Source organism: Camellia sinensis, chromosome 7, assembly GCF_055761805.1.
Source record: "Camellia sinensis isolate YWXY chromosome 7, ASM5576180v1, whole genome shotgun sequence".
In the NCBI taxonomy this organism is placed as follows: domain Eukaryota; kingdom Viridiplantae; phylum Streptophyta; class Magnoliopsida; order Ericales; family Theaceae; genus Camellia; species Camellia sinensis.
The window spans coordinates 30,946,205-31,090,383 of record NC_138967.1 but is presented as its reverse complement, the minus strand read 5'-3'; the positions used below and the strand labels follow the sequence as shown (position 1 = coordinate 31,090,383).

At 35.6% G+C, this 144,179-nt stretch overlaps 5 protein-coding genes and 2 long non-coding RNA genes across 41 annotated transcripts in view; 3 read left to right on the top strand and 4 right to left on the bottom strand.

The window, feature by feature from the left end:
* LOC114274272 (uncharacterized) overlaps window positions 1-773 on the bottom strand; it is a 9,872-nt gene extending 9,099 nt beyond the window's left edge. For all 8 annotated transcript variants that reach the window (XR_014335154.1, XR_014335158.1, XR_014335160.1 and 5 more), the window contains exon 1: window positions 183-773. This is a non-coding gene — a long non-coding RNA (uncharacterized LOC114274272). The remainder of the gene's footprint in view (window positions 1-182) is intronic.
* A 7,355-nt stretch (window positions 774-8,128) lies between these two features.
* On the bottom strand, window positions 8,129-12,823 carry LOC114278622 (uncharacterized). Of its 2 annotated transcripts, XM_082877688.1 has the most exons (5): window positions 12,501-12,823; window positions 9,065-9,179; window positions 8,866-8,955; window positions 8,665-8,763; window positions 8,129-8,482 (listed from the first exon to the last, which is right to left on the bottom strand). In XM_082877688.1, the coding sequence occupies exons 1-5, from the start codon at window positions 12,566-12,568 to the stop codon at window positions 8,384-8,386; spliced, it is 471 nt and encodes a 156-aa protein (XP_082733814.1). In that variant the 5' UTR covers window positions 12,569-12,823; the 3' UTR covers window positions 8,129-8,383. The 2 variants fall into 2 exon arrangements, with proteins under 2 accessions (XP_082733814.1, XP_082733815.1); XM_082877689.1 differs by lacking the exon at window positions 8,866-8,955 and having other exon boundaries at window positions 12,501-12,721.
* A 4,428-nt stretch (window positions 12,824-17,251) lies between these two features.
* Window positions 17,252-20,805, top strand: LOC145795705 (uncharacterized). The gene is made up of 3 exons (XM_082880574.1): window positions 17,252-17,473; window positions 18,983-19,618; window positions 20,308-20,805. The coding sequence occupies exons 1-3, from the start codon at window positions 17,252-17,254 to the stop codon at window positions 20,803-20,805; spliced, it is 1,356 nt and encodes a 451-aa protein (XP_082736700.1).
* Window positions 20,806-40,890: 20,085 nt separating this feature from the next.
* Window positions 40,891-74,995, top strand: LOC114269620 (uncharacterized). 27 transcript variants are annotated; one of them, XR_014335137.1, is made up of 11 exons: window positions 40,891-41,074; window positions 42,711-42,782; window positions 43,344-43,443; window positions 43,950-44,024; window positions 57,184-57,223; window positions 58,004-58,110; window positions 58,621-58,696; window positions 70,473-70,542; window positions 70,925-73,625; window positions 73,942-74,047; window positions 74,815-74,995. It is a non-coding gene; the product is annotated as an uncharacterized LOC114269620 (long non-coding RNA). The 27 variants fall into 27 exon arrangements; XR_014335149.1 differs by lacking the exon at window positions 57,184-57,223 and having other exon boundaries at window positions 43,344-43,450; window positions 70,925-71,098; window positions 71,376-73,625; XR_014335151.1 differs by lacking the exon at window positions 57,184-57,223 and having other exon boundaries at window positions 43,344-43,450; window positions 70,925-71,475; window positions 72,593-73,625.
* Window positions 74,996-80,909: 5,914 nt separating this feature from the next.
* On the top strand, window positions 80,910-94,429 carry NUDX23 (nudix hydrolase homolog 23). The gene is made up of 9 exons (XM_028210982.2): window positions 80,910-81,364; window positions 82,057-82,086; window positions 82,864-82,998; window positions 86,259-86,390; window positions 92,008-92,084; window positions 92,284-92,419; window positions 92,514-92,654; window positions 92,784-92,842; window positions 93,995-94,429. The coding sequence occupies exons 1-9, from the start codon at window positions 81,245-81,247 to the stop codon at window positions 94,053-94,055; spliced, it is 891 nt and encodes a 296-aa protein (XP_028066783.2). The 5' UTR covers window positions 80,910-81,244; the 3' UTR covers window positions 94,056-94,429.
* Window positions 94,430-97,127: 2,698 nt separating this feature from the next.
* On the bottom strand, window positions 97,128-98,707 carry LOC114269622 (enoyl-CoA delta isomerase 2, peroxisomal). The gene has a single exon (XM_082877687.1). The coding sequence runs from the start codon at window positions 98,413-98,415 to the stop codon at window positions 97,708-97,710; it is 708 nt and encodes a 235-aa protein (XP_082733813.1). The 5' UTR covers window positions 98,416-98,707; the 3' UTR covers window positions 97,128-97,707.
* A 37,640-nt stretch (window positions 98,708-136,347) lies between these two features.
* On the bottom strand, window positions 136,348-137,139 carry LOC145795704 (protein FAR1-RELATED SEQUENCE 4-like). Its single transcript, XM_082880573.1, has 2 exons — window positions 136,654-137,139; window positions 136,348-136,542 (listed from the first exon to the last, which is right to left on the bottom strand). The coding sequence occupies exons 1-2, from the start codon at window positions 137,137-137,139 to the stop codon at window positions 136,348-136,350; spliced, it is 681 nt and encodes a 226-aa protein (XP_082736699.1).
* Between the last annotated feature and the right edge of the window lie 7,040 nt (window positions 137,140-144,179).

Here is a 144,179-nt window from a genome sequence, read left to right as displayed (position 1 = left end):
AACCAAAATCAAAATATACCAGTTTGAATGTGAATTTTATCTCATATACCTAATGACAACACAGAGAGAAGGCGAAATTTCTATTCAAAACCAAAATCAAAGAAAACATGTCTGCAAAGAAAACATGTCTGAAAACATGTCTCCAAATTCCACTCCATTTTCTTTAAACCCTAATTACTTACTTCAGAGAGAAGGCGATTCTTGGGAAAAAGTTTGGGCACTTAAGGAGGTAGAACCACAGAACCACAGAAGCAGATACCACAGAAGCAGAAATTTGGGAAGAAGTAGAACCACAGAACCACAGAAGCACTTCAGGAGGAAGAAGTCTTCAAAATCAACAAATCAATAACCAAAGAAGTCGAAATTTCCAAATTTTTTTTTTTCCGTCAATCCGATGGGCCATGTGATCGGAACGCCAGATCTGAACGCCAGATCTCGACCTCCTTCCGAATCTCTACAAGATCGATCAGATCAAGCCCTAGATCGAACACATCTCAGCCATTGATGACCTCCTTCAGCAATGCTATCTGATCTCAGATCGGTTGTGAAGCACAGTAGGGAGAGGGAGAGGGAGAGAGAGAGAGAGAGAGGGAGAGGGAGTTGAGGATAACGTTTGGGTAGAGGCAGGCGTGTTTGGTAGGCGTGGGAGAGAGAGCAGAGCGTGTTTGGGCGGGAATCAAACGCATCCCAACCATTGATATATATTTGGCATTGATCTTAGCCCTTGGATCAAAATGTATCTCATATACATTTTGATACATTTTTCAAAAAGCTTTGTGCCTTATTATATAGATATATATATGTGTGTGTGTGTTGATTGACCGTTGATTGATATATATATATATATATATATATTTGCTATATATATATTTTTGATGCCATTTATTACTATCATTTTCCTCCTCCGCTTTTAGATTTTGACCCATGATTTCCTTTTGATAATGTCACAATGGGAGAAATTATATGATGTTATATATTATGGTATTATTTGAAAACTAATCTGATAATTATGTATTTATAGTTTGATATCTTAGTCTCATATCATATCTCTATTTACACACGTGCTAACCTATGTATTTAGAAATGCATTCAGGGAGTATGACTTGAAGGGGAGCTTTTCTTACTCCTAAATCAAATCAAAACATCATTCTGTGCCATCATAAAAAATGGAGAGATTGTTACACTTATTTATTTTGATGATTTATTTAATTATGTTTTAATTTATTTGAAAGAGAAAAATAGAATCTAAAATTTATTTTGATAATTTATTTAATTATATTTTAATCAAAATTTATTTTGATGATTTATTTGAAAGAGAAAAATAGAATCAAAATTTATTTATATAATTTATTTGAAAAAGAAAAATAGAATCAAAATTTATTTTGTCCCATTATTTCTCACCTAAATCTTTATCCTAAATGTTGTTAGAATGTATTTAATATTTGATTAAATCAAGAGTTCAAACAGTCCAAAATAAAAGTTCAAACAGCCTAGCACAGTCACAGGCCAAAAGGTTTAAAAGGTTCAAGTGGAAGATATTTAACTTAGTAATGATGGAAGTACAACGACTATAAATGGCTATAAAGGTTCAAAATGCCAAAAGGTGCAAAAGGTTCAAGTAGAAGATATTCAAATTTGTAATGATGGAGTGGAAGATATTCAAATTAGTAATGAGGGAAATACAACGGCTATAAACGGCTATAAATTCAAATGATTACAACAGTTATAAACGGCTATAATTTTCATTATATATACCAAAATCTCTAATGTAAACAAGTTACAAAAAATCTGAAAATATTCTTTGATCTATAATCACTCATATCTATTCTCAGAAATTATACACTGAGCCTTATAGCTTTAAGCACATCTTTCCTGTGTGAGATTTACAGAAAAATTAAAGCTTCATTTTATATATCTATCTTTGATAGATATTTATTGTAAGCTTTCTTTGAAAGTAAAAATACCATTTCATCTTGTAAAAGTGTCGCAAATACTGTACTCTTGAAATCTCGAGAGTGATTATGAATCACCTAAGATTTATAAGGGTTTGGACTTGTGAAGTCTGTGTAAAATCCGTGGAGGATTGCTCCATTTGTAAAGAGGTTGCTAGCACCCCTGTAAAGGTAGAAGATAGTGGAAAATCTCAAGTGAGACTTGAGGAGTGGATGTAGGCCGAGTTGAAACCGAACCACTATAAATCTGTTTGCCTCTCTCTCCCTTGTCTCTTTATTTTATTTTAAATTGTCATAACTATATTTTACATTTTTATTGTGCTAAAATCATTAACTGACATAGTTGTTAAAACACTTATTTTAATTATTTTTATTTCATTAATTATATTTATCTATTGTGCTAATCATAATTTTTATTAGGATATTATTAATTTTAATTATAAAAATCTAATTCATCCCCCCCCTCTTAGGTTGTCTTTTGGGTAACACATTGCATCCTGGGAGATAAACGCTTTTTATCCGTAAGCACCGTAGCGGGGCGAATCTGTCTTAAGGATAGAATGTCACACACTCGAATTGATCTTTTAAATTATTTATTCGGTTCGATAAAATAAATTCTATAAATAATTTATTTTTATTTATTTGATTTGTTTCAATTTATTTATTTTACACAAAAGATTGTTTCAACTCTCTTTCCCATATCTCTCTGCTCTCTTTTATTTATACCATAAGAAGTAACGGTTTGTTTGGTTTATTTCTCAAAATACAAACTTTAAGAAAAATTTATAAAATTTTGTTTGGTTTAAATTTTTCGAAAAAAATTTGCAAAATCACTTCATTTTTCCTACACATCAATCAATCATTTTTTCTCTCTCCTCTCTCTTTCTCAGTCACTTTTTCTCTCACATACATATACTCAACTATAATAAAATATCAAATCATCCCAAACTCTCAAACTCCCAAACTCCAAAACTATGTTCAAAATATACAACCAAACAAACCAAAAAAAATTCTAAACTCTATCTCCAAAAAAAATTTAAAAAAATTTATCTCAAAACACAAACCAAAGACACCCTTAGTACCTCATCCTATAGTCCTATGCTCGAGGCGTTGTATCTCCACAAAATAACACATGTAATGAACTAATAATACCTTACTGAAAGTAAATTGAGAGTTCAAATAAACAATTTCACATCCATAATAACAGTTTTAATCTTCCCAACAGTAGCTAATACATTAGCCAATTAGGATAAAAATTTATCAAGAACTAAGAAATGTCTTCGAGTTGAGCTTGGACTCACCAACTTCACTATCAAGGTTAAATGCTTTGATCTCACAGAGTCTTGATGGTTACAAATAGTTCAAAACGAAAGTCAAACCATGTAATTCTAGAAATCAAGTTTGGACTAGGATGGAATCCATTACGAACTAGAATGTATGATAAGGATACAATAGACAAAACCAAGAATGAGGAACAAATAACTGAACGACGAAATATAATCCACTTGGACTCCATTGATATTGACAAAATCTGTGAAAAGAGAGAAAGAGAGATGTGAGTTCATAGATTTTCAAGCCAACAAGAACAATGGACATGGACAAAATATTACCCTAGTAAAAAATATATATGTCATCTCAATGTCATAATTTAAGGTAAAAAATGCACATTATTAAGCTAAACACAAATACGTAATGAACTAAACGTCATATTATAATGAAACTAAATAGAGTTGGAACAAAAAATATGATTCGTTCATTTGCTCTATATTATAGAGAGAATCATTTTCCAAAGAATATAGCCTGCACTGAAGTGGGATTTGTAGCGATGCTGATTTTTCGTAAGTCATTATTTATTATTATTACCTTTATTTTAATTTTGACTTTATTAACTGTGTGGATACATAAAAATTTAATGTGATATTTAATTATATATAATTAATTTGAATATTTATTTTTTCTATATTTATTTATATATATATATTGATCTTATATTTATATTTATATATGTTATATTTATAGGTATTTATATAATATTATATAATCGTCAAGTAGGTTAAATCATAGGAGGCGCATTGAAAAATAAAAAAAAAAATGCGGCCAACCGAGAAAGGGAGACAGATTAATCAAAAAAGAGAGGGTGCACTCTGAGAAAGCAGAATTTTCGAGAGAAATGGAGAGACCGCGTGGAAAGAGTGGTGAGGTGAAAAAAAAAAAAAAAATGGTGGAGATTTTAATTTGGTGGCTTCATTAATTGTTCAAATAATTTTTTGATCTTTAAAAAAATATTGTGAATGCAACATCTACTTCCGTTGCTTTATTTAATTCGTTATTTATATTTGCTTATTACTATTTATTTGATGATGGTTTGATATTATACTTGAACATAGATGGTGGATTGATATCAATTATTTTGATTAGATGTGTATGTAAGGCTTAGGATTTTTATATATATTTATTATATAGATTGATGGATATATAAAATTAAAATAAATTGAGAATCCATAGATAAATTTCTTATACTTCATCATGACTCCATAGATTGTTGTTTTATTTGAGTGCTGGTGAGAAAGAGTGTAAAAAAAAGTGAGGATTATGAGATTGATTTGAATGCCTTAGGCTTGGCATTGTTATGTTTGTTCTCATGAGTAAATGATACGTTGTATATATATATTATTGTCTCATTCTCAGGAGTAGACGAGTGCTTTGTTTACGTGCGTACATATATGCTAACCATCCGGGACGATATCTCCGTGCAAGTTTGTCTTCGAAGCGGTGTTAAGTATGGGGGAGATAGGGAGACACATGGGATATATGTATAAGTCAGAACTGAAGTGCCAAAATGGTGGAGTTAAGGTACAAAGAATTAAATATGAACTTATTGATATAGTTTGAATTGTTTTGATTGGTACATCTTGAAAAATAGAAAACGATCTCATTAAATTATAAAATTTGGGCAGAGACATATATACGCATTTCTAGACAACTTTTGTATTTTAACTTTGTACTAAAAAAATCGATTAGAACTTGTAATCGAATGATCTTGGTTACAATAGTTTTTATTCATTTTATTATTACAGATTTTAGATGTTGTTTTAACCCACGAAACGAGTTCATTTTTATTGATTTAGCATAAACTAAAGTAAAACATTATTCCGAACACTTTTTTTGTTTTGAAATTTTCCGAAAAAAATCATCTCAGGGTAATTTCTTTTCGTTTTCAGTTCTAGATTTTTTGATCAAATTTCGTCTAGGTTCTTCTATTAAACTTTTCTCTCAACCTATTCAGTTTTTACTAAATTTCTTCACGCCGCCTTTTATAAAATTTGATTATGTACCACTTTTTTATTATTTGAGTTTTGGTCAATTCGAATTATTTAAGTATAAAATAGTACATTTTTTATACTTCTTCAACAATTCACTTATGATTAAATTATACTATCTTTTTTTTTTTTTTTTGCAGAATGCTGGTCTTACTAATTTTTTTATGCAGAGCTAACTCACCATATTTTTATCTTTATTTTATTTATTTTATACTAAATTTATATTTAGTTGTGTACCGGTAAGAAACTAAATGTCACCGTATCTCGGGAAATTACCCCTTCGTCTCAGTACTGGTGGAACTACTTGTCTTGTCCCGTAACACGAATTAAATGTACTTTTGTTTGTGTCTGGTGGACACGTGGGTGTCAAATATTTGTACTCATACTAGTATATTCGTATACTAACCCGTTTTGTCTCTTGATATCTTGGGTGCGTTCTATTTGAGCGCAGCTAAACTTCATTTGCGGGATTAGTTAGAGCTACAGTGGTGACGAGAAATAACTATATTTGTTCGACATGTCGTTTAGATTTCTTTTGTTTTCTTGAGCTTAGGGTTGATATTAATTTATGTATTTTTTTTTTTATGGCCTTAGTATTTTGATAATTTGGCATTGTGGGTTATTTTCTAACTTTACAATATTTAAATTGTTTTGACTAGTTGTTGCTACCTTAATGTTGAAGTATTTGATAATTATGAATTTATGGTAGATAGTTTGGTGGGCATTTGTTAATTTTTTAGTTATCCCTTGTATTTTTTTTGAGCATTAATATTTACTTAAACCTTATGGAGAACTTTTAAATTTTGTTTTACCCCTAACATTTAGATGATGAAATATTAATTAGAATTTAGTCCTAACTTAATATTTAATTGTCCAAATTTTATAGTGTAACAGGGTTAATAGCTAACAAGTGCACATCCGCAAAATATCCAACTATAATAACAATTTGACCTTCCAACAATAAATAACACACTCGCAAATTACTCTAAATTTTACAATTAAAATGATATGTCTCGGAGCTAGTCCTAAGTTAAAACCATCAATGGGATTTCACATTGCTTTGAGCTCGGGACCACAACATCTAACCCTAGGGCAAATTACACGAATTATTGACAATTACAAGAATCTCTCCTGTCATTTCTGAAATGATATTGTTGTCCCTTATCAGAATCAGCCTCCCACCATGCACCACTCCATCTAACATACCCATTACCACCGCCATTACAAAACCAACCCAGCACCTCCATCCACCTCAATCAACTACCTCCACCACCACCTATTTCTTTTTCTTCCATTTTCTTTCTACACAACAATTACAGTTATCCCCACTCCTAGTTCTGTCTCCTTACTTTTCTACTCCAACTACGTCCACCACAACGCCCCTCCATCGTAGCAACCTTCCCGCAACACCCATCTACTTTTCTCTCTTATCTATGATTGAATCTGAAGAAATCTTTCTTACCCAAGGGGTTATGTTTATATTTGTTAGCAAAAATAAGAGAAGTCAATTTAATTTAGAAACCACAGGGAAAAAGTGTATCATTTATGGAGCTAAAGGATTTACCTATGATAGATAAGAAGAAGCTTCGCCTGGACCAATAATAAGATAACAAGAAGTTAAGTAGGTTGGATAGATCTGTGGTATCCCATGAATAGTTTCAAAAATAACAAAAATTTGTCAGTGGGTTTTGCCTAGATTGGTTTCTAATCATTGCCCAGTGATTAGGCCTCTTGAATGTCTTTACAGGCACTTGACACGTTTTAATTTTTATGTATCTGTAGTTGAAAGGAAGACTGTCTATTTTTTATCTTACAACTCTCTAACCATAACTACAATAGCCATGCATGTAACCTTATTTTTTGGGTGAACTAGGTAAATTTTTATATTTTTTATGTATATTTAATTTATCTTTTTTTATTATTATTCATATTTATATTCCGTATTTCACCAATCCTAATTAAGTGTTCCAACTCTTAACACTCTTTCCACTTTCACCCATAGACATATTCCATTTACTAGCAGTTGTCACATATGATGCATGTGTAAAGTGTTAGGTTATTAAAGGAGTTAAAGATTTCAAGACACCAACATAAGAAAAGTATAAGACTTGAACATAACACTTAAAATTTAATAATGAACACACTTACCACTTGAGTAACACACAATATGTGTGTGTGTGTAAGACATTACATGTGATAGTAACTTCTAGTTTTTTATCAGATTAAATGACTAAAAAATGTATCAAAAAGAAAGTGATGTAAAAACTTGGATGATCAGTTTCTAAGTTTGTCCAAATCGCCCCATTTCATTTCAGAGTGGCCCAGCAAACATGGTTTATGGCTCTTTTGAGCCGATTTCTATAATTTCGGCACTAAATTCATTATTTTTCTATTTTTTAAGAGTAATAACTTCATGGGCAAATTATGAAAAAGAATCTCAAAATTTGATCCTTCTAACAAATCAAACTCTGTAATTTCTCGCAATTTCAGTTTCAATTTCAAAGATCAGGTTTTGAATTCATGAAGACTTTACTTTTTTGGATTCATCCAATTTCAATGTCTTCTTTTGATCGTCATATGCTTCAATAGGTAGCAGACATAATCCTAAAAGCTTGCTTACACATACACATACACATACACATACACTCTACTTGCATGTCGTATGTATGTATGTATATATATATATATATATATATGTATGTTTGATTGTTTATATCTGCATAGTAGGCGGTGGAGGAACGAGAAATAGAGATAGATTTGTTTAAATGTGACGAAGTGCATGGTAAAAAATTTTATGTGTGGTTTTGTTGTGATGGGTTGTTGATAAGATGTAACCTTACCCTCAAACAAAAAGAATTTATGTAAAACCTAGAATACATTATATTTCTCTAAAACTCAATTCAAAATTTCCATAAATCACATTGAGAAAATCACACCCTAAACATTAGAAAGTAAGTTAACTAGGCCCAAAATAGAAGAAAATGAAAACCAAAGAAACTGCCTCCTCGACGCTACAAGCATACAAAACTCGATCCCCGTGCAATATCCATGGACTTTAGCATTGTGAATAACATGTACCAAACAAACGAGCCAAACCCATTTCATTCTGTCTCAAACTGTTTTAGTTTTGGGAGCCTTCTTCTTGTGTCTCCTTGGCATCGAATTCTTCATTCCAATAAAGAAGAGCAATGGCCCCACCAATGCCAAGCTCTACAAAAGAAAATGTTATGAGTTATTCACACAGTCAATTCCAATTAAGGGGAAATAATAAATCAGTGGCAAGTTAAAAAACAAATATCAATTTGATGGACAACTTTGAGTCAATCTCTTGACTTTCTGAAATGATATTTTGCCATAAATTGGTCCTCTTTATCACAGTCCCATTGGCTAACCTGTGTAAACTTCACAAAAAGAGTAGAAAATTCTTTGCTCTCAACGTCGTAATTGTAGAAGTCATACAAGATTGGAGCAGCAAATGCCTGGTGCAGAAGCTGCACAAGAAAAAACAAATAAACAAATAATAAGAGTCAATGAAATTGATTAGATTGTCTAAAAGAAATTGAATCAAGGGTGAATAAGTTTAGAATATGGACCAGCAGATAAGCTCCGAGAGAGCTGCCAAAGATGAAAAGAAGGCTTCCAAGAGCCTTCATAGCTATAGTTGCGGCAACTAGATACTTGATCTGCCAATAAAAATTTATGTTACTTCTGATATTGTAAACACATGGCTAAGCTTTATTCCAATCATTGAAGATAAAAATAAAAAGACAAGGAAAAACAAACAATTCTTACTTCAACATCTGGCACTTGCAGCCCAGTCTGAATTGACACATGATTCGAGAAAACGTTGAACTTTGGTCTCAGAGACTTTGCAGCCAGCCCACCGTCAACACCAAATTCATTAAACCTACAAGCAGGAATAGGTTATGACAATTCAGAATAGAGGCCTATGGACATTTCTCTACCAAAAACTGAAAGAGTTAAAATAAACAATTATCAAGCCCTAAATACGCCTCCAAAAGGAAGGTCCCCGTTTGGAAATAAGCTATTTTAGTTGTCTATTTGACTTTTTATGAAAATATATGCAAAAAGGTAGAAACAATGATGTGATGGAGTGTTTGTTTTATTGGCTATTTTAGCCCATCCCAAACACCCTAATAAGTGTTTATGAGAGAGAGAAGGAAATGTCTATTCATCACCATAATGGGTGTGGTTAGAAGTTCCCATGTCACAAATGCATCAATCACTAACAGTCCACAATTATTAAATACAGCAATCCAGAAATTCTATTTCTTGTTTGCCTTCCATTAACAAGGTATGTCAATTAAGTTTGTAAGAATGCACAGAACTTGTAAGAAATTAACATTGTTAGGCTGCTTACAGCCTTTTCCTCTAACTTGTTATTCATAAACAATAACATCATTATCCCGTTGGGGCAAGGGGGGAAATAAATAAAGTAAAATGTTGACAACCACCACCATATAAATTCTCAAAAAAAGTAACTCCATGGATCAATATCTAAAATAAATGTGATATCCAACAAGAAGAAAAAATACATCAAATAGCAAGCTACCACTTACTCTATAAGTAGAAAGTACTTAAGTTGACTATCTCAACAAACAGCAGTAAACACCAATTACATGCAGGTATATACTACACAGCAGACTACACCAACATAAAGATTAGCAAAAGCAATAATAGTATTAAACAAATAACTCGGAGCAGCTATGGAGAGCATTTTGATTCAAGATACCAATAAATAAATCACTTAGAAAAACAACTCCAATGCTGCCCATACACTAGCATAGAACTAAAATAAACCACGTTCTTCCAATAAAAGCATCTTCAACTCAAATTCAAAAACAATAACTTTCAAACGCAATTTAGTCCTGACTAATTAGGAGAAACACTCTTTCAATTTGTTATCATGTAGCCGGTTTTGATATTTTAAGCACATCACGGTTCATCGATCACATATGAGTGAGCTGGAAATGCAACATACAACAGCACATACAAAAAGATCAGACACGGGATTACTCAATACACAAAGACAGTTAAATATTCTTACATCATTTCTGACTTTAATCACATAGACTACATAGCATATGCATTCAGTGCCCTGCTACATATCCATGTAATGTTGGGGACTTGACGATGTAACTAGTAATAAATTGACCAATCAAAATATCCTTTTTTTTTCTTACACGTAATACAATAGAAGCCACATTTCATACAAAAGTACAGATTTATCAATTACTTCCATTATAGGAAGCACAAATATGGATACAAGATGCAACTTACAAGTATGATATGTGTATGGATATGGGCACGGAATTACATTAAACTCTAAAAAACAATGATATTGGTACAGGCCATATGGCAACAATACAACAATAATAAAATATATTTTTAATAATATTATAGAATAATAATAACTACAATTTAGAATTGTACTTTGATATTAGCAGTTTAAAATTTGGGTTGATAATTTAGCTAAAAAGAGTCCTGCTGAAATGATTCTAAAAATCTCAAAACAGGCACCAAGTTGGCCACATAGAAAGGCCAGTTGGAAAGCAGTTATGAGTTGCATTCAGAATTCACACATCATCCAAAAGAAAAACAAAATGCATGCAAATAGCTCTTTCACACAACTTGAGGAGTTCTCCCTCTCCCCATTTGTATCTCTCCAACTCATGCAATCTTCTATACCATGTTACATGGACTTCAGTTTGATGCGACATGACATGGGTAATGGAAAACTAGATATGGATCCAAACCTTCTATTTTAAAAGAGATACTACTTCTTAGTTTTTCTTGTTCTTTTTTTTTTTTTTTTTTTTTTTTTTTTTTTTTGAGGAATAAAAATAAAATTTGGAATAAAATAATCATAGTCGCCAATATATTAAAATTATAATAAAATCATTGTGTATAATGAAATATCAAGAAAAAAAAAATTTACTTCTGCACATATCTTCATGTATTAACAAAAAAATTTCCAATTAGATGACGTAATCCAATACCCATAATATCTTAAAATTAGGAGTTTAATGTTCCGACCCTTCACACCTAAGACCATCTCCAACGGTTCACCAAATCTGGCATCAAATTTGAAATTTGGTAAAAAAAATCACTTTTTAAAGCTTTAACGGTTTCACCAAACTCGTATCAAATTGAGAATTAAACAAAAAAATCATCAAACTGAGAACAGGTCAACCAGTTGGTTGCCCGGCTGGTTGACCAACCAGTCGACCACGAAAAAGTTCAAATAGTTCAAATGGATAGGTTCAAACAATTCAAAAATATATATATATATATATATATTTTTGCCTTACCGGTCGACCACTAAAAAGTTCAAACAGTTCAAATAGGTAGGTTCAAACAATTCTAAAAAAAAAAAAAAAAAAATTTTTTGCCTCACCGGTCAACCAACCGGTTGTTCCTGGAGCAGATTTGATGAAAATCAACCATTGGAGCATTCTGTATCAAATTAAGAAAATGGTCATTTTTTTACTCAGATTTAATGAAAAATTAGGTGAACCGTTGGAGATGCTCTAAGTCCACCTAACACAGCTTCTGTGTAACCAAAGGAACCCTAATATTTTAGAAAAACACTCATCTCCATATATCACACGATGCAAGGCACACAGAAGCAAAAGAAACCTACGAAATGACATAACATGGACATAAAATAAATAAATAAAGACCCATATGGCTAACCAACAGCACCATTCCACCAGGATCCACAACCACCAATCCCCAAAAGTTAACTACCTCTCAAAGACAAAGCCACCTCCGCAACAATGCTACACCCCCTAATTAATTTAACACCCCTAATGATGTGACACTTGTAAGAGCGGTTGTTTTTAAAGGTAATAAATTAGGTGTCTCAAATATTTTTTACAAAGTTTAACAGTTTAAGGGGAAAATTAACGAGATCCAATGTGTAGTAGAGTTTCAATTCGAAATCTACTACAAAACCCATGCAAAATCTCAAACTTGTCAGATCCAACCCCACAAATACGAACAATCATAATAAAAACTTTACTGAAAGTAGCAAAAAAAAAAAAACCTAACATCTTACCTATACGATCATATATATATATATATATATTAGTAAAACACACAGAACAAATCGTTGAAAAATACATACATACGTACATATAAACACGAAGACAGAGAAATTCGAAGATCTGATGAACAAAGTGAAGAATAAGAGTGAAAAGCTTACTCTTGCCAAGCAGAGAGAATGAAGACAGAGGCGAAAAGGAGTCTCCCAAGGAACGCTACGAACGCCATTGATGTTCGAACAAGAGGTGCTTGACTCTTTCTCTCTCTAGAAATCGAGACACAGCACAGCGATTCAAGGAGTGGATTTAGGGACGACGATGTACTGTAAAAGAGAGAGAGAAATACAGAGAGGTGTATATAATATATATACACCGCTTTGGTTAAATTAAATTTTTTAAATTTTGAATTTTAAATTTTAAAAGTGAGTCGGTGAAAATGGTACGCGCGGCGCGAGCGTGTATGCTAACATTATACTCGTCGGTCTTTTGAATAACACGCGGTTTAAGGTAATGATTCGGTCTTGCACACAGATCCAATAGGAAAAAAAATAATACATGTACAAATTAGTTTATTAAATAATATATTAATTGATAATGTAACATAATTTAAAATATTTTTAATATTTATAATTTGTATAATAAATAAGATCAATAATAATATTATAATTAATATTAATATATTAATTAGTTCATATAATATCATTGATAAAAAAATTATTGATTAGCCATCTTTCAAATCAATCATAAATTTTGATGTTTGCTTATATATTCTTTAGTTATTTAATATAAAATTTTAAATTTTTGCTCTTTTTACTAATTATAATGTATATAGAAATGGTGTTTGCAAGTTTTGGGTTTGGTTTTTTTTTGATTTTTTTAACTAAAAGATAAAGTTTTTGTAAAATCAAAAAAAAACACATCTAAACAAAATATCACATCCAACCTCATAATCATTTCACTTTTTTTCTCACAAACATCACATCTAACTACAAAAAAACCTAACTATCTTCTCAAACAACAAAAAAAATTTCTCTAATAATATCCTACAACCAAAAAAACCTACAGAAAAACTCACTTCCCAAACACCCACAGAGTGTTACGTGATTCTAAGTTATTTTGAGAAGTTGGTAAAAAGCTAACTTTTGACTTTTTATCAAGCTTTTTGACTTTTTTAGAAGTGATTTGAGAAATTGGTAAAAAGTTGACTTTTTGCTTTTTAGTTTAATATTTATTTATGGTGTCAAATCAAATTAAAATAACCAAAATATCCTTACCCAACATAACAGATTTATTTTTTTACTTTTTTTTCATAGGCCCTAATTTGTAATTTTACGGCTGCGTTTTTGGCACCTGCCAAATGGCTTTTCTGGCGTTTTTGGCAAAACGTGACTTTTTACCATGTTCCCAAAATGGCACTCTGTCTTTGGAATTTATTTATTATTTTTTATTTACTTTTGTCTTTTCTAGTCTATTTTTGAAATTTTTTAATTTTTAAATTTGTCTTATTGAATTGAATTTAGAATTTGAAATTTTTTTAAAAAAATATATTCACCAAAGACGAAAATAAACAACAAAAAAAAAAAAAAAAGTTACTTAAATAAGCAAACCCAGGCACCTACTAATTTTTTAGAAATTAATAATGTGATGATATTATGTTAAAGATATAAGATAAATTATATTTATTTGTGTAGTGGTATAGCTTTATTAGTAAGTTAGGATTAGGGTGTAAGATAACTTTATTATTTTTGTAAAATGAGGATATGATGGTAATTTCATCCATGGATTTGATTGGAAATCCAACTCCCTTGGAATTCAAGGAAATAGCAAGTCAGTTTAAATAAATTAAAAAGAAAAATGATGCAGACCACTAATTAGTGATTGCATTAGGGATGTGGCTGTGGGTCTTACCCACTGCTACATGTGTTTTGTGTCTTAATTTTTGGTTTTTTTTTTTACTTGTCACATCATTAGTGGTGGTGTTAGTGATAAAAATTTAATGATCTGTAGCATTGTTGAATTAAAAATTAATGGTGAAATTCATAAACTTTTATTATTAAAGTCAAAAATCTTTCTATATGTATGTAATTATTTTTAAAAAGTCGCTTGATTTGTAATTTTTTCTTGAATTTTCTAATACCGTGAAGGGGATTCGTTTAGTTGTGTTACACAACCAACATAATTTATATGAAAATAGTTTAATCTTGTCCGTTTCGAATTCAAATATTTTGTAATACATTGTCTATAATATACAATCAAAACAATATCATTTTTAATTTTTCTCTTCCTTTTCAAAACGATGTGGACACTATAGATAAATGTGTGACACAGAATTGAGATTCATCACTTTTGGACTAAAACAATTAGGCCATGTTTGATTCACAACACTAATAGTGAGGTATTAATAATCCTATCAAATTAGTGTGGTACTAACTATCCCACCCCTACCCCATTACTAATAATCCTACAAATTTATTGGATTAATTATCCATTGGATTAATAATCCTAAACCAAAATGTCAAAACAAACATAGGATGATTGGACCCACGAATTAATAATCTCAATCCCATACTTTAATCCTTCCAATCAAACATACCCAGGTCTAATAGTGGTTGGTTGTGTCCGGGCATTGCATTGGTTCTAGTGATTTTTTCTCTTTTTTGGGGCGTAAATTGTCCTTTTATCTTGGTTGATTTCAACTTAAAATCCACGTAGACGTTTGTTATTTTTCTTTTTTGGTCCATTTGGGCATTTCATATTTTCCACTATGAAATTTTGATTCATATTCAACAAAATGCAATTATAACTTTAAATGTAGACCAATAGCTTTGACAAATGTTATTTATTATGATATGTGTTTCACTATTTTTATGTTATTATTTCTTATATATTGTGAGGGTAATTTGTGTAATTATATTGGGCCAAGCTAGTTGGAAGTGTCTTCAAGGCTTGGGCCACGCAGTAGGCCGAGCTATGTCTTGAAGATAGCCTTGTTTGGGCCGCGCAATAGGCCGAGCTATGTCTTGAAGATAGCCTTGTTTGGGCCGAGCAGTGGCTAGATCGGTCAAAAATGGTTGACCAGGCTGGCAAATGCCCATGTTTTTAAACCTAGCTACTTCAGAATGGCGATCAATGACATGACCGAGCAATAAGAAAGTCAGTCAAACAGTGCTAAGAGAAGCTTTGACCGAACTAGAAGCAGTGTCGAGCTGTGTTAACGTGGCGGCACGCCGTGCAATCTTGACCCGACGCTGTGTGTTGAATAGCTAAGCCAATGGCAAACAGAGTATAGATAGTTCGGTTGCCCGGCAGAAAGCTGAACAAAGAGTTATGGCATCTCACTTGGCTTGCAGTGAGAAGGGTATTAAAGGATAAGCATTATCCTTCAAGAATGTGATTCCTAGGAGGATTCTACAAAGGAAGTTCAAGTCCTACTAAGACTGTGTTATGCAGAAACTACAAAAGTTCAAATCAAACCCTAATCTCAAGTATTGCAATTCTTACTCCCAAATTCATATAGTTTTTGCATCCTTAGTCTATTTGTTAACGTAGGCATCAGCAGGGTTTCCGGCACACACCCGCCAGCTAGCTTATGTTTGTGTTTTTAGGTGATACGACGACATTTGGAGGAGCACAAGCTTGATCGACATGATTATACGAGTGAGGCTTATTTTATACTCGTACAAATGGCGTCGTCTATGGAAACCACAGAGAACTTAGCTTTTGATAAAGTTTTTCTTCAGCAAGATTTAATGGTGCATAACGACGATCTGCCGCAATCCGCCATTGATAGCCAAATGCCAGAAGGGAATAGGAGGCATGAGGATTTGCCTCCTACCCCCCCATGGCGGACTTAGACCCTCAACAACGGAACCCTCACAAGGATGCGCGAAAGAAGCGGGGTTTGAGACATCGCCACTCTCGTAACCCAAATGGACAAAGGTGACAAACAGATACCTAGGTTCCGAAGGATCATGTAAGAAAGCAAGACGAGTTGATACGGAGGAAGGCGACAGACATGGAGGCATTAAAGCGCTATGTAAAAGGTAAGGGCATAATTGGGGTGGAGATCCATGAAGGACAAACGGGATCTCGTCCCTCTAGGGATCAAGATGGATATGCCACACCAACACAGTCTAGAAGTAGACTTAGGACAGGCAACACCCAGTCAAGGACTTCCAGAACTCATTACTCCAGTTCTGAGAGGATGAGATCTGAAAGGTCATACACTGAGGGGAACAACTGTCGACCCTCGCACTTTCATCAAACATCTTTGCAATACACTGAGTTGTCCAGATCAGACTATTTGTAAACTATTTTGGAAGAAAGGGCACGAAAAAAAGAAATTGCCTAGGCGCAGGACCTTCAAAGGGTATCTGCTTTGTAGCGATAGACTCATAGGATGCATGGAAGTGTTGAGGTTGCAATGCCAACGTCACATCTTGCGTATGAGCTAACAGACAAAGCACTAGCAAGATTACAGAGTTCTCCGTTTGTCTTGGCCATAGAGAACGCACAATCTATGACAAGAAGTCAGATCCTTACATGCACATTAACCACTTTTAACAATTGATAGCTATACACAGGCGGAATAATGACTTGATGTGCATCTTGTTTCCATTAAGCCTTGGCGACCTAGACTTGACTTGGCTTGAGAGATTGCTAAAGGGCAACATTACCTCATGGGCACAACTCGCAAAGGCGTTTGTCACCAGGTTCATAACAAACACCAAGACGTCTGTGGAGGTCGATGAATTGCTCGCCATTGACATGGACAAGAAGGAAACACTGAAGTCTTATAACAACCGATATTGGGAGTCATTCAACCAAATAGGCGAGTGTCCTACCAACCTAGCTATTGCCCAGTATAAGCGCGAACTCCCTAGTTAGGCACAGACTGAGGGATGTCATGACCATGACGTCACTCATTACCGTGGAAACCCTGATAGAAATAGTGTATCAATATATTAGGGTGGAAGAGAATGGTGCCCGCGCTAAGGCAAAGTCTGGTACAACAGCGATATCAGATAAAAAGTCCATAGCTAAGGTAAATACGGTCAACAAGAAGGGAAAATCGAGCTACAATAATCGTGGCGGTTTGCTAAATGATGAAGAATCCAAAACGAGGAAGTTGAAGGTTCATATCTCCATCACAACAGTTTTTAAGAAACCCATCTACCGAATCCCCAGTGAGATACGTAATGAACTCTTTGTTTAGCAGCTAGCCAAATTGGGTGAAACATAGAGAGGATATGATGAACGATACCGGTGCACCTTCCACGATGAAGTTGGGCACCGAATTGAAGCCTACACGCCATTGAAACAGCATCTGAAAAAATTTGTGGCAGCAAGCCACTTGGACCAATACATTGAAGGAGGAGCTCGGCCAGTCTCCTAAGACCACAATATGCGAAACGACATGCCAGTAAATGGTCCACCTCAAGGCGTGATTAATGTGATCCATGGAATCATCGAGCCTAAGTGAGTCTGCAAACCAAAAGGAATAATAAAAAAAGGCAGAGCGCGTGAAGAAAGTGCTGAGTGTTCAACCGACCGTGAAGAAAAAGAAGACAGAAGCGAAGAATGTAATCTCTTTCTCTAACAGAAACCTAGCAAGGTTATAGAACCCCCACAATGATGCGTTGGTGGTTACCTTGCGCGTCAAGAATTTCGACATCAAGCAGATCTTGATTGACCAAGGGAATTCATGAATAATGTACTATGAAACTTTCAAGCAATTGAAATTAGATGACAAAAACTTGGCGCCAACCACGTCTCCCTTGATAGGTTTCAACTCTATGCTTGAATGACTAGTTGGCAAGATTATTTTGCTGATCAAAGCTGACTCGATGGTCAAACAAGTGGAATTCTAGGTTTTGAAAGTCTTATCCACTTACAATATTATTTTGGGAGAGCATGGTTGCACGCCATGCGAGCTGTAGCATCAACTTACGACCAAGTAATATGGTTCCTAAACGAAGCCAGAGTGATTGAAGAAGTCTTGAGAGACCAAATTATGTCCAAACAATGTTTCGTGATTGTGAACGGTAGCCGTGCTGTTTAAGGAATTGTACAGATGGTGGAAGAACCAGAGAACAATGAGATGTTCGGAGACGTCGGCAAGGTAGCCGAATAAAAGATCGTAGAGGATCTAGTGGAAGTGAGGATTGATGAGAACAATCTAGAGAAATTCTTCCTGCTTGGCTTATATTTGTCCAGTACCGAGAGAAAGGAGATCATGGATTTTTTGATCTTCAATCTCGAAGTGTTTGCTTGGATGCCATATGATATGTCTGGCATTGATCCAAATTTCATTTTCCATCAACTCAATGTCAACCCAACCGCTAGAGTGGTGATACAAAGAACTCGTAGTTCGGCTCTATTCCACGCTGAAGTAGTGGCCGAAGAAATAAAAAACCTGCTCGAAGTAGGGGTAATCAGAGAAGTCCATTATTCAAAGTGAATTTTGAACACCGTGGTTGTGCCAAAGAAGAACGGCAAATGGCGTGTTTACATGGATTACAAAACGGTCAACAAAGCGTGTCCAAAGGATAGCTTTCTTTTGCCAATGATTGATTAGTTAGTGGACCTAACTGCATGTCACAACCGACTTAGCTTTCTTGATGCATATTGTAAATATCATCAGATTGCTATGTATGAACTAGACCAGGAGATCACATCCTTCACAACTCCAAGCGGGTTGTATTGTTACAAGGTCATGTCCTTTGGCCTAAAGAATGTAGGGGCAACATTTCAACGAATGGTCACCAAGATGTTTGCACCATTGTTAGACAAAACAATGAAAGCTTACATTGATAACATGGTGATCAAGAGCAAGGATAAGTCAGAACATCTCAATGACCTAGCAGAGATGTTCCAAATCCTAAAGACTCACAAGCTACGACTAAATGCATCAAAGTATATCTTTGGCATGGGATTAGGCAAGTGTCTGGACTTCCTAGTAACCAACTGCAGAATAGAAGTAGATCACTCCCAAATCAAAGCCCTTCAAGATCTTGAAAGGCCAAACACAATTAAGAAGTTACAGCACCTAACAGGCATAGCTGTCGCGCTAAACAAGTTCATAAGTCGGTCGTCAGACCGGTGTCAACCATTCTTTCAAGCACATAAGGTGAAATTTGAGTGGGACGATGAATATGACCAAGCTCTAGAAAGTTTGAAGGAGTACTTGTCTATTCTACCACTGTTAGCAACTCTAGTGACTGGAGAGGAACTCTACTTATACCTTGCAGTTTCCCTACACATCGTCAGTATGGTATTGGTACGTGCAGCAGGAATACAACATTTGCCCATGTTTTAGGTGAGCAAGACAATGTTAGGCGTTGAAACAAGATAGTTGTCACTAGAGAAGTTGGCCTTAACTTTAATGATGGCATCAGGAAAATTGCTGCACTACTTCCACGGGCACACTGTGATGGTGTTGACCACATTTCATTTAAAGGCCCTAGACTTTTCTAGGAGGATTCTAAAACGGGCAGTGGAATTGGGATAGTTTGATATTAAGTTCCAACCTAGAACGGTGATAAAAACCCAAGCTTTAGTAGACTTCGTGGTGGAGTTCACTATAGGAAGTCATTGAGTTTGCCCGGTTAACCTGACCAAGAAAATTGAACAAAGAGGGGGAGATCCGCGGGAATAGAGCAACCTCCCACTACCTAACAACAAGCTAACTTACCACATTAAGAGAAGGAATCAGGCAATGTGTCGTTGAGCGTGACAGTGGTTGCACTGCCCACTGAGGTCAATGATACATTGCAAAGGGATAATATGGTAAGCCATGCAACAACAAGAGCGATTTGTGATGGCGTGCTTAAAAGAAAAATGGTAAGGCAATCGAGAAAAGAGATTGATGAACAAACGGTGAACAAAGACTTGGAATAGATAATTGAAATACCAAACCCCACGACATCTTCAAATCCATCTACTTGTTGAAAGTTGTTTGTGGAAGAGATATGGAAGCTTTTCGTGGATGGAAATTCTAATAGACATGGAGTAGGACTGGGAATAGTTCTTATCTTGCCAGATGCCCTGACTGTTAAGCAGACGATCAGACTTGGGTTTCTAGCGTCTAATAATGAAGCAAAGTATGAAGCATTCTTGGCCGATCTGAAATCTACCTCCCAAATGAAGGCTACCGAGCTAATAGTGTACAGCAACTCCCAATTGGTGGTTAACCAAATATCTGGCGAGTACAAGGCAAAAGATGATAGAATGGCCAAGTATCAAGAGCTGGTCAGAACAGAGATGAAGAAGTTTGAAGTAATGAGGATAAAACAAATAAGCCGAGACGAAAACAGCAAGGCAGATGAGTTAGCCGGTTTCACAGGTTTCACATCAATGTCAGACACTTCCACTTCAAACCTTTTGTTGATTGACTTCCTACCAAGGCCAATTATTGAAAAACCTAAAGCGGAAGAGGTATTGTGCACCGAGTTAGGACCTTCTTAGATAGACCTTATCATTACTTTCTTGAAGGACAAGATCTTGCCTGAAGACAAGAAGAAGGCGAACAAAATTCGAGCTAAGTCACAGCGATTTTGGCTATCTCTATCTCTGGCATTGTATAAAAGGTCATTCACAAGGCCATACTTGAAGTGTGTGCACCCTGGCAAGGTTAAGGCCCTCCTGTTTAAAATTCATGAAAGAATATGTAGAAGTCATCAAAGGGGGAGATCATTGGCCTACTGAGCTATCTAGCAAGGATATCAATGATCGTACATGCAGGCAGACGTAGAGAAGTATGTCAAAAAGTGTGAAAAATGCTAAAAGTTTGCACACCAAATCCATCAACTAGCTAGAGAACTAGTTGTGTAGCCAAATTAGGCCAAGCTAGTTGGAAGTGTTGGACCATTTTAATATCTTTTATTTATTTATTTTGTTTATGAATCTTCTTTTGTCTTGTTCATAAATCTCATTTTGTTTGATGAATAGAGATTCATTGTTTTTGATGACCTTTTGTCTTGTTCATGAATGGAGATTAATTGGAAGTTCATAGACTTGGTAGTAAGGTAATATTTGGAGACTCTCCCTTGTCTCTAATTTAATTATCATTATTATTTTTTGGTGTAAATTGTAAGGTCCTAGTGGCCTATAAATAGTTCTTCTTATCTACTCTTTTCTACACTAACTGTTGTTTATACTTGAGAGATTAATAGCAAAGAATGGTGCTTTTCGTGGTGGAGCTTTGGATTCACCATCTTGTGCAGAGTTGGCCTGAACCATACGACAAGTGGTCGGGCTGTTGTATCCTGGAGGGGACAAGTCATAGTTTTGTGATTGCTGTATCGGTATTTGGGTTCGTCCTACTGCAATGGGCTTGATCTCCTTAAAGAAAATGAGATATCCATGCCTCAGTCTGATCTATTTGTATCTCATTTTCTTTGCATTATTTATCAATAAAATATAATTTTTCTGGTATTTTCACCAACAGTTTTAAGGAGATCAACCATGGAACAAGTACCAGAAAAAATCAATAATGGAATTAAAGATCTCAACAAGCCTTTCAAGTTCAAGGGAGTTCATTTTAAGAGGTGAAAAAGAAAAGTTATTTTTTACCTCAGCCTTTTGAAAGTTGCTTATGTTCTTACCGAGAAAAACCCAAACAAAATCTAAACCGATGAGATGAATGATGAAAACTACAAGGCACATGAAGCAAAAGTGGATTCCTACAATACAGATGAGTATAAATGTCATTTTTATCTCTTAAATTGCCTTGCTGATCAATTTTATGATTGTTACTTTAACACCACTTGCACTACCTTCTATTAATTTTTGGCATGCTCGTTTGTGTCATATTAACAGTAAATATGTGGGAATCATGAGTAATTTAAGATTAATTCCTAAAGTGACAAAAAAATTGAGAAATGTGAAGTTTGCAGTAAAGCAAAAATTACCAAGAGGCCTCATAAAAGTGTTGAAAAAAATATCTAATTACCAGAATTATTTCATACTGATTTGTGTGAGTTTGAAGGAATTTTAACTCAGGGTGATAACCGATATTTTATCACTTTTATTGATGATTTTACAAAATACACAAACGTATATTTATTAAAAAATAAAAGTGATGCTTTTGAGAAATTTAAAGAATTCCTTCTTGAAGTGGAAAATCAACCTGGTAAAAAGATTAAGAGAATTAGAAGTGATAGAGGCCGGGAGTATGAATCTCTTGGATTCAACTATTTTATTCAGTCATTGGGAATTATTCATGAGACTACTCCACCATATTCACTTTCATTTAATGGCGTAGCTGGAAAAAAAATAGAACGTTAATTGATTTGACGAATGTTATGCTTATTGATTCAAGTGCTTCTCAAATCTTTGGAGCAAGGCTATTTTGACAGCTTGCCATGTGATAAATAGAGTGCCATACAAAAAGACTAAAATTATACCTTATAAGTTGTGGCGGGGGCATAAACCAAATCTAGGTTCTTTGAGGGTTTGGGGTTGTTTAGTTTTAATGAGGTTTGTAGATTCTAAACGGCCTAAATTGGTTGAGCGAGCTACCACTTGAGCTTTTCTTAGGTATGCGTTGCATAATACAACCTATAGATTTTTTGATATGGAAAATAATATTATTTTTGAATCAGGTGATGCTATTTTTCATGAAAATAAATTTCCTTTCAAATCTAGAAATAGTGGGGTATAAATAATTTATGAAAATATTTTATCCATGCCTAACTCTTCTACTAGTCCATCTCAGGTTTTTCAAGAACAAGAAAATTCTCAAATCCATCCAAGGAGAAGTAAACGAGCTAGAGTTGAAAAAGATTTTGGCCCTGACTATTATCTTTACAATGTGGAAGAAATTCCTCTTACGGTGCAAGAAGCTTTATCATCACCTGATGCTATTTTCTGGAGAAAGGCTATAAATGATAAGATAGATTCACTACTTTCAAATAAAACATAGAAGCTAGTAGATTTACCTTTAGGTTGTAAAACTATTGGGTGTAAATGGGTCCTTTGTAGAAAACTTAAACCAGATGGAATTATAGATAAATATAAAGCGAGGCTTGTCGCTAAAGGTTTTGAGCAACAAGTTGATCTTGATTTCTTTGATACTTTTTCTCCAGTTACTAGAGTTACATCTATTAGACTGTTGATAGCAGTGGCTGCAATTCATAATTTAAAAGTTCATCAAATGGATGTAAAAATAGCATTTTTAAATGGAGATCTAGATGAGGAGATTTACATAGACCAACCCGAAGGCTTTGTGGAGCCTGGCTGAGAAAGCAAGGTGTGTAAGCTAACTAAATCCCTTTATGGTTTAAAACAAGCTCCTAAATAGTGGCATGAGAAATTTGATTTATGCATGCTTGAGAATGGCTATAAGACTAATGAATGTAATAAGTGCATATATTATAAAACTTGTGAGAATGTGATTATTAGCCTATATATGGATGATCTACTTATCTTTGGCTCTAATTTGCATATTATAAATGAGACTAAAAATATGCTTAATAATCACTTTGATATGAAAGATCTTGGTGAAGCCAATTTTATTTTAAGAATTAAAATTACCAAGACTAAAAATGTCATTTTTCTTGATCAGCCGCATTATGTTGAGAAAATTTAAAAGAAATATAACTTTCTAGACTGTAAACATGTTGCTACTCATTTCTATGCAAGCATACATTTATCCATTATAATAATGAAAAAGAAGTGATTAATCAAAAGGAATATGTTAACATGATTGATAGTTTGAGATATGCTATTGACTATACTAGACCTGACGTTGCATATGCTATTGGAGTACTTAGCAGATTTACTAGCAAGCCAAGTCGAGATCATTGGCTAGCGATGGGAAGAATTATGAAATATTTATCTGGTACCAAAAATTATGGTTTGTTTTATAACAAGTATCCTGTGGTACTTGAGGGATATAGTGATGCCGATTGGAACACTTTGTCAGGTGATTTTCTCTCTACCTCGGGTTTTATTTTTACCTTGAGTGGTGGTACTATATGTTGGAAGTCTAAAAAACAAACTATAATTGCTAATTCTACAATGGAAGCTAAGCTTATAAGGCTAGCTTCAGCATGTGAAGAAGCGAATTGGTTGAGAGATTTGTTACATGAAATCCCTTTTTGGGAAAAACCAATTTCTCCTGTGTTAATTCGTTGTGATAGTACTGCTGCTATTGGTGGAGTGAACAATCATTTTTATAATGGTAAATCTAGACCTATTTGAAGCAAACACAGTAATGTAAGATCCTATTTGAGTAATGGCATCATAACTGTGAATTATGTAAAATCTTGTGATAATCTTGCAGATTCGTTAACCAAGGCCTTGGCAAGAGATAGGATCTGGAATACATCGAGGGGATGGGTTTGAAACCTATAAAATCATAAATCATGTATGAGGATACCCAACCTAGGGACCAGAGATCCTGTAACTAGGTTCAATGAGAAGAACGAATCAAATGGCGGTTGTAAAAAAATGCACTCCTTATAATTTTGTTATCCAACCCTATGATGTAAGTGCATTTGTCCTGTAATACTGGAGGGTTGAGTTTTTATAATCTTAATGAAATTCTGTAGCTCTTATTGAATGGGGTGTGTAAATTACATGAACATCCTTGACAGTTTCACCTATGTGAGCATGAAAGTGGGGCCGCTTTCTATGAGAACAAGGTTTATTCTCAAATATGCTAATGAAAACTGGGATTAGCACAAGGCTGTGATGTGCTAGCCTTTAAAAGCTCATGTCAACACCTAGATTATTATGTGTGAGTAGTAATACTTTATTTCCCCTAAGTAGTCATAGTTCAAGTCTGAGACCACTACTGACTTTGGAGTAGAGTTTGTTGTTTCACTAATGAAGGTTCAATGCAGAGCACACCTTTATGATGCATACTAGTCTATCTTTGTTTGGTAATCTCTCTTGTCTTTGTTAATATTAAAATGAGTGGGGGATTGTTGGACCATTTTAATATCTCTTATTTATTTATTTATTTATTTTGTTCATGAATCTTCTTTTATCTTGTTCATGAATCTCATTTTGTTTGGTGAATGGAGATTTATTATTTTTGGTGACCTTTTGTCTTGTTCATAAATAGAGCTTAATTGGAAGTTCATGGACTTGGTGGTGAGTTAATAGTTGGATACACTTTCCCTTTTCTCTAGGTTCATGGTCATTATTATTTTTTGGTGTATTTTGTAAAGTCCTAGTGGCCTATAAATAGTTCCTCTCATCTACTCTTTTCTACACCAACTATTGTTTATACTTGAGAGATTACTAACAAAGAATGGTGTTTTTCTTGGTGGAGTTTTGGATTCACTATTTTGTGCAGAGTTGGCCTGAACCATACGACAAGTGGTCGAGCTGTTGTATCTTGGAGGGAACAAGTCATAGTTTTGTGACTGCTGCATTGGTATTTGGGTTCTTCCTACCGTTGTGGGCTTGATCTCCTTAAAGAAAATAAGATATCCATGCCTCAGTCTGATCTATTTCTATCTCATTTTCTTTGCATTATTTATCAATAAAATATAATTTTTCTAGTATTTTCACCAACAGGAAGTGTCTTCAAGGCTTGGGCCACACAGTGGGCCGAGCTATGTCTTGAAGATAGCCTTGTTTGGGCCGAGTAGTGGCTAGGCCGATCAAAGATGGTTGATCGGGCTAGCAAATGCTCATGTTCTTGAACCTAGCTATTTCAGAATGACGATCAATGCCAAGACCGAGCTACAAGAAAGGCGATTAAACAGTGGAAGCTTTGACCGAGTGTAGACGTCCCCGAACGTCCCGGAAGGGAATCCCATTTTGTTCATTTGGGCTCACTACAGTTCAGGACTCAAATTGTCACAGTTCTTAATCTGACCTCACAATGTGCGATGTGAGATTGATAAATCACCAAAGAGTCCAAATCCGGCAAATCATTTTAAAAAATAGATTTTTAGAAAGAAGTGCCAAACATGGACTACTTTGTCAGATACAGAGTCGCCACCTAAATGTTTTATTTTTGGGAAATTTAGAAAACCCTGACTCGTTGCCTAAGGCCACATGTCCGTCATCACCAAAGTTGCCTCGGCTCAGGAACTTGGGTACGATTGGGGAAGGTCAGCTATGAGCATCCTCGCTCGCCCGATCAAAGATCGGCTATTACTAAACATGATATCTCGTTTTTGAAAACACATGCATTCTTATTCCGATTAATTAGCTAGAATTACTATGTGATGCGCACAGCAAAACAAGTATAGACTAGATTGCCTAATTTGGAACAAAGCATCGCATATCCGTTTGTTTGGAAATGGTTTGAAGTTTGCTACTCGCAAGTAGGCTTAAAACACGGATTTCAATGAATTATCCCAATTCAAGCAATCCAACCTTCACCCACAGGTATTCAGGCAGTTATATCACATAAGCAAATAGCCTCATGGTAAGCATGCTATCATGGCAGTCACTCACACACATGCAAGGATGCTAGAGCATAAACACTCACCGAGTACTCCGAGCCAAAACAGAAACTAGTTAGTAATCAATGCATGATCATAGTTCATGTTAAGATGGCTAATGCAACACATGCAAAATGCAACTAAGATAAGCTCGGCTAATCTAAGAATGGCATATGAGATGCAACAATCGATACATGTATTCAACTTGGAATTGAAATATAATGCAGTTAGTATGATGCGCCGAGCCCGGTGCATGCAAGACGAATGAATGGATGCAAACATGCGAGCATAAGTATGCTAATTGAAACATGTCCTAATCTAACCATCGAAAGCTGGTAAATAAAATGGAGAAAGACGTGGGGTTGGAAGACATATACACACACACGCACACTTATTACAAGATTGCCCTCGCTCGGAGGGTCCGAACAAATAATACAAACCGGATAAATAATTAACCACCCTAGCTAATTAAATATTACATAACACTTAACTAATTAAACAAATTAACTAAGCTGTGGAAAGCAGTAAAAGGCTTCGGGAAGAGGGATGCACGCATGCTCGGATTGGCTTCGCCCGGAAACCCGTTGCCATGCCACTGTTGCCTCTGTTTGCACTGTTCTGCACCTCTGAGGGATGTGAGAATCCTTGGGATGCCTCTTAAATACTCCCTTAGCACTGTGGAATGTCACCGGCCAGAATACAAGTCCACCGACCATATAAAAATGGCCATCGACCAAAAGTTGGATCACCGGCTGGAGTTTGGTAGTTGGTCGACACTTAATGTAGTCGACCGGCCATATGTTGCTGCAGAATACTGGTTTTGCTGCGGAAGAGGACAGACAGTGCATGACAAAGAATTTACAAGACAATGTATGCACAACCACCCTCCCTATCATGTTTAAGACTCAAGGGAGTATGGAACTCGACCCTCGGACCATCAATCGCGCATTTCAATGCGTGATGGCCAAAGAGTCAAGTATGCATTTGATATCGAATGAAATGCACATAAAACAAATAAGAGGCCTCCAACCCCTATCATAATTGATTCAAGAGGCTAGAGATGCATGCAATGATATGCAACTTAAACATGCAAGCTAAACATGCAACATGAGCATGTGAACATGCAATATGCATATAGGCATACAACCTAAACATGTGGATGTGTATAGCATGCAACAACATGCGAAATGAAACAAGCATGCGACAACATAGTGAGATGGACTTTCACTGACATGGGTAGCTCTCAAGCATGCCAAAATTAGTGGCCAATGGGATACGACAAAAGTATGGAAACATACATACAAGCATGCATGCACAAAGGCCTATCATCTAAGGCATAAAAGAAGCAACTTTTAAACACATTTAAAAGAGACTATTATGGACAAATGGCAAGCATACTAAGCTCTAAAGTTACATGAAAGATGATGCCAAATCAACTAATCAAGACAAGCAAAGCATGTTAATGGATTTAAAGCTCAAAGCAAGCCACGGGACTTGAACCATGGCCATGTCAACCAAGCCCCAAAGGGCTAAGGTGATCCAAAACAGTCCCAAGGGAGGCTAAAACAAGGCTAGAACATGTATGGAATAAGGCCAAAACATGCTACAAAGGCAAGTACAAAACAAGACGCATACAGGGCCTAAAAGGGGAAATGCACTACACCTCTTACAACCAAACATGGCATGATTTAGGCAAATAAAATCAGAGTTAAAACACATCAAAATAAGCCCCAAAACCCAAGGAGAAGGTCTTCCAAAGACCAAATCATGTTGGCGCATGCAATGGTCTATTCTTAAGGCATAACACACAAACTATCCCAAGCATGGAATGGATGATAAATGCAGGTGTGTAGCCCTGGAACATGGACTAAAATGGCATGGGAAGTGATTCCAAATCACTGAAATAGCCTAAATGAAGCATGATAATGACTTACACACCCAAAGCTAACAAGCTAGAATGCAAAAAAGCTATACAAAGCATGGCAAGCATGACCAAATCGACACCAAACAGAACTTAAACATGTTAAAACATGACTAAAAACTTCACAAAGCTAAGTCAAAACACGCAAGCATGGTGGTCCAAATGCAAGATGCCTTTCTAGGAAAAATAGAGGAATGCAAGGCAAGTGTATGGTGCATGCAAGGGGTCAACAAACCAACCTAAAATAGAGGTAAAGCATGCCTAAATAACACCAAATACCCACTGAAATAGAGCCAACACATGTTAGAATGAGGTGCTCCTTTGGAAGGCCATGCAAGGGGTTGTTCTACACATGCAAGATGAACATTAAATATGACAAAACCACCTCTGGACAAAGGTTATATAGGTCCTAAAACTTACCAAAAATGGCCTGAACCAAGCTTGGGATGCATGCAAATATGGGCTCCTTTGTAAGGCTAAAAATGCAAGTAAACAAAACAATAAGGAGAGGGGATGGCCCTCTCCTTCTTAGGACCTCAAAACATCATCCCCACCACTGAAATCCCTCTAGATTTCACCACTGAAATCCCTCTAGATTTCAGTGGTGGGAAGGCTAATACAAGGTGATCCCGAAGCTCACAAAAAATGCACAAAAAAGAGGCCAAACAAGGTCTAAGGGGTTAAACAACCCCAAACACCAAAGAGACCTTAAACAAACATGTAAAGGACCTCAAAATAAGACTTGTTTCAGTTTATGACAAAGCTCGAAAATGCTTGAAAGTATGGCTAAAAGATGGAGCAAAATAAAGCTTAAAAAGGGAAAAAGTGTGCTCACCCTTGTAGCTCAGCAAAACAGCCACTTCTTTGGACCAAAACCAGCTCCTTAAGACCTCTCAAGACCTTCCAAGAACCTTAGGTTGATGGTGGAAGGGTTAGGCTATGAGGTGGTGTGCAAAGGGCCAAGAACATTCACTCTTCTAAGCCTAAATGTAGAGATGCAAGGAGAGATATGTGTATAAGCCTTAGACAATTTTTTTTGGAACCTTTTCTAATGAGGGAGAGGCTCCCTCTTATAGAAGAACAAAGGTCCAAGCTTCTATTAGAAGCTTGAGCAAAAGGGCCAATCTTCTCTTAGAAGCTAAAGCAAAAAGGGTCAAGCTTCTTGAGGAAGCTAGAGCAAAGGGGTCAAGCTTCCTCAAGAAGCTAAGAAAGGTTCAAGCTTCTCTTAAAAACTTGGAGCAAAGGGTCAAGCTTCTTGGAGAAGCTAAAAAAATGGGTCAAGCTTCTTGGAGAAGCTAAAAAGGTTCAAATAGTTAAAGCTTCCTCAAGAAGCTTAAAACAAGGGTTCAAAAGGTTCAAACTTCCTCAAGAAACTAAAACAAAGGTTCAAAAGGGTCAAGCCTCTCCAAGAAAAGGTCTCGGCCAGAAAAAATGGCCGATTGATCAAAACAATGGCCGGCCGACCAAAAATAATGCCGACCGGCCAACACCTTTGGCCGGTAGCAAGAAAATAGGGCCGGTGGCCTCAGGCCATGGCCGGTGAGGTGTGGGAATGGCCAACAAGCCATTCCCTGCCCTTAGAAGCGATCACACAAGTGTTTGGTCTACAACCAAGCACAAATAAACAAGTCGAGAGGTCTCGAGGCAAGGCGCGCGGCCGAAACCTCCGAGAACTCAAGACGAACATGAACATGGATAATCATCGAGTGTTCAAACGATGACGTCCAAGTCTTGAGGACGGTCAAAAATGGGGTGTCTACACCGAGCTAGAAGCTGTGTGTTAGCATGGCAGTGCGCCGTGCAATCTTGGCCCGTCGTTGCCTGTTACACGGCTAAGCCAATGATGGACAAAGTAAATGTAGTCCGGTTACACAACAGAAAGCTAAACAAAGAGTTATGCCATCTCACTTGGCTTGTAAGGAAGATGGTATTAAAGGATAAGCATTATCCTTTAAGAATGTGATTATTGAGATGACTCTACAAAGGAAGTTAGAGTCCTACTAGGATTGTGCTATACAGAAACTACAAAGGCTTAAACCAAAACCCAATCTCAGGTATTGCAATTCTTACTCCTGAATTTATAGAGCTTTTGCATCCTTAGTCTATTTGCTAACTTAGGCATCAGAGCGATTTCCGGCACATACCCGCCGGCTAGCTCACGTTTGTGTTTTCAGATAATACAACTACGTTTGAAAGAGCGCAAGCTTGATCAACAAGATTATACAAGTAAAGTTTATTTTGTGCTCCTATATGTGTGTGTGTGTGTGAGAGATAAATATTATGGGTATATATAAGATTTATTATATTTTTAAAAAATAAAATTTGTAATTTATATAAAAAATCACTTAAGAGACAACAAATTTAATGAAATATTTCGATAATATAAAGTAGCACTTGCTAACAAGTTGCACTTTCTTTCTTTCTTTTTATTAGCTTTTTTAGTTTTTAGAAGGAAAATAAAAAATAAAAAATAAAAACTAATAAAGGGCTGTGAAAAGGTAAAACTTAAATATTGAAAGCTGATTCAATAAAAGTCTATCCAAGTTTTAGATATATAAATGTTCACAATAATTAAGATCATGATTGGATTTCCTGATAATTTAATTTACTAAACTTCATAGATAATTTGTGAAATAATCAAGTTGGTTGGTCTTTAATGTGATTCAATGATTAATTGCCTTGTGTTCTAATGCTAGGTTACCATTTAATAAGTCAAGTGTTAAAAATAAAATAGTAATATTAGGGATCTCAAATATTTTATTAACATTGACATTTGATAGAAATGTTGGTAAAACATTTGAAGTCCCTAGCATTCGAAAGCAATAATGTTTCGTAGCTCGATTTTTGCGTGGCTCGAGTGGCCTGACTTTTCACTTTCAACCTTTCTCCCTTTGTCTCCTTGCTCTGTTTCTTCTCTTCTTCTTTTACTGTTCATCTCTTTCTCTCCTTCAACAATTTACGATGATAATTGGAGAGCTTTCCCAGATTGGCACTATATTTTAGTTGTTCATCTCTCCATTAATTTGTTCGTGTCTCTATTGAAAGAACTGTTGATCAACAGATTTGTTCATCTCTCTCCATTGAAAGAGAGCTGATCTAGTCAATATATTTTTATCTCTCTCTAAACTCTCTGAACAAATCAAAATTGTTATTCATCTCCCAGATTGGCAAAAAACATTGAAGATTAGTTTATGATTAATCAATTGGAGAGCTAACAAATCAAAACCAAATTAAAAATCTGGGAAAGCTAACAAATCAAACCAAAACCAATTCAAACCCAAATCTGGAAAAGCTAACAAACCAAACCCAAAAATCTGGGAAAAGAAATCAAACCCAAAAATCAAAATCAAAACCAATAAACCACAGACCAAATCATACAAAATCAATCAAACCCAAAATAGAGAAGGAAGAGAAGGAGCTCGCCTTGCCTTGTCGTAAACTCTGACGGTGATCCGGATTGTGGGTGTCGGAGAAGGAGAAGGAGGAGGATTTTGGAGTAGAGGAGAGAGAGAGAGAGCCAAATCAAACCCAAATAAAAAATATGGGAAAGCTAACAAACCACCCACCTCTGTCTTGTCCTTCTCTTTGTCTTCTCCTTCTCTTCTTCTGTCTTCCTCCTCCTTCTGTCTTCTCCTCCTCTACCTATTTAGAGACAAAACATAGGAGAAGAGAAAAAGAAAAGAGAGAGAGCAAAAAAAAAAAAAACCTACCCAAAACGACAATTCGAGCCATTCGGGTCGAATTGTTTCGAGCTACGAAACATTATTGCATTCGAAAATGTTATTCACAAAAATCAATAAAATTAATCAATATTAAATGCTAAAAAAAAAACCACTCTTTGTTTTTTTATTTTTTTAAGAAAATAATTTCAAAATTCAAAAGATAACTTCAAAATGTTTACACCAAAAAGAATATTCTTAGAAAAAATTCAAATTACTTTTGTTAAACAATTTTGTCAATCAAATTTTTATTATTAGTTTATGGTTTTTAACAAAAAGCAAAAAAATAAAATCGATATTGCATGACCTAAGTCTATATATACAAATTTTTTAGTCTACATTTGAAATAGCCCATAGATTGATCAATTATGTTTCAATTTTGTAAACATAAATAAATTGTATCATGCAGTCTTGGTGGTTATTATAAAATATAAAATGAAAGGAAGATAGATTCACAAATTGTTACTATTATTTTTATAATATTGGGATTTGGTTTTGAGTTTTCAAAAACAGTTTTCTGAATTTTCAATTCGTATTTTTGTATTTAATGATTTTTAAAAATATTTTAATAATTTTTTTTTAATTTTTAGATCCACGTAATCTTAATTTACTCAAAAAGTATAAAAAAAATTTGTGTAAAAATCTTTAAAAAATTTGTTGAATACAACAAAATATAAAAATATATTAATTTTCATATTTTTTAAATATTTATTGTATTTGGTAATTTTTTTTAAGTTTTTTTTTTTACAAATATTATATTTTTTATTAAGTGTATTTAGATTAGGTATATCTAAAAAATAAAAATAAAAATGGTAAAAATATTTAAAAATTTCACTAAAAACAAAAAATAAAACAAAATAAAATAGAAAACTCAATTTTCTAAAAAGTGAATTCAATTTTCTGAAACCAAACATGATATTTTGTATTTTTAGCCACATTGGTAGATATTCTGCTTCAAATGAAAGGGTAATAGACACCCGTATCATTCTGTATAAAAATTTGAAAAAATACGATTTATTAGCAATGACAAGAATTATGACGGTTTTAAAATTGAACCAACGATATTGATTTGTTAAAATTTTTATTTATATAATATTATTTAAAATAAAATATTTATGCAAAAAACACACACACAAAAGATCATTTATTGAACTCCAAGCTCCACTCAGATCACAAGGATAATAAACAATGGAAAAAAGATGTAGGAAAAAGTAAAGGCTTGTGTAAAAGCATATACAAAGCACTTGTAAAGAAAAATAAGAGATCTAAAAATAAAGTAAATTAGCATATATATAAAGCAAATGAACAAGTCATCTAGTGCATGTTCTATTGGATCCATATTTATTATTCAATAATAATTAGTTCATGATCGACTGACATGCCGCCATGCATGTTCTCTATTCAATAAGGCCACATTGTGTCTGATTATTCAATGCTGGTTGGTTGATCTCTTATCTCTATTTTCTATTTTTCAATCAATAATATGTAATATGTAGACATTAAGAAATTTATACACATTCAACTATGTAAAAAAATTAAGAATAAATTACAAAAAAACAAAAACAAAAACAAAACCAAATCACAGGAGTTGATCCTTATAATAAAATAATTTTTTTTAATTTTGTCAATTTAAATTTTAATTTTTTTTTATATATTTTCAATCTAAATCATTTGTCTATTTTCATTAGCCATTAAATTAAATAAAAAATAATATTTTAAACATTTTATATACATTTATATTGAATTCAATGACTAAAATATTTTTTCTTTCTTTTTACTTAACATAAATAGATTAATAATTTATATTAAAAACAAATCAAAAGACAGTAGTATTGTCAATCAAATAACCCTGAACTATTTGGCCCCCTTTGTTTGGAGAGTTAGATGGGGATTGAGGTTAGTAATGAGGTGGGACCTACTAGTATTGTGTTTGTTTTGAGAGATGAGGAGGGGATTGATAGTAAGCTCCGGATTAAGATGGGCCTCCTCAAGGGGATTCAGATGGGCCTCCAGGACTTGGTATTAGAAAAATAGTCCGGCGGATTAGAAATTTTTTATTTTTATTTATTTTTTATTTTATTTTTTACGTGTCAGACATTTTTTTTTAACATTAATGTTTAATTTGTTGTATTTTTTGTTAATTAAAAATCATTATTTTATTTGTTTTATTTTTTTCTAGAAATTTTTTTTTATTTTAATTTTTTTAAATTTTTTTACATGTTGGGCATTTTTTTTAAACATTAATGTTTAATGTTTTTGTATTTTTTTTATTTGTTTTATTATTTTATATTTATTTTATATAAAAATAATTTAACAATCCCTACACTAACAACTATTATCAAAACAAACACAATTTTACTTAATCCCCTCACTATCAATCCTCCCACTATTAATCCCCTCACTATCAATCTTCTCCATTATACCTCTAAAAACAAACGCGCCTTTGAGTATTATTCTCTCTCTCCTTGCTTTGAGTATTATTCTCTCTCTCCTTGCTTTATGTTTATATGCAAGACCTTTTCAAGCTGCTGATGCATTGGCCTGCATGCTATATTAACAATTTTACCCACCAGTTGTTCAGTATTTATTTGGTGGGATTAACAACTACAAATTTGTTATAAATATAGAATTTTCTTATAGAATAAATGGGACATAAATGTCAAATACATGGTAATTACATATAGGACTCATCTTTTTATCTCATATGCATATCTCATTTTCGTAAAAATTATGTGTGCACATAAATTCTAAATACTTTTAGAATGAAAGTATACATAATTATTGGACAAAATCAACTATCGGGTCCTTTAGACAAATATCACATGTCCATCTACATAGTTTTATACTTGTAAGCCATGTTTGTTTAGGCGGACTGGATTAACATTCACATGACTAATAATCCTAGGATTACGAATCCGTTGGATTATGTATCCTATCTTAACTAATAGTCAAGTTTAAAATAATTAGTCCGTACTTCAAGTGTTTAACCAAATATCAGATTAATAATTTTATTAGACTATTAGTTCAATCCCAAGCTTATGTCCACCCAAACAAACATAACTATATTGTGATGCATGGGACATAATTATGCTCTCATCTAAGTGGGGCACAAGAGGCCAAGACTTGGATCCATTTTTAGTCTTAAATTAGAGCACACACCACCACTCCCCTCCTCATTAAGTATTTCATTAATCCATATTCATGATTTGACAGTTCAATCAAGGTCAACTCTTAATCTCCAGTAATGGCTCCAGAAATTTTAAGTATTTTAAATTAAAATTTATATAAAATAAATTTCACTTATTTATGTTTATCATTCACTTATAAACCCTGTAATTTGAACATTGTAAATCACGAACAACAGAAAATTACAATACACCAATATGATTGTTTTAGTTTAAATAAACTAAAATATATGAAATTCTACAACAATTTTCCTCAAGTTTAGTTTCCCAACATAAGTTATATTTACTTATACTGTCTTTAGTTAGAAGATTTTAAGAGAAATTTGTAAAGAAAAAGAAAAAAAATGTGTGAAATTAAGTGAAATATAAGTATATTTTATTTACATTTTATCTATCTTTTTTATTTCTCCTTTCAATTCTCTTCTTAAATCCCTCGACCAAACACAATATAAAATAATTATCTTTCGACTATTATCTTTTCTTTTTTTGACATGGAAGTGCCTTTTTTTTAATTTTTGTATGACAGTACACCACATTGAAAGTTGTTCAATAATTATTTGCTCTAACTTTCTCTCCTGATCTGTCTCTCCATTTTCATTACTCGCAGAAACCCACTGACTTGCCTGGACTCCAACCCAACACTCCTAATTAGAAGATAAAAATATATTTTTTTATTCAAAAAATGAATATAAATATTTTATTATTTATCCAAACTTTAATCACAAATTATCATTTTCTTCTCTAAAGATTTTCTTTCAAAATATTTTCATCAAAAAATAAATGATTTTTATTCATTAATAAATATTTAATTTTTAAATTTTTGTTAAATATATTTAATATTATACTCATTTTAAAGGCACAATTCTACCCTTTTTAATGATATTACTTTATAAAAATTAAATTTACATATTAAAAATTACTTGTAATATAATCAAAAATATAAAATGAATAATGTTTTAGAGGTGCTCCTCTATTTTTCTTTATCCCTCCAAAATGGAAGATCAACACATCCTCCATTGCTTCATTTTAAAAAAAATTTCACTTCCAACTCATCCTCCAAATCCATCTCCATTCGAGGAGGATGGGTTCACCTGTCTTGAAGCGAAATTGTTGTCAGAGAGGCTTGCAATCAATTATCACTACAACAAAATATACCTTCGGTGACTAAAATTGGCGGCTAAAAAAAATTTGGTTGTCAAAAGTTGTAGAAATGGCGAGCAAATTTTTTTTTTAGTCGGCAAAAATAAAATATTTAACTACTAATTTTTTTTAGTCGGGGTATATTAGTTATTGGCGACTAAAAAAAAATTTAGTCGCCAAAAATGCCAGAATTGGCGACCAAAAAAAAAAATTTAGGCGCCGTATATTGAGTTTTGGCTACTAAAATGATTTAGTCGCCGATTGGAAAATAAAAAAATATTTTTTACCTTTGGCGACCAAAATTTTAGTCGCCAAAAGTTTATTTTCAGCGACGAAAAATAATTTCGGTCGCCGTATATTGAGCTTTGGCTACTAAAACAATTTAGTCGCCAATTGGAAAATAAAAAATTATTTTTTACATTTGGCAACCAAAATTTTAGTCGCTAAAAGTTTATTTTCAGCGACGAAAAATAATTTTGGTTGTCAAAGAACTAAAATTATTGGAGGGAGATATTTCAAATATTTTGGAGGGATTTATAAAATTGTTTCAGCGACTAAAAAACTTTAGTCGCTAATTGTATAATATATATATATATATTTGGTTTTCAAACCACAAACTAGCTGTAGACACCCTATTTTTGACCATCCTCAAGACTTGGTTGTGCTTGCAGGTACATTTAACAACTAGTTCGATTGCTTGTCAGGTACTCGACTTTCGCGGCGGAACGTCACAGGTTTGAGCTTTCCAAACCTTGTATCCTTTCTGCCTTTTTTTTTTGGACCATGTATTGGCCCTTCCATCTTGTTTTTCTTGGTGCATTGTCGGCCCCATTTTGGCCCTGCCGGCCATGCCTTTGTTACTACCGGCCATTGATGAGGCCTGCCAGTCATCAATAAGCCACTGCCGGCCACCACTGATGGCCGACAGACCTCTTGTCTCAGCAGGTTTCACGCTAGATCTTTTGAGCCAGCTGGTTTTCACTCCTCTCCCCTCCATACACGTGTATAGAGGGATGAAGCTCTTGCCAAGCTTGTTTAACAAGCTTCTTCTTGCATTCTTCAATATAAGGAGAGGCTCTCCCTCCCTACCAGAGGTCAGTCATTTTTTAGAGAAGTTGTAGCTCTCTCTCTATATATTTCTCATTCTCTTTCTCTATATTGCATAGAATAGTGCTATGAAGTTCATTTTTCTTTCACTTTTGTACTATAACACATAGAGGTACACCACCATCTTTGAGCTGAGGTTCTTGGGAGTATTACTTGAGCTCTGAAACTTGGTTTTTAGCCTCAGAGCTTGCTGTTTTTGAAGTTGAACTTCAAGGGTGAGTATATTCCCCTTTTTAGCATTTATTTGTGTCTCACTTTGGGCATCCTTGCATATTGTTTTAGGCCTTGCTTTCAACTGAAAAAAGTTCAGTTTTTGCATGCTTTAGACATTTTTTTAAGGTCACTTTTTCGTTGGGGGTGGTTTACCCCCCTCTTAGGCCTTGTTAGGCCTTGTTTTGAGTCATCCCTTTAGGCTCTTGTTGAAGCCTTTGCATGACCTTTCCACCACTGAAATCCAGAGAATTTTCAGTGGTGGGAAAGTGGTTTTGGTGTCCTAAATAGGAGAGGGTCATCCCCTCTCCTTTGTGTCTTATTTACTTGCTTTGAATGCCTCATGTGTGAGCACCTTTGGTAAGTTTATGTTGGCCATATCTTAGCTTGTACTTGGGCTTTTTTTAGCATGGCATGCCACTGTTTTTACTTGGTTTTGTCACTTCATGCATGGTTAATACACTTGTAGTGTAAATCTCTTAAACTAGCTTTGTATGCTTCATGAAGTAGCATGTCATTATAGATGGGTTTGAGTCCATTTCAGCATGTTTTTGGTGATGTTTTGCCATGTCATGACTCTACTTTGGTTTGGTTTGGTTGGCCCTTGCAGGCTCCATGCACTTGTAGAGCATTTCCATGAATTAGCCTAATATGTCTCATGCTTTAAAATGTCATTTTAGCATACTTTTGGCTTAACTTCAAGAAGACTTTGTTCATGTTTTAGCATGTTTAAGGTCTGATTTGTGTTGATTTGTTCATGCATGACTTGCTTTGTATAGCCATAGTGCAAGCTAGCTTGTTAGCTTTATGCATTAAGCCCACTAGCATGTGTCACTCAGCCTATTGCAATGATTTGGCATCACTTGTTATGTTATTCTAGTTCATCTTTGCATGTTATTGCATGCTTATCCATCTTGCATGTTGTTGCATACTTGTTAGATTGCATGTTGTCGCATGCTTGTTGTTGGCATTGTTGTTGCATGCTTATTACATTACATGTTTGCATAACATGTTGTCTGCGTGCATTGCATTGTGTTCAATCGGGCGTTACGTTGAACACAAGGTAGATTAGCTCATTTCATACTTGAAGTGATGAAATGAGCCAATCTCCCTTGGTCTCCATTTCCTTTGATTCCCCATGATAAGGAGATGGTCTTGGTGTCTTATTTGTCATGCATTTATTGAAATTAGCACATGTTAGATCTTTGGCCATCACGCATCAAGATGTGCGATTGATGGTCTTGGATCCAATGATGCCTATTCCATTGATGTTTGGAAGTGATATGGAGTGGCATAGTGCGTACATACCCTTGGGAGACCCTCCCTTTCCTCTATTTTGTGCTCTACTACAGCTTGGTGTCACAGCATACCAGTGGCCGGCACCCTCTCATCCTTGGCCGGCAGTGTGCATCTCTGGCCGGCAGGAAGATCGGCAGCAGCTCCTCATGGCCGGCAGGCCACTGGTGCACTCCCCAGCATGTTTTTGGTAAGATCCAGCAGCTAGTTCTCAAGGACACCCTGCAGACAGAGCCTCTAGAGAGCATTTGGAGAGCATTCGGGACGGGAACCGAGCATGCATACTCTCCTCCTTCAACCAGAGTTGGAACAGCTCAGTTTAATGCTTATTTGTTAATTAGCTTCAATTTGTAATTTAATTAATTAATTTGTTAATTAATTAAGTGTTGTAATAATTAGTAAGTAGATTGCTTATTATTCAATTTGGTTATGTAATAATTAATTAGCTTGTTAGTTAGTTAATTAGTTAGTTTGTATTATTCATTCGGACCCTCCGTCGAGAGGGCGAATTTTGTAATAAGTGTGCGTGTGTGTGATGCATGTCTTCCAACCCCACGTCTTTCTCTCTTTTATTTACTTGTTTTTGATGGTTAGTTTTAGGGCATGTTTCAATTAACATCCTTATGCCTGCATACGTGCATCCATTCATCTGTCTTGCATGCACCAGGCTCGGTGCATCATACTAACTGCATTGTATTTCAATACCGATTTGAATACATGTTATCAAGTTGCATTTCATATGCCATCTTAAAATAGCCGAGCCTATTTCTTGTTGCATTTTGCATGCGTTGCATTAGCCATCTTAACATGAACTAGGATCATGCATTGATTACTAACTAGTTGTTGTTTTGGCTCAGAGTACACTGTGAGTGTTTATGCTTTAGCATACTGCATATGTGTTAATGTTGCCATGAAAGCATGCTTGCCATGAGGCTAATTGCTTATTTGATTAACTGCCTGAATGCCTGTGGGTAAAGGTTGGATTGCTTGAATTGGAACAATTCATTGAAATCCTCGATTTAGCCTACTTGCGAGTAGCAAACTTCAAACCGTTTTCAAACAAATAAATATGAAATGTTTTGTTCCAACTTAGGTGATCTAGTCTATACTTGTGTGTTGTGCGCATCACATAGTAATTCTAGCTAATAACCGAAATAAGAGCATAAGTGTTTTAAAAAACAAGATATCATGCTTAGTACAGACCGATCCTTTGATCGGGCGAGCGGGGGTGCTCATTGCATGACCTTTCCCTCTCATACCCAAGTTCCCAAGCCGAGGCAACTTTAGTGATGACGGACACGTGGCCTTAGGTACGAGTCAGGGTTTTCTAAATTTCCCCCAAAACAAAATATTTAGGTGGCGACTCTGTATCTGGCAAAGCAGTCCATGTTTGGCACTTCTTTATAAAAATCAGTTTTCCAAAACGATTTGCCGGATTTGGACTCTTTGGTGATTTATCGGTCTTGCATTGCACTTTGCAAGGTTAGACTCAGAACCGCGACATTGAGTCCGAACTGTAATAAGCCCAAATGAACAAAACGGGATTTTCCCGGGATGTTCGGGCCCGTCTACACCAGCGCTTCTTCTCTCTCATTTCAGCGTTTCTCCCTCTACCTCTCTCTCTCTCTCTCCCTCTCCGCTGCTCCTCTCCCCTCCCTCTCTCACCGTCGTTGGCGACCATCCATCCCCATCGTCGCATGTCACCACCGCCATCGCTGAAATCACCACCAACATTGCCGCAAATCACAGGTTTGTCTCTGTCGCGCTCGGTCCTCTCCCTCGTTGTCGATCTGGGTCTCTTTCTCTTTCTGTCGAGCCATCTCTCTGGTTCCCTCTCTCTCTTTCTCCCTTCCCCATTTCTCACACTTCATCTAGGGTTTATATGATTTTTTTAGTTTAATTTTGTGTTGATTTCGTTAATGGGTTTGGTTGAAGCATTTGATTTCTGTGAAATTATGATATTCTTCATGTCGAAAATGGGTTTGATTTTAGTTTTATGAGTTTGATTTTCTTTTTATGGGTTTGACAGAGAAGAAATTTATAAGATTAAACCCATAATCAATGACCAATCTCGAAATTTATAAGATTAAAGCAAAAATGGAATATTGGTTTTAATGATAGCAATCTGATGCAGTGATCATATGCTATTGATCTCCCTTCTTGAATTGTAATTTTTTTGTAATTTCTGAGTTTATTTTATTACTTTATCAATCTTATTTGCTATAATATCTTCAGTAATTTTCCTTTAGGAAAGGTTTGATTATTCTGTGCCTCTTCTAAGTTCCCAAGGGGAGCCACTGCAGTGGAGAACACTGTAGAGATGGACATTGACAATAACTCCAAGTTCCAACTACACCACCAACACCAACCACCCAAGCAACACAAATACTGTAGCATGTCAATGACTTTCAGATACCATATTTAAGGTGTTAATGTTAGTTCGGTTATTATTAAATCATTCATTTAGGCATTTGTACAGGAATAAAAAGTATAGTTAAAAGTTTGAAGTGTGAAAAAATTATCATTTTGTCAATAGATTTTATCATAATTTCTTTGAAGAGGAATAAAAATTGAGAAATTAGTGATCTTACTTGCTCGTATTGAATCAATTCACCCAAATTTGAAGCAGTTTTGAACATGAGTTGAGAACTGTTTTTGTTCTTTATCTATTGATGCAACCTGAGGGTCTGATAGATTATTGGTAGAATGGCCTCAAATTCAAATACTTCTGTGACTTATACTTTCAGCTAGAAGAGCCTTGTGGAAATGGAATCAACAGAATTAACTGATTCGAGTGAGTTCTGTATGACCACAATGGTGATGAATATTTAGTGCCTATCCTAGTAAAGATAGTTTTGGATGAAAACCATTTAATTTTTGACAACTCAAATAAACTAGAGTCTGTCTAAGATGGTGTTTGACATTTCATGTTCTCTACTGGTAGAAGGTAGGCTGCTTGTCTTGATTTTCTGGATCCTAGGCATAACTATACTTACTGATTGATGCCTCCCTATGTCAGTGAGCCACTCTAAAGGACACCTCAATTTGATTTAGAAATTGTTAATGGCCAAATGTTGTAAAAAAATCACATGCTTGCCCCATAAAATCCTAGAATTACCCAAGAGTTTGTCAAGGACAAAGAGAGACACCATAAATAAAATCAGAAGAGTTTAGATTCCATAATTAAAATCACAAGTTTAGATTTCATGTTACTTTTGATACTTGAATTATTTATTTTGGTTATATTTTGGTCCAGTATTCTCACTACTCGACATGCAGTTTCTTGTGTACATGTGAGTGAGACTGCATCTTCATATAAACTCAATTGCCGTTCTTTTACTTTTTCTGCTTAGCTTTTTGAAGGAGTGCTTTTAAATTGTTGTAGCTTGGTGATCATTGGATGGATACTCATTACAGGAACATTTATTTTGTGTGGCATATTTCTTCTTCTACACAAGTAAGTTCCATCATGGCATTCTGCATATAAAAAATCCTCATTCACATATTTGGTTTCCTTTCACATATTTTGTCTGTTTGACTTGATTGAAGAAGTCTCATACACAAATCCTGACGGTAGCAATCTATTGACCTCTTTGCCATTGCTTTATTTATGTTGGACAAGATGAAGAGCAATGACAGAAACATATGTTGAAAATGATTCTTGTCATGGGAAATAGTCCACAATTAGCCTTTTTCTTGTATGATTTACCATGGAAAATTGTTCTCATTAGCATAAATGTTGCTGCTTATGGACATTTTTCAATATGAATTTATTTTGTGAAAGAAAGAGATTATAGAGGTCATGGTAATTCAGTATAAACTTATTTCTGAAATGACAATTGCTAATTGAGATAATACTCTTTACATCAAACATCATTTGAATAAAAAGAAGATGAATTAAATTGTGAAGTTGATGTATTCTATACTAATTTCTTATATCCATTTCTTAACATCAGTGGATGCTAGTTTCACTTATCCTTAATAACTAGGACCTAACATTCCCTTTGCTAACATGCAGGACTGCTGATCATTTTCATGGAAATGGCAGGGCAGTACAAACTTGGAGGCCATTCAGATTATTAAGAAGCCTAGAGGATCACTAAAGGATTCATTTTTAGGTGAGGGGTGGGTATCTTAACTTGTGAAATTCATTTGATGTGATTTAGCTAGCATTGCTTTCATACCTAATATAGAGGGGGTCTTGCTTTTACCAGACTTTTGGCTGATGAGTTCCTTCCTGTATGTTTATGCCTTCTTTGACATTTCTAAAACTCTTAGTCCTTGTATCAATCTTTTGACATGTCTACAACTGCATAGACAGCTTTACCCAAATCTCTTTTTGGTTGCTGAGAAAAGCTAGGGATTATTTTGAATGTTAAAATTTGCGTATTTTGAGGTTTCAGCACATAAAATCGTCTGCTCAACTCAGTCTCACTTCGGCTTTTTTGAGTTGGTTATCTTCTGCTGCGGCTACTAGTTAATATGACTTTTAGACCTCAAAAAGAAAATGAAAAAAATCCAGAGATTAGAGGAAACTTGGGTGTCGGTCTTTTCCTTACAATCTCTGTTTTCTTGTTGTTTGCTTTTGTTTCCTTTCATTTCTTTTTTTTTTGTCTTTTTACAGACTTGTGTGCTCAAAGTGGACATACACTGTGATGGGTGTAGGCAGAAGTGAAGAAACTTCTTCAGAAGATTGAAGGTTCTCACTTGACCATGAATTACTTAGCTAACCCTCCCTTCTCTGTTTTCTAGTTTATTTTTCCCCATTACTAGTTCTCTCTATTTTTCAGCTCTTTAACTGTGTTTGAAGAGTGGTGTTTTGGTTAATTTGTCCACTGATATTCCTTACTCTAGACCTCAATGATGTGGGTTTTGTGTGAAATGGATAAATTTTAACAATGTGCTATGGTTAGGGCATTCAAATTCTTTTGCTTAATTATTTGATTTTGATATGATATAAGATAGTAGTGCAGTTCCCTTTTAAGAAACAGATTGGAAAGAGCAACAGAAAGTCACACTTTCAGGAACCTTGGATTTCTTTTTGCACATTATATTGTCATGGCTTTCAGTTTTGTTTTGTTCGGTTTGGTTTGTTTTTGTGTTTTTTTTTTTTGTTTTTTTTTTTTTTTTTGTGTGTGTGTGTTCTTCCTATTCGGATTTATATATGATTATAGATTTATATTGATTTGATATGCATGTGTTTTTGGTTTTTTTTCTGTTAGCATAGGTATACACCTTATATACTGTTAACATATTAATATATTACTATCATTATTAAATAGTATAGTATATTAATATCATAGTAATATCATTATTAAATAGTATAGTCTGTAGCTAATAGAAATAATATATTAATATGTATAGTATAGTATGTATATAATAAGTATATAACTTTCGGCTGCTTTCGGCCGATCCCTTCTTTCGGCTCCTTTTCTTTATTTTAATGAAACACATCATAATGATGTTTGTAATCCAGCTCCTATATTATGGAGCCTCGAATTGGTTTCTCATTACAGAATGAATAACAGATAATTCTCTGTCAATATCACTCTCTCAACTCTTTCAATTTATTTCACATGGTATCAGAGCACAGGTGTTTCTTCTAAGCCTCTGCATCACACTTTCTTCTCTTGGCAGATTGCTGCATACCTCGTCCTTACCTAATACACAGATTGGACAACACCAACACCTTCGTCTCTTCACGACGAAGCCAACGCCACCAGATTCATCATCATCTGAGGTCTCACGCGCCTCCACGCGCCGCCAGAACATTAGCCAACGCGCTGCCTCGCTTCAGACGCGCTCTACGCGCCTCCTACACTGTCTGGTGCTATTGTGCGCCACCGCCTCATCTACTAACGTGAGCCGCGCGTTTCTGACGTCAGCCGACGTCAGCCCTTGCTGCTTCCGTGCGCCGTGTGTCTTCGCCTGCTAATGTGCGCTGCGCCAATCTATGCTAACGTGCGCCGCGCCAGTTTGACCAGCCGTTGACCATTTGATTTTCTACCTTTCTAGTCTTATTTTTGGTCCGTTCACTCCTTTTCTGACTAATTTTGACCATCTGAATTCACTGGTAACCTCAGTTTTTTCAGATTCTACCTCAATTGTGCTATTTTTCTCTCATGGATCGCCTGGACTCCTCTAATCACCCTATTTCCGTTATTCTTGACGGGACTAATTATGTCCTATGGGCACAAGCTATGTCTGGCTTCCTCAGAGGAAAGAAACTTTGGCGCATCATCACTGGGGATGTACGCAAACCCGTTCAAGAGACCACGGATTCCGCTGCCACGGACTCCGTTACCAAATATGTCGACCGATTGGAAGATTGGGATAGTAAAAACTATCAGATCATCACTTGGTTTCGCAATACTTCCATTACATCTATCAGCCTTCAGTTTGGTCAGTTCCAACTTGACTCTGCTTCCTCTCCTGCCAAAGCCATCTGGGATTTTTTACAAGAACACTATCAGACTACTGACCTTGCTCACCAATATCAGCTTCTGAGTCATCTTCACCGTATGCGCCAAGAAACAACTCAGAACATTAATGATTTCCTCTCCCAAATGTATTATGTTTGGGATCAGCTCGCTCTTTCTGAACCTCCATGGGATTGTACTACGGATGCTGCCTTGTTTACTACTTACCGTGACCAACAGCGCTTGGTTCAGTTTCTCATGGCTCTCACTCCCCGATTTGAGCCAGTCCGAGCATCTCTCCTTCATCGCACTCCTTTACCCACTCTTGAGCAAGCAATTTCTGAACTCCTGTCAGAGGAAACCAGATTTGGTACTCTCCATCCGCACCCTGTAGACTCTGTTCTTGCCACTCCTTAGATTCGAAGTTCTCCTTCCCCACATTCACCACAGAAGTCCAATGCCGGCAATTACTGTCACAACCGCAATCTTCCGTCAACTCATCTTCTGGTTAATTGTCCAGTTCGTCTTTGTCGGTTTTGCAACAAGACTGGCCCTAGTCATCTCCAGCAAGACTGCTTCCACAATCCCGCTCGTGCCTCTCGTAATGGTCTTTCCACCGGGAATTTTTCTCGCAGCCACTCTCACTGCTCTGGGACTCAGTTTAAACCAATGCCTGCTCAACGCACTGCTGCTGCTGCCTCAGAGGATTTACCTTCCTCTGTTCCTATAGACCCTTCCACTCCAGTCTTCTCTCAAACTGATGTCGAAGCCATGCTTCAACATTTTTGGCAGAATTCCGGTACTCCTCCATCTACTGCTTTATCTGCCACCGCAGGTAACTCTTCTTGGTACTTTGACTCCGCTTGTTGTAATCACATGACTTTTGATCCTACTATTTTTACTCATCTTTCTTCTACTCCTCCTGTTCCTTCTATCCATACTGCTGATGGGTCTCTTCTGTCTGTAAGTCATGTTGGTTCTGTTTCAACCTCTCACTTATCTTTCTCCCATGTCTATCTTACGCCTGCTCTTACTTTAAATCTTATCTCCATTAGTCAATTATGTGAGCATGGTCTAACTGTTACCTTTTCCCGTACTGGTTGTTTGGTGCAGGACCCTCGGACGGGGCAAACTCTTGGGATAGGCCGTAAGCATGGACGTCTCTACGAACTCATCCATCTTCATGTTCCCAATTCCTCTCAGATCACAGCTCCTACCACAGCTACCACTGCTCCTCTTTTATCTCCTTTTCAGCTTTGGCATTATCGTTTAGGCCATCTTTCTGTTGGTCGTTTAAAATCTTTAATTTCCAGTGGTCATTTAGGTCATGTAAGTTCTGATGTTTTAGATTGTGTGTCCTGTCAACTTGCCAAACAACCTGCCTTGTCATTTAATAAAAGTGCCTCTGTTTCTCTTGCACCATTTGATCTCATTCATTCTGATATTTGGGGACCCTCTCCTACTCCTACTATGGGAGGCGCACGCTATTTTGTTGTTTTTATAGATGATTTTTCCCGTTTTACATGGTTGTTTCTTATGAAAAATCGCTCTGAGCTCAAATAACTTTATTACAATTTTGCTGCAATGGTTAAAACACAATTTTCTAAAAATATTAAGCTTTTTCGCTCTGACAATGCCATGGAATATAAAGATTTTGACTTTCTTTCCTTTCTTCAGCGTCATGGTACTCAACCTCATCGTTCCTGTCCCAGTACGTCTCAACAAAATGGCCGTGCTGAACGGAAACATCGCCATATCCTTGACACTACTCGCGCTCTCCTTCTGTCTTCCTCTTGTCCGGAACATTTTTGGGGAGAGGCAGCTCTCACTGCTGCTTACACTATCAATTGTATCCCTACACCTTTCATTCATAATCACACTCCTTATGAGCGTCTGCATGGCACCCGTCCCCCTTACACCAACCTTAGGGTTTTTGGATCTGCCTGTTTTGTTTTTCTCCAACCTCATGAACGTACCAAACTTGAACCACGTTCTCGCCTTTGTTGCTTCTTAGGGTATGGTATTGAACACAAGGGGTATCGTTGTTGGGATCCTCTCTCCCAGCGACTTCGTATCTCTCGTCATGTAGTCTTTTGGGAACACAAAATGTTTTCCTCTCTCTCTCTCTTCCGTTTGTCCATTCCCTCATCCTCTCTGTTTTTTACTGACCCTTTCACGGATCTGTTCTCTGATGAGCTAACTCCACCAGCCTCTCTCGAGCCTACCTTGCCTACCTCTGATGAACCTACCCCACCGCCCTTGCCAGCCTCCCTTGAGATCTCCGATGAGCTTACTCCACCACCCCTACCCGCCTCTCTCGAGCCTGCCTTGCCTACTGGTCTGTCCCATGCACTTGCTCCTTCTGATGGTCCTGCTCTTGCTCCCTCGGGATCCTCCCCTCCTGGTGCGTCTCTCCCTCTGGCTCCTCCTGCCTCTACTCAACCACACCGGGTAACCCAACCTTCTACTCGTCTTTGTGACTTTATTGTTGGTTCTACTGCTTTTTTACTTATGAACCGACCTCCTATCGTGAGGCTCGCTCTAATCCTCTTTGGCAGCAAGCTATGACTGATGAATTGCAGGCTTTAGACAAAACTCACACTTGGGACATTGTTGATCTTCCTCCTGGCAAAACTGCCATTGGTTGCAAATGGGTCTACAAAATCAAAACTTGTTCTGATGGATCTATTGAGCGCTACAAAGCCCGCCTTGTTGCCAAAGGCTTCAACCAAGAATATGGTATTGACTATGAGGAGACCTTTGCTCCTGTTGCTCGTCTCACCTCTGTTCGCAGCCTGATTGCAGTTGCTACCACTCGACACTGGGATCTTTATCAAATGGACATGAAAAATGCTTTCCTTAATGGTGTTCTTCTTGAGGAGGTCTACATGCAACCTCCCCCTGGGTCTACTTATCCACCTCATAAAGTCTGCAAACTTCAGCGTGCTTTATATGGTCTCAAACAAGCTCCGCGCGCTTGGTTTGCCAAGTTCAGCTCTACTATTCATGACTGTGGTTTCACCTCCAGTTCTTATGATACTGCTCTTTTTATCCGGAACACTGCTCAAGGGACCACCTTGCTTCTTCTTTATGTGGATGATATGATTATCACCGGTGACGATCTTGATGGTATTCTATGCCTTAAACAGTTTCTTAGTCATCATTTCAAGATGAAAGATCTTGGTCCTCTCAGCTATTTCTTGGGTCTTGAAATCTTCCATGATTCCACGGGGTGTTTTCTCTCTCAGGCTAAGTATACCTCTGATCTTCTCACCCGCGCTGGTCTTACGGATTGCAAGACTGCCTCCACTCCCCTGGAGCCTCAAAGTCGTCTTACACCTCTTGATGGCACTCTTCTCTCTGATGCTACCTTATATCGTCAGCTGGTTGGCAGCCTTGTCTATCTCACTATTACTCGTCCTGATATTGCCTATGTCGTTCATATTGTCAGCCAGTTTATGTCAACTCCTTGTACCTCTCACTATGCTGCATTAGTCCGTATCCTTCGTTATCTCAAAGGTACCTTGTTTCATGGACTTCATTATTCCGCCCGCTCCTCTCTCGAGCTTCGAGCTTTTTCCAATGCTGATTGGGCTGGGGATCCTACTGACCGGCGCTCTACTACCGGGTTCTGCTTTTTCTTGGGTGATTCTCTTATTTCGTGGCGCAGCAAGAAACAAACTCTTACTGCTCGCTCCAATACCGAAGCTGAATATCGTGCTCTTGCTGATACTACTCAGGAGCTTCTCTGGCTTCGTTGGCTTCTTGCTGACATGGGTGTTTCTCCCTCTGGCGCTACTGCCCTCTTTTGTGACAATCACAGTGCTCTTCAAATAGCTCACAATGATGTTTTTCATGATCGCACCAAGCACATTGAGATTGACTGTCATTTTATTCGTCAACACGTCACTCGTGGTACTGTCCATCTCCATCCCATCTCCTCTACTGATCAACCTGCTGATATCTTCACCAAAGCTCATTCTCCTGGCCGCTTCATTGAACTTGTCTCCAAACTCCAGTTGGTTAATGTTTGCCCTCCTTGAGTTTGCGGGGGGCTGTTAACATATTAATATATTACTATCATTATTAAATAGTATAGTATATTAATATCATAGTAATATCATTATTAAATAGTATAGTCTGTAGCTAATAGAAATAATATATTAATATGTATAGTATAGTATGTATATAATAAGTATATAACTTTCGGCTGCTTTCGGCCGATCCCTTCTTTCGGCTCCTTTTCTTTATTTTAATGAAACACATCATAATGATGTTTGTAATCCAGCTCCTATATTATGGAGCCTCGAATTGGTTTCTCATTACAGAATGAATAACAGATAATTCTCTGTCAATATCACTCTCTCAACTCTCTTTCAATTTATTTCACATATACCATATTCCAATAAGAGGCAACTTATTCAGTTTGCATTGCTGCTAATTCATTAACAGCTTTGTCTATTTCTGAAAATTCTTAATTATACTATCAATCATAATGATAATCTTGATTTGGCAGCTTTCTCAACACTTTGCTTAAAGTAGCAATGGTTTGTTTTGTTTTGTTTTTTTTTTTAAACTAATAAGTGCCACAATTTGACATGACAATATATAGATGAACCTCGCCATCATGCAGATTAATGACTCTTTTTAGATATATGCTCTGTTGATGTTATTATCTTAATATTGTTTGTGATCTGTTTTTGGTCTTCAATTTTAGTGTCTGTTTGTTATGTGATTTTGGTGGAATGGTTGTTAGTGTATGGTTGGTTTGTTGGTGCTAATTTTTTTTTTTGAATTTCCCTTGTGAATGTTTTTATTGTGAATATATTGTCATTTTGCTGTCAATTGTTGGCTATTATAGTTTCATTAGTGGCACTGATAAGCTTGGCACAATTAAAGTTGTTTGATTGCCGGATTTTGTTAAGAGATTGGAATAGAAATAAAATTTAATAAAGAATAGAAACTGATTTTACAATCATTTGTGGTGTTGCAAATATTTGTTAGAATTTTTTAGCCAGATATGTTCAAAAATTTAGGCATTGATTCATTATGCTCCTGTGATTTGGAGCCAAGTACTCTTGCTCCCTCTCTCTCAAGGACTCAGCATCACTATACCCCCCATCGCTCACCGTTGATGGTGGCACCATTTCACGTTTCCTTGACCTTTTTTGTGAGATAATTTGAATCATGTCGTATGTTAGGATATATTTTAATAAGAATATGATTTAAAGAAAACTGCAGTTGATAATTGACGATTGAAAGTGAATTTATTTTTTACAGATAAGTGCTAATGGTTAATTTTTTTTAATATATATTTTTTACAGATTGCTTTTGCGTGGGCTATTGTGGATATTTATTTTTGTGTGCGAAGAGCATTTGTTCTGTATACGGAAAACATTTATTTTTCTACAATTCTCTGTTTTGAAAATCCAGTGTTTTTATATGTAATATATAATTTAGATGAATTATACTTGGTTGGTGTGATTTTATATGATATTTGGAATATGATGTTACAAGTTAAAGTTTTTGGATCATTGATAATGAAATGGGTATTATTGGTAATGGATTTAGATGATAATTGATAGATGTATTATTCTGTATATATACAGGTTGCTTTGATAATGAAATACATATAATTTAGAAATTAATGAAAAATATTCAACTTATGCATTTAAAAAAAAAATATAATATCATGTTTTTGGCCACTAAATAATTAGTAGCCAATAAGGAAGTAAATATTTTTAGCCACTAAATAGTTAGTAGCTAAAAAAAATCATATGAAAAAATATACTTTTGGCGACTAAAATTTTAGTAGCCAAATAAAAAAATAGACTTTAGACGACTAAATTTTTAGTTGCTAAAAAAAATTATACTTTAGACGACTAAAACATTTAGTAGCTAAAAAAAATAAGATGAAAAAAAAAAATTTGGCTACTAAATAAATTGGTCATGGAAAATAATTTTAATTTTGGCGACTAAATGTTTTAGTCGCTGAAAATGTGATATTAATTTTTTTGGAAACTTTTAGCGACTAAAATAGTAGTCGCCAATTTAGCCTATCAGCGACTAATACCTTTACTTTTGGCGACTAATTGTTTAGTCGCCAATTAGGACTTTTGGCGACTAAATTTTTTTTAGTCGCCAATAGCTTCCCCGACAATCTTTCCGCGACCAAGCTAGAGACCAAACTATTTAGTCGGGAAAACGTTTCGGCGACTAAAAATCTGACTTTTGGCGACTAAAAATTTAATCGCCAAAAGTGCAATTTCTTACAGTATATCTCTATAAAGAACATTTTCGGGGTAAACAACATCTCAACTATCTTTGTTTTGAAATGATTTCCCTACATAGTTTGTGTTCTAAAATATAAAATGTATCTTGCACAACAAGTGTTTTATGCCACAATGAAGGCATTTCCAAACAAGCCCTTCGTATTAACTGACTTAGCTGGTACTTCAACTCTTCCATTATTACAATCTTCTTTTTTTAACATCTATAAGTTCACTTTATATATGTGCTTTATTTTTAGCTGGTAGTTTAACTCTTCCATTATCACCATCTTCTTTTTTTAACATCTATAAGTTCACTTTATATATGTGCTTTATTTTTATTTTTATCTTAGCTGTTGAAGGGGGATTTGAGGTGAACAGTGATTAAGAGAGTTGTAACATGTCCAGGGAGTACCCGCGAGCGTTAAGCAATTCAGATCCTAGATTTCTTTGATCTAGTTTCACGAGTGTAATGTGAAACATAGATGAGAGTCTAGATTTGTCAACTTTTAAAAAATTCATTTTATTGCAAAAATCATTTGCTAGAAATGGACTGCGTCATTAGATCTTAGAGTCGCCATCTAATATTTTGAAAAATTAAAAAACCCATTGTTAGAAATTGGGCGCCCATGTGGCTTGAGCCTTCTTTGAACCTTTTGAACCTTATCCAAATAAGTTTGAATTTGAATTCAAAACCTATTTGGATAACCACTCAGGATATCTATAGGTATCATATCAACTGATATGGATAGATGATATAGATATCTTATATATCTGATATAACTGATATGGATAGATTTATTATTATCCAACATATCTGATATAATATGGGATATGGGTGATTAAGAGAAAAACAACGTATGTCGTATGTTTTTCCCATATACTAACTCTTTTCCCATATACTGACTCTCTCTCAAAATACAACGATCAAGAGTCATTTTTCACTGTGACTTGTGTGGGTGATATTCATTCTGTAATATCACTCCATTGCTGGGTTGATTGATCAGATTCAGGAAACACGTGATTTACTCACGAGATCCTTCAATTCAGACTCTGCAGAAAAATGTATGACCATAATTTTTCATCCGATGCGTTTACCTTTGATTAACATTGGTGTCAGAGCTTGAATAGGTATCTTCGTGTTTTCTTTAATCATGTGTATATTTTTATATATATATGTACACATTATATACATTAATGTTTATAAAGGAGGAAAATGTCTACTCTCATTAGATTAAAAGCATAAATATCTATTTTTTACGTTTATTAATGTCTTTTTTAATACCATAAATGGTTTTATTTTGAAAAATGGAGTATGGCAGTACAAAAATTGGACCAAAAACACCCTGGAAGGCAGCGCGTGGTCCGCACGCGCCACCTGACGCCGTGAGCTGCTTACACGCGCAACCACGCGCTGCCACGCGCCAGACGCGCTTCCAACGCTCCTCCACGCGCCATCACGCGCGCATCAACGACGCTGTCCACGCGCGCGCCCTCCGTGCCACACACGCGAGCTGCGCGCGCTGAGCCGCGCCGTTTTCCTCCACCAGCTTGGCTGGCTTGGCTGTTGATGCATAAGGCACTGTTTGTTTTGTTTATAATTCTAAATCGCATTAAATGGTCATAATTTGTTCATTATAGATTTGTTTTATGCGTGGTTAGTACTGTTAGACTCATAATTACATTTTCCATGTTCTATAAAATTTTAGTACTGTTAGACTCATAATTACATTTTCCATGTTCTATAAAATTTTGAAAATTTTATGAAAATAAAAAGTATTTTTTCTGTGATAATAATTCATTATTTATGCTTTAAAATGCTTCTGGTATTGCATAAATAATTTTCTGGGGATGAAATTTTTATTGTAGACTTCTGAAATGTTTTACTATTTACTGGTATAATTTTTTCAGTTTATCATATTCTGAAATTTTTTATTTCTAATTTTATGTGTGTTTATTAGTTATCTAGAATTCTAGAAAAATTTCAGAAAATTTCAGAATGATGTACTTTTTATTGTAGCATAATCTAAATATTGAATACAGCATATTTTTTGGGTTTGTAATATGTTGCAATTAAAGCAGCATGATTAGTTATTTATTTATTTGTTTAAATTGCATTATTAATTGTGACATAGCATGAGTTGGTTGTGAATCTACATTATGATGCTATTGTATGAAATTAGAATTTTTTATCATGCTTTTGGACATGCCATAGTCAGTGGGAGATTATTCGGTTGAGAGAAATCTTTGTAGATTAACTCCCGAAAACCAATATTTTGCGCATAAATTAAATTAAATTTTGGATAATTGTCACTTATGGCGCAAGAGATGATTACGAGCATATCGGATTTTCGATCTTGCGACTTGTGTAATATTGTCACTATTTAATTTAGATTTTTGTGGCAAAATTATATTATGCTAATCAGATTAATCCCAATGCTAATTTCTCTCTAAATTGACTTAGCTTATGGAAGTTAATTGGTTGACCTAGACTTAGTAAAGATGTTCAAATGTGAACAATACAATCCTATTCTTTAGATGAGCAAAAGTCTTGGAGACTTTAGGTCAGACCTTAATTGAGCCAAAGTAAGAAAACATGACTCAAAGTCGTCGTGGTTTTGTTGTCTTGTTTGGCATAATAAAAACTAATGTGTGCGCTATGGTTAGCGGCATGCTACGTAGTTTTGGTTGGCGAGTTTTGAAGTTATGATATTAGTAAGCCCTCAATAGATCTGTATATGATCTTGACTATTGAGCTGCACGGATTGACTTTGTAATTTGACTTGTAAATAATGTTACATCATTGGATGAAGTAACATTCAAGAGTCACGTCATCCAAGAAATGCGAGCTTAAATAAATTAGTCATTAAGTGTAAGACGAGTAGCCAGTATGAGCAGTGTTTTGCTCTCTACCCAATTATTGGGAGTGGATGGAGCAAAATTTCATGCACTATAATAGTGTGCGTTGAAATATCATGTGAAATTAAAAGATTAGCGCTTAGAAGCTGCAAATTCTATTAACACTAAGTGAAAAGATTAGCGCTTAGAAGCTGCAAAATCTATTAACACTATGTGAAACGATTAGCGCTTAGAAGTTGCAAAATCTATTAACACTATGTGAAAAGATTAGCGCTTAGTGGCTGCAAAATTTATTAGCATTGCTAACTTGTCTAAGTCTGGACACTTACTGTTTCCACACTTGAGTGTGAGACATGAGGAGGAGCTTCTTTGTATGATTCCTTAGCTATGCTAACGTTTTTGAATAACGTTTACCACTAAGCGCAAACGTTGCAGCATAATAATAAAAAGGTCAAGGCCGACAAGGTTGTTATGACTCTAAGAATTTGACGCATGGCTCGTGAGAGCATTGTGTTGAATTAGACTCTTTAGCCTAATTCGCACTTAAGTTACTTCAGGAGCTGTCATAGTTGATAGCTTATTCTCTCCTTCTTGTGGATAGTAGAATTAATTGCAAGTAACTATGAAGCGAGAAATAGATATGGCAAGAGGAGCATCGTCATCTTTCAACTAGATGCAGTAAAGTGTATGGAGAATAAAATTGACTTGAAGGTACAGGGGATTAGCACTTACTAGTTAAATTTGCCCATTTCTCACACTTCATATAGGGTTTATATGATTTTTTTAGTTTAATTTTGTGTTGATTTCGTTAATGGGTTTGGTTGAAGCGTTTGATTTCTGTGAAATTATGATATTCTTCATGTCGAAAATGGGTTTGATTTTAGTTTCATGGGTTTGATTTTCGTTTTATGGGTTTGACAGAGAAGAAATTGATAAGATTAAACCCATAATCAATGACCAATCTCGAAATTTATAAGATTAAAGCAAAAATGGAATATTGGTTTTAATGATAGCAATCTGATGCAGTGATCATATGCTATTGATCTCCCTTCTTGAATTGTAATTTTTTTGTAATTTCTGAGTTTATTTTATTACTTTATCAATCTTATTTGCTATATTATCTTCAGTAATTTTCCTTTAGGAAAGGTTTGATTATTCTGTGCCTCTTCTAAGTTCCCAAGGGGAGCCACTGCAGTGGAGAACACTGTAGAGATGGACATTGACAATAACTCCAAGTTCCAACTACACCACCAACACCAACCACCCAAGCAACACAAATACTGTAGCATGTCAATGACTTTCAGATACCATATTTAAGGTGTTAATGTTAGTTCAGTTATTATTAAATCATTCATTTAGGCATTTGTACAGGAATAAAAAGTATAGTTAAAAGTTTGAAGTGTGAAAAAATTATCATTTTGTCAATAGATTTTATCATAATTTCTTTGAAGAGGAATAAAAATTGAGAAATTAGTGATCTTACTTGCTCGTATTGAATCAATTCACCCAAATTTGAAGCAGTTTTGAACATGAGTTGAGAACTGTTTTTGTTCTTTATCTATTGATGCAACCTGAGGGTCTGATAGATTATTGGTAGAATGGCCTCAAATTCAAATACTTCTGTGACTAATACTTTCAGCTAGAAGAGCCTTGTGGAAATGGAATCAACAGAATTAACTGATTCGAGTGAGTTCTGTATGACCACAATGGTGATGAATATTTAGTGCCTATCCTAGTAAAGATAGTTTTGGATGAAAACCATTTAATTTTTGACAACTCAAATAAACTAGAGTCTGTCTAAGATGGTGTTTGACATTTCATGTTCTATACTGGTAGAAGGTAGGCTGCTTGTCTTGATTTTCTGGATCCTAGGCATAACTATACTTACTGATTGATGCCTCCCTATGTCAGTGAGCCACTGTAAAGGACACCTCAATTTGACTTAGAAATTGTTAATGGCCAAATGTTGTAAAAAAATCACGTGCTTGCCCCATAAAATCCTAGAATTACCCAAGAGTTTGTCAAGGACAAAGAGAGACACCATAAATAAAATCAGAAGAGTTTAGATTCCATAATTAAAATCACAAGTTTAGATTTCATGTTACTTTTGATACTTGAATTATTTATTTTGGTTATATTTTGGTCCAGTATTCTCACTACTCGACATGCAGTTTCTTGTGTACATGTGAGTGAGACTGCATCTTCATATAAACTCAATTGCCGTTCTTTTACTTTTTCTGCTTAGCTTTTTGAAGGAGTGCTTTTAAATTGTTGTAGCTTTTGGTGATCATTGGATGGATACTCATTACAGGAACATTTATTTTGTGTGGCATATTTCTTCTTCTACACAAGTAAGTTCCATCATGGCATTCTGCATATAAAAAATCCTCATTCACATATTTGGTTTCCTTTCACATATTTTGTCTGTTTGACTTGATTGAAGAAGTCTCATACACAAATCCTGACGGTAGCAATCTATTGACCTCTTTGCCAATGCTTTATTTATGTTGGTCAATGTTAAAATAAATGTATTATTGATTGATATTTTGATTGATGTCTATTGATTTGTATGTTACAAGCTATTATATAGGAGAGGTGTGAGGTAAGTGAGTGGTGGTAGTGGATGGTAGTGGAGGTGGTGGGTGGTAGTGGAGATGGTAAGTGTGTTAGGTTTAGTGGAGTGAATGTAGTGGGTTAGGGTAGTGGGTTAGGTTTAGTGTACATTAACAGTCAAGATGAAGAGCAATGACAGAAACATATGTTGAAAATGATTCTTGTCATGGGAAATAGTCCACAATTAGCCTTTTTCTTGTATGATTTACCATGGAAAATTGTTCTCATTAGCATAAATGTTGCTGCTTATGGACATTTTTCAATATGAATTTATTTTGTGAAAGAAAGAGATTATAGAGGTCATGGTAATTCAGTATAAACTTATTTCTGAAATGACAATTGCTAATTGAGATAATACTCTTTACATCAAACATCATTTGAATAAAAAGAAGATGAATTAAATTGTGAAGTTGATGTATTCTATACTAATTTCTTATATCCATTTCTTAACATCAGTGGATGCTAGTTTCACTTATCCTTAATGACTAGGACCTAAGATTCCCTTTGCTAACATGCAGGACTGCTGATCATTTTCATGGAAATGGCAGGGCAGCACAAACTTGGAGGCCATTCAGATTATTAAGAAGCCTGGAGGATCACTAAAGGATTCATTTTTAGGTGAGGGGTGGGTATCTTAACTTGTGAAATTCATTTGATGTGATTTAGCTAGCATTGCTTTCATACCTAATATAGAGCGGGTCTTGCTTTTACCAGACTTTTGGCTGATGAGTTCCTTCCTGTATGTTTATGCTTTCTTTGACATTTCTAAAACTCTTAGTCCTTGTATCAATCTTTTGACATGTCTACAACTGCATAGACAGCTTTACCCAAATCTCTTTTTGGTTGCTGAGAAAAGCTAGGGATTATTTTGAATGTTAAAATTTGCATATTTTGAGGTTTCAGCCCATAAAAACGTCTGCTCAACTCAGTCTCACTTTGGCTTTTTTGAGTTGGTTATCTTCTGCTGCGGCAACTAGTTAATATGACTTTTATACCTCAAAAAGAAAATGAAAAAAATCCAGAGATTAGAGGAAAGTTGGGTGTTGGTCTTTTCCTTACAATCTCTGTTTTCTTGTTGTTTGCTTTTGTTTCCTTTCATTTCTTTTTTTTTTTTTTTTTTTTTGTCTTTTTACAGACTTGTGTGCTCAAAGTGGACATACACTGTGATGGGTGTAGGCAGAAAGTGAAGAAACTTCTTCAGAGGATTGAAGGTTCTCACTTGACCATGAATTACTTAGCTAACTCTCCCTTCTCTGTTTTCTAGTTTATTTTTCCCCATTACTAGTTCTCTCTATTTTTCAGCTCTTTAACTGTGTTTGAAGAGTGGTGTTTTGGTTAATTTGTCCACTGATATTCCTTACTCTAGACCTCAATGATGTGGGTTTTGTGTGAAATGGATAAATTTTAACAATGTGCTATGGTTAGGGCATTCAAATTCTTTTGCTTAATTATTTGATTTTGATATGATATAAGATAGTAGTGCAGTTCCCTTTTAAGAAACAGATTGGAAAGAGCAACAGAAAGTCACACTTTCAGGAACCTTGGATTTCTTTTTGCACATTATATTGTCATGGCTTCCAGTTTTGTTTTGTTTGGTTTGTTTTTTTTTTTTGTTTTTTGTTTTTGTGTGTGTGTGTGTTCTTTCTATTCGGATTTATATATGATTATAGATTTATATTGATTTGATATGCATGTGTTTTTGGTTTTTTTTTGTTAGCATAGGTATACACCTTATATACCATATGCCAATAAGAGGCAACTTATTCAGTTTGCATTGCTGCTAATTCATTAACAGCTTTGTCTATTTTTGAAAATTCTTAATTGTACTATCAATCATAATGATAATCTTGATTTGGTAGCTTTCTCAACACTTTGCTTAAAGTAGCAATGGTTTGTTTGTTTTTTTTTTTTTTTTTTAAACTAATAAGTGCCAGAATTTGACATGACAATATATAGATAAACCTCGCCATCATGCAGATTAATGGCTCTTTTTAGATATATGCTCTGTTGATGTTATTATCTTAATATTGTTTGTGATCTGTTTTTGGTCTTCAATTTTAGTGTCTGTTTGTTATGTGATTTTGGTGGGATGGTTGTTAGTGTATGGTTGGTTTGTTGGTGCTAAATTTTTTTTTGAATTTCCTTTGTAAATGTTTTTATTGTGAATATATTGTCATTTTGCTGTCAATTGTTGGCTATTATAGTTTCATTAGTGGCACTGATAAGCTTGGCACAATTAAAGTTGTTTGATTGCCGGATTTTGTTAAGAGATTGGAATAGAAATAAAATTTAATAAAGAATAGAAACTGATTTTACAATCATTTGTGGTGTTGCAAATATTTGTTAGAATTTTTTAGCCAGATATGTTCAAAAATTTAGGCATTGATTCATTATGCTCCTGTGATTTGGAGCCAAGTACTCTTGCTCCCTCTCTCTCAAGGACTCAGCATCACTATACCCCCCATCGCTCACCGTTGATGGTGGCACCATTTCACGTTTCCTTGACCTTTTCTGTGAGATAATTTGAATCATGTCTTATGTTAGGATATATTTTAATAAGAATATGATTTAAAGAAACTGCAGTTGATAATTGACGATTGAAAGTGAATTTATTTTTTACAGATAAGTGCCAATGGTTAATTTTTTTTAATATATATTTTTTACAGATTGCTTTTGCATGGGCTATTGTGGATATTTATTTTTGTGTGCGAAGAGCATACGAAAAACATTTATTTTTTTACAATTCTCTGTTTTGAAAATCCAGTGTTTTTATATGTAATATATAATTTAAATGGATAATACTTGGTTGGTGTGATTTTATATGATATTTGGAATATGATGTTAAAGTTTTTGGATCATAGATAATGAAATGGGTATTATTGGTAATGGATTTAGATGATAATTGATAGATGTATTATTCTGTATATATACAGGTTGTTTTGATAATGGAATACATATAATTTAGAAATTAATGAAAAATATTCAACTTATGCATTTAAAAAAAAATTAATATCATGTTTTTGGCCACTAAATAATTAGTAGCCAATAAGGAAGTAAATATTTTTAGCCACTAAATAGTTAGTAGCTAAAAAAAATCATATGAGAAAATAAACTTTTGGCGACTAAAATTTTAGTAGCCAAATAAAAAAATAGACTTTAGACGACTAAATTTTTAGTAGCTAAAAAAAATTATACTTTAGACGACTAAAACATTTAGTAGCTAAAAAAAATAAGATGAAAAAAAAAATTTGGCTACTAAATAAATTAGTCATGGAAAATAATTTTAATTTTGGCGACTAAATGTTTTAGTCGCTGAAAATGTGATATTAATTTTTTTGGAAGCTTTTAGCGGCTAAAATAGTAGTCGCCAATTTAGCCTATCAGCGACTAATACCTTTACTTTTGGCGACTAATTGTTTAGTCGCCAATTAGGACTTTTGGCGATTAAATTTTTTTTAGTCGCCAATAGCTTCCCCGACAATCTTTCCGCGACCAAGTCAGAGACCAAACTATTTAGTCAGGAAAACGTTTCGGCGACTAAAAATCTGACTTTTGGCGACTAAAAATTTAGTCGCCAAAAGTGCAATTTCTTGTAGTATATCTCTATAAAGAACATTTTCGGGGTAAACAACATCTCAACTATCTTTGTTTTGAAATGATTTCCCTACATAGTTTGTGTTCTAAAATATAAAATGTATCTTGCACAACAAGTGTTTTATGCCACAATGAAGGCATTTCCAACAAGCCCTTCGTGTTAACTGACTTAGCTGGTACTTCAACTCTTCCATTATCACAATCTTCTTTTTTTAACATCTATAAGTTCACTTTATATATGTGCTTTATTTTTAGATGGTAGTTCAACTCTTCCATTATCACCATCTTCTTTTTTTAACATCTATAAGTTCACTTTATATATGTGCTTTATTTTTATTTTTATCTTAGCTGTTGAAGGGGGATTTGAGGTGAACAGTGATTAAGAGAGTTGTAACATGCCCGGGGAGTACCCGCAAGCGTTAAGCAATTCGGATCTTAGATTTCTTTGATCTAGTCTCACGAGTATAATGTGAAACATAGATGAGAGTCTAGATTTGTCAACTTTTAGAAAATTCATTTTATTGCAAAAATCATTTGCTAGAAATGGACTACGTCATCAGATCTTAGAGTCGCCATCTAATATTTTGAGAAATTAAAAAACCCATTGTTAGAAATTGGGCGCCCATGTGGCTTGACCCTTCTTTGAACCTTTTGAACCTTATCCAAATAAGTTTGAATTTGAATTCAAAACCTATTTGGATAACCACTCAGGATATCTATAGGTATCATATCAACTGATATGGATAGATGATATAGATATCTTATATATCTGATATAACTGATATGGATAGATTTATTATTATCCAACATATCTGATATAATATGGGATATGGGTGATTAAGAGAAAAACAACGTATGTCGTATGTTTTTCCCATATATTGACTCTCTCTCAAAATACAACGATCAAGAGTCATTTTGCACTGTGACTTGTGTGGGTGATATTCATTCTGTAATATCACTCCATTGCTGGGTTGATTGATCAGATTCAAGAAGCACGTGATTTACCCACGAGATCCTTCAATTCAGACTCTGCAGAAAAATGTATGACCATAATTTTTCATCCGATGCGTTTACCTTTGATTAACATTGGTATCAGAGCTTGAATGGGTATTTTCGTGTTTTCTTTAATCATGTGTATATTTTTATATATATATGTACACATTATATACATTAATGTTTATAAAAGAGGAAAATGTCTACTCGCATTAGATTAAGAGCATAAATACCTATTTTTTACGTTTATTAATGTCTTTTTTAATATCATAAATGGTTTTATTTTGAAAATGGAATCTGGCAGAACAAAAATTGGACCAAAAACACCCTGGAAGGCAGCGCGTGGTCCGCACGCTCCACCTGACGCCGTGAGCTGCTTACACGCGCAGCCACGCGCCAGACGCGCTTCCAACGCGCCTCCACACGCCATCACGCGCGCATCAGCGACGTTGTCCACGTGCGCGCCCTCCGTGCCACACACGCGAGCTGCGCGTGCTGAGCCGCGCCGTTTTCCTCCACCGGCTTGGCTAACTTGGCTGCTGATGCATAAGGCACTGTTTGTTTTGTTTTTAATTCTAAATCGCGTTAAATGGTCATAATTTATTCGTTATAGATTTGTTTTATGCGTGGTTAGTACTGTTAGACTCAGAATTACATTTTCCATGTTCTATAAAATTTTGAAAATTTTATGAAAATAAAAAGTATTTTTTCTGTGATAATAATTCATTATTTATGCTTTAAAATGCTTCTGGTATTGCATAAATAATTTTCTGGGGATGAAATTTTTATTGTAGACTTCTGAAATGTTTTACTATTTACTGGTATAATTTTTTCAGTTTATCAGATTCTGAAATTTTTTATTTCTAATTTTATGTGTGTTTATTAGTTATTTAGAATTCCAGAAAACTTCAGAAAAATTCCAGAAAATTTCAGAATGATGTACTTTTTATTGTAGCATAATCTGAATATTGAATACAACATATTTTTTGGGTTTGTAATATGTTGCAATTAAAGCAGCATGATTAGTTATTTATTTATTTGTTTAAATTGCATTATTAATTGTGACATAGCATAAGTTGGTTGTGAATCTACATTATGATGCTATTGTATGGAATTAGAATTTTTTATCATACTTTTAGACATGCCATAGTCAGTGGGAGATTATTCGGTTGAGAGAAATCTTTGTAGATTAACTCCCGAAAACTAATATTTTGCGCATAAATTAAATTAAATTTTGGATAATTGTCACCTGTGGCGCAAGAGATGATTACGAGCATAGCGGATTTTCGATCTTGCGACTTGTGTAATATTATCACTATTTAATTTAGATTTTTGTGGCAAAATTATATTATGCTAATCAGATTAATCCCAATGCTAATTTCTCTCTAAATTGACTTAGCTTATGGAAGTTAATTGGTTGACCTAAACTTAGTAAAGATGTTCAAATGTGAACAATGCAATCCTATTCTTTAGATGAGCAAAAGTCTTGGAGACTTTAGGTCAGACCTTAATTGAGCCAAAGTAAGGAAACATGACTCAAAGTCGTCGTGGTTTTGTTGTCTTGTTTGGCATAATAAAAACTAATGTGTGCGCTATGGTTAGCGGCATGCTACGTAGTTTTGGTTGGCGAGTTTTGAAGTTATGATATTAGTAAGCCCTCAATAGATCTGTATATGATCTTGACTATTGAGCTGCGCGGATTGACTTTGTAATTTGACTTGTAAATAATGTTACATCATTGGATGAAGTAACATTCAAGAGTCACGTCATCCAAGAAATGCGAGCTTAAATAAATTAGTCATTAAGTGTAAGACGAGTAGCTAGTATGAGCAGTGTTTTGCTCTCTACCCAATTATTGGGAGTGGATGGAGCAAAATTTCATGCACTATAATAGTGTGCGTTGAAATATCATGTGTAATTAAAAGATTAGCGCTTAGAAGCTGCAAATTCTATTAACACTAAGTGAAAAGATTAGCGCTTAGAAGCTGCAAAATCTATTAACACTATGTGAAAAGATTAGCGCTTAGAAGTTGCAAAATCTATTAACATTATGTGAAAGATTAGCGCTTAGTGGCTGCAAAATCTATTAGCATTGCCAACTTGTCTAAGTCTGGACACTTACTGTTTCCACACTTGAGTGTGAGACATGAGGAGGGGCTTCTTTGTATGATTCCTTAGCTAGGCTAACATTTTTGAATAACGTTTACCACTAAGTGCAAACGTTGCAGCATAATAATAAAAAGGTCAAGGCCGACAAGGTTGTTATGACTCTAAGAATTTGACGCATGGCTCGTGAGAGCATTGTGTTGAATTAGACTCTTTAGCCTAATTCGCACTTAAGTTACTTCAGGAGCTGTCATAGTTGATAGCTTATTCTCTCCTTCTTGTGGATAGTAGAATTAATTGCAAGTAACTATGAAGCGAGAAATAGATATGGCAAGAGGAGCATCGTCATCTTTCAACTAGATGCAGTAAAGTGTATGGAGAATAAAATTGACTTGAAGGTACAGGGGATTAGCACTTACTAGTTAAATTTGCGACTTAGGCGCATTTGATATCTCCATGACATCCTTTTATGATCTAGTGAATATGAATTAGTCGTGAGTCATTACCTAATTGGGCCTAAACCTTTAAAACTTGTCTTCGAGAACTCACACTTTAAGATGATTGAAATTAGTTTATGACATTGGTCATGAACCAGTGGCTTATTATACTTAATCACATTAATGAGATGATGACACGATGGTTTGAGTAGACCTTCCTGGGCCCACTCGCTTATGACATCCTACTCTCATGTGAATGTGTAACTTTGTTCGCAATGAGTGTGCACAAATAAGTAGGAAAGCCGTAGAAGGTCATTTGTTTTGGCACATTTAGTCCACTATGATATTTGTGACTAGATATGTGTAAGGATATGATAGCTAAGCCTCAATCTCGACACATTTATAGATTACGATACGCATCTGAGTCAAGACTATTTGATCTCCCATAAGTCAAAAGTTTTGAGATGATTTTTGACATTGCACATATGAGGTTGAGATCAATTAGATAACAGCTTTCGTGCTTTTAGTTTTGACCAAGGTGGCGAGTATCTATTTGAGTTATTTTAGAAAAAACTTTGTGAAGAGAAATGGGTGCTTAGAAAATTTATTATTCCTAATACTCAATAACATAATGGTGTAGTAGAGATAAGGAATTAAGTATTGTCAATGTTAGGTGGATAATGGCGCAAAATGTTTCCCAATTGGGAATTGCACTTTAGTTTGTTGCCTATATCCCTAGCTAAATGCCCTCTATATCAAATTTTTACACTCCATTTATGTAATGGGTTAGTGGAGAGCCATCTATGGGCGATCTGTAACCATTAAGCAGCTTATCTTTATTTTTACTTCTCATAAGGTTGCGAAGTTAAGACCTAGAGTTCTATGGCGCATTATTGTATGCTGTCATGTAAACCCTCCGGGTCATGTGCATATAGGTAAGCAGCTTTGTGGGAGTGTAACTAAGTCACATAAAGTTTTCTTAGTAAAGGTGACGTGAATAGAGTTTTTGGACCTCTATAAGACAGAGAATTCTAAGCATAGCGCTCTATGTAGCCTAGTTGAGAATGAAAAGAAATTTCCAATATCCTAGGGACAGTGAGAGCGATGTGCCTATTAATGGATTACTCCATTAGAGAAGAATACTCTACATTCTTAGTTGCGTGGTAGCAAATGTGAAAATTTTCCACGTCCTCACTGGGTGATTGAGAAGGAAACATTCATGATTGCTCCGCAAGATGATAAAGAGCCTAGGATAATACCAAAGGCTCTAGTCCCCTGTTTTTAGAAAGTGGATTAATGTTGCGCAGGTTAAGACAAAGTCTTTGAGGATTAACAATTTCTATAATTTGGTTGACTTTCCATTATGACGCGAAACTGTTCTGAGGTTATGCGTAATTTGGATAGTCATTGTTGAGGCATAAGGCTTGCTAGATATCGAAAAGTCACACCATTGAGAAAAGTGTAGACCATGAGAAGACTTCCTCCTGGGGAGTGAAGTTATTTCGACTTAGGCCATGATTGACATAAGTTCGGAACATTGATTTATGGACGTTGTGGCCTAACTTCTCGTTGGAGAATTAGATAAGTAGATCCGTAGGGATTTACCTTCTGCTTTTATAGGAAAAAGTTAGGAGCGCAAAAAGGTTGCTTGTTCCAATAAATCTTTTACAACCTAAAACAGTTATCCAAATAGTGGTTCTTAGATTTCGTCAAACCATGATAGGCCAACGATGATCGATGAAGACCACTGAGGCATGATCAATGGTCCAAAAGAAGTTTTTCCTTACTTAGTCATTATAAGCCAGGAATTTATAAGGTTGTCGCCACCTAGGGTGGGCAGTCCTCTATTTTAGATATGATGGACATGGGTGATGTAATTTATATGCTCGGATGTACGATCCTAAGGGATTGTTTTGGAAAAATTCTCGGTTTGTCTTCGATGACTTACATAAGGAATATCCTAGAATGATTCCAGATGAAAAATTGCAAACCCATTGACTTACCTATCGATAAAAGCCAGAGCCTTAGCTATTGAATGTATCCTCGGATTGTCTTTGGGAGAAACAAATGACCTATATTCCTTGATCTTTTCTTTTTTGTGGGACCTAAAGTACACTTTGTGGGCGTATTTGGCATGATAAGTGTTATCTTTGGTAAATGGTCAACTAAGTTGTTTAGACATTGACCTTGATCATTAAACTGTGGATACAATGCTTTACTAGTAGTATATTAATTTGCTCCTTGTAAGATTCAATACGCTAGTTGGGTGCATCTGCGCTAGTTGGGCGCATTAAGAATGAACGCAAATTGGTCACCAAAATATCTTTAGAGAGGTTATTGTGCAAGAGGTAGTGATCTTGAATCACTTCATGTGAGGCGCACATGGAGGATTCCGTTGTATATGCTTTTTGCAAGACGTGCTGATAAGGCTTATGTTTGGAATCTAGAATTGCGCAAGTTGTGGTCTTTTTTTTAGATCGATCACTTATTTGTTGTGAGATAATGGGATGTTGACACTATTATGGTTTGTGTTATCATGATTAGCAGATGATGATGTCAGCAGGCAAGATTGGCTCACTCACACGAGCAATCGCCCTTGGCGCTTGGGAGCGAGCAAGGATGAGATTAGTGGTTTATTTTTATTTGGAGCCAAGAGAGGCTTAAATAATCCACTATATATGTCGCCTTGGTTACAACCAAGATGAGGTCGTGTTAAGGATCAAACATGGATATTAGTACCCACTTTCCATGTTGTGCCTGTTATGATTAGCCAAATGCGAGATCTCATTTGGCGCCTAGAAGGCGAGCAAATAGAGAATTCGGGTTAGGCGCTAGAAAACGACTAGACTAATATTTGTACGGTGCATCGAGGATAACGTCACTTTTTTGGAAGAGTTACTCCACCGTAACATGTATTTATACTATATGTGCTTGGCGACTGAGTAATGAGGTGAGAGAATGGATCCCTGTTTCCTCACCATGTGAGTCTTACGTGTCATTATTGATATGACTTTCATTTATGTACCCTTTTGTGACTTTTGACTATGTCATAAGGTAAGGGGTTGATGTTCTGCTGCTTTGGTATGTTGCCTGCGGTCATGTATGATTCGGCCTTAAGGGACATCATTGGGAAAACGGCCAATCCTAAAATAAATGGCATGAGGGCAAAGGGAAGATCATCTAGTATTACACCACTGTTGTATATTCACTGCCGGCAACTCACAACGCTCTGTATGAGAGGCAGATTGAGTGTGAATATATTGCAAGATTGAGAGGGTCAAACATGCTCTTTTTGAGAGATTAGAGATGTTTTTTGGACCGGTGTAATTAGATGGGTCTAGGGTATATGAGACACTACTTCTGTTCTTTTTGGGTTGATGTCTCTATGCTGGCTCATTTTGAGTTTCTAGTATAGAGCTCCCACATGCAGGTGTTCTCAGCAGTCGCACGGTGCATTGGCTAGTATGAGATTATTCATTTTTGGGGAGATTGAGATAGAGATGTGGCAGTGTCATGCCAACTCATGTGCGAGTGGGAGATGTTAGAAATTGGGCGCCCATGTGACTTGACCCTTCTTTGAACCTTTTGAACCTTATCCAAATAAGTTTGAATTTGAATTCAAAACCTATTTGGATAACCACTCAGGATATCTATATCTATCATATCAACTGATATGCATAGTTGATATGGATATCTTATATATCTGATATAACTGATATGGATAGATTTATTATTATCCAACATATCTGATATAATATGGGATATGGGTGATTAAGAGAAAAACAACGTATGTCGTATGTTTTTCCCATATACTGACTCTCTCTCAAAATACAACGATCAAGAGCCATTTTACACTATGACTTGTGTGGGTGATATTCATTCTGTAATATCACTCCATTGCGGGGTTGATTGATCAGATTCAGGAAGCACGTGATTTACCCACGAGATCCTTCAATTCAGACTCTACAGAAAAAAGTATGACCATAATTTTTCCTCCTGCTGCGTTTACCTTATATTTACACCCATGACTTGTGCCAAGACCACTGTTCGTTATAACCAAAGTTGTCTCAGTTTGGAACCTTAGGTATGAGAGGGGAAGGTCATTAATTGAGTACCCCCGCTCACCCGATCAAAAGATCGGCCTTTACTAGTCATGATATGAATTTTATTTTCTTTATATGTTCATGTTTTGATTATTTAATAAATCCTAAAATTTACTATGTGAAGCATACAAGTATAGACTATGTCACCAACTTTAGAACAACTTGATTTCATGTAGTTTTGAAAGAGTTTTGAAGATGTACAATCCAAATAAATTGAGTTTACAAACATGAAAACCAGCATCATTACAAATTAAGCGACACAACCTCCATCCACTTGCATTCATACAATTATATCACATAAGCAAATAGTCACATGGTAAGATGCTAAACATAATAAAAAAAATTATGTATAAGCGGGATGCTAAAACATAACAACTTACATATTTACCGACGTCCCGCAAACAGCTACAAAACAAAGTTAGTAAAATATGCATGATCCTATATACAAAATCCTACTGCAATACGTACACAAGAATGCTTCTAAAGATTCGGCTTCTAAAACATGACATGTGAAACATTGCAAAACATGCGATAGCGCACAAAATCATGTAATAATCAATTAAAGCACAAAGACGCAAATTTAGTCGGATCTAGGCATGAATCATGTATATAAAAGCATAGATGACATGTAAGTATTATACATATGCACAGTTGTGGAAAACGATTAAAGAATGGGATAGATAAGAAGTGGGGATGGAGAATTATTACAACACTTGAAAAAATAATTACAAATCAAATTAGAGAGGGATGATGAGAATATTACACAAATAAAAACTTCGCAAAACACTCATAATAAAAATAAATAAAATAAAAGCTTCATGTTCCATGGAATCGTTGGCGGAAATTGGTCAACATTGGGAGATTACGCCATCTTGTCCAAAAGAAGCTAACCGACGAGCCAAATAGGCCGGCCGGCCAACCAACTAGGCCTAGCAAAACCTGTCTTATTGCGAAACCAAGAATAGGAACAACACAAGAAATATGTAGATAGCTCAACTAACCACTAACGGTTAGATTAAAAATAAGAAAACAAAAAAAAATTTAAAAAAAAAAATGCAAACTTACAACAAAACTAAAATGAACGTAAAACAAGAAAGCAAATATATGATAAAACATGCAAGATTACAACAAAACTGATATGAAATTAAAGCAAGCGAATAAAAATAAATAAATAAATAATTATAAGCTAAACAAACCACTTAGATTACAACAACACACTATGAAATATAAAGTAAGAAAACAAATATGAGATAAACAAACCACTTGGATTATAACAAAACACTATGAAATAAGAAGCAAGAAAATAAATATGAGATAAAAAATATAAGAAAATGAAAGACTAGAAATTCACTTTCCAAAGAAAGATTGAACTTTTTGATTTCCAAACTTCCTTTTGATTACCCTTAAGTTTAGGAAGTGTATTCTCAATCCTCAATTTAAAACTAGAATGGAACTCGAGGTATGTATGGTGGAAAAGTGGCTACCTCTCTTATTTTTTATCACTTTCAACAACTAAACACTATTCCTTATGATCATGGCAATTGATCTTTGCCTATATCAGAATTTTTGGAGTGGTTTTGGTGTATGAAAATGAGGAATTTCAGTAGCTATGGAAGGTATGGGGTGTATTTGGAAGTTATGAATATTTTTTGCTCAAAAACTCAAATTTTCTCTCTTTTTTCACCATTTTCTCATTATTTTCTCTTCAATTTCGTGGTCCTCTCTCTCTCTTACAATATGATCATTCTATATAGGCAATGAGGGAGAGTAAAGGTCAAAAAGAAGGTGCGAGACAAGAATGTAATAGAAGAGCAAATTTTCAAGGTGGTTGCATGGGATACTCCTTTATGGATGCAAACAAAACCTCTTTTTGACAATGAGCACTACTACAAAAACAGTTAAGATCACACTTTAGAAAATGAAAATATCTCACTTTTATTAGACGTGTGATAAAAAAATTAGATTGATATTTTAATCACACTTAATTTGATTAAGTGTGATAATATTTATTTTTTATTTCACTCTTTAATTAAGTGTGATTATATATATTTTTAATTAAGTGTGATTATATTTATTTATATATATATATAGTATCACAATGGAAACACAAACAAATCAAACCCTCTCTTTCCCCGTCTTCCCCTCTCCCCTTCTCACCACTCACTTAGCAATAACTAGGGTTTTATTATCTTTCTCTCCCCTGTAGAAACCCTAGCGTTGAAACTCTCGTCTCCAACAACAACAATCACCATCAATGTTGGATCTGCCATCATCGCTCCACCGCTGCCCATCGCGCAGCACCTCCTTCTGCCACAGAACCACCACCTTAGTGCCGGCGATGGCAGATCTTGAAGGACGACCAAACCCTAGAGAGCTACAGGTAATTCAATCGATTCTCACCATACTCGTTTTTTATATATGTGAATGTAGATATAGGTATTAGCATTGGAATTTGAGTTAAATGCTTTGGTACCCAACTCAATTTCATCTGTAACCCATTATCCATCAATGTCTATGTTTTTCTAGAATTCCCAATTTAACACTAACAAACACTCATCAATTTCATATGTGAACTCTTTCTATGATTACTCTTCATTAGATTTTTGTTTCACTCTCTTTCTCACCTGCATGCATTTCTCATTATTCTCTCTCACTAGCTTTCATATGATACTTTCCAACTATCAATGCCGACTCTAAAAATCAACATCTTTGGTGGGTTTTATTGAGTTTTGTCTCATACGAACTTGACAAGTAAAGGTTGGTACTTTGAATTTTCTTTGTATGTGTTTCTTCGAACTTCTTGTTGGGTAAATGAACAAACTCAGGCGAAGATTACATAGTTAAAGACTATTTTTTGAATTTTTTTATTGTATTATTTGTGTTCAATGTGCCCAAAGACTATCTATTCATCCTTTCCTGAATTTAAGTTTACAACAAGAAAATTGAAAATCTGAGATTGGTGGGTTAGCAAATCTCAGTGAAAAATTAAAAAACAGATTTGGTGTTGGTGAAATTCTACCAATAAAGATTTTGAGTATTTTGTCATTAGAAGATTTGGGAAATGAAAATTTGTAGTTTAGGGTAAGAAATTAACAAGTGTGAGATTAAGGGAACAAAACCACATCAAAATTAGAGATGGGTTGTCATTAAAATCTTATATAGTCAAGAAGATTTCAAGATTTGTGAGGTAGGGAGATGCAAAACCCATATAAAAAAACAGAGGTGGATTGTTTTTAATCAGGCCAGCATTGTGAATTTGTGAGTTTGAGAGTTTCAAAATCTATACAAAATCCAAGGTGGGTTGATTTCAGAAGGTATAGCAGTTGAGTGAATTCTTACAACTAGTAGAAATCACATCTTTAAAATTAAAAAATACCCTTGACAAGTTAGACTATAGTGGGCAAGGTTTTGTTTGAAGCACAAGCTTATTCTTTTGTTGACAGGTTAGTGCGTTAACTTTAATGTGGTCGTTCTATTTGTTGATGAGTACAATACTTTATAGACCAAACAACACCATAAGGGGCGAACCCTGAACAATACCAAGCAAAAACTATACATCACAGTTGGGATTACTTAATAAATTTGCTGACCATTATTTTTTTTATTAGATTTATTGATCATTATTAAAATGCATTAGAATGTTATAAATTTTGATTTTGTGATGATGAATTCTATGATATTTGGGGTATTTGATATCTATTTGATATATTAGAAGCAAGAAATACATACAAATAGAGTTTCTATAGCATTAGAATTTTTTAACTTGGCCAATTCTTTTCAATCCATTGAAATTGTACTTCAACCGTCTCATAATTCCTTTCAATACTCATCAAAAGAATTGTTGATATTATGTGATAACAATCTTTGAGTATAGGGACAAGAATCAAAGGAGCTACGAAATCAACAGCTGTAGAGGAACAGGTTGTAGCTTGCTGATAACAACTACTTAGTAGTGCTTGCAAAAGTCTTGGTGGTTTTTGTGTATAAGTGTTTGCATTAGGTAGTAACTCTTTACATTTTTTATTGTCTATTTTTTTTAGAATGTCCAGTCCACATTGAAAAAGCAGACCACATATTTTGAAAAGCATCTAATCAATATTTTAAGAAAGGCCACTTTGCAAAAAAAGGTCTCTCCTAATTAGAATAGGTTCTATAGGTTTATGTTCATTTTTTTTTTTGTTTAAATTTATGCTGAAGTTCAACATTTATCAGTTGTTGACTTATGCTTGTTTTAAATTATTTGTACATTTTAAAAAAAAAATTCCATTAAAAAAATAGTCAAGTTTGTGTTGCAAACAATATAAAACTTATTTGGAATTAGTTGATGGACATTATTGTCTCCTTCGATAAATTTGAATCATGTTGGGCATTTAAATTACACTTTGGATACTTTACATTGTTAAAGTACTCGTTTGGCCATTGTATAAGCATTTTGAAGTCTATAATTGAAATCCAATTCTCTCTAATTTTGCAAGAAGTGACTTCATTGAACTCTTGAGAATGTCTCAGTATTGACCTGGTAATATTTTGCTTGCGTTTTGGGTGCTTTTCAAAATACTTAGTTGATTGCTTAGAAGAAGTCGTAAGTCAATGAATTTGTTTAATACTTTTGATTTTTTTATTTGACTGCATACTATTTCTTTAATGATTAGCTATTGTGTATGCAGTTATGAGCCAAAACATGAATACATTTTTTCTGACCTTGCCCTTGTGGTCTTCATTATCATTACCATTTGTTCATCTGCATACAAGATGAACTCGTGAAGATTCTCATCCATGTGACAAAATATACTAAGAAACACATGCACCTAATTATTGTTTGTTTGTTTGTTTGTTTGCAGCAGAGCTTGAAGCAAGAATCGATGGAATGGGTCATATGGCCACCCAAGGTTGCTTGATCTGAGAAGGTTAGTCCTTTATGCTTTGATCTTATTATCCTTATAGACAAACATAATTGTTTAATGAATTATGTTTTAATTGTGCATCAAATATTTTTGTAGTTATATCTAGATGGACGACTTGTTTAATTGAAAAAATGGTTTTAAGAGTAGTTTTCTTTCTCGGTTGGAAGTCGTTGATCCTACAATTCAATTTTGAAGATAAAATATTTAATCATAGAACTGGACCTTAATCTCTCACATAGGGTGAGAGTGGAATCCACTTAAAATATAGATTGAACCTATGAAATTCTTTCTTCTTGTGATTCGAATAATCTATTTACAGGGCTGAATCTACAAAGCATGTAGGTGATTTGATCGGAACTGAATTGGTCCTCAAAATTGTTCCGAACTAGACTAAGTTAATGGCGTCAACTTTGTACTCTAACCCAGTACGAATTCTTATCTCTATCTCATAAATTTGATTCAATTATTTTATTTCTCGCATTTGATTTGTTATTGTTTTAATTGATATTCGGTGATTTAACATACATAAATCTGTATATTTTGATCAAAGCGTTTTGTTCTATTTGACTATGATTCTGTTTTTGAGATACAAAAGTTTCTTTTGGTTTTAACTGAATTAGACTTTGTAAGTTTCCTAATTTGGCAATTATCAAGTAAACACTCTCCCACTCTTCGTTTCTCTTACTGCTGCTTGTAGGCACTTTCTGTGGAGATTTAAGCCTTTATGCTATGTTTCGTGAACTAGAATGGAATACTTATTCAATCATAATGTTGATTTAAGCATTAGACGCTCTCCTTCCATTTGTGTAAAATCTAGAGATTGCAACCTGGTCTCTTTGATTAGATGACTAAATTTGATGCTGTTAAGACTAACAGGTTTGTACTCTTAGCATAGTTGACATTTTAATAACTCTTCTTCAGTTCCAATTCTATTTTAGAGTTGAAGAAGTTGAAAAGATAATTAAGATATCAAATGATGGTAGCAGAAGGGTAGTTATATGTGTGCTATTATTGCAATTTTTAATTAAATATTTGTTGTTTTGCTGATCAAAACAAAAATGATTCAAGGTTAATAATTATTCATAAATTACTAAGTGCTGTCTTTTGTAAGACTAGAACAATCTCTACAAATAGTTAGTTTATTCATATACTTCTAGCAGTTTTTGAATTAATTTGTGTTTTCATTTTTCAGGTCAGAAATTTCTTAAAGAGATGCAAAATATGATCAAAGAATTCAAGAACTTAGTTTTTCAAGTTTTTTCATTTTTTAATATATGTAAGCACAATTTAAAATTTTTTGTTTAATTCCTTTGTATATACTTTTGAACATATTTAATTTTCATTTATGAAATATATAACGTTATTCCATTCAATGTGTGGTTGTGATTCAAAGTATAGTATATAGTGTATATTATATTTTTCAAATGCGCGTACAAAAATAATATTGATTATTCTTCAAATATGTTGAACTTTTTTTTTATCATACGCATTAACTGTGATGAGAAATGCATATAACGTGTGATCTTATCTCATTATTAATCACATGTTTTATTAGATATTAATCACACTTAAATCTGTGATCTAAATATTTATTATCACAAGTTTTATTAATTATTAATCACACTTAAAAGATGTGATCTAAATGTTTATTATTACTGGTTTTATTAGTTATTAATTCTACTTAAAAGATGTGATTTAAATGTTATTGATCACATTTAAAATATGTAATCTAAATGTTATTAATCACACTTAAAACATGTGATTAAAAATGATCCTTTTTAATCACACTCCCAAAGATCACACTTTGACAAAACTTAAAAAGTGTGATTAAATAACATAAATCACACAAAAAAAGTGTGATCTTTATCTGTTTTTGTAGTAGTGGAGGGATGATTAGGTATAATGGAGGATGAGTGGGTGCACTTGAATGGATCAGAAAATAGGCAAATAGGGTGTCCCAACCGAACCAAAACCAAGAAAAACAAGGCTGCTACTGTTTTGGGCCAAGTCAACAAAATCTGTTATTAAGCCCAACTTCAAATGGGCATATCTCCCTTATCCGGACTTGGTTTTAGGTGATTCTTGGATCTAAATTGAAGCCCTAGAAGTCTACTTTCCAATGGTGGTGGCCTCATATTTAAATTCCAAGTGTACAAAGAGTTATGCCTAATTTAGTGAAAGTTGTTCATTTTCCTTGGGCCAGGTCAACAAAATCTACTCTTAAACCCAACTTCAAATGGGTATATCTCCTTTATCCGGACTTAGTTTTAGGTGGTTCTTGGGTCTAAATTCAAGCCCCAGAAGTCTAGTTTCCAATATTCATGGCCTCACATTTAAAGTCTAAGTGTACAAAGAGATATGCCTAATTTAGTGAAGGTTGTTCATTTCCCTTGGGTCAGCCCTTAAGTCTAACTTCAAATGGGCATATCTCCCTTATCCGGACTTGGTTTCAGGTGGTTCTTAAGTCTAAATTGAAGCCCCAGAAGTTTAATTTCTAATGGTGGTGGCCTCACATCTAAATACCAAATGTACAAAGAGATATGCCTAATTTAGTAAAAGCTGTTCATTTCTTTCTTAATGATTTGATGTTTATTTTTTTCCTCAATTAGTTTTCTTCCATCCCCTCCTGTTTCCTTCAAATCCAAACCTATAAAGAAGATATTTTTAAAATATTTTCAAAGAGTTCACCTTCCTTCCATTTGTTTCCACTTTATCCGTACTCGGTTTACTAAAAAGTGCAATATTTTAATTGAAATGGGAGTTTCAGAATATCGTAAAAACATTTGAGAAAATATTTTGAAAAGAGGGTTTTAAGGTCTAAAATAGTTTGGCAAAAAAAATGTGTAAAGGTTGGGATTAAAGTTCAAATTCTATCTCTTTTACTAAGAATTCTATGAGAAACACATTCTGATTGTCATCATCAGGTAATCAACCGAAAACGCCCAAGTCTTAGGGCTGGTCAAAATGGGGTGTCTATAAGAGTAATTAGAGAGGCAAAACTATATCAGTGGTACAACAGATTTGGACTTGCTCGCTGAAGAAATGAATCAACAAAAATCTGGGAAAGTTGGAGAATGAGCAGTTGGGTAAGGGTAGAGTAAGTGGTTTAAGGAGAAAAGAATAGCAATGCACAAATTGGCAACATCTCCCCAAATCTCCAAAAATCCTTTTATTGGACTTGGGAAATAGGTCCTATTTATAGGATGTTCCTTGGCATCGAAGGATACCAAGTAGCCAAATAAAGTAAGGAAATGTGTCCCTAAGAATCACATGGAATATTCTACATTGGACCACTAAGCTAAAGGTGCAACGTGTCCCTTTGCATGTACTATGTACTATCTGTTTGGCATAGATGCCTAGTAACTTGCCTCCTCAGCTTGAACCTCAACAAGTGCACTTGCAGCGGTAATATTTACTATTGCACTTGCCTTCTCAATTCAGTTTAGCTTAGACATACATTCTTAAGACTTCATAGCCTACTATTAGCCATGTTTCATGTTTACCTCAGCGAAGCCTCCATCCTGAGCCACCTAACCACAAACTCCACAGCTTCCCAGGGTGAAAACCACAGCTAAGCCTGCTATCAGCCATGCTATGCCTTAATACCAAGTCCAAGGAGGCTTCCTTCGTCCTACCTGTGCAACCAAGGCAGATCAATGACCTAGGTAATAGAAAAGGAAGCCCCTCACTCTCGAGTTGTCTTGTTCCCATCTTCATAGGGTTACCACGGTACATTCATATCTCTGGCTATCTCTGGCCCTACTATCAGCTCCAACCAGTAAACTTTAGGGCCTGCTATCAGCGCCAAGGTAGTGAGCTTCATGGCCTGCTATTAGCACGGTCTAGTAATGCCTTGGGGCCTACTATCAGCACCAAGCATTAGTTTCTACTTATAGAGGGGAAGCATCTCCCAAAGGTTGCTATCACCTTGGTGGGGCATTCCTTCCGCAAGTTAATTGTAGTGATTATAGTTACTACGATGGCTGTTTCCCGTAGCAAGTTCAAATAGCGACACTGACAATATTAGAGATGGCGGCGTAGACAAAGTACCTCTACAATTTGGCCGTTGCAAGTGTTGTCTCTGCAACTTAATTGCTCAAGTTTTCTCTTTCCCTCAATAACTTCAAATGGCGGCATCAGCAATACTTGAGATGGCAGCGCCGAGAATACTAGGAATGGCGGCGTTGGGACAAAGTGTCTCTGCAAATTGACCAGCTGCCAGTGTTGCCTCCACAATTGACTTAGACGTTTTTTTTTTTTTCATGGAGTTCGTTTGGACCCTTGGCAGGTTGGACTTACTCCGGCCCACTGTTGGCCCACTTCTCTTGGGTTTTGGCCTATACTTCTTTAATTATTCTTGGTCGCCTACTGTTGGCCCACTTCTCTTAGGTTTTGGCCTATACTTCTTTAATTATTCTTGGTCGCCTAACCGGGGTGACCTCCGCACTTAGATCCATACTTAATTTCAATTTTAATTTTTGACCCTCTACAGTTGTGTATTGCTATCCACCAATATGTGTTTGATGCTAATAAGTGTTTGAAATAACGTCAATAGGACATGGAAGATTTTTGGCGTAAAATTCAGTGTCTTTAGTTTCAGTTTTCTGAAAATTGAGTTTTTTATTTTTCGTATTTTTTTGTTTTTAGTGAATATTTTGTAAATTTTAAGTAATTTTTTTTATATTTTTTTAGATGCACCTTACTTAAATGTATGTAAATAGTAAAATATTCGTGAAAAAATATTTTAAAAATTTAATAAATACACAAAAATAAGAAAAATATAATGAATTTTCATTTTTTATATTTTTTTGGTATTTAGTGTATTTTTTAAAGATTTTTTTCACAAATATTATATTTTTTAAGCGTATTTATGTTATGTATGTCTAAAAATTAAAAAAAAAATTTACTTAAAATATTAAAAAAATTCATTAAAAATATTAAAATGTGAAAAATAAAAAAATAAAATTTTTTAAAAACTATTTTCAAAAAATCAAAATCAAACAAGCTGCTTAGTACCCGCCGCTCAACGTTGAATTTTGTAAACTACGATTTTATAATTGACAAATAGGAAAACAACATATGAGCTTTAAGTTTCACATAAATAGGAAACTAACATTGGATGTTGATGTTTTGACATAAATGGTAATTTATTTGAGCGCTTAAAACTTTCGAATTTTTCATACACGACTTTTATTTTAAATTTTTTTTTTTTTTTTTGTGCTATTAAATTTGTGATATCAAAACATGATTTCAAAATAACATTTGATAACTATTAGGGTGTGGCCTAGTAGGGAAGGCATTATTCTCTACAGGTGTGATCCAAGTTTGATTCTTAAGAGGAGTGAATTTTGAATTCTCATACTTTGCAGCTAGCTCTTTTCGGAGACTTCATCTATACTCCCCTCAAAATCTGGGCTCGTTTGTTGCGTAGTGTTTGGTGTCTCGATGGTGAGTTCTTTCTTTTAGAATTTGGGCTCATCTATGGCATAGCATTTGGTGTCTCGATGGTGGGTCCATTCTTTTGGATTGGGTTAAATTAGGCCCACCACCTTCTTTTGGATTGGATGGTATCTCGGTGGTAGACAATGGCAGAGCCAATAAATTAAATCAGATGGGACATTTATTAGTTATAACGTTCAAATTTTTTACAAAAATATTTCATATAAATTTTACGATTAATTGCAAGATATATATATATATATATATATATTATTTGTAACTAGTATATCGTGGACAATATTAAAAAAAAGTCATGAATATAAGTTTTAAAATAAATTATATAATGATAAAGTAATTTTTTATACAAAATTTCAGTAAAAATTCAATATAATAGTAATACCAGTGGCGGAGCCACAGCTGGTCCAGGGGGTCATGTGGCCCCTGGGTTTTGGAATTTATTTTATTTTATTTTTTTACAAACATAAATAAAATATTTTAAATAAAAAAATTATAAAATATTATGAAAATTTCAGGCTTCGTTTGGGAAGTGGGTTGGCTTTTTGGCTTTTTGTTTTTTTTGACTATTTTAGCCTGGGCTAAAAAATTTGGTTTGGGAAGAACTTTTTGGCTTTTTCTGACTTTTTTGTGAGAGAAGAGTGTGTGAGAGAAGAGTGTAATAATTATAGGTTGAATGTGATGTTTTGTTTGTTGTAGCTAAAATAACCTATTTTGCCTTTTGTGGCTAAAATAGTCAAAAAAGCCCATAAACTATAACTTGCCAAACAAAGACAATATAATGGTGATGTCTATTATTACTAAAATTTGGAATTTATTAAAATTGTTAATTACATTTGACATGTGAGGTTCATCATATACATGTTTCTTTATTATTGATTGGTGATATCATATGTCAATGATGACGTGGTATTACTATTATATTGAATTTTTATTGAAATTTTGTATAAAAAATTACTTTATCATTGTATAATTATTTAAAACTTACATCTATGATTTTTTTTTTTATATTGTCTATGATATATAGTAATTACAAATAATATATATATATATATATATCTTTCTTAAAGTCAATCGTAAAAATTTATGTGAAATATTTTTGTAAAATTTTTTAATATTATAATTAATAAGTGCCCCATCTAATTTAATTTATTGGCTCCGTCACTGAATAATACCACGTCATCACTGACATATGATATCGCGAATCAATAGTAAAGAAACACATAGAGGATGAACCCTAAATGTCAAATGTAACTAACAATTCAATAAATTGTATATCTTCATTAAGATTAATTATAAGAAAAATGACTTATACCCCCACTGGGGGTCGACCCCCAGTGAGGTGGAGGGCCATGATTGGCGGAAAAAAACTGTTTTTTTTTTTTTTTTTTTTCAGTTGGCAGCCAGTGGGGGCGCGCCACCTCACTGGGGGTGCGACCCCCACTGGGGGTATAAGGCATGACTGTAATTATAATTATATGTCAATAATGATAGACATCACTATTGTATTGAAATTTTCATAAATAATAATATGACTTATCGTAATATCTTTATTTTCAAAAAAAAAAAATTTATTCCAAAACCCAAGAGGGCATGTGACCCCTGGACCCTTCTATTAGATTAAGTTAAGTTATGCCCACCATCTTCTTTTGGATTGGATGGTGTCTCGGTGGTGGATCTTTCTTTTGGATTGAGTTAAATTAGGTCGTAATTGACTGTCCAAAGTCTAGGCCTGCGGATGCAGGAATGACCAATCAAAGCATCTTTTTATTTTTTGTTAAAAAAAAAAAAAAACACATTTGATAAATATGTTGAAAATAACATGAGTTTGGTAAATTAGATACAAAATTACATGAGTTTAGTAAAAAATTCCAAAAACGTTATCAAGCTAAATCTCAGAATGTATTCTGAAATTCATTTTTCAACTTAAGCAAAAACAAAAACAAAAACAAAAACAAAAAATGCTTGAACAACTTTGTTGGATCTGATTGGCTGGTTTTACAGCCTTATCTCCATCTGTCCTCCTCCGATTTCCGAGTCGACTCGCCCTACACTGTTTGCCGTTAATTCTTCTTGGTTGTCGCCTTCTGGTTGTGGGTCGCTGGATTCAGAGACTCTCTCTCTCTCTCTCTCTCTCTCTCATCATCGAAGTTGAATTTGGAGAGGGCATGAATAGGGCAGTGAGACCAGCAGTACTCAATTCTCACTCTAACCCTTTTAATCTCATGGCCGCCCTCATTCATTCCACTCCTATATTTGATCGCAGTAGACCCACCAATTGGGATTCTGTCAGTCTCTCTCTCTCTCTCTGTCTCTCTATGTATGTATGAATACATGCTTGTGAGTATGATATTGAATTGGGGCAATGGGTTTCAAGATATAATTAGCAGTTTCCTTGGAAAGATTTGGGTTTTAGCCACCAAAGAACCATACCCATTTCACTATCCCTAATCTCTTTTTCTTCTCCCCCCCCCCCCCCCCCCCCCCAAAAAAAAAAAATATAGCAGGCCTATGAATTTTCATTTGTTACTGATTCTAAGTTTTATGGAGTGAAATGCTATTTGTTTTTGTGTTTCAGAGATATAATTAGCAGTTTTCTTGGAAAGATTTGTGCTTTTAGCCACCAAAAAACATATACCCATATATTTAATCTTTTTTCCTAAATATAGCAGACCCATGAATTTTCATTTGTTATTGATTCTTAGTTTTATGGAGTGAAATGCTATTTCTTTTTGGGTTTCAGAGATACAATTAGCAGTATTCTTGGAAAGATTTGGGCTTTTTAGCCACCAAATAACCATACCCATTACTCTATACCTTTTCTTTTTTCCCCCCTCCAAATATAGCAGACCCTTGAATTTTCATTTGTTATTGATTCTAAATTTTATGGAGTGAAATGCTATAGATTTTACAGTACTGCTCCTTTCTGTCATCGTCGTGGTCTAAACTGAACAAGCTATAATTTTTCCCATTTTTTTAGGGTGGAGGTGCTTATAGAGATTCATCCAAGGTATGATTTTATAGTAATATTATTATTTTTGCTTGTTTATGATGTGTATATTTTTGCTTTTTGGGCTTTATAATCCAATTATCCTCATAAAAATTTTGATATATGTTTACGGCGACTATTTGGTGACTACTTGTTAGGTGTTGCTCCAAGATGCACACTAAACATATTTTTAAGACCACCTTTCAGTTGCATTAGTATTGAGAATACCAATTTCTACTTGAGTATATGCATTTTTTTACAATTATCATACCTGAGATGTGCGATGTTGAATTAATCATGTTAGTTAGCTTGAGAATGAGCTGCAGTTCTTGATTTTTGTGTTGAAGAATTATGTACAAATTTATAAGGGAACACTGTACTCTTTGATCCAGGAAGTAACTGCTTTAGAGAACCCTGTTGATTTAGAAGGTTCTGGTACAATTTGGAGGAAAAGCGTTGACCAAAAAAATTGGTGAAAATTTTACAGTATCTTCAGGAATAGTCAGAAAAACTATGTTATTTGTAAATTGTATGTGACTTTGTGTTATAGAGTGGTCATATATCAAATTAAAGCAAGCATCATTAGTAATTGTGAAAGAATATTGCATTGAGGAGTAAACCTCTCTTTTCATTCACAACTTCTTCTATCTTCATTTACTGTGATGTTGCTTTGTGGACACCAGTTTCATAACATATTGATGATGTAAAAATTAGCAGTTTGAAATGAATTAAAACTCTGTGAAGTTAAACAAGGATGCAGTATCAAATACGTTTAAATGATTTGTGAGATTTGAATAGGTTATGAATCTTATGATGCCCACTTCATCAGCTCGCAAGGGTCATTTCCGATCATTTCGCGTGTCTCATACTCGTGCTGAGTCAAACCCAGATGCAAGTTCTTCATCGTCATCTTCTGTTGCGTTTCAGTCAACTGTGAGTTTTATTGATTGCCATTAATGTTAATTTTTATGGGTTTTGTTTGGATTTCTTGGATGTTTATTCCATTCTTTTGGGTATGTCATAATTAATCTCTACTTTGTTGACAATGTGCTAAGATGATGTTTCTTCTTTAACTGAATTTCATGATTAGATTATTATTTGTGGGTTATTGTGATACTTTATAAATGCTTCTTTACCGAGTTTGAGTTGAAGTTCGGTTGGTTGTGGTTGTTGGTACTGTATTGAAATAAGGGTTATCTTGAGATATGTAGTGTATGAATAGAGCATAATTTCTTTCATGATAATGTAATAAGTTTTATGGAGAAGGAAATGGGTTTTAGGTGTCTTGATGTTTATTTAATGGTGGAGTTGTGTGTGTGATCTTGATTTTTTTGGACTTGTAATGAACAATTTTTATTTACTTATTTGATAAATAACTTGTAATGAACAACATTGGAGATTTTTTGTTTGCGTAATCATTGGGATTCTCTCAATTCATAGTGCAATAGTCTTAACTAGTCATAGCAAGGGAAGCAAATTGATTTATGTATTATTCGATCAGGTGGAGACATGCAAGAAAATATCAGTTTTCTTTGTTAGTTACTTTTATCATTCCTGTACTATGAAGCCCCGGATTTCTAAACCCCATTGGAGCAAACTAGATTAAGGTAATTAAATGAAGAGCATTTTACAATTCCCACACTTACCATTATATTCACATGTTCAATATACCAATTACCCATTTCATGATTTTCAATACTAGTACATAAAAAGCCCGATTTCATAGTTTTCTTCAAGAATAACCTAGTTTAGGCATATTAAAAATCAATGCATCTTTCTACATTTTTATATCCTAAAAATGTCATTCAAGTCTCAATTTCAAGATAGGTCACCTTGGTTGACAAAGGCCCTAATTTTCAGAAAATCCTTGCACTGAGTTTGGGGAAAACTACATATGTACCACATACTTTCATAAATCATTTTCAAGAGAGGAATGCATGCTTAAATAACCCGTACGTACTTTGTAAACACACTAGCAAAACACTATTGAAACCAGAATCCTTAATTTCAAAGCATAGAAAACAATTTAGGCATGCTTTTCAAAATGTCCAACATACTCGAACACTACTGAAAGTGGAATCCTTATGACATGCTCTGCAAAGCATATGCTTTTCAAAATGGCCAACGTACTTGAATCATTTTATAGAAACCCAAACATGCATCTCAAGCGTTCTAAAGTTAACTTAACCGTGGATACAAATATATTTAGAGAGTAAATTGAATCCTATCTCTTTCAAGCCTTACCAAGGTTGCCAAAACCAAGAGGGGGAAAGAGAAGCTATGAGAATTTCCCAGAAAGAGTAGCGCTTCTGGTGCTCCATTGAAGTTCCAAGAGACTTGAAGCTTTTTCCATGGCTCTTCTAAGCCTCCAAGGAGCTTCCAAGTAACAGAAGACTAGTGTGTTGGAAAGGGTTTGAGTTCGTAGACCTCGTCTGTGGACCATTTGAGGATGAGGTGGAAGAAAACACAACAAAGGGGGAGTATGGCTCTTGGCCAAAGCTGTCAGCAAGGGGAAAAAGGGGTCTGTCTTGGCCTTCTTCTTTCCTCGTATGTGAGGGAGCTACCAAGAAAGAGGGGAGCAATATGGCCCTCGGCTAGGCAGGTTTGGGAAGGGGAAGAGGGCTGCGTCGCCCTTGTTAAGGAAAAGCAAGAGAGACCAAAAAAAAAAAAAAAAAAAAAAAGGTAGTTCTCAAGGAAGTTCTCACAGAAATAGCAGCAGGGATGCTGCCTTTGTCTCCTTTTGGTGGGTGAAATAATGTAACCCAAATGGGGCCAAATTCACATTCAAGAGATGCCACACTTGGTCGCCAAGTTTTCCCTCAAGTGCCACATGTTAAGTTTCAATAGAATAATTGAGGGAGAGAGAAACAAGGTCTTCCAAGAAAGCTACATATAAAAAAATATGTCTCCCTCATGTATAAAGGCCACATGGCTTGCCAAGCTAGAAAAAGGCGGGAAAGGATATTTCCAAGCACTTCCCTAAGTGCTTTAATTCAAAATAAGCATAAATTTTGGGGGGAAAAGATTTGGGCTCTAGTTGTGTCTCTTAACCAAGCCAAATTAAAGTGTAACTAAGTGCCTCATATGTAGAATTTAATTTTTTTTTTTGATAAATAAGCACACTTTATTGAGAAAGTATCAAGACGATGCAAAGAATTACAAAAACGAGCCTAACAATCAGAAAAGTGCTGAAACCGAAACTGCACTAAATAACAAGGCAAAAACAAAAGACCTATCGAGTCAAGTCCTCTACAAAATCAACAAAAGACAAAACATCTGGGTCCACTGTCAACGTTATCCAACTGTGCAACACAATGAACAAACGCCACTCCAAACAGGCTGTGGAACGCATCTCCCCCAAAAAACCCCCACCTATTATGCTCCAACCAAACTAGTCATATAAGACAATGGCCAGTCAATAACCAAGCCTTCTGCCGTCTCCTCCCAACCCTTCCCCCAACCCAACTTTGTAATACCGCCCTTACGGTCCCCGGTTGAACCCAAGCCAAACCGAAGATAGCAACTATAGACATCCAAAGGCGTGAAACAACTGGACAGAAAATAAGCAAATGGTCCACTGTCTCCATAGCTCCACAACACAAACAACACCAATTGACCAAAATATGCCCACGACGAATCAAGTTATCAATCGTCAAAATACGTCGGAACGTTGCTGTCCACACAAAGAAAGCGACTTTGGACGGATAACCCACCACCCAAACACTCTTCCATGGGAATGGCAACCCATCCCCTCCCAGAAGCCTATGATAAAAAGAAGATACAAAAAAAATCCCTTTGGACTTCGGGCATTCCCACCTCATAGTGTCCTCTCCAAACCCGCCAAATCGAAGCCCATACAAAAAACCCAACAGATCCAACAACTGTCCAACCTCCCAATCCTGCACTTCACGTCGCAACCCAACATTCCACACCACCACCGAGCCTTGCACCTCTGCATAAGAATCCACTGTCGCCTCTAAGTTCCAAATATAAGAGAAAATAAGACTGATTTTAATAATGCAATTAATTAATTAATAATAATAAAAAATCTCAATTTTATGCGTACTGTAATTTAAGCTTGAACATACAAGTGCAAATATGTGTGTGCCAGCGTGCATGTTTTCGTCTTTTTCCTTCTCCAGACCCTCTCCTCTTTGTTTCTTGAAATTGTAGTAATATATACCAAAATGCAGGGGAAAACACGGAAGATCAACTTCTGTCAGCTATGTGGTGGCCCCACAAAGCATGAGATACCTGATGGGGAGGAGAAGATGAGACCTATTTGCACACTTTGTGGGAGAATTGTCTATGAGAATCCCAAAATGGTAAGATAATACAACAAAAGTTCATCTTGAATTCAGCTTTGTGATTCAATTTGCAGAATTGCATATGTCCGTCAAATAATTTTGGGGACTTGTCCTGCATATAGTTTTCTCTATTATGGTGTTTGAAATTCTATTGAGAAGGAATGAGTCCAGAGTCTTTTATACAATTATTTGAACAGTATCTACTCTATTTTGAGTGTATTGTTTTTCGGAACATTTAATTTTGAACTATTACTATTATTGTTCTACATGTAAAACTAAATTTGGGATTATAGCATCTTTTTTTGATTGTTTCGTTGTTGTAGTTGGTCTTTGCAATGTTGGGAAGAAAATAAGAAATATGAAAAATTCTAGTTTCAGGTGTTCAAAAAGAGAGTAACTTTGTAATCATGAATTGTGAAGTTGCCACCAAAAAAGAAAGATTCTTGTATGCAGTGTTAACTTTTTTATTTGTATTTCAGTGTATAATTAGTTGTCATCCTTTTGTTGAATCCTTGCCATGCCTAGTCCCTGAGACTTTCTTATCATGCCTAGATAGTCACCCCTTGCCTGGGATAATTGGTAGACACTATTGACCTCCTTTGATGTGGCTACCAATATTAAGATGTTGGCCTCACTCACATTACATGTGGGCCACTGCGACACTTATCTACAATCACGTAATAGCTTTAGATTTTATTTTCATTAATTTTATGGGAAATTCCATATAAACCCCAAAATTCAAACCTTTTAACAAATTAAACTCAGGGTTTTTAATTTTTTCAAATAATTGTCACCAATGCAAACCATTTGTCCATCTCTGTTTACTAATCTTGATGGAAGAAGGATTTTGTGAATTTTCTCACCTTTATTTCTAGCCACCACCTCTCTTTCCCGCCAATTGTTGCCACCCCAGACCCATCCCTACTAACCATACCAGCCCCTCTTTGCTCTCTGACATCTTCTGTATCTTCTTATTACCTACACCTCCCTGGTAGGGCTGTTCACATGTCGGATCGGCTCGGTTTTGCCATTCACCGTCACCCGACCCAGCAACTTTGGTTTGGAAAAAATTTCATCCGATGTCAACTGAATCATTGTTCGAAACCATTTGATTTGGGTAGCATAAACTACGGTCAGTCTTCGATCGGTGCTATAATCAAGCTTGAACAATAGATTTCAAACCAGAGAATATGAGGAAGAGGAGAGGATTTTCAAGGGATGAAGAGAATTTCAGGGTTTCACCGCCATGGTCTTGCACCGTTGACTCCCTCCGCCAAAATCTCAAGCCGTCATATCGTCATGATCTCAGAGTGAGAAGTGTTAGTCACGAGGAAAGTAAAGGAGTGACATATTGAGAGAGTGCAAAAGAATACCAGAGGGAGGGAGAGAGAGATGGATTAGAGTAAGAGTGAGAAGGAAATGAAAGGTTTGACAGAAAAAGAGAAACAAAAGAGGATGAGAGAGACAGAGATATATAAAGAAAGAGAGTGTGGATGAGAGGAAGACGAGAGGTCTGAGGGGGAGAGAGAAACAAAAGGATTGAGGAGACAAAGGAGTTAGTGAGTAGTCAAATCATTTCCTTGGGAAGGGTTTTTTCTTTTAATTTATTTATTTTTTATTCATCCTTTTCTTTTAATTTATTATTGGGAAGGGTGAGAGAGAGTTATAAAGAGAGGGAAATGGAGATAAGAGTGCGTGTGAGAGAAGAGATGAGAAGTTTGAGAGAGCGAAACGTGAGGATTGAGGAGTGAGGAGACAAAAGAGTTATTGTGTAGTCACATCTCTTGGAAATAGTCATTGTTTTTCTTTATTTATTAATAGGAAGGGTTAGTTCGTGCATTGGGAAGATATATATTTGCTTTGGAAAGAAAAGAATTAAAATTAACATAATTAGGTGGTCTTGCACATTTAAAGTATCTAGGTAAACAAACCTGACACAACTATTGAACTGTATAAATATATGCATATACATATTCGGTCGGGTCGAGTTAGACGGATTTTGTTGTATTCAGCCCAACATCCAACTGAAAACTGGAAAAATTTTATGAAATGAAACCGCAGCCGACCACGTGATTGGCAAAACCGCCCGTATCATGGTTGGGTTGTGCGGGTGCGGGTTCGGGTCGGGCCTTCGAATGGTTCAAATTTTTGAACCCCCCTACTCCCTGGTCTATGTTAAATTAAACCATAGACAAGCATATTTTAATCTATACACACACACAAAGACATGCTAAAGCTAGGGTTTTCTTATTCTTTTTTCAAGTCTTGTTATAATCTTCATTCTTTATTGGGTTGTAAGTTGTAACAAGGCTTTTTCATATTAAAATCCCTTCACTCTTGATTAGGGATGGCAATTTGAACCCGACCCGACCCGACGGGAACCCACCCCCCTCGACCCTGATTAGAACGATTTTTTTTCCCCCCAAAAATACCCCCGACGGGCCAGGGATGGTATTCGAAAATGAATCCCCGATAATTTTTGGGCCGGGGAGATGATAAGTTGCCCAGGCCCGGCCCGGCTCGGCTCGGCTCGGCCCGGCCCGGCCCTGTCCCCGGTACCGTCCCCGTCCCCGTCCTCGGTTCAGTCCCCATTTCCCCTAAACTGAAATCATTATTATATCTCTTTCCATTCATATATGTACCCCTCTATTATACCCCTTCTCTCTCTCTCTCTCTCTCTCGTCCTCTACTCTCTCTTACTCTCTCTTTTCTCTTCACAGGACCGTAGCGACGCAGTCACCGTCACCTCCTCCTCTGCGCCACTGCTACTGTCGTGATGCCAAAGTCACCGTCCACCTCGCACCTCTCCTCCTCCTTAGCACCACTGCCACTGTCTACGACGTCGGAGTAGCCGTCCACCTCGCACTGCCACTTCACCTCCGTCAACTCTGCAGTTTGCTCCACCTCCGTCGCCACCCTCTCTTTTCCTGTCGCTGCCACCTCCTCCATCCCCTCTCATCTTCGCCGTCCTCTTCCATCGTTCGTTGTAGTCATCGTCGCCCTCCTTCGTCGTCCTACTCAGATCTCTCTCTCTCTTTGTGACACACACTCAGATATACAGATCTTAGATCTGTTTGATGACACAGAGATCTCAGATCTGAGTCAGATCTCATGTATGTGTGTATGTATACATGTATATGTGTGTGTGTCTCTCTATGTCTCCTTTTTTTTTTTTTTTTTTTTTTTTTGTAGTTGATCTGTTGTTTATGTGTAATTGTAGTTATTTCGGTTGTTGATGTTGATTTTGGTGATGATGTTGTTGATGTTGATGATGATGATGATGTTGATGTTGATGAAAATGAAACAAATCGGGGATGATGTTGTTGTTGATGATTTTGTTGTTTTTGTACGGGGATTTTTCGGTGTCGGGATAATCCGATCTCCGTTAGGGGGTGCGGGCGGGGGGATGATGGGTTTATACCTTCAGGGATCGGGGACGAGGAGTGTAATTCCCGGCCTGTTGCCATTCCTACTTTTGATTGGGTTATAATGTGAAGTAGTTTCACGATCTTATCATATTTTTGGTATGGTTATGATACCATTCATCGTTTAAGTTTTGGTGTAGGTTTCTTGGTATTTGTCTATCTATGTAGTTTATTTTCGAATTCTTGTATTAGAGTAGAGTTGTGTTTCATCATGTGATTCATGTTTTCATATAATAGTTGCATAATATTATTTTGTGTTTTCCGTTTAACATAGTTTATTATGTTTATCTTGGATTTGCATCTTAGAGTCTCAAATAGGATTACATTTGCATGCGTATTGTCTTTTTGATTCCAATATCGTCTGTTTAGTTATTGTGAGTTGTGACATGTGGACCATGGATAGCGCTTGAGGAAGAAACTCCTCCTCTTTGCTTAGTTTTGAGATATTGCCACCACCATTAATGTACTCTCCCTCCCCGAAGCTATGTAATTGAAGTTTTGGTATTTTTTTGGGTAGCAATTGATTAGAAACCTTGCAAAGTGTAGTGACTGGGTTTTACTTTATTTTGCTTCCTTTATTCCTCTTATTATCTCTTTCACTTTTTCTTTTGGACTGTAGATTTTGCATTACTTGATTTGTTTGTGAATATATGGAATAAGAAGTTGATTGAATGATGGTAGTGCTATCCAAGCAAGATAGGATTTTGAGGACCCTTAAATTTTTAGTGAATGTGGAAACTCTTCGGCTCTGTTTGGTTTAGATTTCAAAACATAGTTCCACTACTGATTGGAGTGTGATATTTGGTTGCAGTTTTCAAATCATAATTCTACACACATTTCTCAAAACTCATTTCAAACTATAATCATTACTTTTCAAAACTCATAACCAAACACACAACTCAAAATTCTTTTCAAAACTCAAAAATAATTTAATTTTTATTTTAAATATTTTTTTTATTTTAAATATTTTATTTTATTTTATAGGAATATTTTTAATATTTTAATTTTCATAAAAATATTTTAATTGTAAATATTTGATTTTCGGAATATTTTTAATATTCTTAATATTTTAATTTTCGGAATATTTTTAATATTTTATTTTTCTAAATATTTTTAACATTTTTAATATTTTAATTTTCTAAATAATTTTAATATTTTTAATGTTTATACGGGCCTAAAAAATGAATTGACAGAAAAATTAATTGACATAAAATAATTGACATAGAAGTTATTTGAAAAAAAAAATTATTCAAAAAAATTACTTAAAAACAATTAATTGAAAAAAAAATCATTTTTTTATTTGAGTATTTTAAAAATAGTTTGGTTATGACTGTAGATCAAAAATATGGATATCAAGTTATGAGTTGTGTGTTTGATTATCAATTATAGGCTGAATTAAGTTTTGAAAACTATTTTGAAAACTCATTACTAAACAAATTTTCTTATTTCACATGTCACATCAAACTTTCAAAACTTAATTCCACATACAATTCAAAACTCAATTCAACACTCTATTCAAAAATCATAACCAAACAAATTTTCTACACTTAAATCATAATTCTACAACTCACAAACTCAAAATACAACTCATACTCTCAAATCATATTTACAAAACTCTACCAAATGCAACCTTCATTTTTCAAAATTATGGACCTATTTCAAAAGCAATTGGGATTTCTATTTTTCATAAATTAAGTGAATTGAATTTTGTTGGATAAACTCTAGGGTGAATCCTTTGGAGGGTTGGGTCCATGGGGCATTATCACTTAGACTTGAATTCACGCTTTCAAAATTGTGGTGTGATCCCTCCTAGGATGTGTTCATATCGTTGTCCCGTGTTGTCTTTGATTTTGTGGTATATAGATTTCATTTATGCATCAAGGCTCAATAAATTTAATTAATGAGCCAACAATGATGAGTAGAGGCTATCCTTATGATCGGCATGATAGGTGCTTTACACCTTCCCATCCTATACCTCTTAGTCCGCGAACTTAGTCTTTGTTGAAGTCGGAATATGCCTTTTTTTGGAGTCAATTTTTTTGAATTCTTGGTTATACCCTAACAAAAACCAAATCACGACTTCAGTCTCTTCGAAATACAAATCAAAATATTTTGCTAGTCGTTGTGCTTACAATGGCATACATGATAAATATTTCATTATGAATTGTGATGGAATTTTAACTGATTTTTGTTCCATTCTGGTGCTTCAGGTTGTAGGTTGCCTCATTGAACATGATAACAAGATCTTACTCTGCAAGCGGAAAATCCAACCATCTTATGGTCTTTGGTATGGATTTACATGGATCTGCACTATTATTCAGAAGGAAATAATATTTTTTTCAAAGTTACTCATTCAATCAATTGTTAAAATAAAAATAAAAATAAAAATAAAACTTGTTGAGGGCAAAATCATTGCATCTTTCTGTTTCTAAGCTAGGTATCACTATCTTCAATGTTCATCCAAATTTTGAATCTTGTGTGCATAGGACTCTTCCAGCTGGTTACATGGAGCTTGGTGAGTCTGCTGCTGAAGGGGCAATTAGAGAAACATGGGAAGAAGCAAATGCAGAAGTGGAAGTGATGTCACCTTTTGCTCAACTCGACATCCCTTTGATAGGCCAAGTGAGGAGAAATATCTGTTCGTTGACCTTAATTTTGATGTCCTTTGCACTTGCCAAAGATGTTTGTGTATTAATTTGTATCCTCTTTGACGCAGACCTATGTAATTTTCTTGGCAAAGTTGAAGAGGCCCCACTTTTCACCTGGCCCAGAATCATCAGATTGCCGGCTTTTTTCACTCGATGACATTCCTTTCGATTCTTTGGCATTTTCGTCAATGTTGGTTACCTTAAATTTGGTAGGAGCAAGTTTAACCAATAAGATTTTATCTAATTACTTCTTGTCAGTTTGTCACTCATAACTAAAACAATTGTTCTTTCATTTTTTTTTTTTTTTGGGGGGGGGGGGGGGGGGGGTGGGGTTGCAGTACATTGAAGATAGAAAGGTTGGAAGACCCAAGTTTCACTATGGCACCATCAATAAAAGGTATTTTTAGTTTACATATGAGAAATTTCTATTATAAAGTCTATAAAAAAATTCTACTTTCAACTCTAGATGACCTCAGGAAAGTAGACAATTTTTTAGCTGAAATTTTAGTCTGATTGATAGAACATAGATGGAAATGCAAATGCAAATGCAATGGAATATTACATTCTCCAATTTCCATCTCCCAGTTTGTCTTTTCCAAGTTCACTTGTAGAGAGAATACCGTGGATGTTGTTAATAGAAACTTGCTTAGCAGACGAAGTAGGAGAAAAGCAAAAACAGCTGGTGAAAGTGAACATTGTGAATGGCAAATGAGGAATCAACCTCCCTTCGGCTTATGTTACCACCATCCATTGTTAAAAAGGATGGATTTTTACTTATAGCTTTAAAAATAAAATAAAAAATTTAGCACCCGTGAGATTTTCCTTGAATTGAATGGTGCGGTGAAGCCATTGCCATCCCTTATCCATTCTACTTTTTTTCACACTACGGCCATATTTGTTTGGATAGACATGACCTTGAAATTGGACTAATAGTCAAATAAAATTATTAATTCGATATTTGGTTAAACAATTGAAGTGCGGATTAATAATTCATCCGGATATGGTATCTCACATATGATAGACTATTCAATCTTACAGAGGGGGGTGGGGTATAAATTGGAAGACTAAGGCAAAGTCTAGATTATTAATCCTTCCTTATAATCTTAACTCAATCCAAACATGGATAGGATACACAATCCAAAGAGATTCGTAGTCTTAGGATTATTAGTCATGAGAATACTAATCCAACCTAATCCAATCCGTCCAAACAAACATATGCTAACAGGTTAAAGGGGAGACAATAACTCCAATTCCTTCTTCCTTTGCCCATTTATATAAAATTACAGGTGTGGTTTTTCAGGTTTGATGTTAAATGCTTCATATTTACTGTTTTTGGCTGTTGGTGGTCGATACAAAAGAAATAGATTATTAAGGGGAAGGTTGCACATAAAAATACTACAAGATTGTTGTGTCAAAAGGCTGTTTTGAGTCTATCCGAGTCTAATGATTTTTAATTGTAGCCATTGTGGAATTTATATTAAATGTAAAAATTCACATTCTCGAAGTTTTGAAACTTTTTTATTTTTTATTTTTTTATGCATGTGTACAGGCCTGGCACAAGCCCTTCTGATATTCGTGCCTACACGCTTGATCATTATTTGGAGTCCTGACAAGATAATGATTCGTTCGAAATATTTCTGTTGCAAAAAAGAGCGGAATGAAGAGTGAGATACCAAAGATTTGGATTAATTTGATTTTTCTCCATTTCACTGTTGTAAAAAGAGCTCTGCTTCTACTACGATGAGGTCCTTTTTTCTGTTGGTCGCTTTCAGATAATTCGTTTGATGATGTGAACTTGTTTTTTCTTTTTCTCTTTTTTTTTTTTAGAGGGGGGGTGGGGGGGTTTCAATTGTGTAAAATCTGATGAAGAATTCTAATTACATGTATAGAAATGAACTTCTAATTCCTTTCAATTGATATGCCACCTTATAATCTGTAACTTAGAGTTGATTTGTTAATGCTGAGCCCTATTGATGTTCCAAAAGATATATTGGTTTAGATTTTGGAGGTCTTTCTTCCTATTTTCTTCATGAAAGTTTGGTGTTCATTTTCTAACGGGAGGGGCGTTATCTAGAGATGGTTTGCTGTTGTATGAGACGGTTGATAGGCCATTAAGTTAGAATTGAGATCTTCTCTGGCCACTCTCTCTAGCCTCCCTCCTTGCAACGGTCTAGATCACTCTACAACCAATGGTCTAGATCACTCTATTAAAAAAATAAATTTAATTTTTTATTTTTTAATAAAGTGATGTGGACCGTTGGATCTTCTTTTTGGTGAATCTAAATCATTGTAAAGAGGAAGGGTAGTAGAGAGTGGCTGGAGAGGATTTCAATTCATTAAGTAAGGGTGTTTTGATGCGACATGATAAAAAACCTCGGTTGATTTTATTGTTGAGTTGTATAATTTAGGAGAATGTAAAACTTAGAACTTTGCCATGGTTAAAGACAACAAATTTCAAACCATTACTAGCCATTCCTGCATTGTTATTGCTATTTTTTTGGGAAAATCACAAATTAGTAATATTTCAAAGAGTATTTACAAATCAATTGACAATATTCCAAACTTACAAGATAAATAAATAATTACAATCAAACGGGAAAAAAAAAAAATTAGAACAAAAATGTCCATTGACTTGTTTTATCGGCTCTCACCTGTTTAATTTTGAATACATAAATTCAATTTTTATAAAATTAGCATCATTAAAAATATATTGGCAATACTAAATATGAAAAATATTAAAGGGACAATTATAAAAAAAAATTTCAAAGTCTAACCCTGGTGACAATATGAATTCTGAATTTTTAATTTTATCAATTTAAATCCTAAATTTTTGATTTATTTTTAATCCAATATATTTGCCTATTTTCGTTAAATAAAATCGATAAAAAAAAATAATATTTTAGCCATTAAACCTAATGTGAGTATACATAAAATGTTTAAAATATCTAATTTGAAAACAAATTAAAAGTTTAAAATTTAAATTGACAAAATTAAAAACTCAAAATTTATTTTGTTACAAAAATCAAATCTTAATTTTTTTTTAATAATTTCCTCAATATTAAATATATTTACATAAAAATAAAAAAAATAATTTAAATAAAAGAAGGTATTACAAAATGACAATGACAAGTATTGTTTTTAAAATAGAGTATCCATTTTTTTATAAGAAAAAAATATAATAAAATAAAAATATTACGGTCCCGGAAAGGTAAGAAAAGTTAATTTATTAAAAGTAGTGCTATTAACATCTCATCAATTATTTTAGATGTTTCATTTCTTTGGACCCCACTTATAAATTTAAAACTCTTAAAATTTTTCTTTTCTCCCCCCAAATAATATTAAAATTATTCTTGTAAAAACATTTCACTCATTCAACTAAATGCACACCCTCACATTTCAAAAAGTCTTTTTCCCAAAAATCCTAACAAAACCTACGAAGGTGATTATTATTTCATCTCCACATACTTGTTCATGACCACAAAAAAAAAAAAAAATTATAGGATTTTTTTGCTATTATTCAAAGTTTCCCTTTTGTAGGTTCTACAATCTCTACGAGTTTCGATTATCTGTTCTCGAACAAATAAGAAATGTTCGATTACCTGTTCCCGAACAAATGAACAATGCTTGAGCTTGTATTCTCAAATTTTGATTATATATTCGAGAGTTTAATCTTGAAAAAATGAGGAATAGTTTTTGTTATTTTATTATTTTTTTCAAAAAGCTTATTCTTACAAGGTTAATCTCCTTTGAGCTAAGAATACCGTCAAAGTTATGAATCTCCTCCGAATTGTTATTATTGTACTCCTCTCGTCTTATAGTTGTGATTACCAGAAAACTTCCACTCATTGTTATTGTCGGAGAAGTGTGGGTAACCAAGTGATTGCCATCGCTATTGCCGGAATATTGTCGCTAAAGAGTTTTCAAGATTTTGAGAATCGGTAGGTTTTGAAAGTAGAATTTAAAAAAGATGGATAGATAGTGATGGAGGTAGATACTCTCATAAATCCTAACTCATGATATAGTGAGTGTATGAGCTTAATTGTGAGATAAGATATTTCAAAATTATTGATGACTTTTTTAATAATTTCATTTGAAGTATTATTGTAATAAAAAAAACCTAAAAAATAAAAAGTCCAAAATAATTAATATAGTACTAATAGTAATACTCTTTATTAACTTATGTAAATCACATCACCTTTATTTTTTTTCACATAACTTTTTTTTATAATAAACTAATAATAATAAAAAATTAAAAAAAAATCACTTTAATTTTCATCATGAATCATCATCAAAACTCGTATAAGGCCTAGTTTAACATAATATAAAAAAATTTAAAAAGTTAAAAAGTTATTATCTTATTTAAGTCACATTATCTCATTTAAATCACATCATCTCTCTACCACATCACTTCAAACTCAACCTATATTCAACGTTTTTTCATAAAAAATCAAACAATACACTTATTCCAAATAACCCATAAATCTCCCAAACCTCTCAAATTATGGGACACTTTGAAAAGATTGGTAAAAAGTCAGTTTTTGACTTTTTAACTTTTTTAACCAAAAAAATCAATTTTTTTTACCTAAAGCAACCTAATTTTTTGTTAAAAAAGCCACTAATTACCAACTTCCCAAAACACCACTATCTCAAAGTTCGAATTTAAAATGACCACAGTCAACCCCTTTCTAGCAACATGTCAATTTCATTTCACAACAGAAGTAATTTCATAAAACACAAAGGAAAAAGATTGGTAGCTCGAATCTGTGGCTCGAAAAATGGCTCGAATTCGAAGACAGAGACAGAGAGAAAGGAGAAAAGAGAAAGAGGAAAGAGAGAGAGAAGAGAGAAGAAAAGAAAGAGAAGGAGAGAGGGAGAAAGAGAGAGGAGGAGAGGAGATCACCACCGCCGTCGCCTCGCCGCCGGCAGTCATCGCAGCACCACTGCCGTCGCCTCTGGCCCCGCCTCCGCCTCCCCTTGTGAATATGCCCCCTCCAGTCCTCCTCCTTCCTTCTCCTCCTCCTCCTCCTCCTCCATTCTCTTCTCCTTCTCTTCTTCTCCACCCTTCTTTTTCGTCTTCCTTCTGCAACAAAAACCAGGAAAAAGAAAAAAAAAAAAAAAAGAGACACCAAAATGACGTCATTTTGGTGTCGAGCCCCGGATTCGAGCTACGTAGCGGGGTCGAAACACAAAAACCACCTTCTTCTTCTTTTTTTTTTATTTTTTTTATTTTTTTATTTTTATTATTATTGTTTTTTTCATATTTCAAAGCCTTGCCTTAGCAGCCAATCCCAGGACGCCACATAGCTCCGGATACAAACTTTTCCTTATTTCCGAATACACCTCGCCGTCCCACTTCCTTTTACCCAACTCCTCCCCTAGGCGCACCGCAGCCTCCACGGCCGCCTCCGCGCTATCATACGCGGAGTCCACAATCCCCATCTCCACCGCCTCCGCCGCCCTCACCTTCGCCGCTTTCAACAACACGTCCCTACGCGCCGCCGCAGATCCTACTTTTGATCTCACCAGCGCGGTGAAGTAGTCCGGGAACGTCATCCCTAGATCCAGCTCGCTCATGTACAGCACACCTCTATCGCTCCTCATCAACACGTAGTCGTGGCTCATCATCAGCATCATTCCGGCGGCGGCGGCGTGGCCGGTCACAGATGCGATCGTCGGCATCGGGAGGGAGATCAGGTCGGCCACCACCGGCTTGAAGAGATCGACCATGTGGAGGAGGCGGTCATGGGCGGCGGAGGGAGATCCGGCGGTTTGAGCCCAAGCGAGATCGAAGCCGTTGGAGAAGAACTTGCCGCGAGCCGTGGTAACGAGAGCCGAGCCGCGAGTTGACTGTTCTCGGGCTTCGCGAAGAGCCGAGCGGAGTGATTCGATGAGGCTAGGGTTCAGGCGGTGCTCGTCGTCGCCGGTGATTGTTAAGAAGAAGATATCACCGCGCTTCTCTAACGTGCACATGGTAGTTTAGTGGTAACGTGATATGTCTTCTCTCTCTCTCTCTATGACAGTAGTGTCTTGAGAGTCTCTCAGCTTTGGTTTGTGTGTGATTTTTATACACAAAAAGATATGGGTAAATTACAATAAACTCTATTGAATTAAGAAAATTTTAGGGCTGGTTTGGGGTGTTATAAAAAAGTGCACTTTTTGTTTTTTTGGACTAAAAAAGTTGAGAAAAAAATATGAAAGTTTGGGTTAACTTTTTGAATTTTTATGAAAAAATGTGTATTAAAAAATTGTATAAAAAGAGTGTGTAAGAGATGAATAGTGACAGGTGGGGCCCAGCCGTACAAATCGGAAGGTGTGAATGGGAGTTGGAAATTATTGGCTATTTTTTGTACAAAGCACTGCACGGTTTTGTTTGGTCTGTGGGGGTTATCACGGGTCCCATTTTAATAATCTGAACCGTTAAATGTGTGTAACTCGTCGAACACTGTGTACCTATAAAAAATCACGTTAATCGGATATCGATAGCTATCTGATCAGATCTATTTATTTTTCAATCCTTAATTATAACACCATCCATTTGTTGTACATAACTGATTTGATCATTAGTTATCGATATCCGATCAATGTGATTTTTTGCAGACATATAGTACTCGACGATTTCTACACATTGAACGGTTCAGATTATCAAAACGGGACCCGTGATGACCCCCATAGGACGAACAACGGTGTGTGTAAAAACCACACCCAATCATTTCTTTTTTCTCCACTGCCGCACACAGCAGCTGCACACACATCAATTCGGTGTGTACTTTTTTTTTTTTTTTTTTTGAAGAAAATTGATTTTTTAATTTTTTTTTTTTGTGAATAGTGATATCTTTTTGGATTTTGGAATAACTTTTTGACTTTTTGACTTATTTAGGATAAGCCAAACCAGCCCTTAATATACACCCTTTAAAAAGAATGTATTGTATACATATTTAATTATGTTATTTTTTTAATTATAATTATTTTTTTTAATTATGATATTATTTTAATCATGACTTATGTATTTTTTAATTATGCCTTATATTATATTTAATTATGATATATATATTTTTTTAATTGTGATTCAAAAAGTTAAAATTATGTAATTTTTCTTTTTAATTATGTGATTTAAAGTGCACCATGATCTTTCCTATTAAATTATGATTCAATTGTAATGTCTGTCTTTAAATTTTAAAATTCTAAGAGAAGTAATATCTGGAAGAAAAAAAAAGTAATATCTTTTTTTATTTTATAATTTTGTTAAAAATTTATAAAAAAATTAAATCATGTATAAAACAACCTGATATATTTATTAAGTTGTGAGGATAATAATACATGATATTGATTATTTTAGAATAATAATCGGTGTGTTTGGTTTCATTTTTTTTTAATTTAATTTTTTGAAAATTGTGTTTTTCATTTTTCGTATTTTTTTTTATTTTTAGTAAATATTTTAAAATTTTAAGTAATTTTTTACTTTTTTAGATGTATTTTACTTAGATGTAACTAAATATTAAAATATTTGTGAAAAATATTTTAAAAAATTGATAAATATACAAAAATATGAAAAATATATTGAATTTTTCGTATTTTGTTTTATATTTTTTTTTTGATATTTAGTGTGTTTTTAAAGATTTTTTTCATAAATATTATATTTTTTAAGTATATTTATGTTAGGTGTATCTAATTTTTTTTTAAAAAAATTACTTAAAATATTAAAAAAAATTATTGAAAATATTAAAATATGAAAAATAAAAAAATAAAATTTCCTAAAAACTGTTTTAAGAAAACTAGAACCAAACAATTTATCTAAAATTTTACTTACACTTTGCATCTTTTATCGTAGTGGTAAAGTGTAAACGGGTTAGTAGATAAGGCCATTATTATTTTAAAATTTTAATAAATATATTATGTATTTTACACTTGATTTGATTTTCTTATAAATTCTTAATAAAATTTTCTAAAAAAAAATTAACTGTAATAGGATAATATTTTGATTTCGTTTGAAATGTAGGTTGGTTTTTTTAACTTTTTGGATTTTTTGCTATTAGTCTGAGGTTAAAAAATCTCGTTTTAAATATAAAAATAAAATGATTATGATTTAAATATAATATTTTATTTTGTTAACTTTTTAATTTATTTTATCTTTTATGATTAAAATAGTCAAAAAAATCTCCCAACCCTTTATGCCAAACGAGTGCTTTGAAGAGTTACATTATTGAGTTTTAAAATAATAAAATATATATGGTTCATAATTAAGACAATTTACTGTAATTTATTCAAAAATAAATGACAGGAGTTTGGGTATTCTACGGGTGAGCTAATGGTGGACTCCAAATATTCAAAGTGGACACAACCAACCACCTACCCTCCAAATTTATTAGGCAAAATTGCATTTCATTCAAGCAATGATAAGAAAATTATATTTTTATGATGGTGTAATTTGTCTTATATGTATGGTGCAAATTTATTTTTGTACATGATGTAAATTTTTATGTGTGTCAGACTTATATATATATATATATATTTTTTTTTTAGTCTAATTATTTTGTGACTATTCCACCTATTCAAAAAAGGCATTGACTTTTATCCAGTCCTTAATCGGATTGGATCATGCTGTTGGGCTTATAGGGACTCATTGCGGGTCCCGTTTTGATAATGTAAACCGTTCAATATGTAGAACTCGTCGAGTACTATATGTCTGTAAAAAAATCACGTTGATCGGATATCGATAGCTATGTGATCAAAACAAATTTTTGTCAATCGTTAATTTATTCACCGTCCATTTTTTTTATACAAAACTGACTTGATCACATAGCTACTAATATCCGATCAACGTGATTTATATAGACTTATAGTACTCAACGTGTTCTACACATTGAACAGTTTAGATTATCAAAATGAGACCCGTGGTAGACCTCCACGAGCCCAACAGTACGGTTCAGTCCGATTAAGAACTGGACAGAAGCCATGCCCTTCAAAAAAAAATTTCTAATTTATTATAACAGATAACATGCAACTGGAAAATGGGACAAAAATTTGCAAATCAATGGAGATTTTTAAATGGTTATTCTTCTTTTGAATTTGTTTGTTATATTTAGGTTCATAGGGCTTGAGTCTCTACTAATAATTTAAATAGCTGATTTTGTAAGGTATCATTGATGTTAAAAATTATTAAGTTGATTTGATAATCATATTTGTTTTTAAAAAAATATATAAATATATTTTTAAAAATAAATCATTCATTTTTTTAGAGAGACGTGATAAGAAAAAGGAGAATTATTATTCAGTGTAAATATAAATATATATATATATATACACATCAATGAAAAATTTTATGAACATTAACAATTAAAATTTTAAACTTTTTCATATATAATTTTCTTTTTAAATCACCACAGTACCATAAATGTTACCATTTATCATATTAACATAGTTTTTTATTTTTATTTTTATTTTTTTAATTTTTAGATAACATACGCGAAAGATCCTAGAAAATAAATGATTTGGATCATCATAAGAAAACTAGTGACGGACCTCACACAGCCGAACATGACGATCAAGTTCATATTTAAATTTCAAAAAAACACCACTCTTTTTTAAAATGAGTAAATTACACTGACACCCCCTGGATTCCATTGAAATCACGCCGTCACCTCCTTTATTATTGACAATACCATTGACACCCCCCTATCAATTAACATTGTTAATAAAATGCTAAAAATACTATAATGCCCTCATCTAATTTATCAATTTCCATCTTCAACAATTTAATATATCAAAGGGTAAAATTAAGGTAGAGATGAAGAACCACAACCATCTATGTGATAGATCTCCAGCCCACCAAATGGCTTCCACTTCACTAGAAGAAACCATATCACCTTATCGCTAGCCTATTAGTGGCCTACTAGTGCAATGATTGAAGGGACTGATTGATGATCATGAGAAAGAAGATGGTGATGTGCCCATGGACACAACAATCAACAATGGCGAGAATGTAAGAAGATAATGGATGGGGCTGCAGGGATCACTAAAAGAAAGGAAGAATATGGCAGTCTGTGATGTAGTCAAGGAGGTGGTAAAGAGAAAGAGGGTTGGGGGTTTTGGTTTGGGCATTGAAGGATGAGATTTGGAAATGGGGTGTTGTAGATGGTATAAACGTGATTTGCAGGAGGATTTGACTGCTATAAATACAATAAATGAAGATGGAGCAAACACCCAATCAATCAACATTGAACACAACTTAGGGGTGATTTAGGAAGATAGTTAAAAGCTGACTTTTTGACTTTTTTGGCTTTTTTTTTTTTTTTTTTTTTTGTGAGAGAGGAAGTGGGTTAAAAGCTGAAAAGTGACTTTTAACCCACTTCCCAAAATATCCCTTAGTTCATGGCCTAGTACTATTTATCTTTAATTTAACCCTAGTTCAATTAAGGAGTAGACTTGAAAGGCATCTTTGCCATAGATTTTTGTGGAGATGTGGTTTGGAAATACTCCAAGATCCTATAAGTCATGCTTGATCCTCTGATTGCCACCTGAAAAATGATGAACACTCCGGTCGGGGGTACTGGAATTAGCACTCCGACAGACAAGTTAGTGTATGCTCTCTAATTTACTTCTATCTCAAGTTATTTAATCTATTCTCACATACCTTTCTTTGGTTGATGTTCCTCTATTTATACTAATATCTGGTCCCAGGGGTCAGGCCCACTCTTAATCCAGCGCATGATTGCTTATTCGGCCTTTCAGTCGTATGCCAATTCCTAATCGGCTCCTTGTATGGCCAATTGCACGGCCGATTTAAATATTTGGCATCAGGACCCCTTTGGACAGAGCCGAATCGTCTTTGTCCTGATTTCCTTCAAATAAATTTGGCTTTCCTTAGTATATAATTATTCGGCCCCCACAATTGCCCTCCAAACATCCAACTAACGCCAATTAGTCAGCATGTTTGGTTTTAAACCTGGAAAGTCAAAAATACGGCGCTTGCACTCTTTCCAATACTGAAGTGTCAGAATGTCCACGCTTTTAGAAATCATTATAATTTCCCGCCCCTTCGTACGCGTTGTTCATTTAATGCGATTTGAAACCGTGTTGTCCCTTCAAATGTATATATATATTTTTTTGAATACGCAAGGCTTCCTGGTTGCCTCTTAACATTTTTCTTTCATTTTACGATCTCTGTAACTTCTATCTGTTCTCCATTGTCCTCTCTGCTCCTTGTAAGTTCTTATCTTCTTTATTCCAACTCTCATTTCCTTGTTTGTTTTTAGGTTAGAGCACTTCTTATTCTGGCTCGGATGGAGAAACATTTGCAAGCCCTTTTTTCTGCGGATCGTGTTTCCACTTTTCGACCCCATTTTTCTATTCCTGACGACGTTCATCTGTCACTTGTGATAGAGAGCATAGTTGACATGGAGAGGACCGATGTGAGTACGATCATCTTTCCTCTTCTGTCAATCACTAATGGCAGAGTCCGTTTCCCCCTTCACCCATTTTTGAGGACCATCCTTCGCTACTGGGGTCTACTCCATTCTCAACTTAACGTAAACTTTTATTGAATCATAATGGGAATAGTAGAATTAAATCACCGACTTAGGCTTAATCTTGGAATTCCTGCTATTCGGCATTATTATGCCTTGGCCAAATTCTTTGGTCGACAGGGACGCTACTTTCTTAGGGCTAAGGACACCGACCATCATTTGGTGACTATGCTTGCCAGCTCTGGCAAGCGTGTTGATGATGTCATGGTCGTTGTCTGAGGCAATTAGGAATTCGGCGAGGGTGAAAATCGCCTAGATCTTGCGCCTAAACAAAAAGGCAAACCAGGTGGTCGTGTAGTCCCATTTTTCTACGCATTTTTTATACATTCATTCGGCTTAAATCCCATGTACTAATCGTTTCAGTTTGTGCAGGTAACGATTTGAAGAAAGTACTTGCTTCGGTCGATGACGTTGTACTTCAATAAGTCAAAACCACGCTAGAATTTTTTGGCTGTCCCAACCTCCAAAAACAAGGGCGGGCCACTCATATACTGTTGCGATACAAACCTACATACGCCACTTTTTTTGCTACAGATCACATTTCGATTCCGAAGGGTGAATAATAGCTCACGACACTCATTTTCCCGAACTATAAGAACCTTAGGGAAATTGGTGTTGGAGATTCGGATTTAGAGCAAAGTGAAGTCCGTGATCAGGTCGCTGAACCAAACGAGGCTGATTTGGAGGAAGTCAACGCGGCTTTCAACTTGGCTTTTAAGGAGGTCGACATTAACTTTTCGTCCACTTCATGCGGGGTTGACACATCATTGGAAGACAATATTTTCACCAATTTAGGAGATCTCTCGACACGGATCCTGAAAACATGGCCGGGGAGTCCCTAGTATAGATGGCCAGAAGAAAAAATGCTAAGAAAATGGCGGCTCGAAGAAGGGCCGAGGCCGCCAGGTCTGAGTCCCCACCACCTGTTCAAACTGATTCTCTTCCTCCGGCTCTGGTTGAGGCTGAAACTTCTCCAACTCTTGTTGAATAAACGGAGCAAGTTATTGTGGATGAGTCAGCCATTGAGCAATCGGACGATCGATTGGCCGAACAGAGGGAAGAAAAATGCCCCATCGAGGTTGGAGCCGATTTCACTGAAGACTTAGTCGATAAACGGCTACGCATGGAAGAATCGCAGGATATAACGGCGCCGTTTATTATCCAACCTAAAATAAAGAAGTCGTCGGTTTCGGCTGACGCATCGGCTTTGAAAGACCTCGCTGTGGCCCTAAGTGTGGCCTCATCGATATCCTTGCCGGTAGACAGGGCTGTTGTAGACACCCCATTTTTAACCATCCTCAAGACTTTGATGTTCTTGTAGGCACATCCGATGATTAGTTTGATTGCTCGTCGAGCGCTCGAAGTCCGCGACAGAACGCCACAGGTTTGAGTTTTCCAAACCCTACATCCATCTTGTCTCATTTTTGGACCATGTTTAGGTCTTTTCAACATGATGTTGTTGATGGCCTGCCGGCCATATTTGGGCACTGCCGGCTATGGATCTTGGCCTACAGGCCATTGATGCGCCCTACCGGCCATCAATGAGCCCCTGCTAGCCATCACTGATGGCTGGCCGGCCACCAGTGTATTTGTAGATATTTTTTGATATTTTGTGCCAGCTGTTTGCATAGATTGAGCCGTCTTCTTGCACGTGTATGGTTGGATCTCTTTGAGGGTATTTTTCATCTTCTATATATAGAGGCCCTCTCTTGCATGTAGGGGGGTTAGAAATTTTTGAAGACAAAAAATCTCTCTTTCTAAATATTTTGTGCCTTAAAGCCTAAATTCTCTACACTCTTGCATATAAGCCTTTGATCAAGCTTGATCACCATTGAGTTGAGGTTGCTTGAGGTCCTATTTGAACTCTAGAAGAGGATATTGGCTTGGTTTGGCTTGATTTTGGTGCCTAAATTGCATCTTGTCTTCGAGAGATAGAACATTTGTATTTTAAGCTTATTGTAAATACTTGTTTTTTCATCTTTGTATACTGTTTTGAGGCTGGTTTTAACCTTTGAAAATCTCTATTTTCATGGTCCAAAATGGTGGTTTGAGGTTTGATTGGAGTTAGGGATAGTCCACTCTTCTTGTTGCTTGATTATTAAGTTGTTGTGCCATCTTTCAAAGTTTTCTAAAACAACTTTTTTGGCCCTTTTAACCACTGAATTCCAGAGGATTTTCAATGGTAAAAACCATGTTTTGAGGTCCAAAATGGGAGGGGGTAGCCTCCTCTCCCTGTGTCTTGTTTGTAAGCCTAGATAGCTTAACATGTGAGCATAATTTTCTAGCATTTTGTATCTTAATCTCAGCATGTTTTTGCTACTTTTTTTTACTAGTTTTAGCTCTGTTGTGAGCTAGTTTGGTCACTTGAGGCTTGCTTTGTATGCTTGTAGTGCAATTGCGCTTAATAGTTTAGTTTGTGCTATGTGTTGGCCTCTTATTCTAGCTATTTTTAGCTTACTTCAAATATGTTTTAGGACTCCTTTTAGGCTGTTTTAGGACTATTTTGAAGTGTTTGTACCTTGTGAGCTTTGTATTGCATGCGTATGGTGTATCTTCACTAGTTTGGTGCTTTTGACTTTTAAACATGATTTGCACGAGTTGCTTGCATGTTGTCAACATATATAATATCTGCAACCTCCCTCATTTCATCACTTTTTTCATTTGCTTTGAGGATTGGTTAACCTTAGGGTTGTGTTTAAGCTTGAGATTTGTGCTTAATGGTTTTAATCATCTTTTGAAGGTTTCTACTAACCAAAGGCATGATCTCTCTCTTGTCTTAAGTCATCCCTTGGTTGACACCTCTCGCAGTAGAGGACTTTCACTTTTGGACTAACGGTTAAAGAATGGATCGGTAATTAAAATGAGTAAACAAAAGTGACAAGTAAAACTTAAGTAAGATAAGCATGTTGTGTTGCATTGCATGTGTTCAATCAGACATTAGATTGAACACAAGGAAGATTGGAGCATTTCATACTCAAAGTGATGAAATGAGTCAATCTCCTTGGTTTCCATCACCCTTGATCATGCATGATAGGGTGGTGCTCATTTGAGTCATATTTGTGCCTTTATTGAAATTGTGCAACTTGGATCCTTGGCCATCATGCAATGAAATTGCTTGATTGGTGGTTTTGAATCCAAGAGTGCCACTCTTTTGAGGCTTTGAGATGATAAGGAGGGGCACAGTACAAATAAACCCCTAGAAAACCCTTCATTTTTTCTCTGTTCGTGTTCTGTTGCAGTATGGTAACACAGAACACCAGTGGCTAGCAGTGGCTCACTGATGGCTGGCAATGGCTCACTCTTGGCCGGCAAGGCACATTTTTGGCTAGCAGGGGGTCGGCAGCAACCAATCATGGCTGGCAGGCCACTAGTGCAATCCTCAAAAAGTTTTTGGTAAGTTGGAGCAAAAAGGTTTTGAAGTGTACTCAACCCTGCAAACAGAGCCTCTCAAGAGCAAAACCGAAGGGCTTTTCGGGGCGAAAACCGAGTGCATGCATCTTACAATTCCCGAAGCAGAGCTGAGGCAGCGTAGTTTAGTGCTTTGCATGATTAGTTAGTGTATTTTTGCTTTAATTAACTAGTTTGCTAATTAGTTAAGTGTTGTAATAATTAGTAATTAGTTTGCTAGTTATTTGATTTGATTTGTAATAATTAGTCTAATTAGTTTAATTAGATTAGTTTGCTTAGCTTAGATTAGCTTAGCTTATTCATTTGAACCCTCCTCCGCGAGGGCACAATGTTGTAATAAGTGTGCGTGCCTGTGTGCATGTCTTCCAATCCCGCGCCTTTCTCCTTTTTTTTTTAATCGCTTTCAATGGTTAGATTAGGGACATTTTCGATTAGCATACCTTATGCTCTCATGTTTGCATCCATTCATTTGTCTTGCATGTACCAAGGCTCGACGCATCATTCAAACTGTATCGTTATTTCAATACACTTCTTTGAATACGTGTTTAAAAGCATGTTGTTCAAGTTGCTTCAAATGCCATATTAGTAGCCGAGCCTATTAATTTCATATTGCATGTGTTGCATTAGGCATCTTGTATAGTTAGGATCATGTATTTTTCTAACTAGTTTTTGTTTTGGCTTGGAGTACTCGGTAAGTTTTACGCTTTAGCATACTTGCATGGGTGTGATTGTCATAATGCCATGTTTCGCATGCTTGCCATGAGGCTATGTGCTTAAATGCTAAACTACATGAATGCCTATGGATGAAGGCTTTGTTACTTGAATTGGAACAATTCATCAAATATGCGTTTTAAGCCCACTTTGCAAAATGGCAAATCATGTTTTAAGCCCACTTGAGGGTGGCAAATTCAAACCATTTTTGAAAGCAAACATGAGTTGAATTTGTTCCAAGTCTTGCAACTTAGTCTATACTTGCTTGTGTGCGTCACATAGTAAAGTTAGCTAAACAACCGGAATAAGAACACATGAGGTTTATAAAATAACATATCAGGATAGTAAAGGCCGATCTTTGATCGGGCGAGCGGGGATGCTCATTTCAGGACCTTTCCCTCTCATACCCAAGTTCCCGAGCCAAGGCAACTTTGGTAATGACGGACACGTGACTTTTGACACGAGTCAGGGTTTTCTAAATTTTTCAAAAATAAAACATTTAGGTGGCGACTTGTACTCTAGCAAAGCAGTCCAGTTTTGGCATTATTTGATTCAAAATCGATTTTCCAAAATGATTTGCCTGATTGCACTCTTTGGTGTTTATCAGTTTCACATTGCACTTTGTGAGACTAGATTCAGAACTGTGAAAGGAGTCCAAACTATAGGACTAATTCGACCTTTTTGAAAGGGGGCGCGAAAAAGTCGAGTTATAACTGCATTCCGTGCAAAGCCGGACGTGGTGTTGATAGCGCTAGCTGCTCAGTTGGCGATACTAGTATGTACTTGACATATTATTATTATTATTATTATTATTATTATTATTATTATTATTAGTATTAGTATTTTTTTTTGGTTAAATAATGTCGATTAACTTACGCGTGCTTTGCATCAGGCGGCGAGCAAGATCGTAGAGGTCGATTGCCGTCATTATGATGTCGTTGAGCAAATCAGCTTACTTAAAGCCAAAATTGAAACCGAAAAGGGCAAGGCTAAAGAGGCATTGGCCAAACTGGCGGTGGCATCTCTCAAGGTCGACTCTGAAGCCAAGAAGGCGAAGGAAGAGCGAGCAAGGGCCAATGCCGAGGAGGAAAAGGCTAAATGCTCAAATTTTCTCAAGATAGCTGCCGAGGATAGAGCAAATGTTAGTGAAGAAGCGCTAAAGTTAGCCAAGGAAGCGATTGCAAAGTTGGAGGCTGATTTGGAAGAATCGAAGAAGGCGAAAGAAATTGCTAACTCAAAGGTTTCCAAAGCATTCAATGCCGGCAAGAACGTTGCCTTGGAGAAATATGTAGAGGAAGTGCCTAAATTTGAAAATCGGGGATTCAAACATGGCTGGCTCAAAGCTTTGGCGGCCACTAATGTGGTATTGGAGCAGCCAATTCCATATGAGCAGCTAGAGGTTGAGTTACTAGAGTCTGACCTTGAGGAATAAGTAGTTTTGTGTAATTTTGCTTTTTGATTAGTATTTTCTTGTATGTAATTTTTTGTAGATTCTTGTAAGGCAGCTTTCATGCGTAAAATGATGATTGATTGTACTTAATTTATTAATGAAAATCGTCTTTTTGTCTATTTTCTGTGTGCTAATTTGAGAGTGCAACGCCAGTAGGCGATAACTAATTTTAGTCAAAATAAAACGCAGCTTAATTCGGCTATAATATTATATGCCGAGCTCAATAGTTTACCAGTTTGGACAAGTTAATGTCAAATAACGTATCTCACAGCATGTGACCTCTATATAAAATGTATTATCATTTGGCTATATCATCAAATGCCGATTATAATGACGCCCTTGACTCATTTGGGCATACCATTCCAACGTCGAATAACATGTGTCCCTTATAAGTTGTAACTTGTGAATAAAATATTCAGCTTAAAGCTAAACATTTGGCCAAATGAGGTAATGTGTTTTCATTTGGCTATATTATCAGATGCAGATTATAGTGACGCCCTTGCCCCATTTGGGCATATCGTTCCAATGCCAAATAACATGTCACTCATTTTGGACATATTTCAAACCCTACTATAGACGCGGGGTTAACTGTTGGGCGCATCAGAAATGCTGCATCCATAATTAATGAACGAGGTATTTAGTATTTAAGAAACTGTATGCATTGTGGAATGAATTTGGCATAGAGGACAATAATTGATAATTGGAAGGACAACAGAAACGTGAGTTAGACCATAGATGTCTCAGAGACTGTTCTTCAATAGTAAAGAAGAAGCCAGAAGTTTGGCTAAACTAGACGTTAAAATGCATCGTGTTGCTAGAGGTGAAGCTCAAAGAATGAGGGATATAGCAGTGGAGGGGAGGCAGAGACGTCGGTAGCCCAAACGTCGGAGTAGGTCCTCCAGAAAAGATGACGCAGTGAAGTCTCTCAGGGATGGGGTGCAGCAACGAGGGGGATCAAGGAGTCATACCGGTGGTCAGAGTGTTGCGCGAAGTGAGCCGAGCAGAGCTCCGCGCTCGTTGAGCTTTTCGATTTTCGTTGGGAATAAACCGATGACTGAAACAGATTCGATCGTCCACGACCCAAATGTGGCAGTCGAGTTTGCTTGACAAATTTTTTCACCCAAGTTCCAGCAATCAATGGTCGATTAGCTTGATTACGAAGTTTTTCGGGATGACGTCCATGGAGCGGTGAGAGGTCTATACATCTCTTATGAAATCAGCATGCGTCTTTGTGCCGCGTGAAGGGAGATAGAGCAGAACAACAGCCGCATTCGAAGCTTGGAACAAAGTGCAAAAAAAGTCGAAAACAAATTAAAAAAGGCAAAAGCTTTCGAAACGCAGTCGGCAAGTCAAGTTAACCCGATCGTGGCGAAAAAGGTAAACCAGCGGCTTTTAGATCATGCGATTGCTGACCGAGATACGATGAGCATGTTCGCAAGAGAAGCAATAAGAACAAAGGCCTACAATCAAGGCTTTTTTGACAGTCAGAAGATTGTTATCAATAAGACAAAAGAAAAGTTAGTTGAGGACGTCTATCGGTGCGAAAATCATGGATTTAAGCATGGATGGACTAAGGCACTGTAGGCTGCGGGTATCGACTCGGCGTCACCTCTATATCAGAATTACAAATTTCCCTTCGAAGCTTATGATGCTGAGAAGACCGATGATGGAGGGTGCTGAATAAATTTATAAGTCGATATGGATTGTACCCTTTAAGTTTGTCAAAATTCATGTATTTATGTTTTATTTAATGAAATAAACATTTTCTATATTGTTTCGACTAATGTTTGTTTTTGTTTGCGGTAATCGTACACCGATCCATACCATTATATTGCCAAATTTTGTCTTTCCGAATTCGGAGGATTATTCGGTCATTTGTGGTTATAAACGAAAGGTGCTTCGAATTCAGAAGATTATTCGGCTTGAACGTGACATTCACGGAAGGGACTGAGTTGGCCAGTCATGACATCCACAAAGGGCGCTCCGAATTCGGAGGCTTATTCGGCCTAAACGTGGCAACCATGGATGGGGCTCCGGATTCGGAGTCTTTTAGTGTTAGTCAATCGTGACATCGACGAAGGGTGCTTCGAATTCGAAGGCTTATTCAGCCCAAACGTGGCAACCATGGATGGGGCTCCAAATTCGGAGTCTTGGTGTTAGTCGATCGTGAAATCTATGAAGGGCGCTCTGAATTCAGAGGCTTATTCGACCCAAATGTGGCAACCACGGATGGGGCTCCGAATTCAGAGCCTTTTAGTGTTGGCCAATAGTGACATCTACAAAGGGCACTTCAAATTCGGAGGCATATTCGGCCCAAACGTGGCAACCACTGATGGGGCTCCGAATTCAGAGTCTTTTAGTGTTGGCCGATTATGACATCCAAGAGCGGCGCTTCAAATTCGGAGGCTTATTCGGCCCAAACGTGGCAACCACAGATGTGGCTCTGAATTCAGAGTCTTTTAGTGTTGGCCAATCGTGACATCCACGAAGGGCGCTCCAAATTCGGAGGCTCATTTGGCCCAAATGTGGCAACCATGGCTGGGGCTCCAAATTCCGAGTCTTTTAGTGTTGGCCAATCGTGACATCCACGAAGGGCGCTTCGAATTCGGAAGCTTATTCGGCCCAAACGTGGCATCCATGGATTGGGCTCCGCATTTGGAGTCTTTTATTCGTTATCAAACCATTATTAACAAGACTGGGATAAGAAAGGGAATTTCATTGGGGAATGTAAAAGAAATACATACATATCAGCAAAAATTCATACATCAACGAAAATTCAAAGCAAGCTAGCATGCCGTATAGGTTGGCTTAATGATAAAATTTGCGCAACTGTGTGGAATTCTAGGGGTGCGACAAATTTCTCCTAACTATGTCTTTGAGCCGATACGCCTCTGTTCCGGCGATTGAATCAACCTGATAAGGGCCGTCCCAGTTGGGGCCTAATTTTCCGTCTGCCGGATTCTTGGTAGCAGGTAATACCTCATTAAGGACCAATTCTCCAGGTGTATAACGATACAACTGTACGCACTGATTGTATGATTTAGCGAGTTGTTGCTGATACCACGCTATGCATTCTAAGGCACGATCTTGGCGTTCTTCGATCAGAGTCAAGTCTAAGGCCAACATCATGTCATTATGGCCCATGTCAAAAACCTTGGATTTCAGCGTGGGTAGGCCGATTTCCAGGAGGAGAATTGCTTGGGTTCCAAAGCACAAAGCGAACAGCGTTTCCCTAGTGGATCGCCTTGGAGTAGTTTGATGAGCCCACAACACACTGGGCAACTCTTCGATCCATCTACCTTTAGCTTTTTCCAATCTTTTCTTGATGTCGTCCAAGATGATTTTATTGGAGGACTCAGCTTGACCATTGCTTTGTGGATAGGCCAGTGAGGAAAATTATGGCCTGATACCATACGTGTTGTATAATTCTCGGTAGACGCCACAATCAAATTGGGTACCGTTGTCTAAGACTAGTGCTCTTTGTATTCCAAATCGTGTAATGATGTTTTTCCATACAAAATGCTTAACATCGACATCTCAAATACGTGTTAATGCCTCTCCTTCGATCCATTTTTGTAAAATAATCTGCTGCGACAATGAGGAATCGCTTGTTCCCTGGAGCCCGCGGTAATGGTCCGACAATATCAAGTCCCCATTAAACAAACGGCCAAGGACTAGTGATAGAGCTTAACTCCTCGGCAGACAAATGAGTTAAAGGAGAAAATTTTTGGCACTGTTCGTATTTCTTGACATAGCTCTCGGCATCCGTTCGTATGGTCGGCTAATAATACCCTTGTGTTACAGCTCGATGGGCTAATGAGTGTCCTCCAGAATGGGTACCACAGCTACTTTCGTGTATTTCAGCTAATAGTTCCTTAACTTTGTTTGTATGAACGCATTCTAAGTACAGTCCAGAAAGGGATTTTTTGTAGAGCTTTCCATGCGGATCCAAGTAGTATCGTAGGGCTTTATTTCGTAGTTTGTGGGCTTCTTTCTTATCTATTGGGAGTTGCTTTGAGGAAAGAAATACAGCAATGGGGTCTATCCAACTTGGATTTAATTCAATGATGTTAATCTGAATTGGTTCAGAAGAGGCAATGCTCGGCTTAAGGATGAATCCTACTTCGATTGTCTGTTTGATTTCTGAATTGATGGAAGAGGCTAGGCAAGCCAGGGTATCCGCATGCGTGTTCTGATCTTGGGTTATTTGATTCAGTTCATGGTGGTCGAATTTCGTGAGCAAGGAATTTGCCATTTTCATATAGGTTGTGGTTGATGACTAATTTTGAGTCACAGAAAACAAGCAACTGTCGTGCACCAAGGTGAAGTGCATTCTGTTGGCCGGTTAGCAATACTTCGTATTTAGCCTCATTGTTTGACGCATCGAAGCCCAGTTTGACTGCCTGCTCAATTATTGCCCTTTCAGGGGTCGTGATTATTACACCTGCCCCACTGCCACGTTGGTTGGATGACCCATCACAGTACATCTGCCAAATGTCTCCAACATATATCCTCCAGTTAGGTTTAGGTTGCATTTGATCGGATTTGAAGTCGGCGAGACATCCAGTGAATTCGGCTACGAAATCGACGAGAACTTGCCCCTTGATGAAAGTTCTAGGCAGAAACTGGATATCATACTAGCCAAGTTCCAAAGCCCACTTCGAAATGCGCCCTGATGCTTCCGCGCTACGAAGCGCTAACCGGAGGGGATAGTCCGTTAGTACCCCTATGGTATTAGTTTTCTTGTAGCCATAACGAGAGCAAGGATGAGCTTTTCCATTGATAGATAGCGTATTTTGACACCAGCCATTGCTTTGCTTACATAGTAAATTGGTCGCTACTCCCCGAGTTCTTCCCTTAAAAGTACGGCGCTGACCGCTGGCCAAATACCGCCAGGTACAGAATGAACGGATCACCTGCCGAGGGGATTGCCAAGAGTGGTATTGATCAGAGGTAAGTTTTCAAACCGCCCAAAGCGGCCTAGCACTTGGGGGTCCATTCAAAGGCTTTACCTTGCCGAAGTGTATGAAAGAATTGTTGGGAACGATCTATGGAACGACTGATAAACCTGTTGAGCGCAGTGGCCATTCCCATTAGCTTCTAAACCGCTTTGACCGATCAAGAAGAGCCGAGTTCTAGAATTTTTGTGATTTGCCTCGGGTTGGCATCTATTCCGCGGTGGTTAACAATGTAGCCGAGGAATTTGCCGGAACTAATGCCGAATGCACACTTTAAGGCGTTCAGTTTCATTTTGTACTTTCGAAGAATGCCGAATGTCTCTGCCAAGTTGGCTAGATGGGCGTGCTTTTTCTTGGATTTGACCACCATGTCGTCAATGTATACTTCCATGGTGTGGCCGAGCTGTTCCTTGAACATGGCAGTAACTATTTTCTGGTAAGTTGCCCATGCATTCTTCAGCCCGAAAGGCATGACCTTGTAGCAATAAGTTCCTCTCGGGGTGAGGAATGCAGTCTTTTCTTGGTCCTCCGGGCGCATGGCAATTTAGTGATAGCCTCTGTAGGCGTCCAAGAAGCTCATGCGTTGATGATGCGCCGTTGCATCTACGAGTTGGCCTATTCTGGAGAGGGAAAAACAATCCTTGGGACAGGCTTTGTTTAAATCCGTGAAATCCACACAAACACGCCAAGATCCATTCTTCTTCTTTACAACCACCGTATTGGATAACCACGTAAGGTAGGTAACTTCGCGAATTGCCCCGACATCAAGCAATCGATCAACTTCTTCAACAACGGCAAAAACATGCTCCGCGGCTGACCGGCGACTTTTATGAATGATTGGTTTACATTTTGGATCAACGTTTAAGCAGTGCTGGGCCACATATGGATCCACCCCTGGCATCTCGTATGGCGTCCATGCAAACACGTCGAGGTTGCCGAGTAAGAAGGATACAAGCTTGTTCCTGTCAACTTCGTTCAGGGAAGTGCCGATTATGAAGAACTTGTCAAGACTCCCATTAATTTCAATCCGATCCAAATCTTTAGTTGCCTTTTCACTAGGGATCTTCCCAATGTCCTCGAGGCTCTTTCGATTTGGTACTTCAATTGAATTCACTTCCATTTTCTTTGGTCGCTTTACAGCAACAACAAGGTAGCATGCCTGTGATGATTTCTGAGAACCCCGAATTTGTTCAATGCCATACTCAGTCAAAAAACGAAGTAATTGATGGTAGGTGCTCGGAACAGCTTGCATTATATGCAACCAAGTTCTTCCCATGATGAGATTGTATGGGGACAGAAGCTTGACGACCAGAAATTCTACATCTATTGATCCAGTGCCCGCCTGAACTGGTAATGTGATCTTGCCCAATGGATACTCAGGGTTAGCGTTGAAGCCAAATAATCGGTAATCGGCCGGTAACAAATCCGAGTCCGTGAAGCCGAGTTTGACGAACGTCTTGTAATATATTATTTCTGAAGTGCTTCCCTGATTGATAAGAACACGTTCAATGATGAATCTGTTGACGCGTAGCTCAATGACGAGGGGATCGGTGTGTGGGGGAGTTACTCCAACTAAGTCGGTGTCGTCGAAACTGATCCTTCCAGTTTCATGGGGCCGTTTTGCTAGTGTGATCAACCTATGGAGGCTAGGTTGTAATTGAATTGTCTGTACCTCAGCTGACGACGGCAGGCTGTATATCATATGAATTACACCAAGCGGAGATGAATCTGGCCGTAGGGCTACCGTGTTCGATGGATTATTCTTTCGGACGTGTTGCACCAGCCTACCGTTTTGTACCAATTCCTCCAAGTGGTCCTTCAGTGCATAACAACTGTCGGTGTCATGACCATGGTCCTTGCGGTATTCACACCGCTTGTTCCTTCTCCTAGTATAAAGAGGTCCAATCATTTTGGACTGCCATTTAAAGAACGAAAAGTGTTGAACTTTCAACAAAATCTTGCTGACCGGCTCTGCTAACTCCGTGTACTTTTTGTCCGAGCGCCTTGTGCGCCTGCTATCCACTTGATATTGTTCATTCGATCAGTGTGAACATTGATCATTTGAACGGTGTGAGTTACGCCTTTTGTCTTATTTAGCCCAATTTCGCGGTTTAGGGCTCCTTGATGGCACAACGCTTATCAACTGAACGATTCCAGGCGGAGTCGTCTTAACGGCTTTCTGTCCAGCTTTGACCCACAGGGCATCGTCTTCCACTTTGCAATATTCTTCGACTTTCTTCATTAACGCCTAGACTGTTTTGGGGGGCCGTCTAGTCAACGAACTACAGAGGGGACTATCAAGATGTAATCCCATCTTAAAGGCGGTGATGGCCATGGAGTCATTACAGGCATCGTCTAACAAGTTAAAGCATTCCCAATAGCGTGCCGAATATTCACGAAGGGTTTCTTTTGGTTTAATTTGATTGCCTAGAGAGAATCGGCTTGCTTTGGCTAGATTTCATTGGTGATGAATCTTGCCCTAAAGGACTTTTGGACTTGATGGAAGCTTTTAATCGATGTCGGCTCCAGTTGTAGTACCATCTGACGGCCAGTGGTCCCAGACTGCTCGAAAACATTCAACACATGAAGGCTTCATCGTCAGCATGCAATGTCATCTCCTGTTTATAATAACGAATATGATCAGTGGGGTTTGATTTTTCATCGTACAAGGTGAACAACGGTGCTTTGAACTTCTTGGGTAGCACTGCCCTTGCAATTCGTCGCACAAAAAGGTCATGCTTAACTTCTTCATCCGAATCATCACTTTTTCTCCCTCGCTTGTGCCGTACCTACGGACTTCCTTCTGGTGAGCTAGATACATCGACTCGTCCCTTCTTTCTGGGTTTCGAGGATGATGAGTTAGAATCACTGTCATTATCATGTTTTTGAAGTCGACGTCGTCGATCATTCTTCTTTCCCGAAGGTCGACCTAGTCGTGACATGCGGCCTGTTGGGATTTTGCTACCTCCAGGGCCAAATCCTGGCGCAAGCGCTCGTTCTCAACCATCATGTTTTCCAGCCGCTGTTTATTTTGCTTTGCTTGATCCACGATCGTCTGTATTGTCTCATACACTGATGTCGAGGGTGAGGTCTAGGCTACTGAGTCGAAGTTCAAGGCTCGTCGTGCGGTGATATTCTCTAATCCAAGCATGTTTCTTGGAGTGAAGTCATCTCTTGGCGTAATGTCGCCAGCAACTACCGGAGGATCATCTATTACGCCCGCCATGGATGTGCTTGAGTATTCCCACATACGGCGCCAATTGTCGAGATGTGGCTTGGAAATACTCTAAGATCCTATAAGACGTTCTTGATCCTTTGATTGCCACATGAAAAAGGATGAACACTCCGATTGGGGGTGCCGGAATTAGCACTCTGATGGACAAGTTAGTGTATGCTTTCAAGTTTACTTATATCTCAAGTTATTTAATCTATTCTCACATACCTTTCTTTGGTTGATATTCCTCTATTTATACTAATATTTGGTCCCAGGGGTCAGGCCCACTCTTAATCCAACGTATGATTGCTTATTCGACCTTTCAGTTGTATGCCAATTCCTAATCGGCTCCTTGTATGGCCGATTGCATAGCCGATTTAAATATTTGGCATTAGGACCCCTTTGGACAGAGTCGAATCGTCTTTGTCCTGATTTTCCTTCAAATAAATTTGGCTTTCCTTAGTATATAATTATTCGCCCCTCACAATTTTAACCTTAAATCATGACATCCATGTCAAATTAGTTGTTTTTGGTCTTCATAGGCATTGTTTTGAGATTGAGATTGCATTTACATCCATTTTATAACTCAATTTCATATTTTCAAACTTGTTTTTATACTTTTGTAAGGTTCAATCCATTTGAAGTTGTAAAAGTAATTGTTTTTTAGTTCATTTCCCACTACTTATCTCTCTTCTTGATTTTACAAATTCCTTGGAGATTTTAAATTATCTTAATTGAGGCAAAACAAGAACCAATAGGTCTTTTATTCCTTTAAGCCTCATACAACCTCTTGTTTTCATAAATAAGATTTTTCCAACTACATTTTCATTAACTTAGGACTTGTTATCTTGGCACGCCCACAAATTACCCAAAATTTTCTAGTTTTAAGCAAAACTTATGTTTTAGTCAAAAGATATTATATTTTTTTCACAAATAATATGATTAATAAAAAAAATAATTATAATAATAAAAAGTAACTTTTTTTTTCCTTTTATATTTATACACTGCGCCTCTTCAGCTTATTAACGTAGACATCACTTTTCCTTCTCACTTCTTAAAAAAGAAATACAAAACGGGAAACACTATCCACCTTATGCACTTTATAATTACATAAAAAAGATGACGTAACTTTGAGTTATAACTAAAAATAATAATTACAAATAAACACAAAAAAATCATAATTAAATATTTTAAAATAATATTATAATTAAAAAAAAATTAATAATAATTAAAAAAGAAAATAACATAACTAAATATGTATATGATATGAAAATGTGTACTATAAAATTCTTCAAACAAAAAAAATTGTGAAATGAAAAAACCTCTCCGTTCCCTCAATCCTAAGTGATTTGTGGCCCATGGTTTTCTCGAATCCTTGTCTTCGTTTTCTTTCTCTTCTGTTTCTCTCACACTCTCTTCTTATTTATGCCGCACTATGTCAGTGATTTGTGTAAGGTATGGTTCGGTGTACTATGACAGTAAAATTATAATCAAATCATAAAATGTGAATTGATAATTTTTTTTATTCACAATTAAATTGTAATTTGGACGGTTTCAATTTATTAGTTAATTGAAGAACAATATTTGTACGGGAAAGAAATACACCTTCTCGTATAATCCTGTTGACTAAGTCCGCGCTCCTCCGTACGACGTCGCTTTGTCACCTGAAAATACAAACGTGAGTTAGCCGGCGGGTGTGTGCCGGAAACCTCTCCGATGCCTAAGTCAGCAAACTTGACAAATTGACAAAGCTCAATGTATTCAGAAAGCAAAATTGTGTGTTACCTCCTCCAAGGTGATATTTGTGAGCTTTTATAGGTTTCGAGTGGCACAATCCTAGTAGGACTTCTACTTCTCCATGCAGAGTCCTCCTAGGATTCATACTCTTGAAAGATAATGCTTATCCTTCAACACCCCCTCACTGCTTAAACCAAGTGAGATAGTTTTTACCATGGCCGAACTACCATATGACCGAAATAAAACTGGTTATGCTGAGCCACAGAGTAGGCCAAACTATCCTTAGTTCGGTTTTTCCCTTTACTTCTCCTTATCTCGGTTCTCTCCTGTTCAACTCATGGTGTGTTTAGACCGAGCTACCGAGTATCAAGGTTTTGACCGTTCTAACCACCAAACATCATGACCGGACTACCACCGAGACTGGCCTAACTCCAAATTGCTTTCGGACTGGAGTAACTTTGTCTCTCTTGGGCCGGAGTAACTTTACAATTCTTGGGCCGGAGTAACTTTATCTCTCTTGGGCCTTTTTACCCAGTCCTTCATACTTTGGGCTATAAAGTCCATCTCATAGTTCGACCCAATTTTTACCAAAAATTACCCTCTCAATATTAAACAAGTATTATAACACTAATCTATGTAATAATTTTCATATATATAATATTAACTGATTTTACATAATATATATATATAACATACTAATTTGTAATAAATTCTACATCAAAGATCTCTCATGTTTATTTTTATTTTGACATCTTATTGGTAGTAAAAAATATATATGCACGAATTGTGACAGCGAGATGGTGTTAAAGACAAATTATAAATTTCAAATTACTGATCAAACCAATCTGTAGCGGATAGATCGGTGTGGATTGAATGATTTTAACAAATTCAGCAGTATTTTTGCACATTCCTACTAGTGATACCATCATCTATATCACTCTAGGCTTCATTTGTGAAATTATTGTTTTAGTTATAAAAAAAAAAATACAATGTTAAAAAGTTAATAAAAAAAATTTCATTCGCTTTATTTTTTACACATTTTTTTATAAAAATTTAAAAAATAATTTATTATAAGGAAGTGAGGCCCAGGTGGAAAGTGGGTCTATCGTCTCTCATTTTTTGATAAATTGCATTGACATTTTTTAAAATTTGGTCTAATTACATTCTATTTCTTTACATTTTGAAAATTATGTTTTTACCTTTATAGTTAATAGTCTTATTTTACAAACTTCATACTTATATGAAAGACAATAACTTCTAATAAAAAAATAGAAAAAATTACATTAAAAAAAAAGTAAAGTAAAGAAAAGGAAAGAAAAAAAAAAAGTAAAGCAAAATAAGAAAAAAGAGAATACATGAGTTAAATATTTTCAGTCTTACAATAACTAGTAGTTAGTATAATTTCTCAAATATCAAGAAATAATATATATTTAATTCAAATTTCAAGCGTGTAAGTGTAATTTATCCGTCATTTTCTTTTTAGAAAAATGTTAAACGTACCGAAACTTCTATTAAATATTTATCACAGGTCTATTGAGACATCTGAACATTTGATAAACGCGATGTTTAGGAAGTTGGGTTGGTTGGTTTTTTTTATTAAAATAGTTTATATAAATAAAATATGTTAAAATAATTAATAAGATAAAATTTTATATTTAAATTATAATTATTTTATTTTTTATTTCATAATCATCAAATTAATTATAAAAAAAAGTTAATTATCATCGCAAAAATAATTTTTTTTAATCAAACTAAAATAATTAAAATGTTAAAAAAATTAACTAAAATAGTTAAGTTTCCAAATGAATCTAGAATATTTGATAGTAAAAAATTTGATATCCTAGATTCACACTTGTATGAGATATTTAGTAAAATATTTTACTACAAAAATTTTGATATTCCTAACATTAGGAGTTGTTTGGAGTTTGCTTATTTAGTATATTTTTTGATTTTTTATGAAAAAATATACAGAAAAATAAAGAAATAATGTAGCCTATATAAATGCACTTATGTAGTCATTCCCAAACAATCCCTTACTGTTTTTTTCCCCTCCAATTCTCTTGCGTTTTTTTTTTTTTTTTTAAATTCCGAAAAAGTGAGAAAGAATTACTAAAATGAGGAAGTACTTTCGCTGTATGTTGGCTTGTGTCGTGTGTGTGTTGTTTTTTTTCGTGGGAATAGTTTGTCTTCAATTGAAATTTCAATTGGATCAGATAATTGAGATTTTTGATGGGGAAGAGTCAATAAATGGAATACTCTGATCGTGAAAGTCTTTCATTTAATGATTTTTCCCAATCAAAGATCTCAATTGTCTGGTCCAGTTCAACTTTTAACTGAAGACAAGCCAAATCTTTTTTTTTTTTTGTGGGGATTGGACGGTCTACCATCTGTACTTGGATTGGACACTCCAATCTGGCCTAATTGCCTCACTTTTGGCCCCTGATACCGTTCAGATTTTAGAGTTCGTCGAGTACATTATTCTTACAAAAAATTAAGTCGATCGGATAATGGAAACCACATGTTTGAATCAATTTTGTATAAATTATTTATTTTCTTACCGTCTATTTTTTTTATACAAAATTGGTCTAAACACATGGTTCTCGTTATCCGATCGACTTGATTTTTTACAGGGATGATATACTCGACAAATTTTAAAATGTGAATTATTTGAATCATCGAAACGGAATTAAAAAATAGGCTCACAAGACCCAACAGTATTTCTACAATCCGATAAAAGATTGAAGAGAAGCCATAATTTATTTATTTTTGTTTGTTCTTGTTTGATTTACTTCTGAACTTCCACTACAAGCTAATCTTGATCTTTGTTTACTAATTACGATCAAAGATCTCTTAATAGTTGTTCTTTGTTTAGATTTTGGATTGTTTGGTATGACCTAAATAAATGTATTTTTTGATTTTTTACAAAAGAATATGCAATGTTATAGAAATGTAATGTGACTCAAATAAGAAATGATATAATTCAAATAAAATAAAAAGATATGCTAAAATAATATATCCCGAATTGCTTTTAATTTTTGGGGATACAACAGCTGCCTTGGAAATTTGAATGGTGTATTAAGGTTAAGAGCATCTCTAACTCTTCATCAATTTTTTTCATTTAATTTAATTTTAAATTTGAATAAAAAATTTGATTTGATACAAACTACTCTAACATTTTCATCATTTTTTTTAATAAAAAAATTCCCTTCTTATTCCAAATTTTCATTTTCATCAAATTTGATGAAAAAAATCATCTCCCATGCTTATCTTTTTGAACTTTAATTAATTTGATTTTAAATTTGAGTAAAAAACTTTATTTGATATGAATTATTCTAAATTTTTTTATTAAACATTTATTAAAATCTTTTTAAAAATTATCTGCAAATTTAATTATAAAAAAATTGTCTCCAAATACTCATTTTGTGTCTCCCTCAATTTAATAACATTTGATGAATGAATTGAAAATAATTTTTAAATACTTTATTATTATTATTTAAATTTGATAAAAATAAAATTAAGAATTGGAGATGGTATAATAAGATCATTTTCTATTTATTTGTTGGGTGGTTGTTTTCTCACAACTCGAAAGGATCATAAAATAAAACTCGAAAAAGGATCATTTTCTAAAAATTTTGGAACTTGCAGACATAATCGGAGTGCAGTTAAATGGGCTTATTTTGAGTTTTATTTTGATAATTTAAATTGTTCACATTTTATAATATATTAAGTAAAATATACTTGTAAAAAATCAAGTTAATCGTATATTGTTAACCTTTTTATTCACTCATATTTTTATTCACTTTTATATTTCAAATCACAATTGTCATTTATTTTTATAAATACAAATGTTATTCGATAAAATGGTTAACGATATCCGATCTTTTTTTGTAAGTATGTTTTACTCAATGTACTCTAAGACATTAACAATTTAAATTATTAAAACAGATCACAAAATAAGTCCATTTAACCACACAGCTGGGATCTCATCTCCAATAATTTAATCAACGGTTTTACTATGTACCATATAACCGAATTCTTTGAGGGTTATAATTAAAACAAAAAAAAAATTTGAGTCATAACTAGACATCTATAATCAAACATCTTTTGAATCATAACTAAAATAATATCATAACCAATATCACAATTAGTCATACTTACCACCACTATATGTATAATCAAGTCATAAATAACACAACAATAGGTCATAACCTATAAAGCACGAGTTGCAACATAGATATGGATAAAAAGTGTCTAAAAAATATATACCAATATGGATACATGGCACATGAAATATTAATAGGATATTCTATATTGTAACTACATAATCTATGCATCTTGATCAATACGATAGTCAAAGTCTAAAAAAATACATAGAAGAAGAAAAATAGTTTATTGTATTTTATTTAATATTTTATTTTTTATTCACATTATCATATTTTGTAGGTCTCATGTATCATACAAACAAGAAATAAAAAATTAAGGATTAATTACAAAAAAAAACTTCAAAATTTCACGCATTTTTTTACCTTAAACTCCAGTGTTTCAATTTCGATAAATTAAATCTTGGAGTTCCATCTATATTTCAATTTGCCCTCTCCGTCCATCTCTGTGTAAGATAACGAAGGGGAGTTTAAAGTGAAAAACAAGTAAAATTTTGAAATTTATTTTTGTAATTAACCCTTTTTTATTTTTCGTATTTTTAATTTTTTTTAAAAAAAGTCAATTATACAAAAAAATTCTAAAATTTCACGCATTTTTTACTTTAAGCCCCTTCCATTACTTTACACAGATGGAGATAGACAGAAGGGGCAGATTAAAATACGAATGGAATTTCAAATTTTAATTTGTCGAAATTAAAATATTAAGACTTAAAGTAAAATTGCGTCAAGAGTTTTTTTTTAGAATAAATTGTTGAAGAATCTGACCTAAGGAAGGTATAAGGTATTAGGTCCAGTGAATATTTTTTGTTGGTTAAAAATTAACCCTTTATAAAATAATTTGGTGAGAAATCTTTTTTTGTTTTGAAAGGCTATTTTGTTTTTAATTTTATCCCTTATTTTATCTATTGATTTTTTTTTTATCTATTGACTTTTTCATTGACTATTTGTTTAAATTTATGTCTATTTGTTTTTTTAAAAAAATTTATCTATATATTCAAATTTTAATCTACTATTTAAATTTTTTGCCTATTTGTTCAAAATTTTATCTATCTGTTCAAAATTTTCCCTCTTATCTGTTCAAATTTTATTATTTGTTCAATTTTTTTCCTCTAAATTCAATCGGTTTAAATTCTATCTGTTCAATTTTATTTTTTTAATTTTTTTTCTATATGTTGAAAAATTCAATTTTTACACCTTTCTTTTCCCTCCCTTTATCTATTGAATTTTTTTTCTTATCCGTTGAAATTCTATCAATTTTATCTGTTGAAATTCTTTTTTTTTTTTCTCACTCTCACATATATATACATATTATTCAATTTGATGGGCATGGCTCAAAAAGGCCTAACCCATGGTTGCTATGGGTTTCCCAAACAATTATTTGGTTATTTATCATCATAGAACCCAGCAGAATGGGCCTAACACCAAGCTTGATAGAGAACCCATAATAGTTAAGCTTAGGCACCTGTTGGACACGTGTCAAATAGGAGTCCAGCCACGTGGCAGACAAAGATTCTGCAAAGTTATTGAACCTACACGCCAAGCATTAAATGAGACTGCCAAGGCATTAAATGCAATAGGACTTCTTACTCTGAAATATGGTGAAATGGCCATAGCCGTCGGCAAGTAGGTGGCAGACTTTCAGCAAATATGACAACATAAATGGACAAGAAAATAATTAACAAGAGATATAAGAAAGCATCTGAGAAACGTTTGAAACAAGTAACTTTCTCTTTTCATTCCTTTACGCTTAAATTTCTCTAAGTTCCTACCCTCGTCATCTTCTTTATCTAATTTGATCATTGGAGGATCCGTAGGAAAGAACCATCCCCATTTCGGAATCCTCTTATTGGACTTATAGCAGGTGTGACCAAGAAAACGAAAGACAGCCAACCCATCTCATACCCTACCAACCAGACTACATTATCACAAATCAATATAGTTTCATCATTTGATCAACTCAGATCACAAAAAATAAGAAAATCATCAACATCATCACAAATTATTATCATCATCACAAATCAAAAAAATCTCCAAGCTCAAAAAAAAAAAAATACACAGATCAAAAACAACATCATGGATTGAGGCTACCAATCCAGTGTTTTGGAGCTCAATGCCACCTCTACTTCCGCCTTGGAGATAGAGAAGACCATAGGGAAGTCGCCTCCTCTAAAGAAAGGGAAACCAGATAAATTGTCGAAGGTGAAGATGTTATCAAGGCCGTACAATTGCACTGGATGTCAAGGTGATATTAAGAGGTAGGAGAGAGCTCAGGCTGTGATGCCACGGTGGTGCCGTCGTTGCAATTAAGGCAAAGGAGTTTGGAGGTAGGAGAGATCATAGGGGTGAGCATGGTTCGGATTGGACCGGATTGGGAAAAAACCAGGACCAATCCGTTATTTACGGTTCCTGAAAAATCGGAACTAATCCAATCCGTTTAAATCTTGGAACCAATCCGAACCAATCCATTTCAACACGGATTGAATCGGTTTAGGACTACGGATTCACATAATTAAATAAAAAATATATATATATAACACTTTAATTTTATAAAAATATAAACATAGCGCTATATTAGTTCTACAATAGTAACATGTTTTTCTATAATAGCGACATAATGTTCTAGAATTTAAACAATCATAAAAAAACTGGTTTCACCATAAGTATTTAGACCATTACAAATTAAAACTAAAAACTAAAAAGCCAAAGTAATAAAAGAAGATATTATACGAGGTTTAGGTTTGAGTTTAGATTTTATGTAGAATAAGAGAAGATACTATGGGGGAGGATGTATAATAAAAATATAGACTATTTGTATACAGTCCGGATCGGTTCCAATCCGGAACCGTGGGGTTCAACCCGGAACCAATCCGTGGACTACGGATTTTTAATTCTTCAATCCGGAACCGAACCACGGATTCAAAAAATCAATCCAAACCTATCGGATTGGATTGGACTGGATCGGATTACGGATTTTACGGATTTCTTGCTCAGCCCTAAGAGATCACAGGTTGCGATGTCACAGCGGCACCACCGCTTCTACCTTCGATGGGGATCTGGATTTGGACAGGATGCGAGTAGTGACCGCCGCGGCCAAAGAGAAAGAAAGAAAGAAGTAGGAGCCGCCGTCGATTTCTTCTTCGATGGTAGTTACAGCTCTAAGGATAGATAGAGTAGGAGAGAGAGAGAGAGATATGATGACGATGAGAAGTGAGAGAAATACACAAATAGAAAGAGAAGGGTTTTGTGGGCACCTCTGTTTGTCTCTCAATAAACGTATAGCTCTCTCAATTAACGTGGAGCTGTTTGAATATTTTGGTTATTTTGCATAACCTTATTTTTATAGGCAAAATATTTTAGTAAGTGAATCTTAACCAAGAAAATTTTAAATTTAAATTTATCAGGAAGTGACCCTTTTTTTTTATATTAACTCAAAAATTAATAATATATTTGTATATTATTACAGAAATGTTTCGGACCTCTAGAGCAAGAGCTCTAGAGCGGCGCTAATGATATGGCTCTGATGTGGAGTCCACAGTTGCTAACTCGCCTTTTTCTCTCTTTCTCATTCTTGATTTCAAATTTCAAAATTATTTTCATTTGTCTTCTCTCTCTATATTCAAAACCTTATCGTCCCTCTCTCTCTTTTCTCTCTCTCTCTCTTTCTCTTCGATAGTGAACGCCCCGACGAGTGCAGCTCTAGACCTTTTACTCCCTAACGGGCACAACTCTACTCCAACCCCACTGACGATCAACTCTCTCTCCGACCGAGCCTCTCTATCTCCCTCAATCATCACTCCCGACAATCGAGCCTTTTGGTTCTCGTTTCTCGTCAGTCCCGCCGGACAATAAAGGACTCTCTATCTTCTCTCAACTTTCTCTTAGACCGCCGATTGAGTCTGTATCTTCTATCGCCGACCGAGTCTCTGTTTCGAAGAGCGACCCGAACCAGTGACTCCAACGTATATGTATATAACTTACAAATTGATTTAGGGTTAGGGCTTGTATGTATGTATGTATGTATGTATGTATGTATGTATGTGTCTGTGTGTGTCTGTGTATATATAACAATATGACTTAGAAATTGATTAAGGGTTTTTATGTATGTTTGTGTGTATATATGACTTAGAAATTGATTTAGGGCATCTATGTTGTGTTGTAAATTGTTGAGCATATTTCAGTTGAATTTCTGAATTAGGGTTTAATTTCATACCAATTGGTTTCTTAAATTAAGGTTTAATTTTTTTTTTTTTGAAGGAAAAAAATTAAAATAATAATCTGTTATTGTTGTTGTTGATATATAGTGATATTTGACTGAGCATTCTTGGTGTAAAACTTAAATTGTAAGACGTACAAATCTTTTGTCATGGAGGCTCCTAATATTACACCCTGTTGCATGATTCTTTTATCAAGTAAGGTTCTTACAACAGATTTAATTCATCTATTGGGTACTAATTTTTAATTGGTAATTAGTTAGGAGGGTTTGGCCTATTCACTCCCCTCTAGGCACAAACATGTCCATCTCCATCTTTTCATTGTCTTTTGTGTTGGATATACCTCTTTATTGGAGTTTAAGACCCAATTGGTTTTGGAAAAAGAATTTTAATTTGGTTTGGTTTGGGTATAATATATTTTAATATATTATATTTAATTTGTGGAGACCCAATTCAATTTGGATACAATTAGGGTTTGATTACAAAATCCAAGATTTAATAATACATATATCAAAATATATATTGTTTAAGTGTTTTTCGGAAAAATCAGAGAGTAGCAGTAGCAATTCCTTTTTCGGTGAGTGTGCTTGGTGTATCAATCAATTTGGTGGAATTTGCTTTGTGGAAGCTACAGTTTTGATATGGTGCTTGCTGCGGCTAATTGATTTCGGGCTAATCAATTCGGTGTTGATTTGGTTCGTTATTTTGGATCTTCTACAAGTCTGGTTCTGAAGATTTTGGTTCATCTATTTGGTGAGGTCTTTACTCTTGTTTATTTGTGATTATTTGGAATTCACCTAAGGATGGTTTTGTGAGACCATTCGTGTCTCGTTTGTAATCGTTTGGAAACTTATTTGGTTGATAGTGGAATCGGATTTTGATCCCGTGGACGTACCTCACATTGAGGGAACCACGTAAAAATTCTTGTGTTGCTTTTGATTTAATTTTTCCGCATTAGTTTTTATTCCCATTGATTGATTTACTTGTGGGGAATCACATATTTTCCCTAACAACTGGTATCAGAGCTTACGGTTTATTTGAGTCTATTTATTTGTGTAAATCAATGGAGGGAAATGTGAGTCGTATGTCTAACTTCAATGGAAGCAATTGGGTAACTTGGAAAACTAAAAAGAAGTAAGAAGACACAACGGCAGTTACTACCGATGATCTCATGGTTGTTTGTGAAGATGATTGTATCAATTTTGTGGGCCAAGAGAGCAATTGGGTGATTGATTCCGGTGTTTCTTTTCATGTGACTTCTCGAGTTGATTTCTTCACTACCTACACCGAAGGAGATTATGGTTCTGTTCGAATGGGTAATGAAGGTCTGTCCAAGATTATTGGCATGGGTGATGTTTGCTTGGAAACAAATTTGGGTTGCAAGTTATTGCTTAAAGATGTGAGGCATGTTCCCGACATTCGCCTCAATTTGATCTCTACTGGGAAGCTAGATGATGAAGGCTTCAACAACAAATTTGGTAATGGAATATGGAAGCTCACAAAGGGTTCTTTGGTGGCGGCTAAGTGCAAGAAGACTCATACACTTTATTCGATGCAAGGAAAAATTTGTAAAGGTGTTGTCAATGCACTTGAAGATGATACTTCTACTGAATTGTGGCACAAGTGACTTGGGCACATGAGTGAAAAGGGGTTGCAAGTTTTGTTCAAGAAAGAGCTTCTACCCGGTTTGAAAGGTACACATTTTAAAACTTGTGTTCATTGTTTGGCAGGTAAACAACATAGAGTTTCTTTTCATAAAAATGTTACTTCTAGAAAAGAAAATGTTTTGGAGTTGATTCATTCGGATGTTTGTGGTCCTTTAAAAGTTAGAACACATGGTGGGGCACTTTATTTTGTTACTTTCATTGATGATTATTCAAGGAAAGTTTGGGTTTTTCTACTAAAAACTAAAGATCAAGTTCTAGAACTATTTAAGCTTTTTCAGGCCATGGTTGAAAGAGAAACAGGGCAAAAATTGAAGTGCATCTGATCAGACAATAGTGGTGAATACATTGGGCCATTTGATGAGTATTGTCGCAGTCAAGGTATTCGGCATCAAAAGACAGTTAAGAAGACTCCTCAACAAAATGGAGTTGCCGAGAGGATGAACCGCACCATTGTGGAAAGAACAAGGTGTTTGCTTTCACAAGCTAAATTGCCAAGATCCTTTTGGGGTGAGGCATTGAAGACAGCAGTTGACGTGATCAATTTGTCTCCTTCCTATCCTTTGAATGGTGATGTTCTAGAAAGAGTTTAGACCGGTAAAAATGTATCTTATGAGCACTTGAGAGTGTTTGGTTGCCGAGCTTTTGTTCACATTCCAAAAGATGAGAGGTCCAAGCTTGATATCAAGTCAAGACAATGTATTTTTCTTGGCTATGGGCGTGATGAATTCGAGTATAGATTGTGGGATCCGGTCGACAAGAAAATCATTCGAAGCCATGATGTTGTGTTTCTTGAAGACCAAACAATTGAAGACTTTGGCAAAGGTGATCAACCGGAGCCAAAAACTAGTGATCTCATTGACATGGATCCATCTCCTTTATCTTCGGTGGATGACAAAAATGGGGGAGATGTGCAGCCACCTATTGAAGTTGTAGAGGATGATGCTAATCCTAATGAAGTTGAGCCAGAAATTGAGGAAGAGCATCCAACTTAAAAACCGCCACCACAACTTGAGTTGAGGAAATATGCAAGGGACCGACAACCTTCAAGAAAGTATCCTCCCAATGAATTTGTGTTGATTTCCGATCAGGGGGAGCCTGAGAGCTACCAGGAAGCAATTGAGCATGCAAAGAAAGGTGATTGGAAAAAGGCCATGGACGAGGGGATGAATTCCTTGCTTGAAAACCAGACTTATGATTTAGTGAAGTTGCCTAAAGAGAGGAAAATTCTGAAAAATAAGTGGGTTTTTAAATTGAAGAATGATGGCAAGAATCTGAGGTATAAGGCACGTCTTGTTGTGAAAGGCTTTGGGCAAAAGAAAGGTATTGACTTTGACGAGATTTTCTCACTGGTTGTAAAGATGTCTTCTATTCAGGTTGTACTTGGTATGGCTGCAAGTATGAACCTTGAAGTTGAGCAACTTGATGTGAAGACCGCATTTCTTCATGGTGATCTTGAAGAAGAAATTTACATGAAGTAACTGGAAGGTTTTGTGGAAAAGGGGAAAGAGAAATTTGTTTGCAAATTGAAGAAAAGTTTGTATGGCCTCAAGCAAGCCCCGCGACAATTGTACAAAACGTTTGACTCTTTCATGATGAATAATAGTTTTTCTAAAACCATTTCGGATCATTGTGTGTTTGTGAAAAATTTTCTGGATGGCAAATTTATTATTCTTTTGCTTTATGTTGATGACATGTTAATTGTGGGTCAAGATTCTACCATGATAAACAGGTTGAAATTGGAGTTGAGCAAATCTTTTGCTATGAAAGATTTGGGACCGGCAAAGCAAATTCTTGGTATGAAAATTGTTCGTGATCGCAAAGAGAGATTGATTTGGTTGTCTCAAGAAAGCTACATTGAGAAAGTTCTTGAGAGGTTCAATATGAATAAAACAAAGCCGGTTGGTTGTCCACTTGCAGGTCACTTCCAGCTTAGTTCGAATCAATGTCCTACAAGTGAGAAAGATAAGGAAGAGATGCTGAAAGTTCCTTATGCTTCAGCAGTTGGTTCTTTGATGTATGCCATGGTTTGTACAAGGCCGGATATTGCTCACGCCGTTGGTGTGGTGAGTCGTTTTCTCTCTAATCCGGATAAAGAACATTGGGCAGCGGTAAAATGGATTCTAAGGTATCTTCGAGGGACTTCTAAGGTGTGTTTGTGTTTTGGGGATGGTAAGCCGATACTTAATGGGTTCACAGATTCTGACATGGCCGGTGATATTGATTTTAGAAAATCTACTTCGGGGTATTTGATGACTTTTGCAAGGGGAGCTGTGGCTTGGCAATCTAAATTACAAAAATGTGTTGCTCTCTCAACTACCGAAGCTGAATTTATTGCTATTACAGAAGCTTGCAAAGAAGAGTTATGGTTGAAGAAATTTTTGCAAGAGTTGGGTTTGAAGCAAGAAAAGTATGTGCTTTATTGTGATAGTCAAAGTGCTATTCACTTGAGTAAAAATTCTACTTTTCATTCGAGATCGAAACACATTGATGTGAGATACCATTAGATTCGTGATGTGTTAGATTCGAAATTGTTGCAACTCGAAAAGGTTCACACAGATGATAATATTTCAGATATGTTGACTAAGACTTTGTCGAAGGACAAACATTTAAAGTGTCGACTTTGGCGGGTATGGTTGATATCTCCACCTAAGTCGGTAGGGGGAGAATTGTTGGGTATACCTCCTTATTGGAGTTTGAGACTCAATTGGTTTTGGAAAAAGAATTTTAATTTGATTTGGTTTGGGTATAGTATATCTTAATATATTATATTTAATTTGTGGAGACCCAATTCAATTTGGATACAATTAGGGTTTGATTACAAAATCCAAGATTTAATAATATATATATCAAAATATATATTGTTTAAGAGTTTTTCAGAAAAATCAGAGAGTAGCAATAGCAATTCCTTTTTCGGTGAGTGTGCTTGGTGTATCAATCAATTTGGTGGAATTTGCTTTGTGGAAGCTACAGTTTTGATATGGTGCTTGCCGCGGCTAATTGATTTCGGGCTAATCAATTCGGTGTTCATTTGGTTCGTTATTTTGGATCTTCTACAAGTTTGGTTATGAAGATTTTGGTTCATCTATTTGGTAAGGTCTTTACTCTTATTTATTTGTGATTATTTGGAATTCACCTAAGGATGGTTTTGTGAGACCATTCGTGTCTCGTTTGTAATCGTTTGGAAACTTATTTGGTTGATAGTGGAATCGGATTTTGATCCCGTGGACGTACCTCACATTGAGGGAACCACGTAAAAATTCTTGTGTTGCTTTTGATTTAATTTTTCTGCATTAGTTTTTATTCCCATTAATTGATTTACTTGTGGGGAATCACATATTTTCCCTAACATTTTGATTAGTTAAAGAATTTTAGATTTGCACCAAAATGTTTAGTTGGTAAACAAGTTAACTTCATGGTGAACCTCATGATGAAATTTTCTTTTTGTTAGTTATTTTTTATGAGGAAAATTGTTACTCTTCCTGAGGTGAGTAAGAGGCATCTACCTTTAGAGGAGGGGAGGGGTGAGCTGCCTCCAAAACTTGATGAGATTGTGTCTGCTCTGTTTCTCTTAATCTAGCGGTGCTTTGTAGTATTAATGAAAGTTTTGTGGTAATGTTCTCTGAAGGTAGTCTATATCCCCTGAAATGGATTATTTAGTTTATCTAGGGAAAATTTTGTTGCTAGTTTCATGAAGACCTTTATTGTTACAGGTTGTGTAAATTATTCAAATTTGGCTTTATATTTTCGCAGATGTCAACTTCAAGTGTTAACGATTGTACCTCAGATCAATTGACATATTGCAACAGAAATTGTCCTAAATGTCGGAAAAAAGTAACTACTCGAATTTCTGAGACGGAGCGAAACAAAAACAAGTTATTTTATTGTTGTCATGATTGCAGTGGTTTTATTAGATGGTTTTTGCCTACAAATTCGCAATGTAGAGGTGACAGAGAAGTGCAAATGGAAAATATGCCAACTGTCACCGAACAACTACGATTTATGGGCAAACAACTTTGATTTCAAAGTGAACAACTTCAATTTTAGAGCGCAACGATGCTTAAATTGGAAACATATATAAATCGAAGTTGGTGTTGTATTTATGGGTTTTTCATCTTGCTTGTAATTGGTGTCGTGTCAGTTATGAAGATGTAATAATATATATGAATGTTAGAATGTTGCTATTTAGTTATGAATCTTGCTTGTAATTGAATGTTTATGTATGTCTGCTATTTAGAGCAACAAATGTGACTCACTGTTTTGTTTATATTTGAATTATTCAATACCTTCATTTTGTTATTGAATCATTTGTTAATAGATGGAATTAAATGATTTTTCACAGATTAACTTAGTTTTCATTAACTTCACACAAAATCAATTCAACCATGAACAGGAATGATGGAAGTTTTGGCCAATTCCAGAACCAATTTTCTTGCAATTATGGAAGAAATTCCGGTAAGGTTTAGTTACACTCTCCCCAAATATACCTTGCAGCCCTGTAGAGACTACACATAGAATGGTAAAGTGCAGGAGCTAATCTTATTAGTAGCTATGTGCAGTCTCTACAGGACTGCAAGGTAAATTTGGGGTAAGTGTAACTAAACCTTACCAGAATTTCTTCCTGTACAAAATGGTCTCCAAGAGAACTGTACAAGGGATAATTGCCAGTTTTGTCATCTAAAAAACAACTCAAAACTTCATATTTATCAAAAAACAAAAGCTAATGACTGTAACATCTTAGCAGGAAAACTATACCTGCCTACCCTCAATACTATTTCAAAATTACCCAATCCAAAGGCTTTGAAACACAAAAAGCTCAAATCTAGACAATGCATTAACTAAGAAACATGCACAACATGAGTGATGTGATAATGCACATGTGACATCCACACTTAGTCATACATAACATGCAACAACCACCTATAAATACCATTGATTATAGTTTTGAACTTGCAGCTTCTGATGCTCTATAATTTCTTGGTAGCTACTCTTCATTTCTTTCACACAAAAGGCAGGCAAAAAGGCAAGCCATAAAAATAAAGATTAATACATGAACGATTAAAACAGTAATTGTTGTCCAGCAAAATATCATGTTATAACACCATCTAATAATCAATGAGTACATCAATTTGGTAAGCATTATCCTGAACACAACCTAAAATCATATCAATAAACTAACATAGATAACTTCTCATGTAAATAATCAGAAAAACATAAAATAAATTATCCAAAACAAAATAAGCTCCAAGTTTACTCACATCAAATGCATTACAATTACAAGTTTCCAACTAACAAAAACGAGAGTCAGTTTGGTCCATTTGAACATTCAAGTCAACAAAAGAAGATGGTATGGGGCCATAAATTTGATACGCAGCACTCATGGATTGTTGTTTTCTCATCATGTCAATAATTCTCGATGTACCTCCAATACAGTCCGACGGGGTAAAAGATGTGCCGACTCCATAAATCTGAGTTGGAGCAGTCATGAAACTTTGTCTTCTCATAATGTCCATACTTCCCGGGGTGAGAGATATGCCTCCAATAGCATTGACCATCTGTCCTTATTCAATTAAAATGACATGTTAAAAATAGTTTAATAAACATTATTGAAAAATAACATAAACTCATAAAGTAAATTCCTATGATGTATACGTATCGACACACACATATTATTTTCCATGCTAACCATATAAGGATAAAGCTCTCTACGTGCACTATGTTGAGGTTGAGATTGTGATTGACCTTGAGCTTGAGCTTCAAGCACCTTAGTACCCTATATTGATCAAGATTAGTGAATGCCTCAAATTTATGACATGCTTACAATCAAATATAAGTTGAATAGAGAGAAATGATAGAAAAAAGATGGATATGTATGAATACCAATTAATTTACCTTTGATTTGATTTGTTATGTTTTGTTTTGATTGACTTCAACCGATTGACTATTTGATCTACTTTGGTGACCTTTCGTTTGGTAACTGGACGACCTTTTCGACGAGCAACTAAAGGACTAAGCAACTTGGTATTACTGATTGCTTTTCTATTAATGCTGCCAATCGGAGAAGATGGTACATTACTAGTAATAGGTGGTACATTACTAGTCAAAGGTGCAACATTACTCCCACCACCCTCATCATCTCTCATCACTCTTGCCTTGACTAACCCACAGTCGATAATTTTTATTTTCCCTTCAAAGTTCCCAACAACTTGTACAATACCAATCAATGTTCATAAAATCATAGACCTTTACATTGAAATCATCCCCAAAGTCAGTATATGAGGTTTTTATGCATGTGTACCCTATATCCAAATCTTTTTTCCATCGTGGTAGAATGTATTTATTTGGAATCTCATTTATGCATCTTGCAATAAGCATAACAAGTGAGTGAGTACACATGATGCCTTTAAATTGAAACAACCGACACATATATTGCATATCAAATTCTGTCAAATTATAATAGACAACAAAGTTCGCATGCTTCATCTTCTCAAAAACTACCATGGCTTCCTTCACAAAATATGTACAAATTGAACCCTCCTCTTTCACAAGAAACGGCTGACAATAAACTAGTCTCTTCATCTCTACTTGAACTTATTTGAATTTTGCATTCATGTAGGCATCCTGAAATTGCTTCTCAAAACCATAGATAGTTAGGCAATCAAACACTTTGTGTTGAGATTTGAAGTCAGCTTTCTTCTCTTTCTCTACCTTACTTCTCAAGGCATTGTCATATTGTTCAACAAATTTTTTTAATATAGTCTTTGGGTTGACATATCCATCAAAAAAGGCATTCATGCTCTCACTTCGTTGTGCAGTTGACATACCAATCCAAAAAATATTTTTGACATAGGCACGAACCCATCGATATCACTCATCATACAACACCCCCAACCACTGATTCTCATAAAGATTGAATTTTGCAATCATCTCTTTCCATTTCATCTCAAATTCATTTTTTGTAAAAGTGTCATGCAATGCATTTTGTAAATCCAACTTCATGGATTCATATTGGGAATACCCTTTCAATTTCTTCAGAATTTTCTTCATTATACACCATAAACACTATCAATATCGAGTAATTGGAAAAACAATTTCTATAGCATTTTGCATAGCTTTTCACTGATCAGTTATTATAGCTTTGGGGGGATGATCTGACATGCAATTTAACCATGCCTTGAATAGCCAAACAAATGTATCAATGTCTTCACTAGATAACAACCCACAATCAAGCAAAATCGACTGCCTATAGTGGTTAACTCCTACAAACGAAACAAATGGCATATAATATTTGTTAGTGAGATAAGTTGTGTCAAATGAAACAACATCTCCAAATTCTTCATAAGTCGTCCAACTCATTGTATCCACCCAAAACAAGTTTCTAATATGAAAGTCAGTATCAACGTCAATCATATAATAGAAACTCGAATTTTGTGCTTGCATCCTCAAAAAATATTTTTGAAGTGCATCGAAATCTCTTTCTCCAAGCCTCAATTTTCTAGCTCTGTCAATGTAATTCCTTGCATCTCGCTCATCAAATGTTAATGACTCATAACCCCTACCTTCAACAACCATTGAGTAATAATTCCTAGACATCCCAATCCCTGCTTGATCATTAATTTCTAATCTTCTCTTCACAAGAGTAAGAATTTTCTTATTCATTTCAAAATGACGTGAGTCGGTGGGAATTAAGTCATGATTATGCTCAAGGTTAACTATGGTTAACATAAATCTTCAATCCTTTTATAAGCTCGCTCGTACCCTTGTTTGCAACCAATTTTTGTGGACAGAGATGGCTTTAGAGGGTTTATTTCTGATTTTTTGGTTCTCTTCCCTGATCGAGAACATTCAATCCCAAAGTACCTTAATTCCCTATCATCGCCAAAAATTTGTGTTTTATAAGCTATAGAAAATCCAACATGTTTAGCATATTTGGCAAAAAATGTGTACACTTCTTGCATTAAGCTAAAACACATACCCTCTTAGGTTCCTTAACTAGTTCACTCTCATTTAATAAATGATTCTCACCACTATTTGAATCAATCTTCATTTCTGCTCATTCAAAATTTAAACTAAAATCAAAAGACTTTATCAATTAACCAAAACATTAACCATAATTTTAATTCAAAATTCAACATTAACAAAAACTTTGAATCAATCACCATTATTTGAACATTAACCAAAACTTTATTAATCTCCCTTGCTTCTGCTCATCGATTAACCATAAATTTATCAATTCGTCATTCTCAAAATGTATATCAATTCATTATTCTCCAGAATTTTAATCCAAAATTAACCAGAACTTTGAATCAATCACCACTATGTGAACATTAACCAGAACTTTATCAATCTCCCTTGCTTCTGCTGATAGATTAATCAGAAAATTTTCAATTCATCATTCCCAGAAATTTATCAATTCATCATTCTCAGAAATTTATCTAAATATATATATATATATATATATGTATATGTATAAGTATAAAGAGAGAGAGAGAGAGAGAGAGAGAGAGAGAGAGAAGGACAAAAAAATAAAGGCGAAATTGATCTAGAAATGATTTCAGAGCGAGAGATGGATAAAGATCGGAGAGGGAGAAGATGTCGGACGGTGGATGAGGGAAAAGACGTTGGATGGTAGAGAAGAGGGACATTGGAGGACAGATTTACAAATGCTTTTAGAGCGAAAGGGAGAAGACGGAGAGAGAGAGAAGAAGATAGAGACGGAAAGGGAGATAGCGAATGCCAGACGGTGGAGGAGGGACAAGACGCCGGATAGTGGAGGAGAGGGACGGTGGATAAGAGATCTATAGCTGGTAGATCTGGAATAGACCTTTAAATACCTCTGTTTTACCTCTGTTTTACATTTGAGCGGGATTTTTATTTTTTTTTACAGTGCGTGAAACACATGCACTGTATGTGCAAATGTGCTTCATCTTCCCTTTTTGGGTGCAACCTATTTAAAGTTGTTTTTAGAGCAGCTAAATTAGAGGTTTGAATCGGAATTGATATTATTATGTGTATATTATATCCATCCCCTCTTGTCATAATTATACACATTTTTCAATTTTGTAGAGCCATGATGAAGAAGACCTCGAGACATGTGAAGACGGAACATATCTCATTCTCAGATTTGAAATTGAAATTTTGTTTGGTATTTGATTTTTGGCTAAAAAAACATTAAAAAAATAAAATTAGCTACATAAATTAATAAGACAAAATATTACATTCAAATCATAATCATTACACTTTTTTCTCATAAAAGAAAAAAAATTAAAAAAAAAAAACCAAAGTAAAACATCAAGCTAAAAAAATCTAACCAAAAAAAAAATCAATTAAAAAAATCAATATCAAACGAAGACCGTCAAGACAACCATGCTTATCTCATGTAATTAATCATCCCAATGTAACATTGAAATCTGACTCTCCTGATAAATATTTGACATTTGTCAAAATTAGCATTCTCATCTCTCTCAGTTCAATCTTTCCTTCTGTGGGTGTCAATTTCTGACCACACAACCAAAGGAGGAACACAGCTAGAGAGCACTAACAGAATAGATTAAGCCCAACACCTGTCAACAAGAAGATGAGAATACCGCGGTGGTTCGTCCACCAGGGGGTACTCCGACAATCAAGTCAGTAATTTCTCAAAGATATCAAATCAAATATTCAGCTCATAAGTCAAAGCATAAAAAACATACCTTAGACCCACCGGGGGTGCCTTACTTTTATAATGATCAGTGTCTAACTTCCCCTAGAAGTCTTACTTCATAGGACTTTATCCTTTACAAGCATAACATCTATCACAACTCACACTATTCACATTAAGACGAACTTCCTCAAGAGTCTCATCTCTATCCAAATAGGTAGTTTGATGTCATCTAGGACCCTAGTCCTCTATCCAAATATCTCAGATTCTGGTATTATCGCACCATATCTTGACACCATAGTCCACCCACGTGGCACCTTGGCTAACAACCTCGGCCACGTGGACTACCCAAAAATGTATCCCCACAACTGCCCCTAGGTTTTATTACCTCGGTAAACTAAGGTGATGGAACCTATACATGTACTTCTCCGACCGAGATCATGACTCGTTGGCACCAAGAAACAAGGACTCAAATGTCCACTCGTCAAGAATCAAGAATTAAGAATTAAGAACCATGAACCATCATGTTCCATTTTATCTAGGTCTAACATCTCAACAAAGATCGCACTGCTAGCAGAGATCATGACTTGCAAGTTCAAAAACATCAAGATCCTAGTATCAACTCATCAGAAACCAAGAATAAACAAGTTCTGCCCCCATCCAAATTCAATGTCTCAACCAAGATCAACATCTCAATTGAAATCATCATGCCAACCAAGATCACCATCTCTACCGAGATCGTCATCTCAACCGAGGTTATCATCTTTACCGAGATCAATATCTCAACTGAGATCGCACTTTTCAATCAAGATCGTCATTAGATTGGAGCGTACCAACCACGTCCCCATCATGTCGCGTCAGTTCTGCAGACTCGAAATCATAACTTTTTTCCATATTGTAGACGCGCCCGAACGCCCCGGGAAAATCCTGTTTTGTTTATTGGGCTCACTACAGTTTGGACTCAAACGTCACGGCTCTGAATCTAATCCCACAAAATGCAATGCGAGACTGATAAATCACCAAAGAGTTCAAATCCGGCAAATCGTTTTGGAAAACTGATTTTTAAAAAAGAAGTGCCAAATATGGACTGCTTTGCCAGATACAGAGTCGCCACCTATATATTTTATTTTGGAAAATTTAGGAAACCCTGACTCGTGCCTAAGGCCACGTGTCCGTCATCACCAAAGTTGCCTCGGCTCGGAAACTTGGGTACGAGAGGGAAAGGTCATGCAATGAGCACCCCTTCTCGCCCGATCAAAGATCGGCCTTTACTAACATGATATCTTGTTTTTGAAAACACATATGCTTTTATTCTGGTCATTGACCTATAATTACTATGTGATGCGCATAGCATACAAGTATAGACTGGATCAACTAAGTTGGAACATCTCATGTTTGTTTTGAAAGCGGTTTGCTACTCGCAAGTAGGCTAAAATGTGGATTTTGCCACCCTCAAGTGGGCTTAGAAAACATGGTGATTTGCCACTCTCGAGTGGGCTTAAAACTCGCAATCGATGAATTGTTCCAATTTAAATAATCCAACCGTCACCCACAGGCATTCAGGCAGGTATATCACATAAGCAGTTAGCCTCATGGCAAGCATACTATCATGGCAGTCACTCACACACATGCAAGAATGCTAAAGCATAAACACTCACCGAGTACTCCAAGCCAAAACAGAAACTAGTTAGTAATCAATGCATGATCCTAGTTCATGTTAAGACGGCTAATGCAACATATGTAAAATGCAACTAAGATAGGCTCGGCTTTTCTAAGATGGTATGTGAAATACAACTTGATACATGTATTCAAACAGGAATTAAAATACAATGCAGTTAGTATGATGCGCCGAGCCCGGTGCATGCAAGACAGATGAATGAATGCGAACATGCGAGCATAAGGATGCTAATTGAAACATGCCCTAAAACTAACCATTATAAGCTAGTAAATAAAAGGAACAAAGAAATGGGGGTTAGAAGACATGCATCACACACACGCACACTTATTTACAACATTACCCTCTCGAAGGAGGGTCCGAATAAATAATACAAAACCAACTAGCTAACCTAAGCTAATCCAATTAAACTAGTTATTACACAACAAAATAAAAAAACAAGCTATAGCTAATTATTACACAACACTAACTAATTAACAAATCAACTAAATTAGTAATTAAATAAGCATGTGAACTATGTGAAGTGGGCTGCCTCAGCATTGCTTTGGATGATGAAGGATGCATGCATGCTCGAATTGCCTTGTTCAGAAATCCCTCGCGACGCCCCTACGCCCCAACTCGCCTTTGTTTGCAATTGATCTCAGAAACTTGCACAAAGCTCCAGAGAGATGAAACTCCACCCTAGGAATCTGTGGGAAGGCTGCCAACCAGCTTATGGGCATGGGAGACCAACCACCGACCACCGACCACCTTTTATGGTGGAAACCAAAAAAAAGTGGTCGGCCTGCCTGTAAATCTGGTGTGCCGACCAGTTTCCTCTCCTGGTTTCTGGTTTTCTGCAACAAAAGGAAAGAGAGAGGCACGGCAAAGTATTTGCAACACATGTGTGCACGACCACTCTCTCCATCATTGCATAAGCTCAAGGGAGTGTAGTCCTCGACCCTCGGGCCACCAATCACGCATTTCGATGCATGATGGCCGAGGAGCTAAATTGCACGACTTAATGTGAAATGAATGCACATACAAGCACCTAAAGCCAACAACTCCGTCATAGGTAGTCAAGAGTGTCTGCGATCAAGAATTGAGGCATGTTTCATCACTTTAAGTATGAAACGTCCCTCGTTTCCCGTGTTCGGACTAACTCCTATCCCAAACACAATGCAACAAACATGGCATGCACAATGCGACTCCAAGTACGCAACCTAAATGCAATGAAACTAAGTCATGAAAACATGCAAGGGATAACATGCAACTAGCATACATAATGCTATGAATTAACAATGGCATACTCAATGCACATGACACTTAGCATACACAATGCACATAGAAACTAATATACACAATGTGATGAACAAGGCATGCACAATGCAATGATCAATCATGCGACAACATGGCATACTCAATGCTATGAACTACAATGGCATACTCGATGCAAAATGGACTTAAACCAAAATGGATGGGCCTCAGCCACACCCAAATCAGTGGCCAATAGATGATGAAACTAAGGCACAAAACACATGCAAGCATGCACAATGCAATGGACCAAGCTTAAGGCATAAAACACAACTTTCCCCAAATGCATTGAAATGATGAAATGTGAAGTGCAAGGGCAGGTGTTCCAGCTCTGAAACGGCATGCAAAATGACTCCAAATGATGTAAACAACTCACACAATGCATGTTGAATGGCTCAAATACTGAAACTAGTGAAGTGTATTACACTATAGGCATGCAAGGCAATGCTCAAATGGCCAAACCAACTCCAAACAGACCCTATGCAGGCCAGAATAGGGGCAAAAGTGAACTAAGATGATGGCTTGAAAGGCACAAAAATGAAGCTCATGCAATGGCTCATAAAATAGGGTATAATGATGCAACTCTCAAGCACATTGAAAGAGTGACAAACATGAGAATATGGCGAAGAAATAAGCTCTGAAATAACATTCCTCACAATGCCAAAACATGCAAATACCTCAAGTTAAGCATGCAAGGGACCTCAAAAACTCAAAGCTAGGCAAGGCTATTACACTACAAGCATGCATGGAAAGCATTATTCGACCAAGAGGCCTCAAAACAGAGCTAAGGCAACCCAAAATATGAACAAAATCAGTTTGGATCAAGGCCAAAATATGCTAGAATAGAGGGCCAAAACATCATGCATTTCAAGCTAATAAACATGATTTACACTACAAGCATATGAAGCATATGAGAGGCTACCAAACCAGCCAAAAATAGAATCATGGCATACCAAATGATGGCCAAAAACCCACTGAAACATGACCAATACATGCAAGAATGAGGTGCTACTTTGATAAGCCATGAAAGGGATTATTCTACACATGCAAAAGGCAAACCCAAGGTGGCCAAACCAGCCATAGACAGAGTCTAGGCAGGTCCCAAAAGTCACCAAAAAGGGCCTGAAACAAGCCTTGGAAGCATGAAAGTATGTGCTCCTTTGAAAGGCCAAAAATGCAAACAAACAAGGCCAAAAGAGAGAGGTCTCCCCTCTCTGATTTAGGCCCTCAAAACCACATGCCAACCACTGAAAATCCGCTGGATTTCAGTGGCTAAAAGGCCAAGCAAAGATCAACACAAAGGTCTCATGGCATGGCACAAAACAAGGCTAAATAAAGCATGCAAGAGGGTAGATGACCCTCAACACCAAAAGAGCCTTAAACAAACATGAAAAACACTTAAATATGAAGCTTTTTTCAGTTGACAACAAAGCCTAAATATGCATGCAAGTATGGCTAAGAGAATGATCAAAATAGAGCTTAAAAGGAGGGAAAATGAGTTACCCTTGAAGCTCAGCAAAACCAGCAAGTTTTGGGACCAAAAACCAACTCTTCAACCTCTGAAAATACCCTCCAAGAACCTCAGATCAATGGTGGATGTGTATGGCTATGAGGTGTGGTGCAATAGGTCAAGAACAATACACCTTTTGAACCCAAAATGTAGAGATATAGAGAGATATATATATTTTTGCCTTAGCAAATTTCAGAACCTCTATAAAGGAGAGTGAGGGCCTCTCTTATAGAGGTTTGAAGCTAAAGCTTCCTCAAGAAGCTAAAAACTTGGATGCAAATCCTCCATACATGTGTATGGAGGATACAGTCTGTGCCTTCCAGCTGGCACAACTGGCATCCACACAATCTGACAAAACAGGAGGAAACCAGCCGACCAGAAAAGGTGGTCGGCCGATCACTTTTCCTGGTCGGCCGACCAGGGCAAGTGGTCTCCCAGATAAAAAGTGGTCGGCCAAGGGTATTGGTGGTCTCCACACTGAAAGCAAGCCAATAGTGGGGTGGGAAACCAGTAAATGTGGCCCAAAGATCAAGAAAACTAGTTTCCCGACAAGAAAATCGGCCGACAGGAAAAAGTGGTCT

Coding starts and splice junctions, on each gene's coding strand:
- LOC114278622 (XM_082877688.1), bottom strand. CDS start 12,568: ATGGCGTTCGTAGCGTTCCTTGGGAGACTCCTTTTCGCCTCTGTCTTC. Junction 9,180..12,500: donor ATTCTCTCTGCTTGGCAAGA/GTAAGCTTTTCA, acceptor TCCTGCTTGTAG/GTTTAATGAATTTGGTGTTG. Junction 8,956..9,064: donor TGCAAGTGCCAGATGTTGAA/GTAAGAATTGTT, acceptor TTTTATTGGCAG/ATCAAGTATCTAGTTGCCGC.
- LOC145795705 (XM_082880574.1), top strand. CDS start 17,252: ATGACGTCACTCATTACCGTGGAAACCCTGATAGAAATAGTGTATCAA. Junction 17,474..18,982: donor CCAAAACGAGGAAGTTGAAG/GTTCATATCTCC, acceptor AAATATCATCAG/ATTGCTATGTATGAACTAGA. Junction 19,619..20,307: donor ACATCGTCAGTATGGTATTG/GTACGTGCAGCA, acceptor TTTGTGGAAGAG/ATATGGAAGCTTTTCGTGGA.
- NUDX23 (XM_028210982.2), top strand. CDS start 81,245: ATGAATAGGGCAGTGAGACCAGCAGTACTCAATTCTCACTCTAACCCT. Junction 82,999..86,258: donor CTGTTGCGTTTCAGTCAACT/GTGAGTTTTATT, acceptor ACCAAAATGCAG/GGGAAAACACGGAAGATCAA. Junction 86,391..92,007: donor TCTATGAGAATCCCAAAATG/GTAAGATAATAC, acceptor CTGGTGCTTCAG/GTTGTAGGTTGCCTCATTGA.
- LOC114269622 (XM_082877687.1), bottom strand. CDS start 98,415: ATGTGCACGTTAGAGAAGCGCGGTGATATCTTCTTCTTAACAATCACC.
- LOC145795704 (XM_082880573.1), bottom strand. CDS start 137,139: ATGAATAAGAAAATTCTTACTCTTGTGAAGAGAAGATTAGAAATTAAT. Junction 136,543..136,653: donor CATTTGTTTGGCTATTCAAG/GCATGGTTAAAT, acceptor CGATATTGATAG/TGTTTATGGTGTATAATGAA.